At 36.7% G+C, this 140,328-nt stretch overlaps 14 protein-coding genes across 32 annotated transcripts; 5 read left to right on the top strand and 9 right to left on the bottom strand.

The window, feature by feature from the left end:
- Window positions 1-7,348: 7,348 nt before the first annotated feature.
- On the bottom strand, window positions 7,349-43,990 carry pisd (phosphatidylserine decarboxylase). 7 transcript variants are annotated; one of them, XM_058775523.1, is made up of 8 exons: window positions 43,844-43,990; window positions 36,992-37,050; window positions 34,634-34,788; window positions 14,871-15,107; window positions 14,377-14,515; window positions 12,991-13,140; window positions 12,615-12,775; window positions 7,349-7,651 (listed from the first exon to the last, which is right to left on the bottom strand). In XM_058775523.1, exons 1-8 carry the CDS (start codon window positions 43,900-43,902, stop codon window positions 7,427-7,429), a joined length of 1,185 nt encoding a protein of 394 aa, XP_058631506.1. In that variant the 5' UTR covers window positions 43,903-43,990; the 3' UTR covers window positions 7,349-7,426. The 7 variants fall into 7 exon arrangements, with proteins under 7 accessions (XP_058631506.1, XP_058631505.1, XP_058631502.1 ...); XM_058775522.1 differs by lacking the exons at window positions 36,992-37,050; window positions 43,844-43,990 and adding exons at window positions 17,612-17,777; window positions 22,428-22,897 and having other exon boundaries at window positions 34,634-34,759; XM_058775519.1 differs by lacking the exons at window positions 34,634-34,788; window positions 36,992-37,050; window positions 43,844-43,990 and adding exons at window positions 17,612-17,777; window positions 22,428-22,900; window positions 25,331-25,447.
- Window positions 43,991-53,082: 9,092 nt separating this feature from the next.
- On the bottom strand, window positions 53,083-64,256 carry wu:fi75a02 (uncharacterized). Of its 2 annotated transcripts, XM_058776817.1 has the most exons (9): window positions 63,901-64,256; window positions 61,413-61,731; window positions 60,630-60,950; window positions 58,443-60,183; window positions 58,233-58,289; window positions 56,757-56,973; window positions 56,532-56,665; window positions 54,400-54,471; window positions 53,083-54,307 (listed from the first exon to the last, which is right to left on the bottom strand). In XM_058776817.1, the coding sequence occupies exons 2-9, from the start codon at window positions 61,717-61,719 to the stop codon at window positions 54,037-54,039; spliced, it is 3,120 nt and encodes a 1,039-aa protein (XP_058632800.1). In that variant the 5' UTR covers window positions 61,720-61,731; window positions 63,901-64,256; the 3' UTR covers window positions 53,083-54,036. The 2 variants fall into 2 exon arrangements, with proteins under 2 accessions (XP_058632800.1, XP_058632801.1); XM_058776818.1 differs by lacking the exon at window positions 58,233-58,289.
- Window positions 64,257-65,875: 1,619 nt separating this feature from the next.
- Window positions 65,876-70,468, bottom strand: zgc:193711 (uncharacterized protein LOC569781 homolog). 4 transcript variants are annotated; one of them, XM_058776636.1, is made up of 4 exons: window positions 69,497-70,468; window positions 66,593-66,642; window positions 66,428-66,500; window positions 65,876-66,353 (listed from the first exon to the last, which is right to left on the bottom strand). In XM_058776636.1, the coding sequence occupies exons 2-4, from the start codon at window positions 66,640-66,642 to the stop codon at window positions 66,024-66,026; spliced, it is 453 nt and encodes a 150-aa protein (XP_058632619.1). In that variant the 5' UTR covers window positions 69,497-70,468; the 3' UTR covers window positions 65,876-66,023. The 4 variants fall into 4 exon arrangements, with proteins under 4 accessions (XP_058632619.1, XP_058632618.1, XP_058632621.1 ...); XM_058776635.1 differs by having other exon boundaries at window positions 65,876-66,356; window positions 69,497-70,467; XM_058776638.1 differs by having other exon boundaries at window positions 66,428-66,453; window positions 69,497-70,466.
- Window positions 70,469-71,653: 1,185 nt separating this feature from the next.
- hspb2 (heat shock protein, alpha-crystallin-related, b2) lies at window positions 71,654-76,509 on the bottom strand. Its single transcript, XM_058776628.1, has 3 exons — window positions 76,209-76,509; window positions 74,943-75,134; window positions 71,654-73,413 (listed from the first exon to the last, which is right to left on the bottom strand). The coding sequence occupies exons 2-3, from the start codon at window positions 75,034-75,036 to the stop codon at window positions 73,001-73,003; spliced, it is 507 nt and encodes a 168-aa protein (XP_058632611.1). The 5' UTR covers window positions 75,037-75,134; window positions 76,209-76,509; the 3' UTR covers window positions 71,654-73,000.
- Window positions 76,510-76,681: 172 nt separating this feature from the next.
- On the top strand, window positions 76,682-80,399 carry cryabb (crystallin, alpha B, b). Its single transcript, XM_058776627.1, has 3 exons — window positions 76,682-77,014; window positions 78,119-78,241; window positions 78,596-80,399. Exons 1-3 carry the CDS (start codon window positions 76,832-76,834, stop codon window positions 78,797-78,799), a joined length of 510 nt encoding a protein of 169 aa, XP_058632610.1. The 5' UTR covers window positions 76,682-76,831; the 3' UTR covers window positions 78,800-80,399.
- cfap68 (cilia and flagella associated protein 68) lies at window positions 79,951-83,044 on the bottom strand. 2 transcript variants are annotated; one of them, XM_058776626.1, is made up of 5 exons: window positions 83,036-83,044; window positions 82,852-82,938; window positions 82,148-82,407; window positions 81,281-81,350; window positions 79,951-81,138 (listed from the first exon to the last, which is right to left on the bottom strand). In XM_058776626.1, the coding sequence occupies exons 2-5, from the start codon at window positions 82,886-82,888 to the stop codon at window positions 80,963-80,965; spliced, it is 543 nt and encodes a 180-aa protein (XP_058632609.1). In that variant the 5' UTR covers window positions 82,889-82,938; window positions 83,036-83,044; the 3' UTR covers window positions 79,951-80,962. The 2 variants fall into 2 exon arrangements, with proteins under 2 accessions (XP_058632609.1, XP_058632608.1); XM_058776625.1 differs by lacking the exon at window positions 83,036-83,044 and having other exon boundaries at window positions 82,852-82,978.
- Window positions 83,045-83,168: 124 nt separating this feature from the next.
- Window positions 83,169-86,896, bottom strand: mia (MIA SH3 domain containing). Of its 5 annotated transcripts, XM_058776630.1 has the most exons (5): window positions 86,662-86,742; window positions 84,336-84,475; window positions 83,695-83,828; window positions 83,420-83,530; window positions 83,169-83,308 (listed from the first exon to the last, which is right to left on the bottom strand). In XM_058776630.1, the coding sequence occupies exons 1-5, from the start codon at window positions 86,703-86,705 to the stop codon at window positions 83,285-83,287; spliced, it is 453 nt and encodes a 150-aa protein (XP_058632613.1). In that variant the 5' UTR covers window positions 86,706-86,742; the 3' UTR covers window positions 83,169-83,284. The 5 variants fall into 5 exon arrangements, with proteins under 5 accessions (XP_058632613.1, XP_058632614.1, XP_058632615.1 ...); XM_058776631.1 differs by lacking the exons at window positions 83,169-83,308; window positions 86,662-86,742 and adding an exon at window positions 86,772-86,896 and having other exon boundaries at window positions 83,323-83,530; XM_058776632.1 differs by lacking the exons at window positions 83,169-83,308; window positions 86,662-86,742 and adding an exon at window positions 86,772-86,896 and having other exon boundaries at window positions 83,323-83,530; window positions 84,336-84,467.
- Window positions 86,897-87,574: 678 nt separating this feature from the next.
- bicdl2 (BICD family like cargo adaptor 2) lies at window positions 87,575-94,813 on the top strand. 3 transcript variants are annotated; one of them, XM_058774548.1, is made up of 10 exons: window positions 87,779-88,021; window positions 88,959-89,331; window positions 91,039-91,254; window positions 91,501-91,617; window positions 91,795-91,941; window positions 93,194-93,340; window positions 93,559-93,633; window positions 93,727-93,809; window positions 93,998-94,112; window positions 94,490-94,810. In XM_058774548.1, the coding sequence occupies exons 2-10, from the start codon at window positions 89,071-89,073 to the stop codon at window positions 94,658-94,660; spliced, it is 1,332 nt and encodes a 443-aa protein (XP_058630531.1). In that variant the 5' UTR covers window positions 87,779-88,021; window positions 88,959-89,070; the 3' UTR covers window positions 94,661-94,810. The 3 variants fall into 3 exon arrangements, with proteins under 3 accessions (XP_058630532.1, XP_058630531.1, XP_058630530.1); XM_058774547.1 differs by having other exon boundaries at window positions 88,782-89,331; XM_058774549.1 differs by lacking the exon at window positions 93,194-93,340 and having other exon boundaries at window positions 87,575-88,021; window positions 88,782-89,331; window positions 94,490-94,813.
- Window positions 94,814-94,994: 181 nt separating this feature from the next.
- Window positions 94,995-99,696, bottom strand: crfb12 (cytokine receptor family member B12). The gene is made up of 8 exons (XM_058774546.1): window positions 99,499-99,696; window positions 99,080-99,199; window positions 98,723-98,852; window positions 98,451-98,635; window positions 98,180-98,328; window positions 97,912-98,059; window positions 97,360-97,499; window positions 94,995-96,811 (listed from the first exon to the last, which is right to left on the bottom strand). The coding sequence occupies exons 2-8, from the start codon at window positions 99,138-99,140 to the stop codon at window positions 96,263-96,265; spliced, it is 1,362 nt and encodes a 453-aa protein (XP_058630529.1). The 5' UTR covers window positions 99,141-99,199; window positions 99,499-99,696; the 3' UTR covers window positions 94,995-96,262.
- Window positions 99,697-104,664: 4,968 nt separating this feature from the next.
- si:dkey-71l1.1 (uncharacterized protein LOC569883 homolog) lies at window positions 104,665-111,413 on the bottom strand. Of its 2 annotated transcripts, XM_058775456.1 has the most exons (10): window positions 111,258-111,413; window positions 110,724-110,908; window positions 110,538-110,605; window positions 110,314-110,406; window positions 108,805-108,906; window positions 108,614-108,719; window positions 107,356-107,478; window positions 107,178-107,254; window positions 106,996-107,098; window positions 104,665-106,061 (listed from the first exon to the last, which is right to left on the bottom strand). In XM_058775456.1, exons 2-10 carry the CDS (start codon window positions 110,866-110,868, stop codon window positions 105,922-105,924), a joined length of 957 nt encoding a protein of 318 aa, XP_058631439.1. In that variant the 5' UTR covers window positions 110,869-110,908; window positions 111,258-111,413; the 3' UTR covers window positions 104,665-105,921. The 2 variants fall into 2 exon arrangements, with proteins under 2 accessions (XP_058631439.1, XP_058631440.1); XM_058775457.1 differs by lacking the exon at window positions 111,258-111,413 and having other exon boundaries at window positions 110,538-110,591; window positions 110,724-110,902.
- A 363-nt stretch (window positions 111,414-111,776) lies between these two features.
- On the top strand, window positions 111,777-113,540 carry ufc1 (ubiquitin-fold modifier conjugating enzyme 1). The gene is made up of 6 exons (XM_058775459.1): window positions 111,777-112,086; window positions 112,290-112,357; window positions 112,446-112,509; window positions 112,594-112,670; window positions 112,772-112,862; window positions 112,952-113,540. The coding sequence occupies exons 1-6, from the start codon at window positions 111,964-111,966 to the stop codon at window positions 113,030-113,032; spliced, it is 504 nt and encodes a 167-aa protein (XP_058631442.1). The 5' UTR covers window positions 111,777-111,963; the 3' UTR covers window positions 113,033-113,540.
- A 179-nt stretch (window positions 113,541-113,719) lies between these two features.
- Window positions 113,720-115,866, bottom strand: gig2p (grass carp reovirus (GCRV)-induced gene 2p). Its single transcript, XM_058775458.1, has 2 exons — window positions 115,490-115,866; window positions 113,720-114,913 (listed from the first exon to the last, which is right to left on the bottom strand). Exon 2 carries the CDS (start codon window positions 114,894-114,896, stop codon window positions 114,252-114,254), a length of 645 nt encoding a protein of 214 aa, XP_058631441.1. The 5' UTR covers window positions 114,897-114,913; window positions 115,490-115,866; the 3' UTR covers window positions 113,720-114,251.
- A 259-nt stretch (window positions 115,867-116,125) lies between these two features.
- fdxacb1 (ferredoxin-fold anticodon binding domain containing 1) lies at window positions 116,126-123,744 on the top strand. Its single transcript, XM_058775455.1, has 5 exons — window positions 116,126-116,990; window positions 117,339-117,495; window positions 117,671-117,874; window positions 118,014-118,172; window positions 120,064-123,744. Exons 1-5 carry the CDS (start codon window positions 116,816-116,818, stop codon window positions 121,115-121,117), a joined length of 1,749 nt encoding a protein of 582 aa, XP_058631438.1. The 5' UTR covers window positions 116,126-116,815; the 3' UTR covers window positions 121,118-123,744.
- Window positions 123,745-123,869: 125 nt separating this feature from the next.
- Window positions 123,870-134,580, top strand: alg9 (ALG9 alpha-1,2-mannosyltransferase). Its single transcript, XM_058775454.1, has 15 exons — window positions 123,870-124,138; window positions 124,869-125,004; window positions 126,986-127,120; window positions 127,685-127,755; window positions 127,859-127,947; window positions 128,101-128,236; window positions 129,476-129,563; window positions 130,173-130,278; window positions 130,374-130,496; window positions 130,591-130,745; window positions 131,508-131,637; window positions 131,803-131,950; window positions 132,626-132,755; window positions 133,114-133,244; window positions 133,684-134,580. Exons 1-15 carry the CDS (start codon window positions 123,966-123,968, stop codon window positions 133,805-133,807), a joined length of 1,875 nt encoding a protein of 624 aa, XP_058631437.1. The 5' UTR covers window positions 123,870-123,965; the 3' UTR covers window positions 133,808-134,580.
- The last annotated feature ends 5,748 nt before the right edge of the window (window positions 134,581-140,328 follow it).

Genomic DNA, 140,328 nt, shown 5'->3' with positions numbered 1-140,328 from the left:
AACAAAATTTGATGATGTAAAGTTAGCATTTTTGTAACATGCTTCTCTGTCAACAACAACCAAACCCAGACAGACAGCTTTAAATTATCTCTCAGTATTTAAAAACTGCAGCACCCTTTTCTTCTACTTTTCCATTTAGTAATAGTTTAAAAAGTCAATTCTGTTAATGTTTCACAAAGTTAAAACAAGGCTGTGGACAAGAGGCTGTGTACTCTTCTCATGCCCAGCAATGTAATGTTTGCAGAAAGCATAACCAGCTTACACAACAGCATCCACAGACTTATTAGAATATTGGCTTCAGGGAAAAGTAGTTAGGCCTGTATCTGGCCTTCATTTGATGAAAAGTATATTTTTATAGTATCTTGTCTGCAACATGTCGTCATAGTATAATATTAAATTAGCATTCCTGAACTCTCACCAGCCTCCTCCCCAACTCACTCTCTCACACACACACACACACACACACACACACAACATGAATAACCAAGGGTGGGGTTACATACACACTGCCATGTTTAAACAAGACTCACGAGCAGCTGGATTGCCACCTCCTCCTTTTCCCTCCAGCCTGGTGGCTCAGGTTTGTCTTACCTTATTTCGGAAACACGGAAGAACAGAAGTCACAGCAGAAAGAGCGTGCAGCTGTGAAAACTGATTCCCACCAAACAAATCGCCCCCAGGCCTCCGCCGGTAAGCAGTTTCTCTGTATTTAAGTATTCACTGACACAGGAAAAGTTCATTGTTATTTGTTTTTATTTTTACAAGTAAAGAAGAGTTTTTTTTTAGTCTAAAAATGATTTGAAAATGGTTATAAGAATCTTGTAATGTCTTATTTACAATACCAGGAGCTCAGAATATAATTAAAATTTTAAACAAACAGTTGCAATAACAACTAAGCATTTATATACTTCTTAATGTTATAAAAAATACTTAATTAAAACAATATCAGATTCGCAATCGTGCTGTCCGAGCATAAATATGAGGCCGCAGATTTAATCACTGGCCACAAACAGCATGGGAGTGTGATATTGGTACAAAAAATGATATTGAGTAACTTACATTTTAGTTACAATTTTGCCAAATATTTTGTCCGTTTTTGCACAGCCAATAAGCGAAATAAAGTCAGCTGTTGCGTCTCCGAGTAAAGCACAGAAGTGACATTCATGATTGAATCAGTGTGTTTGAAGGAATCGGTTCAGTGAATGATTCAATGTAAAATTGGCTGAATTCAGAATACCATTGCAATCTTACTATTTCTGCCATATCTTTTTATGACATAAACTAACAGTAGTGTTTTATTCCAAATACAAGCAGTCACTTGTTTTGTTCATGAATTAATCGATGTCTTTGAACGATTCAATGACACACTCAAACACGCATGAAAACACGAAATACGCGATAGATGCGCGTTTGTGCGGCTCTCTCTCGCGCTGTATGACGTGACAGAACTAGTTGTCCAGTCCGGTTCCGTTCCGTTCACACAGCGCGTGAGTTCCGAGAATGCGGTTGTGAGTCCTGAACTTTTACGGGTGTGAGTTCGGTTTCAGAATGCGGTTGTCACACCCGTAAATAACCGAACGGTGTGTGAACGTAACCGTATTTAAGGACTCAAATACAGGACTGACAACCGTATTCCGCTGCTGTGTGAACGTGACCTGCAGAATGCGTCTCTGAATCCCCATCACTAATGTCAGTCCGCTCAGCCAATCAACTAAAGGCCCTTTCACACCAAGGAAGATTACCATAAATAAAAGGTTTTAATAATTATGTTATTATAACGAAGGATATGGTTTTCAGAACGACAGCCAATCAGAATCCACCTGACTTTCAAGCATTTAAAGTGGGAGATCATACAACAGCAGTGTACTTAAATAAACAGAACATTGTGCGTTGATGTGGACGCCAAAATAGTCATGGCTCTTAGTTTGAATGGGTTTTATTGTATTTTTTTTTTTTTTTTTTTTGTAAATCGTTTTGTCATACAATAGTTAAAACAATGAAATACATTTTCTTTCCCCAGGAATATTCAATAAAAATCTGATATTTGGGACCAGTTATGTTTCAACAGTTTTAACAGACTGAAACTGGAACCGAGGCTCTTGATTACTCATTTTTGACTTGCTTCTCCAGCCTGACACCATGAACATCTCTCTTGAGAACCCCTATGGTGACGTCACCATCCCTCGTGCCAAACTGCGGGATCCGGCTGATTCCAGCACCATCATCATGAACCCAATGGCCTTGGAGAGCACCTACAACAACCGCAACTCTGCCTTAAACCCCTACAGCAGCTTCAAAACCCCAGGCGAGAACAACGCCTCAAGTGTGCCAGTTTATGGAGAAGCCAGGAACGGCAGCCAGAACCCCCCTCCGGCTTACACGGTGAGGGAAAGCGACGAGCAGGTGGGACGCTGCTACGCCTGTTGCTGCCGCTGCCGGAGGAGGAAGTGAGACTAGATTTACCCTGTGACGCAAAGGATTATGGGCTTACAATTTGGAACCACCATTCCACCTCCCAAATTTTGGAAGCCAAATGCTATGCAGTTCTAAAATGAGTGGATTTTTGGGCTCCTTTAGCTATTACATAAACCTGGAGATCATGCTGCGTTTGGACAAAACAAGAGCTGACCTTCTGTGACTGCACCAAAACCTATTATATTAAATATTTACATTTGGATTACATCATTGTTTTGTTAAGTTGGCACAGTTAAGTTCAGCTGGACTGCTCCTACTGAACCACATTAAAGCAGCCTTACCTTTGTGTGCCTCAAACAATGGCATGCTTAGATATTCCCCTTCATTTTGGCGTCACCCAATTGCTCCCATACACTTACTTAAAATAACAAAGTTATTCGACTAATGTTTTGTTGTTAATGGAGTGTTTCTATAAATTTATAATGAGGTTAAACGGGTTTTATTGGTGCACACAGAGGTGGGCTCTCTTCATGTCCCGGGGGACTTCAAGTTTCTTTAGGTTTTTGAGCCACACCCTGACATGCCGTCTGACACAAGTGACTGAAACTTGAGGAAGAACCCTTGTTCTTTTTCAAATGGATACATGAAAAGACACTGTCAACTTTTACTGTGTAATGAGTGTTGTCCCATCCGAGTTTCTATTGAACGAGCTTTTCTGGTTACTGTAGACATACCGCTGACACATTGTGTCTAGGATTGCCAAAGAGACTATTTAGTGCAACATAAAACCCTTATAGTAATAATCGTATATGATTAAAAGCAATATTATGGTAGTTAATACAACGGGGCGTGAACAGTTTTTTTTTTTTTTTTTTTTTGACCATAAGACTGTGAGCCTGACTGTAAATATGATAAAATATGCCAACCAAAATATTTTGAATGTCTGTATATGTTAGGCACGATGATCAATATATTTTTTGATACATAAAATCACCTTTGTCTCTGTAAACAACTGTTTTCAACTCATTTTACTAATGAACTACAAGGTTGGCTCAGTCAGTCTCTGTGACGACAAATTCTTTCTAGCTGAGTAAAGGCAGTATTATCAGACAGCAACTGAACCGGTTTGGGACGTAGTGCCCTAAGAGCAAGTTCCTGGAACAAATACACGTGGAGTCCAGATCTGCCGGTTTAAAGGTGTATAGAAACTTTGTTACCTGGAATCTCAAGCACTACAGTATTTCCAGTATATAGAGTTAACGTTATCCAATATTGTCATTAACCTTTAAACTTCAATTAGATTTTAGATTTATTTTCAGCATAGCGCCAGAGGGTTCATGTAAAGTTAACCAAAGGTTTGCAAAGACATGGGGGAGAGAGTCGTAACCTTTGAAACATAAAATATTCTTTTTCATTTAGAAATCTGTTGATGATAACAGATTTCATTAATTACTGGGAAGCTCTACCAGTATTTTAATAGTTTAAATTTACAGTTAAAGTGATTATACATTGTCTTAAGACTTTTGCATATTGCAAATGTCTATTTAATTATCTTTACTTTCAAACTATTCCCCTTGAAGAAAAAAATACTAACCATAGAGTTATTGTGCAAAACAATCATAAATTCATATTGGATCTCATTCTAACAATTGTTTTTTTTTTTAAATTATTATTTATAAAGTTTTATCACAACTGTTACTGTAGTACGTTTTATTTTAGGCCGAAACTATGAGTATTGTGATTTTTGTAAGGCTACTTGTCACTTAAGCCGTCACTAGGTAAATTGAATGCAAGGTTAAGATAGCATGTGAATGCACTGATGTAAACAAAAACGAAAATATCTGACTCTAAACACAGTAAGAGGAAATTCTAGGACAAATAAGTATTATGAATGTTTTGTCAGTGCAGACTCCCAGTACCGTCGGCAGGGGGAGATAAAAACTCGCAATTGTAATAAAATAATATTTTCTTCCCTCTCGAGTGCGAGTAAGAAAAGAAGTCGCATTTTTTATTTACACCCTTTCATACTATGACCTTAGAATATATAGCTACAGATAGGCTATTATATTGTGTTTTGATACTGCTACCTTCTAAATACTGTTTACCTGAGAGGGTATAGAGTACACAAACAACACTATTTTTGTCTTTATTTTACATTATATAAACTTAGGCTGAAATAGTTACGGGTTAAAATATCAATATTCATTCATTCATTTAGCTGTCTTTAATTCACCGAGTTCACAATTCAGCTTGATTCACAAACTCATTTTTTTTTTTTTTTTGTCATTTTCAATTTATATGATGTAAGACTGTATTTATAATAATTATGTAAATAAATATATATAGTTAAGCTATATTGTGCAAAATCATCACGATACTGCATCTCATTCAAAAAGAATCTTTTGTGAATTTTTTTTTTGTAGTAATTTTTGTTGACGGTGATGGCGGCTACGTTTACAGTTTTACAAAGGAGCATAGGTATTTTGGGCTGAAAATATGGTTATGATTTTTGTAAAGCTAATAGACGTTCGTTGTTAATATGGCTCCTGAAAATTAGGGTAAATTGAACGCAGCTGTTAGGATAGCATGCATGGGGACACACCAATGTAAACAAAAAGGACATCTTCACACGCGGTCTAGGACGAACGAGATCATTGATTTGGTTCTCACGATATTACATTTGTTTAGTCACTACAGACTTAGAGCCAGTGCGGGGAGCGCTTATTAAAATTCAACCTTCAGAAACCTCATTTTAGCCTACAGTACAGACAGAAGGAAAGCTGAACAGAGTTCCTCTGCTGTGGTGCACTGTAGAGTTAAAATAATGAGTTCGAATTAGTGAAGCGCGGTGTGATTGATAAACTTACTGGCATCTTCTGGTCTCTTTCTTCACATGAAATGCTTGCAGAACAACGCATCACCGGTGTCGTGCATGATATGCTGGATTTAATCTAAACCTATTTTAATACGTATTTTTATTGACCTAATTATTATACAATACTATTACCTGGTAAAATTGATATAACGTAATTTGTAGTTTAATAAAAATGACTTTGACACACTGTGGATTAAGAACTGCAAAAATTTATATCATGAACACTTTTTAAATGACCAGATACCGTAACCATTTAAACCTAAAATGTATAAAGTTTATATAAGAAAATCATGTTGTTTGTCAACTATTTATTCGAGAAGGTAGCTATGAGGATGTATTCTACCACAATTACTATCGAAATGGTGCCGTTTGTTATAACTATCATTACCAGGGGAACTGGTACAACTGTAGTAGTTTAGTCAGTGTTCGACTGGTTAAAGCGCGCGGCTCTGGAGAAGAACCGAGAAGCTTCCGGAAGTGAGCAGGCGGCGCGCGCGAGGTGAGAGTGGGGAGGGTCGCGTGGGCTTCCCTTCTAGAAGCTTCTCCTCCTCAATAATACGGCTGCGGGTGACATTATTTTTCAAAAGTACAAATATCCCACACAATCTTTCTATTAAATAATAAAACTGTGCATCTTAAATGAGAATTAAATAATTTTAAATGATACGGTTCATGATTCAGCACTTTTAAAGTATCTCTGACATTTTAATCCATATTCCGCTGAGATTGTTCATTATTAATCAGGCTTACGTAATGATAAATGACTTTCCTCAAATACCTCGGTCAGATTTATCCTTTTTATATTACCCATGTATAAATATACAAACTGTCCTGAGAAGCTTACTGTACTAATCCACCACAAACTGTGTAACTTATAAAACAGTACGTGGAATGTTAATATCTTTAAAAGTTATGAAATCTGCCAAATGGGGGAGCTATTGCAGGCAAAACATTACAATGATGTTATCAAATGATAATACCAAATATCACAATTTTATGCACACAACATTTTAAATAACCTTCAAAATTTATTTATGACATGTTTCTTGCGCTCTGAACTAGTTTGAAATTAATGTCTATGTTACATGAATTGAATTAACAAGACTTTTCTCCAAAAGAAGTGTGGCCCAGTGCACAGAAAAGTCCAGTGTTTTCAACACATTCAAAGCAAAATTTCCAGAGTCCTTCCCCTAATCTTCATACACACGTGTGGTCCAGATTAGGGGGGGTCCGGAGGGTCTTTATCCTTAGCTCAGGGTGTAGAACTGTTGAACTTGCCGGGTGCTGGTTAATAAAAGAAAAGTCCAAGAACGAAAAATATAAGCCATAAGATCACAAGAACTTGATTCATATCAAAAGGGCGAAAAAACAAAACAAAAAAACGTGTTAGTAAAAATATATCTTGTGTTTTGGCACTAATCAAGTTGAGACAGTATAATACTTAACATTTATCTCCCAACTAATTGCTAGACCAACAAACAAAGGCATAATTCAATGCCAGAGAACAACGGCAGTGATAATTGTCGCCTGTCTTTTCCAAATCTCGCTCTTAGTGAGTAAATGTGGCCAAGATTTTACTGTCAAAATGGCTTGCACCTTCGTGAAGAGCAAAAGTTGGACGGAGAGAACGGTTTTAAAGATAAGCATTGTGAAATACGAAGGTACCAAATAGTGATGGCCTCTCATATATCCCAGTGCTTGTGGAGTTAGCTGTGGAAGTCCTGAACTCTTCAAACCCTTCACACAGGTTGACTCAAGCCAAAGGCAATATGGGCTAACACAAAAACAAAACAATCATTTTACTTAAACAAAATAGAAAAATAATTTAGAGCCCAAAAAAAATTCAGGATGGCATTTCATGGTAAACAAATACTTTACAACATGATGGTCTAAGCTTTGCTTATTTTACAACATCAACAAAAAAATACCCCTACATACCCTAATAAAATGACTATGAGAACCCAATGGCAATAATGCAACAGTGGTGGTTGATTGAGTACATATGAACACACATGTATCTCAGTTTAAACAGAGTACATCTCTGCAAATGTGAGTGTATTAGTTTTTGAGACCCTGAATGCATCTGCACACAGATTAGCGTGTCCATCATCAGATTCCGTTCCCCTCTCGCAGGCGTTACATTGTCCCGAGAGGTTCTCCAAAACGGATCTTCTGGCCTGCTTTCAAATTAAAGGTAAAATCTCGTGGAGCTTCGAATAACAGTACAATAGTGGAGCCCAAGTTGAATTCGCCCAGGTGTTCTCCTTTTCTCATGCTGACACCTTCCTGGTTATTATTTGTTACGTAGCTGAAATCATTGTAAGTTCCTTTGCTGTATCGAGGGTTGTTGGTGCGGAGCTCCTAAAGAGAGAAAAAAAAACACTTGTTATTGTAACTACACTACAACCAAATGGTTTGCCTTTCCAAATCTGGTACTTATAACAGATGGGCAACCTCTCTATTTATTTCATTAAAAATCAAATCCAAATTCATTAGATTTAGGGAAAACATGCACTTAAAGAAAGAAATAAAATCCAAATCCATTAGATTTAGGGAAAACATGCACTTAAAGAAATAAATAAAATCCAAATCCATTAGATTTAGGGAAAACGCACTTTAAGAAATGTGGTATTATGAAATAAGCAGGGTCACGATTCTGAGGTCGCATCCTGCTACTGAAATAGGTGTCACTACCATCTACTTTCAAACACTCATCTCACCCATTAACCCACATTGTTACACAAGCCCACTACTGTCTAGTGGTCTGATTGTGGCCCATTAGGAATGAGGCCAAATCCACTCTTAGCAGTGTAGCTCAATATTCTGCTAATGCTGAATGCTGAGAAAATATATCATATGCCAACAAGAGTGATTCTGCGGCAATTCAGAAATTAAACCATATAGACCACAATATACTTCAATCAAAACAACTGGGCCCTCACTTATCAACAGTGCACTGAAAATGTTCTATATTTTGTCCTATGAATGAAATTTAGAATGTGTGCAAGTACAAAAAAAATCTCTATTATTAAAATGCGCGCATGCGGTTCTTATGCACACCAGTAAGTAATCATTGTTGATAAATCCTACATTTTCTTAAGCACCACGCTCGTTCACGTTCATGGTCACTGGCATTCAGAAACGCCTCCAATGAACCATATATGGTGACAACACCTTCCTTTATAAATCACGTGAATGTATATGTCCTCACTGAAATCATGGCAAAGCAAGCGCTACTGACTGAGAAGCCATTCTGGGCTCTCATTAAACAGATCAGCGTGGTCTTTGAAAACGCGTTTCTCTGCGCAGCGCATGGTTTGCTGAATCTTCCAGCAAAGAGAGATAAGCCACGACACCAATTACGCAAATGTCTAGCTTGAACTATGAAATTATTGAGTATTTGCAATTAAAGGACACACGGCGGCACTTTCTTTTTGTATCATCACCATTTTACCACTAGATTCTCTGCGTAAGCGTACTCCGAGTTGTGCTTATATTTACAGATATTCCTACGTATAATTACAAGTTGGTAGATCCCACACTTTGCGTGAAACTGTTCTTACGCACACATATGTGCATACGCACTGTTGATAAATGAGGGCCCTGGTGTTACATAATTTTAAACAAAGCATACTCCATTTGACAGTGAGTGCAAACATATGTGGTCAACACGTGCACTAGAAAGATTCATCGTTGCCCAGCATCTGCGCTATTTCTGCCTAGAAGTTATGCCGATAAAAATGTCTTTACACATTTAACCTAGAGTTATATTAGTGGTATAAGAGGTACTCTTAACCCACGAACACATGCACTCGTCAACTCGGGCGTCTGTTGATGTTGTCTCCAGTAGTTTGTTGTTGCAGTTCCGTCTCTTTTTCGACAATGGACTGGCACATTGTTGCTACTTTGTGGACCAACTAATTATTGCAAAAAAATTCAAGGCACGTGTGCGAGTTGAGCATTCACAAATGCAAAGTTAGACAAATCAGGATGTGTGCACACAATACACACTTACTATGCTGATTACTAAATTTACATTGTACACGCACTGTACACACAACCTAGCATTTGCATAAAACTGAAATGACATCTTTTGAAGAATGTTCACGCTACTCTTTTTCCATTAAACCTTCCGCTAACTGTCGTGCATGTGTTCACAAGAGAGAGCCGCTCCAGCAGATGACATAGGCCTTCTATTGGACTACTGAATATCAGCACCCATTCATCGCCAATATAAAGCTTGGAAAAGTCGGGACATTTTTAATATAACTCCAATTATATTCGTCTGAAAGAATAAAGTAAATAAAGAATAAAGCCTGTCTGAGTAGTTTCATTTAAAGAATTGCTGCTACAGCTTTTAAAGCAGTGCATTTCAATAATGCTGGACAAATCATCTTCTGTGATTAATGTTCCTGTTTTCATGTAGAATCCACAGGTTTATTTGTGAGATGTTATTGAGAGATTAAAGTATAGTCGGTTGCTGATTTTTTTGGTGCTGCTTGTCCCTGTGAGCCCTTCAGACTGCTTTAAAAATAGTTGCAGTACAAAAATGGCTCAACAAACAGCTGGATACCATGAACTAGATGTTGCACAACCACAGTATTTCTAATCAAACAGCTATGAACTTTTGAACGAGGAGAATCACCCGGTGAGTCAAAGCGCTCGGGATACACTGAAATACATCATTCTGCCTTTAGGATATGCATAAGTGGTTTTGCTGCAATGTGTATTGGAGCTTTTCACAGACAGTATTCTACTGTAGAAGATCACAGTTATTTAGGTCACGCAAAGAGCAAAGACTGAATTTGCAGATTTTAATATTAATATTTCAGTCTGTCTCACAAAGTTACTGTATTGTATGTCATCAGAAGACTTGGAATATGTTTTTGTCATATGCAATAAGAGATGCTTGGAGACATGAGTCTAAATATTTTATGTTCTACATAATGATAAATGTTCTAATAAATGATAAGCAAATTAAAGTTTTTTAACCTTGTAAAGCTTGTCATATTTTATATGTACATTTCTAGGGACACTAAATTAAACATGATCAAAAATTAAAAGGCTTTTTATTATAATTGTAAAAATGACCCTCTTCAGTTTGTGGTTCACATATTTTTTCTTTGAAATCCTTACTGAAATGTAAACGTTATATTGTTAGTAATATTTCAAAATGAACACTTATTGGACTGAAGCAACTTAATCATCCATTCTATCATTTTTATTAGAAAAATCAGTATCAAATATGATATATCAGGCTTTTAAGGAACGTTTATTTGTACATCTCTCAATCATTGTATTGCACTGTATAACAAAAACTACATAGCATTTTTTAAGATTTATTTTTGATGTTTATGCCTTTATTTCGATAGGAAAGTAGTTAAGACAGGAAGCGAAATGGAAGAGAGAGAGGGGGACAGGATCGGGAAAGACCCGCGAGCCTAAACTCAAACTTGTAGCGCCATTGTGCTTCAGGCATCCCATGTGGGGATAATTCTCCCTAATTCCTCTTTTTCATCTTTTAAATTTCCTTTCTAAAATAGCCTATTGCTTATATACACTCAGAAAGTCTTCTAGTTTTGTGGACATTCACACAGAGATCAGTCATTAGTCAGGTGGCTACAGCATTTGATCACTGGATTTACAGAAATCATTTCAGGTTTAAGAAGTGTTTCAACTTTGCATCAACTACTGATGAACACGTTTATTTGAATTATCACTCAGTCGGTTATTTTGCCATGTATTACTTTGAAAGGTGTTTGTCTTCAAACACATTAAAATAAAATGCACAAATTCACAAACATTTTTGTCACCTGATCCTCTTTCTCTTAATATATTTTTATTTGAAATATTGGTAACACTTTACAATAAGGTTCATTAGTTAAACATTAGTTAATGTATTAACTAACATGAACTAACCATGAGCAATACATTTGTTACTGTATTTACTAATCTTCGCTAACGTTAGTTAATAAAAATACAGATGTTCATTGTTAGTTCACAGTGCATTACCTAATGTTAACAAGATTTTAATAATGTATTATTAAATGTTGAAATTAACATTAACAAAGATTAATAAACGCTGTATAAGTGCAGTTCATTATTAGTTCATGTTAACTAATGTAGTTAACTAATGAACCTTATTGTAAAGTGTTACCGAAATATTTTAATAAAGTAGTATCACAGTAGCATGTTCATGGTTTTCTGATGTTTGTTATGGTCATATGACATGCAGATAAACAAATAAAATTTATTTTTTCAGTAAGTGTTTTATTTTGATTCATTTTAAAATGGTTTATTTTAATTTAACATTATGATTTTATTAATTATTAGCTTTTCATTAAACTCATGAACCCCCTGCAGTTCCTTCACAAACCCAGTTTGGGAAACCTTGATATCATATGTGACCCTGGACCATAAAAATAAGGGTCAATTTTTGAAATTGAGATTTATACAGCATCTGAAAGCTGAATAAATAAGCTTTCCATTGATGTATGGTTTGTTAGGATCGGACAATATTTGAATACAACTATTTGAAAATCTGGAATCTGAGGGTGCAAAAAAATCTAAATATTGAGAAAATCGCCTTTAAAGTTATCCAAATGAAGTTCTTAGCAATGCATATTACTAATCAATAATTAAATTTTGATGTTTATGGTAGGAAATTTACAAAATATCTTCATGGAACATGATCTTTACTTACTGTACTAATGATTTTTGGCGTAAAAGAAAAATCAATCATTTTGACCCATACAGTGTATTTTTGGCTATTGGTACAAATATACCCCAGCGACTTAAGACAAATGGAATATATTTTCTTACTCTCTGTATTTTATATCAATATGGTACAAGATGATCCTATTTAAATCAATGTGAAAAATTAGGCCAAAAGTAATCTAAAAGTAGTCTGATTATAGTACCTAAAATGTCTAATGTAATGGATTACGCAACTGACTACAATATTTGTCATGTAATTTGGAATCAGTAACAGATTACAATTTGTAATTAATCTAGCCAGCTCTGTCGGTGCGCTGCCCACGAAGCTATTGGCGCCGACATCTACAGAGCTTTAATCATAAAAATTGTGAAATATTCTCCATATACTCCATATTCTCCAATACCATATTACATGAACCTTAACAGCTTGGTTAAAGTTTAATAAACTGGTCCATTTCAAAACATGTTATTTTTCTGACTATTATTTCATATGTCAGGTTTTAAAGGGTTATTATTAGGGGGAACTACTCCTTTAAACACTCATACTTCTGCAGAAGCTAAAAAAGAATAATATTTGTATTTTACTGCAGAGCAAAAAAGTTCTCACCTTGTCAAAATAGATGCGTATAGATCCCACATTTGTTGCTCCTACAGCCGTGAGTGAAAAGAAACCATGCGTCCACTCCCCACTCAAGACCACCCGCTCATTATGGCAGAAAAGTTCCTTGATCCAACGCGCAACTCCTGGGTTCACTGACATCAGAGAACCTATAATAAACACATACATATCAGACCACACTCTGTGCTTCAGCTACGTAACTACAAACTGATGGTATCGCTCTGCTCAGTCGCCATCAGATTAGAAAAGACGCTTATAACTTAAGCATACAAGACCTAAAGTCACTGTTGATTAATCTTTTAATAACAAATCATATTTTCAGAAAGCAAAGAGAAATAGAAAGAGAACATATAATGCTGCTGACCTGGGAAGTGGCGCCTGTGTGCCACCCTCCAGTCTGTAGGCGAGTGGAAGCAGTGGTAGTCACCTGGAGCCAGATAAACTACACAGTGAAACAACTCATTCCCCTCTTTAGTGACCAGGGCATCCTGGTATGTACCAGGGTCATCCTCATCTGAACATGATGGGAAAAAGACGAGAAAAATAAAAGTGATTATTTTCAACAACTGGTAGGAAAACCAATATGAAACATACTGGACAGTTAGTTTTTTTGTCCTCACATGGCCTATAAGCTTAGCATGATTTACCAAAGTAGGACATGTTCCTTGATGGTCAGATTGGTCAGACAAGATTTTAGGTTTAGGCACAGGTCTTTCGATATTCATATCAGTCTATAATTTCCCTTTGATTTCATCGTTCAAAAGTTTGGGGTCAGTCATTTTTTAAAAGAAATTAATACTTTTATTCTGCAAGGATACATTAAATTGATCAAAAGTGACAGTAAAGACATTTACAATGTTACAGAATATTTTATATTTCAAACAAACGCTGTTCTTTTAAACTTTTTTATTTATCAAAGAATCCTGAAAAACTCCTGAAATGCATCAACATATCTGTTTTCAACACTGACAATATAAAGAAATGTTTCTGGAGCGCCAAATCAGCATATTAGAATGATTTCTGAAGGATCATGTCACACTTAAGACTGGCTGCTTGAAATTTCAGACTTTGTCAAAAGAATAAATCACTTTTTAAAAATATTAAAATAGAAAAAGGTTTTACAGTTTTAAATTGTAATAATATTTCACTGTACTCTTGATCAAATAAATTCAACCTTGGTAAAAATAAGAGACTTATTCATTAAGAAAAATCTTGCAGACCCCAAACTTTTGAGTGTAGATTATACTTAGGGTACAAAGTACCACACTAAGCTTTTCCAGGTACTTGTTATATTAAGTCACTTGGCACAAAACATTTGAACAATACAGCTTCAGTGTTATAAATTTATTAGCAAAATTTGTTGAGGCATTAGAAATATGAAGTCAAAAATATACAATACGGGCTGTGAAGAAAGAAAACAACTCAATGTAAACCAAAATATTACATATGCAATTTTACTAGTTTGAAAATAAATCTGAAAATTCCTTATAAAGAAAACGAACTGGCTAATGTAATTAGCACCGCCTTAACTTTGCCAGTTGTGTGACAATCAGTACGTGTTATTTTCTGCTGACTGTGCAGAGTGCGTGCAAATTGATAAGAGTGAGTGATATTCTCCTTCCTGAAATTGTGATTTTTTACCAAGTCGAAAAAACTGCATTAAAATTAAACTGTGATGTTCCAGTATCAAAGGATTTCGATCCAGGAACATTGTCCTACTTGGTCAAATGACTATTTTAGTGAGACTTACTTCTGTTAGCAGATAAATTCTCGGTCCAGTTGTGCGGCCCGAGGAACGTTTCCAGTGAGTATGTCACTCCCTTCACCTGCTCGACCTCACAGTTCTTCACACGGCCAAAATGAAGGATCTTGCCATCAGCTGGACTGATCTGTGGAGCAAATGAACAGTCATAGTAAACTAAACTAGTCTGCAAGTATCTGTGTTGACATTGTTTATTTGGTACTTTTTCTGTATATTGTATTAAAAACCAACAAAGTAGCTGGAATATGCAAAATTATCAAAATGAAATAAATATTTCAGACACCATAATGAATATTTTGAGCAAATAAAAATATTCTAATAAATCTCCAAAATTTATAGCATTTAGTTCATATATTGGCTCAGCTGAATGAAAATTCTATTTACAAGCTTGCATGTGCACCCATTCTCTTGGGTTTGCATATGAATGAAAGTGAATGGGACAAAAAAATCTATCCCATCTACAGTTACAAACCCAGACTCACCACGCAGTGCGAGTCGCACACTGGTCGGACCTGAGGTTTGAGTTTGCGCCTAAAAAACTCGCCCAGGTTTCTGTAGTGCTGTAGATCCTCTATGGCCGCTTCCTTCATGTTGACTCCAAACGTCCATATATACAATCTGAAAATAGGTTTCCTTAACCAATTTGGCAGGTCCACCTGGTTCAAGCGACCCCAGGCTCTGGAGAGAAGTCTTGTGGGTATGGACTTGTAGATTGTAACCTACAACCCAAGAGACAGAGTTTGGAGACGCCATGCTCAAATATCTTATACACAAAAGTAAACATTTGAAGAAAGACAAGTAAACACATTTATTGATCTTCCACCTGCAAAGAAAACGTAAGCAATTGCCACTTTATTTCTTTATATATCATCTGCATAAAAATAAGTGAGTTTAGGTTTCAGCCAAAATGGTTTTGGAGAGCAGAAAACATTGACCGAAACAGATACATGACACCGTGAACAGCATATACAGTACTATGACACAATTATATTCGTGTTCAGTTTTTGACTAAATGAAAACCAAAATAAATTTTGGTTTCTGTAAAAAAAATAAATAAATAAAATTTGGTGCATTACTAATAAAAAAATTATATGTGCGTCAAACGCTTTTCGTCTGGCTATACTAATTTATATTAATGTTACATATGCAATTCACACACACAATGACTTGAACCTTTTCTGAATATTTTTAACAAACTGATTTCAAATTTATTCTGAGATTTTTTGGGGTGCATAAGGTAAAATCATAATGTTTTTTTTATTCATATAAAATAAGCAGTTTTGATAACATTTTACAAATATATATATATTAAAAAAAAACACTTTCATGTCAGTCATGCAAGGGAGAAAAAAACATAAGAGTTAATATAAGACAGGATCCCTGAAACCCTGGTGACCGTTGATGTAAAATTTCAAGTGGTGTGACTCACCATAAATGTAATGATAATTATGAATATATAATCAAAAAATTTAAAAAAGGATGTGTACACTCATCGTTAATGCAGGTGAGCATCTAAAGAGTTTTAAACCTGCTGTATCGAGTCCAGCACCTGCATATGGCTTTACCTCACCCGCTGTGCACCATGTGCTTCAGTGTTTGGATTCCTAGAGTGTTTAGATCAGTGTAGCTCGCTGATCGTTATTGATCTGGGCAAAAGGAATGATCCTAGATCAGTGTTACAGATAGTATGGAGGCTGATGCATGACAGGAACTGGCCTGAGTGTTCAGTGTAAGTGGATTACTGTAGTTAGCTTCAATCCCAGCTGACAGACAGGAGGCTAAATGTGGACACTCTCGGAGTCTTACGGGGTTGGTGGGTTGTAGATAATAGTTAAGGGTTTAACAAGCAGGAAGTGTAAGGTATCTGACCCAGAAAATACTCTTTAAGAACCAAAAGTGTGTCATTATATGTTCTCCTTTTTTTAACAGCAAATAAATATTATGCCAAGATTAATACATTTATACTAAGCTCAAAAAATGGTCAATTAATTACTTTATAAAATACCAATTTAAAATTCAAAGAGTTCACCTCCTAGAATTGTAAAATGTCAGCTCAATTTGTTGATTATCTGTGTACTATTATTTATTATTAGTTATAATAATGTATTACTATTATATTTAATTAAACTCCAGTTGCTAATGGTAATGGTTTTGTTTGCTTTATGTTGATTTGGCAATAGTTGAGATGCAAGTTTCTTTTTATTTTTCAGGTGCTGTGAGGATTATTAAATAACTATAACAAATAACTCCTTTCATTAAAGTACAATAACATTACAACTGAATGCTGAATAAGGTAAACGTATTAAAGCTATATACACTCACATATATACTCTTAGTATACTTATATAATTACTTATTAAATTAGAATTACTTATTACTTACTATACTATAGGGATGTCCTGATCAAGTTTTTTGTGCCCCCGATCTGATCCGAGTCATTGAATATACCAATCCGATACTTGTATCGGTACGTAGTGCACTTATGTTAAGTTACATACTTAAAATTGTATTATTGTGTAATGCAAATATTACTGGCTCTAATGATTAAGTAGATAAAAGCATCCGCTAAATGACTAAATGTAACGTAATGTGTACTACTATCAGTGTGTCAGTTATATATATACAAGATTTCATAATTCATGTATGTTATAAATATTTACATTAACAAACCAAACGTTTTTCTGTTTCTCTGTAACTTCCTGTCTGCCACTGGAGATACGGTATCTGCTTCAGAGCATCAGCATGGGCTGACTGGCAATTTTTTTGTGGGAGCTGAACAATAGTGGTGTCAGAACCACCGTGGCACGATGCCCTCGACTGGGTCTAGAGACAAAGTGTTCCTCAGTTCAGAGCTGCACCGTGGGACAATGGCTCTTTTCACACGAGTCCCAATGGAGCTCAGAGCTCAGCGGGTCCATATGCAAGCAGCCATCTGCTGATAGCAGCAGCACTTTTTGCTGACCTCACATCAGTTTTGTAGCTTCCTTTCTTCTCTGGGTTATAAATGAAAAGAACTGATCCCAAATCAGGGTTATTTAGGGCATTATTCCTTAATGATTCCAGTAACATTTCCTAAAATCATAGACAAAATCCCAAATGGCCATTATACACTGATTACTCACTGATGGATGGCATTTATGTCTCTGGATAGTGAGATTTTGCAAACTCAAACACACACAACATCAGTTTGTAGGCTCTATTTGTCGCTTCCACCTGTACTTACTCTGCTTGTGGGCCTCCAGCCAACTTTGGCAAGAGGTTTGAGTGCTCCAAAGGGCAGGATGTAGTAGAGGATGGACAGAGGCCATGAGCGAAGGCGAACAGTAGGCCGGGACATGCAGCTCAGCTGGCCTAGTCGCCGCCGCAGGGCCAACTGTGGGAACTGCAACCTGCACAACACATCCGTGATGCCAAAGTGCACAAAATACCCAGGCAGACACATGTGAAAAATAAAGAAGGTGGAAATGAAAGATATATGTGCAGATGGTCTAAATGTTGTAGAGCAGGGGTGCCCAGTCCTGTTAATGGAGATCTACCTGCTGCATAGTTCAGTTCCAACTATGCTCCAACCAGTTTGTAATTATCTAAGGTTCTTGAAGATCTTTTTTAATTGGTAATTGGATAGCTATGGAGCTAAACTGTGCCTGTAGACCTTCAGGAAGAGGACCGAGCACCACTATTATAGAGTGAATCTCAAGAAACCAGTCAAGACCATTTCCAGATCATATTTCACCCTAAAAATCTGGAGAAAGAAGGAAGAATTGTGTGGTTTTGGGGTGGGATGATTTATATGCGTGTTCAGTGAAAGACAATGGGAGTGAAAACCTGCTGGAAAAAAAAGTATTTCTGCAGTTCCATTTGTTGACAATAAATGACAGAAAATTACAAACTTTTTTACATATTCATAACCAAGCATGTATTTCCAAAACTGTTATTACCTCAATGCATTAGAAAATCATTCAATTAAACACAAATATTAAATAAATATAATTATGTTCTTGACAATCATATTTGTCCACAATTGTCATTACCTTAAAAATAATATTAATATTATTAAATTGAATTTTATATTATAAAATTATAATTTATTTATTATTATTATCATAATTACAGTTAATATTATTAAACTAAATACAAATATAATTACATTAAATACATTCAAATAGTCATGTATTTGTATAATTGCAGTTCAGTGAAAATTACTTCGATATTAGTACAATAATGAGAATAACCATTGAGAATAATAGGAATTACAAAAGAAAAAAAGTAAAATGTTTAAATTTGAAAATGTAATTTTCATGAAAATGTCACAATGCCAAAAAAAAACCCCACCACATAATGGTCTAAGAAACACAAGTCTTTTTTTTGTAATAATTTCTTGTTTCTTATTAATTTTAGGGTGAAATGTTACCTAATCATGTTTTCTTGAGATTCTTGAATAATAATAGAAAGGAGGAAGGAAAGATTTATAAACATGCAGAAACATACACACAAGCCCACTCACACATACCAAAGACCAAACACAAAGACGCCCATACAGAATACAATAAACAGCAGAAGATAAACGCTAGAAAAGATTCTTGAGATAGGAAAGAGACAGAAATAGCAATTCTCCACTTTACAGTAAATCTAACCTCATGGTCGTTCACACTGCTTCTCTTGACCACACTGACCATATACTCCTTTCAGCTCAATTCCACTTACATCAGTCTAAGCGAAGGCTGCTTTCACCTGCTTAACACCTTTAGTCTCATTTAGGGTTTATCGTCACCTTCCTGCTACACTTGCACTAGAAATGGTACATGAGGACAAATACATGACCAGAGGCCTGGGCCAGTCTCAAAAAAAGGCCACATTTTAATCAACATAAACCTATTTAACCAATACGAACATGCATGTTTTTATGGGTCATGCCGAGTGGGACGCTTCCACAGAACTACTGAAGTCATGAGGGATATCCGCCAGTAATCTTTTTTTAATTTTTTGTGTTCATTGCACTATTTTTAGCACCTGTGTGGGTGGATAACATTCCAGATCAACATAACTGTTAGGCGAACGGAACGGCACATGCAAAAATATTGCACCTCTAATCTGGTCCTGTCGATGGAACGCGTTGTCTTGTTTGGCTAGAACTGCTCGCTTTTTATTAAGAATGACACTAAGAGCTACTGCTTCTGGCTAAAGTGAGATTAGCTTTACTGTGTCAGTAAAGTGGGTCATATTTGGCCCTGAAAGTGATGACACAGCACCAGCGATGTTGACAGCTCCCATCCAGGGCTGCAGCTACGCAGGCTATCTATAGAATATAATACTGTGTCCACCCTAATCAGGATGAAACCCTGTTCTGACCTGTGGACAGAGGAGACTTAGCCATAGAAGGCCAACACAAACACTCAATGTGTCACCTGACTTTGCTCACAATGCTGCACACCAGAACATCTTTATTTTGACCCTTTCAAAATGTACTATCCAATAATCTCTGTTTGAGAGATCAACATTTTCTTCATGCTCAGGGCGAGTAATCAGATGGTAATAAAGTGTATTGACGACAAAAACTATAGCAACACTAGCTCACGCCAGGTTTGTCGGGTTCAGTGGGCAACCTTTTGGTGCCTGGGCTACATTATTTCCCTTCACAATCTTAAAGCACATTGACCTGTTGTGCGTCATCATAACAGCATCTGACGTGCAGGCCTCTCGCACAAAGGTGTAAATTTTTATTGCTCTTACTCTAAATAGACAAACCGCGGTAGGCATAATATCGAACCATATTCTGGAGACCAGTCTAGTCACAGCTCTGGTATGAGCAAATGTAAATAGTGATGCTCAAAGTCCTTTGTAAAAGAAAGCGAGTCCACTTGGCAGCCATCTTAACGGCCCCAAACAGAAACTTCCAGTTAAGTACAGCTTCTACGTATTTGAAAGGTTAAAGACTCAAATATCTGAAGCTGTTTGTCAATGTAACATTAAAATAACATTGCCTCATGCCTCTACCTAAAACTCCATAAATGTACTTATACATACAATTCACTGCAGTTTCCAAACACTAGTGGCAGTAGTGATGATTAATAGCAGTAGATTATTAATTTGTAAACTAACTCATTTTGATGTTGGCATCAGAAAATGTTCTATATGTATGGCTTTTCTAACATAGTAAACTTGCTCGATAGCTTGCGTTGCAGAGCATATATGTAAGAGTCCCATGAAATAGGAGAGCTCAAAATCTTGTGGAAGCAATCTAAAATTGCAGGGTTGCTTCAGCAAATGCGTTTGTATTTCATGTTTGCTTTTGTTAACACTACTGGTTAAGTTTAACGTAGGGTTAAGTCTAGATAGTACATTATTTTCAATCACGATAGAGCATTCACCTTTTAATGCCACTCAGCGAACATTTAATTTTGGTACTGCTGCAAAAAGGTTGCCAGATTTACATTCATCTGACATTTACGTTCATGTTCAAAACAGACAATTCACTTTTAAAATGTTGCGAAATGTGCAAGAAGCAATGTAATATAATTTTGCATAAATTATGCCATGGGCATGTTTTCCAGTGTGCCTGGGTTGGTAATACTGGTATTGTATGTTACACTTCTTTAACTCAATTAATACAAACATAGCTGTATTTTTAGGTCAGTCAATGAATACGCATGAGCATTCAAATGTAAACAAACAGGTAATGCCTCTATGAAAAAAGCGTTTAGCACTTTAAACTGTGAAGCATGATTGCATAATGTTTAATATGGCCTATAATTAGGCAGCATCCTACCTTCTGCTCACATTTATTTGTTATAAATATTATTTGTTAATATTACATTTAAAAATTCCACCTAACTTGTCCTGCACCTGGCAGAAAAGCATTTCTGCATAGCAGTAAAAAAAGACAAAAGGCTTACATTGAAGTTTGGATTTAAGCCAATACAGAGGGCTCTTTTCACTTGGGACACTAAGCAACCACGTAGAAGACCATAGCAACGTCCTAGAATCACAAAAGAAACTTTGCCGATGCCACCAACACTCACATTTTCTTGAAAATGCAAAATCTAGTTTCCTTTGTCATAACATTTTATGACATTATAACACAACCTAACAATGAACCTGGTAGCCTGTGTTTAGCAGCTCCTCTGTGCAAATGTTGTTTCCATCCTATAGCTTCATTTGTAAAAGAGCTGTGCAAATGCCTGGTATAACCTTTCACATTAAACACTTTTAGCGCTGTGCATTATGTAACCTCATTCTAGCGGTTGGCAAATCCAGTTAAGATGCCAAAGTGTGCGCTGCGCCCTAGTACGCATAAACGGCTCGAAACAATGACTGTGGGTTTTTATGAGAGCTTTCAGTCATCAGGTTATCATTCAATTGAATTTAGAGCGTTTCTACCCCTCCCCCATCCTGTCCAGAGCAGATGAATAGCCATCGAAGAACCTTGCAGTTCAACAGCTATTCACAGTGCATTACTCAAACTGCGGAGGCTGTTTGAGAGCTCATGATTGCAACCAGTAAAAAGACAACGTAAAGTCTTCGGATTCTTTCTCTTTCACACACTCTCTGTCCTACATAGCCCCCCTTGTTTCTTCAATGCAGGCACATATTGGCCAATCACTGGCTGAATCTGAGCCTCCCTCCGCTCTTTGCATCTTTCGCTCACTCAAGGGGAACAGCATCTGCTCCGAGTAGAGCTATGCAAATGGTGTGGATTGTATTGGATGGAGAGTGCTAGCAACAGTCTAATGTTACGTCGCAATTAGGCCAAACACGATCGTCAGGACAGTGACGGGGGCTCGTCCGGGGGGACTGAGTCCCGTCACATAAACTCACTGCACACTGATTGCCCCTCTGCAGGATGGCCCAGTTCGTGCAAGGTCTCTGTAATCCCCTCTCGCTCGCCCACTTTCCAGCTCTGCTGATCCTTCAATTGTCCTCTCTCACTCAGAGTGCGCTGACAACAACCGTTCTAGATCTGACCAGCAAAATACACCGTCATCCACACACATTCCCAGCCTGAACTACGTCCTAGCATGTCACACACTCCTTGCCGGTACCTGAATCGGCTCCGGTGGCTGAGCTGAGACGGGCCCCCCGGGGCTCCAGGGCCTCCCGTGCCGGCGTTGTTGGCGCCGTGTGCGGGCTCCCCTGTTGCTCCCGCTGAGGAGCCCGGCGGACGGAAACGCCGCACATTAACCCTGACTCTGTGGAGATTGTAGCAAGAGGGAGAGCTGTGCAAAGACCTGCAGCATCTCACCATTTCCCCGTAGCGCTCCGCACTGGCCCCTTCTGTTTCTGCTGCTTCAGACTCCCCTGACACATGATCACTGTAGAGGGATTAGTGCGTATGGCAGGCTTTAGCCCTCTCTCACGCTCACTCAGTCCGTCTGGCCCGGTGGTTTTCCGCTGCAAAGCTTAAAGACCGGCCCTCACTGCTCGTCACGTGTGGGTTGCTTAACTGCGATTGGTCAGCCGGAGGATGAGTCCACCTTCTCTTCTAAGCCGCTGCTGAATTCAAGGCCTGGTGCTGCTGGGAAGGCGGCGATATGAAAAGGAGGAGGAGAGGGAGGGGTTTGTATACAGACAATCCTGTCAGCATGTGCTCAGTTGATTCTGAATTCCATCTATGACCCCATCCCCCTCTCTCTCTCTCTCATGTCTTTCTCAACTGAAGGATAAAGAGCAACGAGCTCCCAACTGTTATGACAAACGATTTCTGATCTCAAAATCACTTTCTCTACAAAGTCCACTGCATCAAAAAATCCTAAAAATACAGTGGATTTACTTTAACTTACTTTTTATTTTAAGAATATTCAATTCTGCATGTTCTATAAAACAGTTTAGTACAGCAACAGTGTGTAAGAAAATCTAAGAGTGCATATACCAATTTATTTAAATTATATTTTCATTCATATCAATATCACTCTATTTGTTACATTATTAATAACAATAATAATAAAAATTACACACACACGTACATATCTTTTTAAATATATTTTACAACCCCAATTCTGGAAATGTTGAGACGTTTTTGAAATTTGAATAAAATGAAAACTAAAAGACTTTCAAATCACATGAGCCCATATTTTATTCACAATAGAACATAGATAACATAAATGTTTAAACGGAAAATTTACACACTTATCCACTAAACGAGCTCATTTCAAATTTGATGCCTGCTACAGGTCTCAAAAAAGTTGGCACAGGGGCAACCAAGGGGTGAAAAGGCAAGAAATTTTGAAAAGATTCAGCTGGGAGAACATCTAGCAACTAATTAAGTTAATTGACATCAGGGCCCGTATTCATGAAAAATCTTAGTGTTAACAGTTGCTCCTAATAATAAAATTCTAAGAAAATTCTTAGAAATGTGGGTGTTTCCTCTTAAAAGCAAAGAAAAGATCCTAGTAAAGATAAAAGTAATTCAGAAAGCATCTTAACTCTTAAAAGAGGTCTTAAGGTCTAAAATCGCTAGGAGTACGGACGAGGACTTTTAAGAGGCTTGAGAGTTTCTTTAGCAGTGGAGAAAATGGATGAAACATGAAGAGGGAGAAGAAATGTGTTGCACACAACGCTTGACAGTGAGTTAATAAGACGCTACACATTAGATCGTGCAGGGTTCATGTTTGTGACCGATCTTATTAGAGACACGCTAACATCTCAGACACCGCGCAGAAATGCCATAGCACCAGAAATGGAAGTAATCACTACATTAACTACATTAACATATTTGGTAACTGGAAAAAAATGCAACTATGCAGCAGTGATGATTTGGGTCTGTCTCAACCTTCTATAAGTAAAGTGATCACACAAACAATTACAACACTTTCAGAACCTTATTTTGTCGCAGTTCATTTCCTATAATATATGTTAAGTATGACAGCATGGTAAATATGCATATATAATGTGTGTGTGTGAGAGAGTGTACGGGAAAACAGGAAAAATGACACCTGTAATTTCAAAGTGAAGGCTTATAATAGACCCTTGAGGTGCATCATTAAATGAAAAATACATCAAAGACAACCACAAACTCTTCAGCAGATGGAAACCTATATCAGGCAAGAATGGGACCAAATTCCAACACCAAAACTCCAGAAACTCATAACCTCGATGCCCAGACATCTTCAAATTGTTTTGAAAATTAGAGGAGATGCTACACCATGGTAAACATGCCCCCGTCCCAACTATTTTGAGACCTGTAGCAGGCATCAAATTTGAAATGAGCTCATTTTGTGCATAAAATTGTAAAATGTATGAGTTTAAACATTTGTTAAGTTATCGATGTTCTACTGTGAATAAAATATTGGCTCATGTGATTTGAAAGTCTTTTAGTTTTCATTTTAGTCAAATTTAAAAAACGTCCCAACATTTCCGGAATTCGGGTTGTAAACACACTTCTCTATCTACCCATCCATTAAAAAAATAACATATGTTTGTATATTTTTTCCCTTCTCTTTCCCAGATTAATCACCAAGTAAAAACTAGACACTGTGGAATCTCTTTGAAACGTTTCTCTTGCATCTGTTTTTGACTTTAGTATTCTTTTACATTCTGTAATGTTTCTGTAATAATTCGTCACAATAAAAAAGTTTGTCTATTTGTTGCGCCCTGTCAAAAATAAATGTGCTATCAAATAAACAATACACTTCTACTGCTGATTTAATATTCTTTAAAGGAAAACCAGAAGCACACTTGACTGCCTGCAAATCACATGAACTTGAGGCTTCCTATTAAACAGGAAGGAAGTAAAACATCCGGTCTCGACTCATTTTTTCATACGAACTTTAATACGAAAATCCCTGTATAAAAGACTTTGAATGCTCTCCCAATAGAAATAATTCTGGAATTTCTTTCTTGCCTATTCTACACAAAATAATTTGACAACCTGATGATAAAAGAATTCAAGCCCACAACACCAATATACAACCACTTAAAGACTTACAAAGGAAATCTTCACACTCACTTGTACAGAGTGACACAATAAGAGGTCTGTCGATCTTCTTGAAGGACTACACTCCACTGACTGTCTTTGTACTAGGATCCGCTCAGATATGGCATGTGTGTGATGTGATCACTAAATATTAACCAGACCAATGAGTGAAAGAGCTTACTTCCTATTTGATGACTGTCAAAGAGCCCATCCCACTTCATAAACACACACAACTACAGAGAGCTATAGCATGTGAATCCAGTAGACACAGAGAAATAAATATAACCGACAGGACCAAGCGCTTGTGATTAAAGTAATTTCCATTAAGGAAACAATCACTGTAGTTTTGCCACAATTTTCACAGAGGGATTGCTTTTGTGTTACGACAACTATTGCAACATACTGTGGACTCATAATTTTTGGGGTGGAGAGTTGGAGGGAATTGATACTACTTCTGAGAATTGGTTTGTAAAGATGTAGCACATGCTGAGCTGGATGATGCACTTAAAAAAAGAAAAAAGAAAAAAAGAATCTAAAGCGTTTCCGTTATTACTATCAATCACAAAAAAAAAAAAAAAATCAAAGTGAAGAAATTGCCAACCTTAAAATAGGAAATATAGTAAATAGTTCATGTTAGACATTAGGGATTTTTAGTATTGTGTCAAAACAGTATCGAAGACTACTTTATTACAATAATAAATAATGATTTAGTGAACTGACTTAGCATCATGATGAAAGAGCATCAGAATGCATCAATTTAGGACTGTTCTTTCTGCTTTTATTTATTAGAATTCTAAAAAATATATTAAAAAAAACAAAAAACGTATTTTAAATTGTAATAATATTTAAAAATATGACTATTTAATTGTATTTTATGAATGAAGACTTCTCTTCAGAAACTGATCCCAAAACCTGAACAGTTTATCGATTTAGTATCATGACAGAAGATTTATTTTCCATTTATTACCTCTGGGCTACCAATATAACAAAGCCATTGTGTGTCTGAGAAGGCTCTGGAAAAGGGGCACACCTACACAAAGAGTGCCGTTATCTCTGGCAGCGAGGCTTTCTGCCGCACTGTGCCTTATCTGTAAATCTACAACAAACCCGCTGAACTGAAATATGTTCTCATATATCAGGCGTAAATGAAGAGTCCATGACTGACAGTCTGTGAACACCAATCATACACAGAGCAAAAGAGTGTTTCAATGGCATGAATACCACAGCCAAATACGCATGCATGATAAAGATACATACTAATTGAGTTTAATACACCTGAAAATGTCAAAAGCACTGGCTATTTCTACACGGTTAGAATGAAATGAAATCATATAAGGGTTAAAAATGGCATTGATTCAGCCACTGTATAAATAGTCTTGTCCCTTGTAGCTTTGTTACCCAACCCCCTTTCCGTACAAGAAGAAATCTTGCTATTGTATGTGAGGTACAAGTCTGCCATGGTGCTGAATGCCCTTGAAAACCAGTGTTGTGTGAATGCCAGGGCTAAATCCCAATAAAATATATATAAATAGGCCTATATATAGACAGAGAGTGTTGGTTCTGGATGCTACTTTTGGCTTCGAGTGTTACTGATACAAAATGTCCCCAATGTCATGTTTAAAGTCACAAAGATCAAGTTTTTAGAGGTTGTGTCAACTGACTTAACTGCAACAGCTTTGTGTGCAAACATAACTGTCCGGTGAGACAGGTCATCAACGGGTCACGATGAGTGACCGCTAAACAGGAGCTCCACGTTGGAGGCTGATGTTTATCTGTTATAAACAGCAGATAAAGCAGATAAAACACTACAGCACTCTAGGGAAAGCCTTCAAACAAAACTAGCCAATCAGATGAATTTCAACACGCTCAGGTGATTTGTACACTCAAACAACCCGATCAGCCTGATGGTATTAAAGGCCAAACAATAAATGAACACTATTGGATCGGTCCTGGATTTGTGACGTCATTACATAAGGGAAGATTTCATTAAAAATTTATAAACACAAAAAAATGTATTAAGTGTGATTAAAATGATTAAAATTAAGTTTGATCAAGTATGACCATCTATAATAGTTTTAGTCCAGATTCACATGGTAAGCTTTTTTGATAACCACTGGATAAGGAAAAAACACTACTTTTTTCTAATTTGTGTTTTTATTTTATTTTATTATGGTTATTTAAATTGGTTAAAGTAAATTTAAATAACTTTGCACAAGCAACAGAATTCAGGTTGGCCAAACAAAATAAATTGCCAAGATCTTCACTGCAACAGCTTGACATCTCCAGCAATGTCACACTGACACTTTCAGGTTTGAATGTTTGTATACCCTGTATTATCAAAGCAACACCACAATCAAAACCCTGACAGAGCGGTGAATGACAACAGCTTCTCTGTATTTTAGGGTCTGTTTACACTTGGCCACTTCATGCTTTTTCATTGATCATATAGCTATCCTAATAGATCATTATGCAAAGAATTATATATAATATATCCACCTTTTTCTTCCTGTAAGAGCAGGCGCAGCCATTTGTAAATTCTTCCAGTTTCTGGTCTCATCCGCATCCAGCTATTTTTAGCTGTACAAAACAGCTCTTTTTGCTGCTTGATATTGAAAATTGGTGTCTTACCATATTATTTTAATGTATTATATTAATTATGAACACACTGGTTTGTAGTGCAAAGTTTTACTGTTTACTGCACGTTGTTATTTCCCTATAGCGGCTAATGAACCAGATGGCTTACTTCCATAAGGTGGAAAGAAAGTAATATTATAAATAATATTTACAAACGCTAACATTGAATGGTTTGGGGAAAATATGTACACAAATCTGAATTTTCAAAAATGTCATTTATTCCTGCGATGGAAAGCTGAGCTGTGAGCAGCCATTATGCCAATCTTCAGTGTCATAAGATCCTTCAGAAATCATTCTTTTATGCTAATATGCTCATTATTAATGTTGAAAACAGTTGTGCTGCTTAATATTTTTGTGGAAACAAGATTTTCCCAGGACTTTTCAATGACTAGAAAGCTCAAAATAACTTTGTCTTTGCCACTTTTGATAAATTGATAATGCATCATCCCTGAATAAAAAAATATATTTTTACTGACTAGCCAAAAAATGAACAAGGACAAAAAGCATGTGGATAAACATGTAAGATTAAAATCATCGAAATTACACCCAGTGACTTCTGTATGAGTGAGTGTGAGTGTGAGTGTGAGTGAGTGTGTGTGTGTGTGTGTGTGTGTGTGTGTGTGTGTGTGTGTGTGTGTGTGTGTGTGTGTGTGTGTGTGTGTGTGTGTGTGTGTGTGTATATATATATATATATATATATATATATATACACACACACACAGAGTTAGGTCCATATATATATTTGGACTCTGACAAAATGTTCATAATTTTGGCTCTGTATGCCACCAGAATAGAATTAAAATGAAGCAATCGTGATGAAATTGAAGTGCAGATTTTAAGTTTCAATTCAAGGGGTTGAACAAAAAATCTAACATAAAATGCTTAGGAATTACAACGATTTTATACACAATCCCCCATTTTCAGGGGCTCAAATGTAATTGGACAAATAAATATAATCATAAATAAAAAATTCATTTTTAATATTTTGTTGAGAATCCTTTGCAGGCAATGGCTGCCTTAAGTCTGGAACTCATAGACATCACCAGAGACTGGGTTTCCTCCTTTGTGATGCTTTGTCAGGCCTTTACTGCAGCTGACTTCAGCTGTTGTATGTTTGTGGGTCTTTCTGCCTTTAGTTTTGTCTTCAGCATGTGAAATGCATGATCAATCGGACTGAGATCAGGAGATTGACATGGCCATGGCAGAATATTCCACTTTTTTACCTTCAAAAACTCATGGGTTGCTTTGTGTCATCGTCCATTTGTACTATGAAGTGTGGCCCAATCAACTTTGCTCCATTCGGCTGAATCTGGGCAAAGAGTATGTGCCCATGCATGCTCATGCCATCACACTGCTCCACCATGTTTCACAGATGACGTTGTGTGCTCTGGATCATGAGCTGTTCCAAGCCTTCTCCATACTTTTTTCTTCTCGTCATTCTGGTACAGGTTGATCTTAATTTCAGCCCTCCAAAGAATGCTTTTCCAGAAGTGGTCTGGCTTTTTTTAGATGTTTTTTGGCAAAGTCTAATCTGGCCTTGTTTGCACCTTGTGGTGAAACCTCTTGTGAAGTCTTCTCTTGATTTTAACCCTAACAATTGTCTGTTTTACTTGTATGGAGAGCTCCTTTGACTGCATGATGTGGGTTCACAGCAACAGCTTCCAAATGCAAATGGCACACTTAGAATCCACTCCAGACCTTTTACCTGCTTAATTGATGTAGAAATAACGAAAGAATAGCCCACGCCTGTCCATGAAACAGCTTTTGAGTCAACTGACCATTCACAAAACCCACCCACCCTTACTTACTGTTGCTATGCCCAACAAACAATGCCGCTCTCACACAGAGAAAAATACATCGCAGAGCAAAGAGGAAACTGACAACACACCGACAGAGAAGGTTACTTCTGATATGAAACAAGACCTCAGGACTCTCAGCTTTTAAACTCTGTCATTTTTAAAGAAATTAAAACAATAAATACCGTTTTGTGGCTCTTTAATGTGTCGTGACAGATCACTGTATTGCCTCAGTTCTTTTCAAATTTACTTAAAGCATGAAATTAACATGAATATACATCACAAAGTATTTTATTTCAACCTAAGAACACCATTTTTCAAGTTTAAGTCCACCATATCTGCTCTTCTGTCTGTTTTGTGATTAAGGCTAGGAGGGATACAGCTGCAGCTACTGGGCATGAGTATTTACACATTTTACGAGCAGACAATATAACATGAAACCTTTGAAAATGCTTTTAATAGTATCACAAATAACATTATGATCTATAGCCATAGTATCATCACTTTAGAGTGTCACAGTGACCGTCTTTTTGCAGTAAAGGACCAGTCATAGTTTCCTGAGTGGGAAGACGACATGAAGCGACGCCATTTTAGCTGCATTGAAAACAGAGGAGCGCACATGTGCATATAAAGCTCCCGATCGGGGCAAAGTTCACGAGATTTTGTCCACAGAATGATAAGAGCACACGTTTTAAAATTATTTTATTATTTAACACTCAGTATTTAATTTAGGCGCTGCAAGTCATGCATACAGCGCCTGACATGACAGATTTTCTGGTACGCAAATCAAGTATTTAAAGGAATTCCATAGCTTATTACCATTACTGTGCCAGTCAACAACAGCACAGCTTAACCCTCTGCACATTTTTATATAGAGTTATATTGAAAAAGTTTCAATTCAGTCTATCTTTTTTACCCCGTTTTAACATGGATTTCTATGGAGACCAAGACAGGCCGTAGCTGTCGGGCAAGATGTGCGGCGGCACATAATATACCGCATTCTGATTGGTCAGATTGCCTGTCAATCAAGCTCTTTGCGAACGGTCAATTGTCCAATTGCTTATGGTCCCTTGAAAAAGGTACATATTAAACCACATCCATTATATAACTGTAACTTGAATCTGTTTTGGTCAGCATCTAAAATAATACAAATTGTGCCTGTGTCCAAATTTATATGGACCTGACTGTATCTGAATATATACAGTCATGGCCAAAACTATTGGCACCCTTGGTAAATATGATCAAAGGAGGCTGTGAAAATTAATTATTTAAAAAAAAAAAATCACAAAAATCTAACCTATCATTGGATAATAAGAATTTAAAATGGGGGGAAATATCATTATGAAATAAATGTTTTTCTCTAATACACATTGGCCACAATTAATGGCACCATTTTATTCAATACTTTTTGAAACCTCCATTTTCCAGTTTAACAGCTCTAAATTTTCTCCTATAATGCCTGATGAGGTTAGAGAACACCTGACAAGAGATCAGAGACCATTCCTTCATCCTGAATCACTCCAGACCCTTTAGATTCCCAGCTCCATGTTGGTGCTTCTTCTCTTCAGTTCACCACTCATTTTCTATAGGGTTCAGGTCAGAGGACCGGAATGACCAGCAGAAGCTTGGTTTTGTGCTCAGTGACCCATTTTTGTGTTGTTTTTGAGGTTTGTGTTTGGATTATTGTTGGAAGTTGGAAGATCCAAACATGGCCCATTATAAGATTTCTAACAGAGTCAGTCTCTTATTGATTTTTTTATCTGTTGGTATTTGATAGAAACCTTGATGTCATGTGTCTAAACAAGATGCCCAGGACCTCCAGCAGAAATATAGGCCCACAACATCAAAAATACAACAATATATTTCATTGTACACATGGGGTACTTTTTATCCCTGTGTTCACCAAATCCATCTTGAGTGTTTGCTGCTAAAAAGCTCATTTTTTAGTTTCATCTGACCATAGAAGACAGTCCCATTTGAAGTTCCAGTCGTGTCTAATAACTGAATATGCTGGAGTTTGTTTTTGGATGAGCGAGGAGAATTTTTCTTGAAACCCTCCCAAACAACATGTGGTGATGTAGGTGCTGTTTGACAATTTTAAAAAAAAAGTTTTCTGACCCCGAGACTCAACTATTTTCAGCAATTCTCCAGCTGTGGTCCTTGGAGAGTCTTTAGCCACTCAAACTCTCCTTCTCACCATGCATTGGGACAATATAGACACACGTCCTCTTCCAGGCAGTTTCGTAACATTTTATGTTGATTGGAAATTCTTAATTATTGCCCTGATGGTGGAAATGGGAATTTTCACTGCTCTAGCTCTTTTCTTAAAGCCACTCCACTAATTTGTGAAGCTCAATTATCTTTTGCTGCACATCAGAAATATATTCTTTGGTTTTTCTCATTGTGATGGATGATTAAGGGAATTTGGGCTTTGTTTTCCCTCCTATTCATATTTCTGTGAAACAGGAAGCCATGGCTGGATAATTTCATGGTCATAATCACCCTGGAATGCTCAAAATTGTGAATATGAATGGGAATATACTTCAGAGACGTTTCACTCATAAGAATTTCTAGAGGTGCCAATAATTGTGTCCAACGTGTATTTGAGAAAAACATTTATTTCATAATGATATTTCCCCCCATTTTAAATTCTTATTATCCAATGAAAGGTTAGATTTTTGTGAATTTTTTTAATAAAATATCAAAAGGATTAACATTGCGGCCTTCTATGAGCATATTTACAAAGGGTGCCGATATTTTTAGCCATGACTGTATGTATATGTATATATCTCTGTAAGCATACGCATAAATCCTCATTCTTAATAATACTGTACAAAAGACTAGCATGTACTCACACACACACACTTTTGAACATGGGCTCCAAAAAGTATCTCAGTATCCAGAGACATTGAAGACATCTAACACAGTAATACCATCAGTGTCCCAATGTAATTATACTAGGGCTGGACGATCTGGCCAAAATCACAATATATTTCTTCATTTCGGTCGATACGATATAATTCCAATATCGATATGAACACTATTAAAAAAAGCCTCATAAAAACTGCCAAGAATGCACACAACAGATGTCTGTACCTACAAACTTATGAAAAATTAAATCTATCCTCCTATAAAACTATATAATATTTTAGAAAAAAAAGGCACAAATAAATTAATGTTCACCTTTATTTGTATTTAGCCTTCATACAAACAAGAAATGTGAAATCACTGTCAAATAAACTCAGACTCACCTTATTAATATTAATATCTTTAACTTTTATCTTTATATTTTTTTGTCTTTAACATACTACCAGTCAAACGTTTTTGAACAGTAAGATTTTTTATGTTTTCTAAAGAATTCTCTTCTGCTTTACAGCAAAAACAGTAACATTTTGAAATATTTTTACCATTTAAAACTGTTTTCTATTGAAAATAGAAAATTTGTGATTTCAAAGCTGAATTTTAGCATGATTACTCCAGTCATATGATCCTTCAGAAATCATTCTAATATTCTGATTTGCTACTCAAAAAACATTTATTATTATTATGTTGAAGACAGCCAAGTAGAATTTCTTCAGGTTTCTTTGATGAACAAAGTTCAGAAGAACAGGATTTATCTGAAATAGAAATCTTTTGTAACATTATAAATGTCTTTATCATCATGTTTGTTCAATTTAAAGCATCCTTACTAAATAAAAGTATTAATTTCTATCATTTCTTTCCAAAAAAATAAAAATTATACTGACTCCAAGCTTTTGAATGGAACAGCGTATGTTACAAAAACTGTTTATTTCAGATAAATGCTGATCTTTCAATTTTTCTATTCATCAAAGAATCCTGAAAAATATGTACTCAACTGTTTTAAACATTGATCATCTGCAAATCAGCATATTAGAACGACTTCTGAAGGATCAAGTGACACTGAAGACTGGAGTAATGATGCTGAAAATGTAGCTTTGGTCACAGGAATAATTTACATTTTAAAATATATTCAAATAGAAAGCAGTTATTTTAAATAGTAAAAGTATTTCAAAATGTTACTGTTTTTGCTGTACTTTGGATCAAATAAATGCAGGCTTGGTGAGCAGAAAAGAATTCCTAAAAAAAAAAAAACATTAAAAATCGTACTGTTCAAAAACTTTTGAATGGTAGTGTAGGCTGATTATTCTTATAGATTGAAACAAATGTGCTTCAGCCAGGATAAAGAGTATGAAAAGTGCTCTGAGTTAAGCAACTGAGCAACAACAAAAGCATGTTGCTGAAGGCTGGCTTATTATTGAAAATGCAATCTGATTCTCTGCCAGCAGGAGGCGCTTTGAGAGCAGTAGAACTAGCGGTTTCTCCGATAATAGCTGTAAACAAAGCAGCTCCGCTCATGAACACTACTTTATCAGATTAAATTAAAATGTCATCGAAACTTTTCTGAAGACAGTCGGTTCCCTTCAGAGATAAATTAATATAAAACACCCGCGCCACATTTTGTTTTTGAAACGTGTAGTGCTCAAGTTTATTCAACGAAGTCAAATGAAACAAATAAATCAATGTATGGGAAACGCTGGTAATATATATCGAAATATCGGAAATGTGTTTAAAAAGCATATCATCGTTATTGAATATATTAATATTGAATTATTGTCCAGCCCTAAACTATACCAGTACAAAAATGGTCTCAGTGTTTTGGAACAAATTTGATTGATCTGATATCATTTTTCACAGAATCAGGAAACTTAAATTTTGTATAGTTCATGGCATACAACCTACTGTGCTGAAATTAGACTGTGGGAAAATAAGTGGTGGATGTAGAAGACAATGCATTTGCAATGGCAATGTTTTGCAATAGGACCTTGTGTTAATTTGTCTGGAAATTTTACACTCAAATAATGCAATATTTTGAGATTGACCTTACCTGAATTTCACTGGCAATCCGCGGTGGCACTTCAATGCCAAGTTTCTCCAGCTGCCGATCTTTGTATCGCCCATATTGATCATATCCTACATAACCCCCACCTGCAGCTAAAAGAAGAGGAAGGGGTCGTATACGGGCCTGTAGCCCAGGAAAACCTAAGAAAAAAAAAATACTACATTAAATGTGTCTATTAGATGTTTGTGACAGTCAATTTACAGTGGGGCAAAAAAGTATTTAGTCAGCCACCAATTGTGCAAGTTCTCCCACTTAAAAAGATGAGAGAGGCCTGTAATTTTCATCATAGGTATACCTCAACTATGAGAGACAAAATGAGAAAAAAAAAATCCTGAAAATCACATTGTAGGATTTTTAAAGAATTTATTTGCAAATTATGGTGGAAAATAAGTATTTGGTCAATAACAAAATTTCATCTCAATACTTTGTTATATACCCTTTGTTGGCAATGACAGAGGTCAAACGTTTTCTGTAAGTCTTCACAAGGTTTTCACACACTGTTGCTGGTATTTTGGCCCATTCCTCCATGCAGATCTCCTCTAGAGCAGTAATGTTTTGGGGCTGTCGCTGGGCAACACGGACTCCAAAGATTTTCGATGGAGTTGAGATCTGGAGACTGGCTAGGCCACTCCAGGACCTTGAAATACTTCTTACGAAGCCACTCTTTCGTTGCCCGGGCGGTGTGTTTGGGATCATTGTCATGCTGAAAGACCCAGCCACGTTTCATCTTTAATGCCCTTGCTGATGGAAGGAGGTTTTCACTCAAAATCTCACGATATATGGCCCCATTCATTCTTTCGTTTACACGGACCAGTCGTCTTGGTCCCTTTGCAGAAAAACAGCCCCAAAGCATGATGTTTCCACCCCCATGCTTCACAGTAGGTATGGTGTTCTTTGGATGCAACTCAGCATTCTTTCTCCTCCAAACACGACAAGTTGAGTTTTTACCAAAAAGTTCTATTTTGGTTTCATCTGATTCTCCCAATCCTCTTCTGGATCATCCAAATGCTCTCTAGCAAACTTCAGACGGGCCCGGACATGTACTGGCTTAAGCAGGGGGACACGTCTGGCACTGCAGGATTTGAGTCCCTGGCGGCGCAGTGTGTTACTGATGGTAGCCTTTGTTACTTTGGTCCCAGCTCTCTGCAGGTCATTCACTAGGTCCCCCCGTGTGGTTCTGGGATTTTTGCTCACAGTTCGTGTGATCATTTTGACCCCACGGGGTGAGATCTTGCGTGGAGCCCCAGATCGAGGGAGATTATCAGTGGTCTTGTATGTCTTCCATTTTCTAATAATTGCTCCCACAGTTGATTTCTTCACACCAAGCTGCTTACCTATTGCAGATTCAGTCTTCCCAGCCTGGTGCAGGTCTACAATTTTGTTTCTGGTGTCCTTTGACAGCTCTTTGGTCTTGGCCATGGTGGAGTTTGGAGTTGGACTGTTTGAGGTTGTGGACAGGTGTCTTTCATACTGATAACGAGTTCAAACAGATGCCATTAATACAGGTAACGAGTGGAGGACAGAGGAGCCTCTTAAAGAAGAAGTTACAGGTCTGTGAGAGCCAGAAATCTTGCTTGTTTGTAGGTGACCAAATACTTATTTTACCGAGGAATTTACCAATTCATTCTTTAAAAATCCTACAATGTGATTTTCTGGATTTTTTTTCCCTCATTTTGTCTCTCATAGTTGAGGTATACCTATGATGAAAATTACAGGCCTCTCTCATCTTTTTAAGTGGGAGAACTTGCACAATTGGTGGCTGACTAAATACCTTTTTGCCCCACTGTATGTATGGTGTTTATAGATCAATTGCAAATATACATAAATAGGTCATTGTTCAAACAAAAGCACTCCTGCCAGGTTTCATTATGTGCAAATAACTATAAATATAGTGAATTATTGTAACACGGTATGCGTTACTTTTCTGTTTTTTGCTGTAGTGTGTCATTAGGAAATAGTTTACATTTCCAAACATTCCTTTTGCCATCAATTGTAATAATCCAGTGAGATTTTTCTACACACAAAGAGTCTTGCAACAGAGATCTGATCTCACCATTATCCAGTCCTAAAGCATCTTGGAGATGTTGCCACGATTCTTCTGGATTTAGTCTACAGACTGGATGATGGGTGAGATCAGATTTCTGTTGTCAGACTCCATGTGCATACTAGTCACACTGGATGATCATTATTAATGGCAAAAGCAATGTTTGGAAATGTAAACTGATATTTTCTACTGACACACTACAGCAAAAAATAGAAATAACTGGCTTAAAACCATTTTTTGTTGTTGTTGTTGTTGGTGAAAATACTAATAAAATAAAATATTTAGTAAACGTGACTGACCTTTTGAAAATAACCTCTGATGACTCCATCTGAGACCGACAACACCGTGCTGCAGGAAACTGCATACAAGACAATTCACATCATTGTTAAAAAAATTTGAGAACTACATAACAGGGTTCCTACACATTTTCCATTTCAAAATTCCATACTTTTGCAGACTCAAATTTCCAAACCTCTCATTAGATTTTCAGACAATATTTAATTAACTGATCGTGCAGACCAAACCGTAAGGCCTAGAGAGCTGGAACTTGGTCAAATGGTAGTAGGCTGGCTTGCTACTCAGACGCAAAGATTCGCCCCAATCAGCCTATGGGGGGCGCTACAGCGATCAAAAACGCAAAACCGCTCATAACTCCTAGACTAGGGCTGGGCAATATGAGCAAAAATTCATGTCTCTGTATTTTTTGGCTGATTTGCGGTATACGGTATATCTCTCTGTATTTTGTATTTGGATTAAACAAATAAAGTGAATGCAAGCATGTAGGCATATACAGTGCCCTCCAAAGTATTGGAACAGTACAGACAAAATTGCTCTGTTGGCTGTGGAGTCAAGACATCTACAAATATGATTAAAAGATGAATATGAGACAAAACTACAGAATGTCACATTTTATGATTGGGTGATTCAACACATAGATGTTTTACCAGCTAGGAAGTTCAGCACTTTTAGAGATTCATCCCTCTATCTGATGTGAGCATAAGTATTGGAACAGTTGCCTCACAGGTCTTTCTAAGTGATCAGCTGTGTCCTGTTGCATTAATTCTTCAGATATTAAAAGCAGGTAATGTCGTATCAGTCATATCCATTACTTCTGCATTCTGAATCTTGCATTTGATGATGACACACACAAACCAGGATGAAGATGAGGGAGCTGACTTTGAGAGAAAAGCAAGCAGTTTGGATGCTAAAAGAAAAGAGTAAGTCAATTAGAGCTCTAGCAAAAACAAAGGGCATGGAGAAATCAAGAGTTTGGAAACCACCAGCAACCAACAACGACCTGATCAGCTGAGAAAACAACAGTTGATTACAGACAAATCATAAAAGCTGTGAAAATGAACCCTAAAAGATGTGTCTGTAAAACCACCAACAACTTCCAGAAAGCTGGGGTGATGCTCTGACAATCTGTCCTCAGGAGACTTTGACACAGAATTACAGATGCTACACAGCAAGATGCAAACCTCTGACCAGCACCAAAAATAGAAAGGCAAGATTAAAGTTTGCAAAAAAGCACAAAGGTGAGCCAGAAGAGTTTTGGAACTGTGTTTACAGACCGATGAGACAAAGATGAACCTTTATCTAAGTGATGGGAAAGCAAACATGGAGAAAAAAAAAGGGAACTGCAATGATCCCAAGCATACAGCCTCATCTGTAAAGCATGGTGGAGGTGGTGTCATGGTATGGGCATGCATGGCTGCCTCTGGAACAGACCCTCTCAACTTCACTGATGACTTAATGTATGATGACAGTAGCAGAATGAATTTGGAAGGGTACAAAACCATCTTGCCTACCAATATTCAAGAAAATGCCACCAGATTCATTGGGAAGTGCTTCATATTGCATCAGGACAATGACCCAAAACACCCTGCCAGTTCAGTCAAGGAATTTATATAGGCCTATATATAATATAATAAAAAATAAATAAAGCAAATTTATTTCACAAAAATTAATTTAAGACTGTTAAAAATATGACCAATACTGAATAAACAGCCTATAAGGTAAGGCTTTTTGGGTTATGGAAACAACAGTTACCATGATGAATATACAATACTAACATGAATTGTTAATGAAACGTGGAAACTGCTTCTGAATAGAATGAGTATCATAACTTCATGCAAATCCTTCCCAGCTAACACATGCCATTTAGGCCAAGTACCATTTAGGCTATGTGATTTATTTGTACTGTAAATTTATTTCACGCGTTGCATGCTCGTAGTTTCTGTTCTTTAGTGAAGTGATATACAGTGTGGCGCCGCGTTCACACGTGCTATAGAAGAGTGCGCGCTAAGAACACTATATAACATCTGACAGGACAGGATGGTTCGCTTTTCTGAGGTGCGGGACTGTTTATTTCATAAGTTACGAAAATAACGATAGAATAATGACTGACAACCTGTCAACATCTTCTGACCGCAGATACTGAATCGGGACAGCGAGTTTTTCTCAGGAAGTATTTACTTCTTAAACTGCATCTGACAGAAGTGTCAACAGCTTTCATGCACGTCTGACATCTTTTAAAATAAACGTCTCGCCCCCCAAAAGTGGGTCCATAGACTGTAAAAAAAGAAAATGGACGTAGTGTCTGTGACGTCACCCGTAGGTTTCGCCATCTTGGCAGTGCGTCACTCCTGGATAATCGAAAATGGGCAAAAATGCGGGACGTGGGTGGAGCTAGTTGCTGAAACCACGCCCACCTAGCACGACGTGGGTGACAGCAACGGCAATCCACCTGTCACTCAAGCGGCCACGCCCTTAATTATGCAGAACTTTAAGGCTTAATATAATTTAAACGGGTGAGTTATAAAAAAAATTCACCCCCCTCACAGTTGTCATGAAGAGCCAGTCTCTAGTGGCCAGTCGATGAATTGCAGTTTAAGTCACTTCCGCGTTGGTTTCAAGATGGAGACTGGGAGGTTGCCGGCTGAAGGCGAACAGAAATGAGACAGAGCTCTCTGCTTGGAGCGTGTCAGTCATGCTTGTCAGGAAAGTGAGTGAAACACACAAACTAGGGCTGTCAAATTGGCTGAAAAACTAAATTCGAATTTTGTACTAAAATATATGCAATATTCAAATTTAAAAGGCATCATTTCTGTTGGGGGAAAAAAGCTTTTGGTTTCTCTCTTTAGGCCACAAGAGGGAGCAGAGCAAAATATTACTAATGCATGTTTCTTCAAAGCAGTAAAAAAATACGACTATCTTTGAAAAAAGTTCATAATGTTTAAAAAAATTTTTATAAACCATATATAATTAATTATGTTGCTTAAACAATTAGAAACAAAAAGCATCATGTATGCATACATAGAGATGCACCGATTGACCGGCCAGAGATCGTAATCAGCCGATTTTCCGCATGACCGATCAGTCTTACGTCTTGCCGATTCCGAGCCGAATCCTTTTATTGCTAGCGGTGTGCAGGCATAGACGTCACAGCCACTCGCACAGTCACAGTCATGTGTAAACACATCGTTTCACGTGAGAATGATTCTAATTTTAATTGCATTCAGTGTAAACAGCGACTGATAACAAGTAGGGCTCGCTGCAGCCCACAAGATCCAGGGGGCGTGGTTGGATCCACATCTAGGGGGTGGAGATTGGTAGGTTTAGGGGTCAGGGGGTGGAGATGGGTAGGTTTAGGTATATGCAAGGTGGGAGGAGTTAGATCTGGATCCAACCACGCCTCCTGGATCTTGTGGGCTGCAGCGAGACGCTCCTCACTGATAATGTATTTATGTCGTGCACAGCCAGAGTGAGTGTGTGAGAGAGACAGCACACACAAAGTAACTCAAATTTACAGATGCATACTGCGGTAGAAAAAAAAACATAAAATATTTACAAAATATGACTTAGATAAGCAACATTATATGGCCATGATGTTTCCCCCGAATATCAATATCAACATGATTGCAATGTGACACTGATTTTATACAATAGTATTTCAATAAACAAGAAAATAAAATGAAGTGTCTTAGAGTTTAGACAAAATATTGACTGTTTTTGCTCAATTTCACTGACGGAAATAGTTCCAATCAAAGCCACAGCAGAACTGTTGTGTGTCTCTGAGCAACACACAGCGGTGTTTCGTTACTGAATGAATCCACGTTTTTGAACTAATCGAGTGAGTCAATGATTCAGTGTCCCATTCATAAGGACAGTCACTTTGCTGAATGAATCGGTTGAATGAATGAATAAATGACTCACTCATTAAAACAGACACTTGACGCCACCTACTGGTGGTTTAGTCATGTTTAAAAGTATCATTGCATTTTTTCAACATTTATTTGTAAGTTTAAAAAAATATGTAAAACATTAATCTTATAAAACTATTTATGCATTGCAGTGTAAATGCATTTATGGCACCTCAGCTTCATCAAACTGTCTGTGTAAATGCATCTAATGCCACTTCAGATGCAGCTTCTGTTTCCTCAGCAGAGGAAAGATAGTTTGTTAAATACTAATTTCATTTGAATGGTAACAACTCAGAAACAAACAGTTTCTCATTATGCTAACTGAATTAATTGAAACAAAGTAAGAATTTCATGTGAAAGATGACATTTAATAAGGTCAGGGGGAAAAAATTACCATTTATAAACATGGTGGGAAATGACATCTGTTTTGTTACATACAGTAACTCATTTTAAGTTAACTATTTCTTCCTCTTTCCAGTCACAGAGCACTTTATTTTGAGAGTTGTTTAAGTGAGAGAAAATCTGTAACTCAGTCCAGATTGGGGGAATTGTAATGTTTAATCATTTCTTTTATTATGATAATTTTTGCATTGAAATTTGCATAGATTTTTGTTTGTATATGTTGTCAATTATAGTTCTTAGAAAGAAAATCGGAAACAGCTGAAATCGGTATCGGCAATATTTTGAATGAGCAGCGCCGCATCTAGTGGGCTCATCTGGATAGGCTAAAAAAAGCATTAAAATGCAATGACAACTACATCATCATGGCATCTTGTATGCCAGATAAGGCGCTGACTGACGCACACCTAATATTACCGAATTTAAAATAAAAATCTTTATTTTAAATTCGACGAATATTCGAAATTCACTTTTTTTGTGACAGCCCTAACAAACAATAATTTGTATCAAATAATACATCATTAATAGCGGTTCACTTCCGTGATTTGGTACGATTGCGTTCACATCAGCAGCGAACTGTATCGGAGTTCACATGAACTGAACCCCAGACCACCTTTTTTAAGCGGACTCAGGTACGGTTCGTGGGTGCGCACCTGAGTTCGGAAGACAGCGTTCACATCCAAACAAACCGAACTCTGACGTCAATCGAACCCGGGTGCGCACCAAAAGTGCTAGTGTGAAAGCCCCCTAAGGTATTGATATTCAGATAGTTTAAAATAATTTTTACATTTAAAAATCACATTTAGTCAAAGTTTCCCACTTCATTTACATTGATGCATCACATTTTGCAAATTAAACCACATCATGATTACAGTGAGACCTGAAAATTGTTATAAAGACTTGCAGTAAGCATTTTGTTACATTCTCTATATCTACAATCAAATGTGTTTGCATGTCTGTGTGTGTGTAAGTATGCTTATTATGTATTATTATACTTTAACCCTTTCATTTCACTGTATGTATGTGTGTGTTACAATATTCTTCGTCGTAGATATGCTTGTGATATCAGCCCAAAATTTCAGGTTGGCCAAGATCTTAACAGCTTAGATTCAATAAAGGCCTTAAAGTGCTTGAACCCCGGTAATCGCTGCTTGCAGCTATATTTAGTATATACAAAGTGACTTTTGCATGCACACAAGAAACTTTTTTGTGCCCTCAAGAAACTATTTACATGTTCCTGGGAATTTTTCGTATTCTTACGCATTACAATTTCTAGTTTCATATAACCTATTTCCTTTGTGCATCACAGCCATCTTACTATGAATAAAGTGGGAGCATGGATGCACATGAATTAATAGAGATCTACTTGCTCAAAATTTGGCTTTCCTTATGGTAGTACCTATAATATCAAGGCCTAATGTCCAATTTAGCACATCCTCTGCAGCAGAAAAACAATGACACGAAACAGGCTGATGGCATGATACAGCTGTGTGCACTGTCCTATTTGCCAAGTTCAAGGGTCTATAAAAAATACTGGCATTGTAAAAACCCGCATATTCTCTGATGGCCAAGACACCACACTGCTAAAGTTGTTCTATAAGCTTTAAGTTTTTTTTTTGTTTTGTTTGTTTTTTTTAAGTTTAATGGTTTCTTGTGCACACATAAAAGTCTGTATGCATTTTATTTTTGCAATGGTCCTCGAAGGTTATGCCATACAGTACTAAGAATATGACGAGAAACCTTGAATTCATTCAGTCGTGTTTGACAATCACTAAAGAATCACTAAACAACTGCCATGAAAACACACTTCTTGCATGATAAACTTATTTTCATTAAATACTTAATATTCTATTATAAAATAATAATAATAATAATTATTAAATAAAAATAAAAATAAACGGAGGCCAAAGTCTGGAAGTGAAAATATTTTTTCATACTCTGCTTTCTTTTTTCCATACTTTTCCAGACCTGGAAATAAATCAAATTCCATACTTTTCCAAACCGCGAAGGAACCCTGACATAACAAACGCCTACATTTGTAACGTTAGGTGTCTCCATTTTGAAATTGAATATTTGACAAAGAATGTCGCCATTTGCAAATTTGCAGTAATTAAATATTAAGTTACTAATGAAAATGAATGAATGAATCAATTCTTGAAATTCGCCCCGCTAATGCAGACATATATGTAGCAGTCACAACTTGTATTATTATAGTAACTGGGCCTCATAGTAAAAGACAAGAAATCACATGGGCCAACAACTTGTTAGAAGGGTTCTTCTAACGTAAGAAAGGACATTGACATTGACATTAATTACTTGACCTGACGCAACTCTCTAAAGTCAGTTATATTTGTGTAACCAGGGGCTCTGAGATCAACCAAAGTCCGGATCAACTAACGTTAACGTTAGGTCTCAACATCCGTCGCTACTTGTCTTGAACTGGACGGGTTCGCCAGGATAATGAAGCGTGTAGTTGTTAGCGTTAGCCTCCTTAGGTCTAATGCAATTTAGATTCATTCACAAAAGCGCAAAATAACATGATACAGTTACCTGCTCTTTCCCGTCCCTGACAGGTGGGCAATAAACACTCTGCGTACGAGCGCTTCCATGATGCCTGTATGCGGTTACAGGTTCCCTGTGTTCTCGTCCTTCACCACGCGCACTGCCGCCATCTACCGGAGCGGAGAGTTTTCCTGAGTGAACTCCTGGCACCCTGCTGCTCATTCTTCTTCTTCTGTGGATTTATTGGCGGGTTGCAAACCAACTGGAAAGATGCATACCGCCACCTACTGTACTGGAGTGTGACGAAGATGGAACTCAAGGAAGATATTCTGTTCTTTAGACCGCTTTTTCTCAAGAACTTCATTAAAGCTGTAATTATTTTATTAAATTCTACTGCTGCCTTTAAAATATTATATAAGGTAAAATACTCAAAGCTTTTATATCTCTAATAAGTTCAGTTCTTTCCTGTTCATTATTTTCCCCATCTAATTAAAACATGCTCAACAGTTTCCATTTCCTGACATGCACTGCATAAACCAGAATTATGTTTTATGTTAAGTGTTGCATTATGATTAGTATGACCCATTCTTAATCTTGTATATATAATAAAGTCCTCCCTACTTATATGAGAATTAATTTTACCTTGTTTTATGTTACTTTGTATTCTATAAAAATGTCTTGCTTTTCTCCAGTATTTCTGCCATTTACTCCTATAAACTTGCTTAATCACAGACTTTCCTTCTGCCCTGCTTAAAGTGACTGCTACGCTAAAATTATCCATTTTAATTGCTTCTAGCCATTTTGTCTGCTGTTTCATTCCCTCGTATCCCTACATGTGCTGGTACCTGGAGGGTTCATTGTAGAGCCCTGCACGGGCCTAAAATTTAAGTAAGCCCGGCCCGTGTCCGACAGCTCATCAGAATTCTCGGCCCGAGTCCGACCCGAGCCCGTCTTTTTCCCCCTTCTCCCAAAACAGCTTATCTACTACTGTTTCAGCTATTAAAATAGTTCAGTTTTGTATGAAATGGCAAAGTGGTTGTATTTCGTTTCGTTATTTTATTAAGTTAATTTAGAAAAACGTTTGGAGCATTTTTTTATTCGTTAAATGTAAGTTTTTGTTTTTAAAGTAACGACCAAGCGGCCAGCGGCAGACAGCGAGTTGATCTTAGCCTATGTTTGATCAATTTAGCTTTCTCAAATCATCACGACTTCTCTAAAATTAAATCTATAATTATAAAACAGCTCCACAATGTTAGTTTAAACGTTTGACCTAGATAAATGTGCACTGATGCATATCCAGTAGTTTGTGCGAAGTAGAGAGTCGAAGCTGAAGCGCGCTTTACAGGACGCGCCAGAACGATCACTTGCATTGGAAACAAGCAGCCCTATTTGAACAAGCCCTGTGCCTGAGCCGTGCGTCAGCAGCGAACGCTGTCTGTGATTAGGCCCTTTCGCACCGCAGGAACCTTTTCATAGTACCCGAACTAATTGTGGAACTACCCACTTTTTGGCGTGTTCGCACCGCGGGAACTAGGAACTGTTTTAGTTCCCGGAACTCCGTTTGGAGGAACTAAATTAGCTCCTACTAGACCCTTTCGCACCGCTTTAGTTCCAGAACTAAAAGTACAGTACTAAAGTACTGGGACGATTTTGCGCCAAAAAGTGGGTAGTTCCACAATTAGTTCGGGTACTATGAAAAGGTTCCTGCGGTGCGAAAGGGCCTAATCCTACTCCTTCAGAGTAGCGTCTAAAACAGTTCCATACTCACAACCGGCGCAACGTCATAGAATGTCTCTGAACAGGTTCACGCCCACTTTTGGGGGAAAACAAACCGCCATACAGCATCGGATCGAGGAAGTGGACTAACCTTACAACATGCCAAAGAGTTGTTGTGTGGTTGGGTGCACCAATAATGTTTGTAAAAACCCAAATTTAGCCCAGGCTACCTGCCACCATCATCCATATCTTGCTGTTATGGAAATATTATGAATTACGGATGATGCTATCGAAAGCGAAGCCAGGCTAGTTGTATGGCTGGACAGAAAAGTGCACTCAGTACTCTAAATATAAGGACATAATATATACATTTAAAGATGTTTACTTTCAAATACGAAGTAAAATCATTCACTGGTTTACCTGGTGATTAGATTAGGTACGAGTAAATGTCCGGCAAGACACCTCTGGCCGCTGGGTGGGGTTGTTACACCAATTTGACGCTGGGATAATGAGTTTTTAAATTGACCAAATTAAGTTTATGGATGTATCTTTCACGCTCTATGGCAGGCAAGGTGGACATATAATTACTTGACATGATTAATCCTAGTGATTACTTAAGTTATTCACGCCTGCCGGCTGTGTATGGACGTTGCTTTTTGCCGCTATTTTGTATTGAAGTCTATGGGAAGTCTAGTTTGTTTTCCCCCAAAAAGGGGCGGTAACGAAATTGACAGTTAAGTTCCCGGATGTGCCGGTAGTGCGTATAGGAACTATCGTGACGTAAGTGTACGCTGATTGGCTAAACGCGTACGAAAACGCCCTCACCCGCCATGATTTAAAACGCCGTGTAAACACATAGGGTGCGTCCGAAATCGCATACTTCCCTACTATATAGTATGCGAAAAACAGTATGTGAGGCGAGTAGTATGTCCGAATTCATAGTATTCGAAAAATAGTAGGCGAGAAGTACCCGGATGACCTACTACTTCCTTCCGAATTCTGTAGTAGGCATACGATGGACACTTTACTATCCCATGAGGCCGCGGGAGAGGCGGTGTCATATTCGAAAAATGGCGGAAAGCCGCGACGCGGCTGTCTTTAAGTGTAAAGTACCTCAGGGAAAAACATTGTTGATGTTCATTGTGGTTAACTTGTACTTGTTTAATGTCATCCAAATAAACCACTGACTTGTTGAGGGTTAAACAAACAGATGAAACGATTGTGTGAATTGGGTGTAATAAGATATCTAATCATTACCGATCAGATGGAGTTAGGTTAACCTCAATGTAGTACATCAGCTTGTAACGCTGCTTTCTTTAAATAGATGGTTCCTTAAGAGGTAAAAATTTAAACCATTAACGATGTTCGCGCAGTGAAGTGGGCTCTTTAAATTTTGGCGCTGTTGTGAAGACGCATGACACGTGACAACATCAACATGGCGGATGTAGTACGTCCGAATTCCATTCATACTACCCTCATTCATACTATATAGAACGTACTTTTTTAACGGTCGAGTAGTACGTTCGAATTCAAATGTAGTACCTACACAAGTAGTATGCGATTTCGGACGCAGCCATAGGGTGCGTCCGAAATCGCATACTTCCCTACTATATAGTATGCGAAAAACAGTATGCGAGGCGAGTAGTATGTCCGAATTCATAGTATTCGAAAAATAGTAGGCGAAGTACCGGATGACCTACTACTTCCTTCCGAATTCTGTAGTAGGCATACGATGGACACTTTACTATCCCAAGAGGCCGCGGGAGAGGCCGCGTCATATTCGAAAAATGGCGGAAAGCCGCGACGCGGCTGTCTTCAAGTGTAAAGTACCTCTGGGAAAAACATTTTTGATGTTCATTGTGGTTAACTTGTAACTTACTTGTTTAACATCATCCAAGTAAACGACTGTCTTGTTGAGGGTTTAACAAACAGATGAAACGTCAACCTCAATGTAGTACATCAGCTTGTTAACGCTGCATTCTTTTAATAGACGGTTCGTTAAGCGTTAAGAATTTAAATCACTAACGATATTCGCGCAGTGAAGTGGGTTCTTTAAATTTGCGCGCTGTTGTGAAGACGCATGACACGTGACAACATCAACATGGCGGATGTAGTACGTCCGAATTCCATTCATACTACCCTCATTCATACTATATAGAACGTACTTTTTTAACGGTCGAGTAGTACGTTCGAATTCAAATGTAGTACCTACACAAGTAGTATGCGATTTCGGACGCAGCCATACTGTGTAAACATTGCATCAACTTATATTTCGCAAGAATGAAGAACAGCGATAGATGGACGGACGCTGAAGTGCCGGCACTTTTGAACATTTTGAACTCCTTTCCGATCTTTCAATACGTCGACATTCCATGTCCATTATTGTGAACCCCGCAAGACAAAAACACAGCTCCGATCACAGCGTCCTCCATCCTCGTGTTGTTAACGTTGTTCTTCTTTGTTTTCGTTGTTGAACGCCGCGCACAAATGACGTCGCTGTCGACCGGCTTACGTCACTTATTAGTACCCACTGTCGGTGCGAATGCCTTTAAATGGTACTGGGAAATAGTTCGCGCAAAATCGTCCCAGTACTTTAGTACTGTACTTTTAGTTCTGGAACCAAAGCGGTGCGAAAGGGGCTATTGATTGGTTGTCTTTCAGCATTTGCGTGTGTTCCGATGAGCAGGAGAAATAGCTCTATCCAACAAATTATTCGCTAATATAGTCCATTTTTTCCACTTAGAAGCTTATTTTATGCACCAAGTTTCTTGATAAATAAAATTTGTGGTTAAAAAAATGCACTTTAGAATCGATATTTTTATATGAGGATCGATCCTTTCGATACAACATCAGTATCGAAAGTATTGATACTTTAGGATCCATCCGCACATCCCTAGTTTTATCAGTTCAAGCCCGAAACGGGAACAGAGTGGCGTGACAGACACAGTGATGATGCTCATGTATTTGCAGTACACAAGGGCAGTTAAGACAATTTCTGACTGGCTGTACAACTCCTGTGATGTGACCCTGTTCCCCTCTCTCTCTCTCACACACACACACACAGGTTACGCGCAAAACTCCAAATATTTGATCTAATAACAAAACATACTTACAGTCACTGATTCAGAAGCACCAGATTGTCATAGCAAAGTTGGAATTGACCCTTTTTTTTGTTGTTTTTTTAGAAATAGCCTTAGTGCATGTTATCCCTAATGCGTTGCACAAATGCAAACATTTGGGTTGTGCTGTTGTGTTGTAAAAAAATCTTAACCAATGATTCCTAATTGCATCTACTTCCGGAAGGCCGCATAAAGTGCTTTTGCTTTCACCTAGAAACACAGCGTCTCCTCCCTGACATGGCTGCATCAACAACTACTGCGGTTACTGAAACCACGCCTTCTTTCTTTGCGTGAACATTTGGGCGGCAGTAGCAAATATTTCCACATAGTGATGTAGACATGTGGGGGTGTGTTTGAATGAGCTGTTTTAGGGGGGCATGGACGAGTCTTAACTTTTATAAAGAATATCTCTTTGGGTTTGAGACTTTGTCTTTGTCTTTGCAAACTTTAGGGATCTTATCTATGCACGAACAGCTTGTAACACTCCAAAGAGAAAGGAAAACTTGAAATCGCATCATATGACCCCTTTAATGAGCTTGCAGGGTTCATGAATATTAATCACGTTGTCTGCGTTCGCTCGAATTGATTTGCTCAAATCAAACCAGGGACGATAATAGGTGAGCGCCAGCCAATGAGATTGTCGTTTGCGCATTAGTTCCGCCCACTACCAGAGAAACCGGCAGTTCTTAAAAGCTGAAGAATTCCAAAGGAACTCCTTATTTTGACAGGAAAATACAACAAAGAATATCGTTTACATGTAGCACGTCAATTCTGCATGTTATGAAAGACTAGTCTCGCTCTGTATCTTTCTTTGCGTGTGAGACTAAGCGACGGTGAGTAGTGCGCCGTCACACTAGAGTTTACAGTAACGTTACGTCAAAAACAGCTACACTTTGCATCCATTCAGATGAAATGAAAAAAATAAAATTATAATATTATAATAAATTATAATAACGCCACATTTTATTGTCAGTAACGGTAACGGGGAAACAGTAATTCCTTTGTTTACTCCTTACTGAGAAAAATAAGGGGGTCATCATTTCCACTTTTGGTATGGCAAGATGTCTTAAATCTTTTTTTTTTACATTTAAACTTAGACCACATTATTAGATTACATTTTGACTTTATGAATACATATAAATGACAGCTTAATAATTTTTTTTTTTTTAGCTTTTTTTGTGCAATTATTTCAAGACCACATGTATCATTTATTGTCACTGGTGTTACCATTAGCAATATTAAAAGTTTTTATGAAATATTATTTCTTAAAAAAAAAATTCAGCACATGTAGTGTTACAGAAAAATAATGAAAATGCAAGAAATAAGGAGATTATGTTTTATTTATTTAATGTGACAGACAAAAACAGTACAGTAACACAGCACAGTAACACCAGTGACTTACATTAGACCTGATATACTGATCTTCACTGGTGTTATCCATAAGGAAGGTAACACCAGCAGTGTTGGGGAAAGTTACTTTTAAAAGTAATGCATTACAATATTGCGTTACTCCCTAAAAAAGTAACTAATTATGTTACTTAGTTACTTTTTATGGAAAGTAATGTGTTACGTTACTTTTGCGTTACTTTTTAAATATGAGCAGGGCTTGATTGTTTTTAACACAAGAAGTTCTATTTATAGCAAATGTAAAAGCCCTTTCACACCAAAAAGTGTAATGAATAAACCTCAGGCTGAAGGAAAAGTAAATTCACGTCTGTACAGTAGAACGCAGGAGAAGAAGGTTCAACACTCTTCAGCAATAAAAAAAAAACAATGAAGCACAATTGTTAGTTTATGTAAAGTCATTTTTGCTTATTAGTATGGTTGAACTGGATCATCAAAGGTCAGCAGCAAAGGCACTGGTTAATAAAATGGGATTAGATACATTCATGTTGTTTAACATATTTAATTATTGCAGGTTTGCGTCATATTCTGAGTTTGCATTTCACTGTTTTAATTCATTTTGATGAATACTAAATCAGTTTTTTTGCGAGTGGGATGAATTAATGCAGAATCACATTTAGTCTAGAACTACAGTGACATCGTGTTCACACAGCGCACTGTCAGTCAATAAATGGGAAAAAAGTAAGTTGCGTTACTTTTTTGAAAAAGTAACTCAGATATTTTCTTGTAAAATAAAAAGTAATGCGTTACTTTACTAGTTACTTGAAAAAAGTAATATTACGTAACTCACGTTACTTGTAATGCGTTACCCCCAACACTGAACACCAGTGACACCAGTGATACTCACTAAATTATGTAGTTTAATCCATTTGTATTATAGTTTTTTTGACAATTCCCTAACAATAAATAGGTCATACCAGTGACATCAACTAAAAGCTTCATATGAAATCATGAGATAATTGAGAAAATTTCTCATAACTGAAAAGAAACAGTAGGCCACTGCTTCTTTTCAGTTATGAGAAATTTTCTCAATTACTCATGGTAATTACTCAATTACTCATTTTCTCAAAAAAACACGGGCTTCTTTTCATAGATCTTTAGAAAATAGGAAGGAGGAAGTCGAGTGATGTCATCAGTGTGATTTTTTTATTCCAGAATAAAAGACTTTTGTTAAGCGGTAACACCAGTGACAACTCCAGGGGACCACTATTTTCATTATATATTTTATAATATTTTTTGGGCATTTTGTTGTATTATGAGGGAAAGTGCTTTATTTTCTGAATACTTTCCGTTCCCACTGTATATCATATATTTGATAGTTATGAATAGACTTTTGTAATTTAAATGGTAGAAAATCCTGTTTTTGACCTCAAAATAAAGCACTTTCCCTCTGTACATGGCTGTGGGGACAAGCAGTTTTGTGGTACTTGGAATTCTTTATAATTAATTTAAAAAATAATAATGCCACATTGATGGCTCAGGAAGGTGTAATTGTTCAAATAACATATTGTTTCATTTTAAAATATGTGGCCCTGGACCACAAAACCAGTCTTAAGTGTAAATTTTTCGAAATTGAGATTTATACATCATCTGAAAGCTGAATAAATAAGCTTTCCATTGATGTATAGTTTGTTATGATAGGACAATATTTGGCTGAGATACAACTATTTGAAAATCTGGAATCTGAGGGTGCAAAAAAAAAAAAAATCGCCATTAAAGTTGTCCAAATGAAGTTCTTAGCAATGCATACTACTGATCAAAAATGAAGTTTTGATATATTTACAGTAGTAAATGTACAAAATATCTTCATGGAACATGATCTTTACTTAATATCCTAATGATTTTTGGCATAAAAGAAAAATCTATAATTTTTACCCATACAATGTATTTTTGGCTATTGCTACAAATATACCCCAGCGACTTAAGACTAGTTTTGTGGTCCAGGGTCACATATAAAAAAAATGTGCGTATTTCGATTGTAATATTTCTGTAAAGTCTAGGGACAGAAAAGTGGACGTTTCTGTTTGGAAACATCAACATGGCAGGAAAAAGAAAGAAAACAAAGGAGAAAAAAAGAAGTTTTTTTATATTCATTTCAGTTATTTGACATTTTCATTTTTATTATTCGTCATTAAAAAGATTAATCACTGATTTCAGTAAATCACCCAAGCATGACACTGAATCTTAGTTAACACCATTTTATTCATAAAATATATATAAAATCACATTGACAGCAATCAAGCAAAACGTAGTGTTGGTCTGTTGGTGAGCTCAAAGAGAATCACAACAGCAGCAGTATCTGTAACACTGTAAGTGTGATACGGAAATACAAATGGGAATATTTCCATCGAGAAAAAAAGATCAAAGAGCTGGTTTCACCGCATAACTAAGAATAGCACAGAATAGCCTTTTTTAAATGTGTTCCTGCGAGTACAATTCTAACACTTCAAAGTGATTCAAAGAGACAATACATGTCTATAGGTTGAGTTATAAACACAAAGCTTTAGGTAATAGGTCCAAGGCTACATTATAATTGATTGTAAAAGTTTTCCATTAAACAAAACAAAAAGCAATGAAAAATGACACAACATATCACATCAAAACAAAAAATATTACCTTGGTTTCATCCTCAAAAAATGAGAATAAAGTTGTGGCAGTATATTGCACAATGGAATTAAACTAAAAAAAATGTGTCTTACCTGGCCAGCATATCACTTTATTAGCTGCATATAACACCCAATAAATGCCAGATCAAAAAAGTAGAAAGTGGGTTTCACCAAACACTTCAATTTTCTCAACCAGATATTAAGCCAGCAAAAAAGAAGCATGGATTCACGGCAAACATGTATATCACAGCTCTGTTTCGGATAAGTAAATATAATCCAAAAGTTTGTGATGAATAAAAGCAATTTCACATCTAACAAAAGAAAAGTGGTTTTTCCCTCCCATTTTTCTCAAACACAACCCAACGGCTCATCTATCCCGTGTTCGAGGTCTCAGAATGTTGTCCAGGCTATAAAAATTAAATAACTTAAGGGACTTTTTATAAAATTGAGTTACTGTCATTCTTTACTCACCCTCATCTCATCTCAAACCTGCATGAATTAATTTATTCTGTGGAACACAAAAGAAGATATTTTGAAGTATGTTGCAACTGTTTTTGTCCAAATAATAAGGTTCAGAACAATGCTGGGTTCCGTTTACTTTCATTATATGGATATTTATATCTTTTTGCATTGTGAAGAAGAAAGTCATACAGGTTTGGAATGACATGAAGGGTGAATAAATATCACATCCTAAGAATATAGTGATCAAACAGCACTGTACCTTAAAGGATTTATTTAAAAGAAAAGAAAAACTTAAAATAGTTTTTTGTAGTCTTGTTTTTGGCCACAAATCCCTTAGTATTTTTATTTATAAAGCTGTAAATACATATGGAAAACAAAAATGGAACTGTAATTATCAAATCTAAGCTGCCAATTTCATAGGTCATTAGTAGTCAAGGATGAGCACCTCCTTGTTTCAGAGACCTTGAAGGGCTTAAACCAATGGATCATTAATTATTATTCCCACACTCATTTTTTCATCAGAAAATGACAGATAGGAACGTGTTAGTTAGCAATATGTTACAAATGCAAGAAAAACACATCTAGGTTGCAGCAGTCACATTGTGAGGAATCAGAAAGTGCTCAGGTGAAGGTTTACTATAATGTGCTTATATTATTTGCACGCGCACACACACACACACACACACACACACACACACAGACAGAGCTCAAATGTCTTTTGTGTCAACCTGCTTCACACGCTTTAAGTTTCAACTGTAAATGCTACAAGAAAATGTTTTGTTTTTTTTCTTTTCACTCTATTGCTAGCCTTTCTGTAAACAATGGCGTGTGAAGCGCAAATTCTTTCCTTGATTAGGCAAAGATTAAAACCAAAATTTTTGGTAATTGATCAACTGTTCACAAGAACTAAGAATAGATTTGTGAAAAACAGAGCTTAAACCTCCAGGCCTTGGCGAGAAAAGTAGTCTTCCAGTTCTGTGAGCTTCTCGATCAGCAATACATCAAGGTCAACGTCGTCCTGTCTTCCCCTACGAGCCCTTCCTCGTGGCCCCTTCACACGCAGCGGACCCAGGTTAGTTTTAGCCTTGCGTTTCCGAGGCAGTGTGAAATCTGGGAAGTCTAGAACTCGCTTTCTTTTCTGATGACCGATGCATACCAAAGAGCCGTTCTTCTCTTTTGGTTCTTCAAATATCGTCTCCAGGCTTCTGCGTGAATGAAAAGCAGAAAAAGCTGAATGACTTCCAGAATAACACAAAAGATTAAAAGAAATTAATAAATAAAAGTTGCAACAACAAACCTGTTAGGGGTTGGAGACTTGTAATTCTTGTTGGTATAAATCTCCTCCAAACTGAATTCCTTTTTCTTCAGCCTTATTGGATGCAACACAGAATATTTATAATAATCAATGTTTTAATCAATGTTGTAAGTATCACAATTTTAAGCACTTTTAGTTTAGCCGTTAAGTTTCCTAAAGACCAGTTTTGCATTTTGCTTCTTGTGTTATTTCAATTAACAATTAACGTCCGCACACCTGACGGCAATAAATAGGTGCGTTGGAAACAAAACACCAGCCAGGTCAAAAACTAAAAAACAAAAACAAATCCCGCACACTATCTATGTAAAAGGTATCAAAATATTTATTAACAATGACGTTTCGTTCACACGACCTTCATCAGGAATTCTTTCAAACATCATTCCTAGTTTCAACATTACTTATTCTTCAGACATTCTGCTTTAAACACAAGTATCAGCTTTATACAAAGTGACCAACATTTGCTTTTCAGTCACTAAAATAGGTAATATTCAACAATCTGAAAATGGAGCCTCATTGAGGTCCCCGTATCTCTGGGACTGAAAAATGTAGGGCCTTGAAAATGAAGATTCCAAAAGAAAAGTTTATTAAGAACTAGAATCTAAAATCATATTGCGATATCTTTAATATTTCTTGAGTTATAGGCATGCAAACTTTGGAAAAAGAATAATTATGGCACTCAGATAGGCATATCCAATGCAGTTGCTTTGACAGAAGTAAACAAGATACATCTCTAGTTTCAACTTTATTTGTTCTTCAGACATTCCTCTTTAAAAGAATAGAAGTATCATATTTTTGCAAATTGACCGACATTTGGTTTTTGACCACTGAAAATATGTACATTAACAATTTAATCTGGGAGCCATCTTTAAATTCCAATATCTTTGGAACCGAACCGTATAGGGCCTTAAGAATGAAGATGCCAAAAGGAAAGTTTGTTAAGACCCAATATCTAAAAGGGCATTAAGATATCTTTAATAATTCTTGAGTTACAGGCATGCATATTTTGGAGAAAAAAACTTGAAAAGTGCCGTTTCTCCATTTTTGAATGGTCACCATTGGCACATAATGCAACAAAGATTGCTAAAGTCAACATATTTTACTAACAGATCTACTCATCTCTGTGTAAAAATAATATCGTGATGCTGCCATCTTTCTGAAGTAATTTTTAACCTCCTGTAATTTGGCTCTGAATCTCAGGTGAAAATTGCCATTATCATCATGGCTATCATCACTATACACGTTTATCTATTTTCAGAAAAAATATTAGCAAAATAAAAAATTTGAGCCGGGAAAATTTCTGAAATTTGGTTGATTTGACACGGAATGACCTTGCTGTGATTTAGGTTAAAAATACTCAGTACATATCAAACAATCTGTTTAACGAAGCAATAGTGCCCACGTAATGAAAACGGTTTCTCACACTTGTGGGTTGCGACATTACTGTCAGATCCAGTATAGTCGACACAGCATCGTCTTTCAGTTTAAATCTTTCTGTCATCTAAATCATCGAATTGAGTGTTGTTTGTAAACGAATCCGCTTTAAAACGAAGTGAACAAAGGACCAAGTTCTTACTGATGTGGTCTGAAACTTCATTAAAAATAAAGTTAATTCACTCTTTACTAACGTGGGGATCAGAAGGAAGGCAATGCAAAACTTTTTCCACAACTTGGCACTGCACAGCATCTTGTCTTCTCAGCCATCTTTATCGTTTGGTTTCTGCGTAGACCTACGTTTGCCTCTCATTATATTTACACTGCGTGCATGAAACGGTGGGCGGGGCTAAACAGGCAGTAATGTAGAAGCAGGCGCTGATCTTCCTCTGCGGAGGCGGTGCTTATCCACACTATTACATCATAGAGTTGAACATTCCACAAGCTGTCATTTTGGCAGACTGGCTTCAACATAAGCCTTTTTTAGACTAAAAAAAAAGTTTTGAGTTCTGAAACTCCCAGGATGTTTTTAATAATACAATGACCTCTTATTATGTCAAAAGATCAAGGGAATTTTGGTTCTCAGTTCATAACCCTTTCAAAAATATACAGCAATTACAAGAATTGTAGCAACTGTTAAAATTTACATATACACCAGTTCTAAGACTCAGTTGAATGCTCACCTCTTTGGTTTGGGGAGTCCCATTGGAGTAAGGTTGTTATCTGGTTTGGGAACAGTCTTACGAATACGAATTTGAGAGACCCTTTTGGAACGTTGACCTCCTTGAGCTTCACTATTAGTCTCATAGAGCTCCACCTAAAGAAAGATGAATGTCTAGGCTTGAGGAAACTCAAATTCTTCCAAAACTATTATTTCAAATGCTAAAAGAGATGAAATACTGTAATACCTGGTTCATTTCTGTAGATGTGCCCCTATTATGCAAACCAGGGTATTTGACATTTGCACTGGCGATAGCAAAAGATTTCCCCACAGATTCAGTGGGGGATCCATCCAATCGCACCGATTTGGGGCTGATACTGTGTCGAGAGGGGTGATCTAGGCTCCTTTCTGGTGTGAGGCGATGTTTTGACACATGACACACTGATAGGGATGAGGTGGCTTTCCTATACACAGTGAAACCAGCAAGCATTTTAGAGAACACCAGGTTATTGCTAATATAACATCAGTCAACATCTACAGTACACGATTAAATGATCAGCTTAGAAGTGTAGATATCTATGAATTGTAAAATTGGATTGCCTTCATGCTTCAAACCTGACAACAATCACAAATCAGAATGTCTAAAAAGAAAGATTTTATTGTTACACTCATATTTTATTATGTAGGTCGCTTTGAGGTGAAGTGAGTAATTTCTGCACCACTAGCAGCATCAAACTGAATAGAAAAAAATAGATTTTTTGTTTACGATTTACGATGCAATGCCGCAACATGAATAATGTATTTTCCATGTTAATAAAAGTTTTTGGTGTAACCAGACTTGTCAGCGATACACAACGAGCGACAGGGAATTCTATTTTTGGAACGGTTTCTATCATGAGTGACATCTCAGGTATTGACTATGTTTTGTATAAAAATGGTTTTATTTGACTACGACAGCCCAAATTAAAGAGACAATGAATAATTTACCTCAGACCTTGGAAAGGAAATAATAAAGGAAAATAACAAAATAAACATCTATTTCATTGGAAGGGTTAGAGTTCCAGAGAGCCCGCCCACATGCTCTTCTAATTGGTTGTGATTGATTTGCATATCTTGTATGTCGCAACTGGTGTGGACAGACAAGCTGTAACTAGAAATCTTATCGCACTTGGTCAAAGATGTTCTGGGTGGTTTCCAGGGTGTTGTGGGTGGTTTTTTATTGGCCCACCCCAAAACAATCCACATTCAGGTCTCTATGATATCTTGGCTTGGTCACTTCTTCGTTTAAAAAAAAAAATATATATATATATAAATAAATAAATAAATAAATAAATATATATATATATCTGAAAATCGTACACTCAGTCACTTAGAAAAGTAATAGCACAGTTCAAACACACCAAGCCACACAAGCATGTCATTCATGTATGCAGCAAAAACGCAAAGTTTGATATCTGTAAGTGTAGTTGAAGTAATAATAATAATGATGCTTGCATTCCAAACACATGAAACCCATAGATGCCAGAAAATGAGTTTCAAAAAGACAAGTCACTGTAGATTTCCATAGGTTTGGAAAGCTTTTCAGCCATTCGATTTTGTGTTGCTAGTTGAGCTAAAATTATGCACTTCACCTTCAACCTGAAATGGTTAGCAAAGGCTGATTAAACTTATTTTCATTGAATAGATTGGCTAAAATGCGAAAGATGCAGGGGGATATGCCCACCGTGCTGAAGCTCTTTTCCTGCTGGGTGTAGCTTCTTGACTGGATCGGCGTATATAGCTATCAATGAAAAGATATAGATCAAAATGGGTTGAATTGTAAGTGCAAGCAGCATGCAGGTAAAAACTGACATTCACCACTGATTATGTAAACCAATTTCCTTGCAATCAAAACATGCAAAACAAAGTTTTAACTTCAACAGTTTTAACTCACTGGTGATCGTTGTCTACGCCTGGTGGGGCTGTGAAGTCAACCAGAGGTCGAAAAGGATGACACTTGCGCCTCCCCAAAATCCGACTCACAACCGTATGGATACCAGGACGTGACAACTGCATAAAAGGAAAGTTGATCCGCCTGTGTCGAAACCACATTCTGAAGGAAGCTGGAGAAGATAAAGCCAGGACGGTACTAACACCTGCCCCAGAGAAGCTCCCTTTGCTAAAAGTAGACAAAGGCGGACTGATGGGGCGAAGAAGTTGAGATAAGCTAGGACAACTTGCAGAGTCTTTATCCAGGTGGATAGGTAAAGCATCTGAAGGACAAGCTAGTGTACCAGTCAATCGAGGAGAGACAGGAAGTATCAAGTCCTCAAGAATTGGCTGCCAGTGTTTGGATATCCCTCCTGCACGCTCAAAGAAGGAAAAAGAAAGGGTTTCTCCAACTTTAAGAGCGGGAAATCCAGGAAGGTGATGTTTCTTTCCACTACAGTGTTTGAGTTTGGATCCAGTTCTGCTGCAACCAGTCCATCTGTCCAAGTCGGCCGAGGAACAGCTTCTGGATACCAAGCGATAGGCGGTATCTGAGAGCTGATTCAACAGTTTGGTAGTATCGCTTTCTAAAAATGGTTTGGAGGACCTATTTCTTGGGGCCAAGAGATGGGAACTGGAGTGTGTTTGATAAAATGTCAAAAGCGAACCTAGTGATTTTTGGTCACCTACACCTTTTACCAGTTGGTTTGGCAAAGCAATTTCACAGTATGGCAGGATTGATGACCCTTGAAAAGGGCTATCCTTTGAGTGTGATATATTTGAGAGCTGACAATCAACGCTTTGTCCCTTATTAACCATCTTTGTGCTCTCGTCAGAATCTCCAGCATTTGTCCCTGTCAATTCATCTACATCCCTTGACGTATGGACGTGATCCAAGACTGAAGTACTATTACTCAATGAGGTAGTAGTAGAGTGAAAAAGACCATTCATTTTAATCTTGTCCAAGATTGTTTCTTCTTTCTTATTAGAAGTCGGAAAGAGAACTGAACAACCCTTTGATTTATCAGGGTTGGGTTGTGCTCCTAGCAGCTTAGTGGAGAAAGGGAAGGTAATTTGACTAAAGGACTGCTGCTGGATTTTTTCAGACTCGTCAGAGGGCTTTGAGTTCACTGCTTTTGCAAATGAACAAAGATTAAATGTATTAGTGTTTGACTTTAAGCCACTAGGAGCTGAAGATCTGAGAAACTGAACGGAAGGCACCAGAGGGTTTTCAGGAACATGTAAACACTGATTATTCAAGGTGTCTTCTCCTTCCTGACCAGTTTTATTATTCCCCACACTATCAGAGGATAGTACTTCTTGATTACAAGGAAGTCCCCGACTGCCATTGTCATCTGAGCTGCTAAGCACAGAATCGACTAATAAGTTTAACGCGACTCGGTCCTTCTCAGCTTCCAGTTCCATCTCCAGGTCTTCAAAATCTGAAATGGGCGAGTAGTTACTCTGCAAACAATTGTCTTTTTGTCCTGAACAGCATGTTCTTAGAATTCCACATGATGAACTGGTGCTGCTACAATTTCCACTTAGATCTTGACAGCTTAGGTCCTCAGACTTATGATCAGGAATTTGGCTTGGCTGGAAAGGAGTTGACATTGCCCAAGAACACACAGAGTCCTTCCTAGATTCTAGAGAGGAGATATTTGAAATGATTCCTTTGTAGTCTTTTGGCACTTCTGCATGCACTCCTGCAAGCACAAAAAAAATCAAATCAAATCAAAGTTAATCTGTCTCTTTGCTGTACTCCTAAAAGTTGACTAAATTATCTTTTAGTAAACACCTGGAAGAATTTCTCTTCCAAATATACTACTGACTTGATGTTGAATCCAATTTTTTGCCCAATAAATTGCTCTCCAGAACGAGAACGCCCTGTCCTCCTAATACCACCTAACTATAAAAAGCAATAGCAAATCATGGTTTGTGGCTTTAATATAAACTAAATGATGTTAGCCATTAAAAGGACAAGTTTTTTTTTTTTTTTTCCCACTGCAACTTCATGTTACATTGGGAAATATAGGAAAGAATACTTCGCTCAACACATCATCACAGCATTTGGAATGATATGTAATTAGCTTCAAATTACTTTATAATTAATTTACATGAATAGGTTTATTATGCCAACATGAACATTTACCACGACTGCAAGCTGATGAAACACTTAGAGTATTTGGACAGCCAAAGGACAAGTCTCTTCCCAGCTGGCCAACTTTACTGTGCAGCTGAGCTAAACTGCGAGTATGTGCACTGCTCTGTGAACACAGCTGGTCCATCCTCCTCTCCACTGCCTCAAGATGCTGGGTCAGAGATCCAAAGGTATCAGTCAGCAGACGCTTCATCTCAGTTTGATGGGACACAAGAAATCTTTCCAGAACTCCAAGCTGCTCTCCTGATGGTCCAGCTGGAGGAGATGTATTGAAGGTGGCAGGTGTCCATCGTTGATCTCTAAACTTGGCCTCTGCAAAGGAGATGTTGATCAAACATAACTTGACTAGACACCAAAAGATTGTTTTGATTCCATTTGGAACCAATTTCTTTAAAGAATTAAGGTAAAAAGATGAAATATTACCGCTTTTACAATATTTTAATCAAATAAATGGAGCATTTTGAGAAAACATTTAAAAATCTTATTGACCTAAAAGATTTGAACCGTAGTGTAGGTATATATTTATTATTCTAATGTTTTTATTTGGCGTTTAAAATAAAACACCCACCAAGAGGTGATTTATGATACTGTGACACATAGCATAATAAAGAAATTAACTGTTGCACATTAGATTACTTTTAATTTTTATAGAATTAAAAAACAAAATAATAATGAACATAGGTGTTTCTCAGGTAGCAAGGGGAAATATGATTTGCTTTATTGAAACCAAACTTAGGGTGAACACTGCAGATTTGACCACATATTCAACATTACCTTGCTGATTACACATGTGTATGCGAGTCGAACTAGAATTAACTCTGAAGTTACTACTTTTTGGATCAAACGTCATCTGTCTCGGAGCTCCTTCATTTTCCAGACGAACTTCCTTCAACAAGCCCTTCTCAAAGTCTGAGGGTTGTGTTTTTTCACCAGATTCAGTTTCCTCCCTGCTGGTTTCTCTGCATCCTATGGCCAGCTGTTCCTGATACAGTGGAGAAAGAGCAGCACGATGGCATGGACCAGCCGCAGACGCAGGCACCTGCTCTGTACCTTTCTGCTCAGCCGGAGGATTGGACAACATCTTTTAAAGGGACTGATGGGAGAGAATATATCAGATCAGCAACCGATTAAGTCACAAGTCATAACATGAATTACACATGGTAAATTTAATATTACTTGTGTCCATTCTTTGGTATATTGTATATATTGTACCCTGCTATTTACAAAATGTAAGGTCTCAGATAGTAATATCATGGTACTGAATGATTAATATATTTATACACCATGTATTTACATGATACTCTCAATACAAGAGGTGGTAATACCATTACTTTGATACGTAACATGGTACTGAATTATTAAAATTAATATACCTTGGTATTTACATACAATTCCAAGGAACTTCAAACTATACCAAAATTGTACTGAACTGTCTATACGTGCACATACAGGTGCATCTCAATAAATTAGAATGTCATGGAAAAGTTCATTTATTTCAGTAATTCAACTCAAATTGTGAAACTCGTATTAAATAAATTCAATGCACACAGACTGAAGTAGTTTAAGTCTTTGGTTCTTTTAATTGTGATGATTTTAGCTCACATTTAACTAAAACCCACCAATTCTCAACAAATTAGAATATGGTGACATGCCAATCAGCTAATCAAGTCAAACACCTGCAAAGGTTTCCTGAGCCTTCAAAATGGTCTCTCAGTTTGGTTCACTAGGCTACACAATCATGAGGAAGACTGCTGATCTGACAGTTGTCCAGAAGACAATCATTGACACCCTTCACAAGGAGGGTAAGCCACAAACATTCATTGCCAAAGAAGCTGGCTGTTCACAGAGTGCTGTATCCAAGCATGTTAACAGAAAGTTGAGTGGAAGGAAAAAGTGTGGAAGAAAAAGATGCACAACCAACCGAGAGAACCGCAGCTTTATGAGGATTGTCAAGCAAAATCGATTCAAAAATTTGAGTGAACTTCACAAGGAATGAACTGAGGCTGGGGTCAAGGCATCAAGAGCCACCACACACAGACGTATCAAGGAATTTGGCTACAGTTGTCGTATTCCTCTTGTTAAGTCACTCCTGAACCACAGACAACATCAGAGGCATCTTATCTGGGCTAAGGAGAAGAAGAACTGGACTGTTGCTCAGTGGTCCAAAGTCTCTTTTCAGATGAGAGCAAGTTTTGGATTTCATTTGGAAACCAAGGTCCTAGAGTCTGGAGGAAGGGTGGAGAAGCTCATAGCCCAAGTTGCTTGAAGTCCAGTGTTAAGTTTCCACAGTCTGTGATGATTTGGGGTGCAGTGTCATCTGCTGGTGTTGGTGCATTGTGTTGTTTGAAAACCAAAGTCACTGCACCCGTTTACCAAGAAATTTTGGAGCACTTCATGCTTCCTTCCTTCACCTGCCCACACTGCCAAAAGCACCAAAAGTTGGTTAAATGACCACCAAACTCACCAGACCTGAACGTATTGTCAAGAGGAAAATGAGAAACAAGAGACCAAAAAATGCAGATGAGCTGAAGGCCACTGTCAAAGAAACCTGGGCTTCCATACCACCTCAGCAGTGCCACAAACTGATCACCTCCATGCCACGCCGAATTGAGGCAGTAATTAAAGCAAAAGGAGCCCCTACCAAGTATTGAGTACATATACAGAACATGAACATACTTTCCAGAAGGCCAACAACTCACTAAAAATGTTTTTTTATTGGTCTTATGAAGTATTCTAATTTGTTGAGATAGTGAATTGGTGGGTTTTTGTTAAATGTGAGCCAAAATCATCACAATTAAAAGAACCAAAGACTTAAACTACTTCAGTCTGTGTGCATTGAATTTATTTAATACACGAGTTTCACAATTTGAGTTGAACTACAGAAATAAATGAACTTTTCCACGACATTCTAATTTATTGAGATGCACCTGTACATTTCAATTTATTTACATAAATCGCGTTATATTAAAACACCAGCTAGAATAATGTGTCCAGAATCACATGAATGAATGAAAACAAACAGGTCTCGTCGGAAATATCCTCCTCACACTAATCAGAAACATATTACTAGACCACCTTTGGTATATAATCCATCAAAGAAAATATTCTTGCTTCAAAACATTTTTTTTTTTTTTTTTATGTATAGGTCTTATGCATAATGATGTCAATGAACAGGCTCCTCGCGCATGCCAGACTTTCGAAGGCCCTCGAAACGAAAACAAATAAATCAAGAGCAAGTCAGACATGTTTCAAAAAGCAGTACCTATATCGCGTTCCCGTTTACAACTGTCAGTCCCAGCTAAAGGACGTCTCCGGCGTTGAGGGTGTGATGTTATATCACTAATACTCGCCGATCCATCCTCATGATGCACAGGTCGGATGTGATTTCTTTAAGCCAGTAAAAGTCATTTCCGGCGAGCCGTCAGACCCACACTCAGACTGATGGAGAGATTTCCAGTGCAAACTGACTGCACACTAACCTAGCGTACGGCAGCTGTGTAATTAACTATATCATAAAACTAACACACAGCGCTAACAAATTCCCCAAGCGTCATAATATTTGCTATTGACGTTCAGTGACGACTTCCGTCATGCGTGCTGCTGTAACGCGTGCTGCCATTGGGTGCTGCAGGAACTCAGGCGCGTTTCTATGGGACTGTTTTAATTGAAACACATTAAACATTAACGCTTGTCATTGGTCAGCTGTCAAAAAGGCGCTTGACGTAGGACGTTTTTTCAGAAAAATTGAACTCTTTTTCAACTTGAAAAGACGCTCTGAGCTGCAGAAAAAGGTGGCGTCTTAAAAAGCGCTCGGGACATTTTTAAAAACACAGTTTACTTCCATAGGATTATAATGTAAAACAGACGCCGGCAGCTTAAAAAAAGACGCCAAGTGTGAACATAACCTTTACTTTGAATTTGAAAAAGATATTTTATTACGCCGATTCTTCTGTGTACCATTTAGATTGTTACTTACAGTGGTATATTAGTCAGAATAATTACTAAAATATTTGTCATTAAAAATATAACTTCACAATTTAATTAAATTATTGACTCCTAAAAGAAGTTTAATTTTAAAAGAACACAATAAAAATCACAGCAGGTTGATTATGTTAATCATTTATAGTTTTTTTTCATAGATTATTATAGATAACGTATAATGATGATGAGCTAATGATGACACTTTGATAAATTTAGCTTGCTAATCATTGTTTATTAGTAGTCAAGACAGAGTGAGTGAAGAGTATGGCTTTTTGCAGTCAAAAAGTAACCATTTTCCTCACACATTGTTACATTAATAAAACCAGTGTTATGATATTATGACCAGCAGAGGGCATGCATTCCTATTTAATGAGACAGTCCGTTTCACATGCCTTTCAAAGCCCATTCTTCTAATCTTCTTCTTCAAGGCAAAATTGAGTAGGTCAGTTTGTGGTCCTGTAGGATAACTAGCTACAGAACATTTAATCAATATTTTCTATTATAGAATAGTTGTTTTGGTTTTATTAGTGTAGTAAGGTCTGTGGTAGGCCTAAACATTACTTGAAGATACTTCTTTTTCGTGTTGTTGTGTAATCTTACTGTATCCTAACCGACCATAAGAAATAACAGAGGCAAACTATGAAGCTAATCATGATCTTCTTTTAGAGTCTCAGTCTGAGCAGCTCTGTATGCCATTTGAGTGAGTGAAAGGGTGTTCTTTTTTAGACACAGCAATAAAGCCCTATTATGTTATAGCCTTATTTAAGGGCATCTTCATATTCTAGAATATATATAATCAATTATGTAATGTGTAAAAAGAACTTGAATATCATTCATAAGCATGATCCAGTTAGCCACTGCTGGTAAACACCGTAATGATGTGATTTAGAACAAAATAACCACTGGAACTTCGCCGGAGGTTGGACTTCCAACTTGGAAATAGGAACACACTGATAAACCCTGTCATTATATAATTTCCAAGACGGCAACAGGTTACTGAAACTGTGTTGGCGAGACATGGCACCAACTACTTTTGTTTTCACTTGACTAGAGGAATTTCAGAGAGCTTTGTACAAGACACAGTTTCAACCCCTTCTAGTCAGAATAAACCACAAAGTGAACCTGACATTAGCTGGCTGCACAAGACTACTACGATTACTATAAATGTACTTTTAATTAATAAACCAATTGGCTGCAAATGTATTATGAGTGTTAGAAATACATTTTGATTTGCAGAAATGATATCATAGGCTATATATTTTAAACAAACAACCTCTTTATGGCACTTGCTTTTTATGCAACGTGACGAGTACAAATTGCACATTAAATGCCTTGTTCAAAGGCACAATAGTAATACAGCAGGATAGAATATACAAAAATAAACAGAAATGTGTTTTTGTTTGTTCATGCCATAACTGCTCGCTTTGAGTGGACATTCTTCCTGTGGGAAAAGCTCATGTTTGGTCTCAGTAGTTCTCCAGGTGGGATTAATAAATCTGCAGGTTCAGCTGGCGTCTGAGTATTCACAGTAGTTTTAAAGTCTATGGTTGCATACTCTGTGTTGTCGTAGTTTGAAGTCTGTTTCAGTTTTCCTCTGCTGGTCGCATTTTCAGACTGTAGGACTTGAATCTCTGCGTAGTGTAAATCATTCTCATTCTGCTTCCGTTTTTTATTCACCTGGGCATACTGTGGTTCAGCTGACACAAGGTCATACATGTGAGCATCAACACGGGCCTGCTGTGGAAAAAAGTTGTTGTCACAAAAACATTTGTATAATTGTATAATATATACCAGATAAACCAACACACCTGATGGGAAGGAACCACAGGTGGACCTGTTGTAAAGATGTACGTTGTTGAATAGCAATCAACATTACAACAACTGGATAAGCAAGTAATAAACATTTTGATAATCAGAGTATACTTTTAATTTATTATCTCATAAATGGAGCTTTTGTTTTGCTGTTTTGTTACCTTTTCTTTTTGTCTGTTTTTGTGAAAGTTTTCTTGAATGTATTCTCCATCTAAGAAAAAAAAAAAAAACAATTCAAATAAAAGTTGATTTATTTGTTCTGTAGTGTAGTTCCCTAAATGAAGTTGATCATTGATAGACTTTTCCTTTATGCTGAATGTGCATTTGTAGCGCACTTCAAATCTTACATTTACATTTAGTCATTTAGCAGACACTTTTATCCAAAGCGACTTACAAATTAGGACAATGGAAGCAATCAAAATCAACAAAAGAGCAATGATATGCAAGTGCTATAACAAGTTTAAGTTAGCTTAACGCAGTACACGTATGCGTTTTAAAATTTATATATATATATATATATATATATATATATATATATATATATATATATATATATATATATATATATATATATATATATATATAAATAAAAACAAAACCGATAGAAAAAATAGAGCAAGTATAGTGTTAGAGGCCTTTTTGCTTTTGTTAATTGTATAATAAATAAAAAGAAAACAAATAGATAGAATACAAAAAGATTAGAAAAGCTAGTGTTAGTAGTTTTTTAAGAATAGAATTAGAATAGAGAGTGCTAGAGTTAGAGGGTCAAATAAATATGGAAGGGATGTGTTTTTAGCCGATTCTTGAAGATGGCTAAGGACTCAGCTGCTGGGATTGAGTTGGGCAGGTCATTCCACCAGGAGGGAACATTTAATTTAAAAATCCGTGAAAGTGATTTTGTGCCTCATTGGGATGATACAATAAAGCGACGTTCACTTGCAGAAACTAAGCTTCTAGAGGGCATATAAATCTGAAGTAATGAATTTAGGTAAAGGGGTGAAGAGCCACTGGTGGTTTTGTAGGCAAACATTAATGCCTTGAATTTTATGTGATTTTACAAAATTGATAAACAGAGGTGTGAGGTTGGCTCATTAAAAATTAATCTTACTGCCGCGTTCTGGATTAATTTTAAAGATTTGATAGAACTGACTGGAAGACCTGCCAAGAGAGCACTGCAATAGTCCGGCCTGGACAGAACAAGAGCTTGAACAAGGAGTTATGAACCATGTTCCGAAAGAAAGGGCCTGATCTTCTTGATGTTGAATAAAGCAAATCTGCAGGACCGGGCAGTTTTAGCAATGTGGTCTGAGAAAGCCAGCTGATCATCAATCATAACTCCAAGGTTTCTGGCTGTTTTTGAAGGAGTTATGGTTGATGTGCCTAACTGGATGGTGAAATTGTGATGAAACGATGGATTTGATGGAACCACAAGCAGTTATGTCTTGGCAAGGTTGAGTTGGAGGTGATGGTCCTTCATCCAGCAAGAAATGTCTGTTAGACAAGCTGAGATGCAAGCAGCTATCATCGGACCATCAGGATGGAATGAGAGGCAGAGTTGAGAGTCAGCATAGCAGTGATATGAAAAGCCATGTTTCTGAATGACAGAACCTAGTGATGCCATGTAGACAGAGAAGAGAAATGGTCCAAAACTGAGCCCTGAGGCACCCCAGTAGTTAGATGTTGCGACATGGATACCTCACCTCTCCAAGATACCTTGAAGGACCTATCTGAGAGGTAAGACTCAAACCACTGGAGTGCGGTTCCTGAAATGCCCTTTGCCAATAGGGTTAACAGGAGGATCTGGTGGTTAACCATGTCAAAAGCAGCGGATATTTCCAGCAAGATAAGTATTGAAGATTTGGAATCCGCTCTTGCAAGTCTTAGGGCTTCAACAACTGAGAGCAAGGCAGTCTCGGTTGAATGTCCACTTCTGAAACCAGACTGGTTGCTGTCGAGGATGTTGTTCTGTATGAGAAAATCTTAAATCTTCAAATTATATTTTCTTAAAATCAAATCTTAAAAGTATATTTTTTTATTTCAAATATTAATTAAATAAAAGGCCACTTGAATGTTCTTAAAGAGAGTACCCCTTCATTACAATGTTCTTAATAACCTAAGTACACTTTTTAAGTTTTACTTTAAAGTAGGCTATTTTAAATGATTATTTTTTTAATAATCTTATCATGCTTTATTTTGATTTGACTAACATGCTAAAGCACAAAATACTTGATTATAAATTTAACTGTAGTGTATTATTTGATTTTTACATTTGAAGTTATTTCATTTCAAATGTGTAATTACACATACTGTATTTAAATGCATGACATACAAGTTTCAAACAGAAATTACATTTTTAGTATACATTTTATTTACCATAAACAGTCTTTAACAATATTTCAAAGACAATAGATGTAATTCTGAAATTACATATAAAGATGCACTTAAGTCCTACTTAAGTGGGTCAAAAAACATTTTTAAGATAGCATTTTAATATGAACCTAATCTACAATAGATTTTCAATTAACATGATATACATGAAATTAAGTGTATGGGAAAAAAATACACTCAGTATGCACTTAAGTACATTCTTTCAAAGTAATAAGCACTCTTATTAAAAGTAAAGTGTACTTTTTTTTACAAGGGTTAAGAGGAAGAATATTTAGCTTCCTACTTCTTTGTCCTGTTAACTGCTAAACAATACATTTTCCTCTTTTCTGAACAATGCAACACCTTATGAACACCTTCTTGTATCTGGTTTGGCTTTTCCAGCCTTAAACAAATTCAACAGCATTTGTTACGCATTCAAACTATCAAATGTGAACAGACACAGAGGATCAATGTTTCTTAAAGAATTGCCTACTTAAAGTTCAGATTTGTGTTAAATAGTGAACAGAACATTTAGCAACACAAATTAATCTAGTTTAAGGAAATTTCCTTCCCATCAAGATCCTACTGCTATAAAACAAGCACATGTCATAGGACCCTGTTGCATTTGAGTAAATAAATACTGTAAACCATGCCCAGTATGTTTAACAATTTAAACATGCAAATGTTTGGCTACTCACTCATTTATTGTTTTGGTTAAACTGCTCCCCATGGCAGAGATCGTCTTCAGTGCACAGTTAGCCTGTAGAGTTGATCAGTTGCTCATTTTCCATTTCCTTGTTCCTCTGTAACTGGAGTCCTGCAGGTGTAGCTCTTGAAGAAAGCTACCTTTGTACCTCAAACTACAACGCCCCTATCGTTGAGGCTGACCTTAAGGTCATGAATGTTTGACAATACCTTTAATGTTGTATATCTTTGTAGTCATTCATTCACGAACAGAATGATAGTGATTAGGTAACATTTCCCTGCAGAGAACTCTTGGTTTAAGCACTGTACTTATCCTACTGTAATGGTAGGTTTAGGGTTGGGGTAGGTGTACACGTTAATAAAGCCTGACACCACATTAATATCATGCTGGAAGCTAAATCTGATATTTTTCGCTGTCAAATTATGCTACCATCTGTTTTAATGGGAGGTAGCAAAATCTGACAGAGTAGCACAAATCCTCAGAACACCGGTACACACCAAGCCGACGGTCGACGGTCGGCAGTCGGGGAGCGTCCTTCGGGCTGGTTTGTTTGATGTTTGGTAGTTTGGCGTCAGGCCGTCGGTGAGAGAGAGAGCTCTGAATGGATGTTCAGTTTAGCGAAGGAGTCCGTGTAGGACAATTAAAGCGAAAGTGATGAAAACGGGCAAGTAGCCTAAATGAAGGCGGCACAAACTAAAGGCTGTTTTTTGATGTGACATGATCTTGTCCAAGCATTCCAATATGCGAATGTTTTCATAACAACATAAGCTGCTTAAAATAATTAAAGTTATCAACGTTACTGATATTCAAAATGGTAAGCAAGCCCTGCTTCGTTTACGTTTCGTAGGCTGTTCCTTCCTTTTTATCTCGTATATCTTTGTTTCGGTTTCTCCGTTTGAACAACGAATATTTACTATTATAGCTGCTGATATACGCACTACCGGCACATCCGGGAACGTAACTGTCAATTTCGTCACCGCCCCTTTTTGGGGGAAAACAAACTAGACTTCCCATAGACTTCAATACAAAATAGCGGCAAAAAGCAACGTCCATACACAGCCGACAGACGTGAATAACTTAAGTAATCACTAGGATTAATCATGTCAAGTAATTATATGTCCACCCTGCCTGCCATAGAGCGTGAAAGATACATCCATAAACTTAATTTGGTCAATTTAAAAACTCATTATCCCAGCGTCAAATTGGTGTAACAACCCCACCCAGTGGCCAGAGGTGTCTTGCCGGACATTTACTCGTACCTAATCTAATCACCAGGTAAACCAGTGAATTATTTTACTTCATTTGAAAGTAAACATCTTTAAATGTATATATTATGTCCTTATATTTAGAGTACTGAGTGCACTTTTCTGTCCAGCCATACAACTAGCCTGGCTTCGCTTTCGATAGCATCATCCGTAATTCATAATATTTCCATAACAGCAAGATATGGATGATGGTGGCAGGTAGCCTGGGCTAAATTTGGGTTTTTACAAACATTATTGGTGCACCCAACCACACAACAACTCTTTGGCATGTTGTAAGGTTAGTCCACTTCCTCGATCCGATGCTGTATGGCGGTTTGTTTTCCCCCAAAAGTGGGCGTGAACCTGTTCAGAGACATTCTATGACGTCGCGCCGGTTGTGAGTATAGACAGCTAACTCATCTCACGCAGGCGCAGAACGCACGTGCTCCGGTTGCAGTCGGCTGAAGTCTGTGCGGTGTGTTCACGTGCAGTTTTTTTTGTCCGACGTCGGCTTTCGTCGCAGCTAGTCCTTTGAAGTCGGCTTGGTGTGTACCGGGCTTTACATTGGACTTACTGTGTAGGCTACTACTTGCATTGTACAGTAGCTGTATTGTAATATCCGCATGCATGTGAATGTAAACAGTGAAACAATTATAATCATATTGTATGTGACATATTATGTCTTATTTAGTCTTTTTAGAAAATCATTAATTAAAGATGAAGTGTGTAAGTTTGCGATGATAAAATCTTTCTCAAATCCCAGGTTAATATGACAACTGCTAGTAAACGATGGTAGACTGATTTCCCAGAAACGTGTAAACACTGTTATCCTAATAGTGCTTTCAAAACTTTTTCTTTTATTGAGCATCCGACTAGCCTAAAGTCAGCATGAAATGGAAATTCACTATTTTCTGAATGTATTTTATTAAAGAGATTTTTTTAAGCTTAGAATTTTTAATCAAAATGTCATAACTCAGCCTTCCAGCGAAACAACAGATTTCTTTTTTTTTTTCTTTTTTTGATGATGATGTTTTTGATGTCTTACTTTAAACTCGCATTCAGATCTGCATCCATCCAATCAAAACCTATGGATAGAATCAAGTCATTGCAACTTTAACACAACAACAGTGGCTCAACCAATGGCACAGATTAGGGGCAGGACTATCTTTACAGCCAACCAATGACAGGTGATCTTTTCATTTTTGCAATAACTGTAAGTAACAAAACCGAGGCAAGACTGTTTTAAATACTTGCCAGCTATACAGAAAAGTTTATTACAAAACATAATTTGTCTAGCAAAAATTCACACATCCAGCAAGGGTATCCCGAGGGAACTTAACGTGCGTCGTAAAATTCCAGTGTGTACAGTTTTACTCCCTGATGTAAAGTGTAAACAACAACCATAAATGAAGTAACTAATATACACTACCATTCAAAAGTTTGGAAAAAAATTAAGACTTTTTTGTTGTTAATGTTTTTAAAGGAATAGTTTATTGAAGACAGAAAGTCACCTACATCTTGGAAGGCCTGAGATTGAGTAAATAAAGAACAAGTTTTCATTTTTGGTGAAGTTTTCCTCTAAAAGAAGTCTTTTATTCTTATCAAGTCTTCATTTATTTGATCAAAAATACAGTAAAACAGTACAATTGTGAAATATGATTATAATTTAAAATCATTTTCTATTTTAATATTAAACTGTGGCAAAATTGTTGCAAAAATGCAAAACTGTTTTTAACATTGATAATAATATGAAATGTTTCTTGAGCAGCAAATCAGCATATTAAAATGATTTCTGAGGGATCATGTGACACTGAAGACTGGAGTAATGATGCTGAAAATATCAGCTTTACGTCACAGGAATAAATTACATTCTAAACTAAATTTAAAAAAAAAAAAAAGTAATACTGTTTTATTGTATTTTTATCAAATAAATACAGTCTTGGTGAGCATAAAAAAACTTTTTTCAAAACCATTTAAAAAATCTTAATTATTCCAAACGTTCGACCTGTAGTGTATATACAGACCCAGAAGAAATCTGTGGACTTTTTCTGCACTAATTTTAGTTTGGAATCTGCAGAATTCTGTGGAATGCATTTTAACAAACTGTGAGAGAACAGAAGTGAGAGAACTTCGAATTATTCAAAATATCCAAAATATTTAATAAATGAGCACGCAAGTATTGTGGGCAATCCAACTCCATAGACTTTTCTATGGAGATTCCATGTGGGCCTGCTTATATCAAGTCCATTTTATTAACTTTTGCTTTCCTTCTTGTCCACTTTAATCTTGAGCTGGTTGATTTTAGGCTCCAGGTCCTCAGTTTTTCGTGGTGCCTGGATACGCAGTATCCCGTCATGTGAGAGAGACACCTGCACCAGCAGCGGATCCACACCCATCGGTAAGATGTATGTGCGGGTAAACTCACGACTCACAAAGCCATGCTGGTCCATTCTCTGAGCGTGCCGCCCAGTCACCTCCAACAGGTTGTCCACTGTTCGCACACTGATCTCATCCGGTGTGAACTGACACACGTCCAGCAAAACTCGATACCAATCGTCTTCACTTTCTACCTGAGAGAAGCCCCGCTCGAGCTGCTTGTTGATGCGGGGACGAATATAGTAACCATGGTACAGGACAGGGGTCAAAAGGTCATTGGGACTCAGTGCTGAGGAGGAGAGAAGGCAAACAAATACATCATAATCTCAGTTAATCATACTCTCACAATGTGTCCAGTGGCATGTAATTTGTCTCTTCATAACGACACTGGAAATAACACAATATAAACATTTTATGATTTTATGATTCAAGCTTCCTGCTTGGAAAATAATTGTTAAGTGAATACCAACTGAAGTCAAACTTTGAACTTGGAAACAAGCAGCGAAAATCCTTTAAAAAGTTTAAAACAAGTCCTAAGTTTTAAAATAAGTTGTGTTCCTTTTGGTTTCATCCAGTTTTGAAAAACAGAAGTGTAAATGTATTCACTCTAAAATATGTGTTCCTTACACCTTGAATAATCCTTATCTTAATAAATTGCACCAAGTGACATTTTACAGCCTGAGCTAACCTTGCCTCATCATAAAAATGTCAAAGCGTCTCATACTTTAAGAGACTTGACCTCATGATATCATCTGATGTTTTGTTTACTTTTTTTTTGTGCATTACATGACTCGGTGGACATCTTTTTCTTTTCAAATATTAATAAACAATGACGCAGATTTCTTAAAAGATTTTTCTAGGAAATAATGAATAAAATATTCTTAATTATTGAAGTTTCATTGTGATATCAGGACAGTTGTATCACTTTTTTTTTTTTTTTTTTTTACTTTAATACTTCCAGAACGAAAATTTAAAAATTCTAAAAAAAAAAAAAATAACTAAAATTTAAAAATGAATGGTAATTACCCTACATGTATATGCCAAAGCACTTAATTAGGTTTTTTTTATTATTATTTTAAAAAGACAACTTTTTATGCCTCCATACAGGTGTATTGAAGTCTCTGTATTGCATTTTTAATATATTCATGAAACAAATCGAACAAAAAAATCCAGACAAAGAAACTAAAATCATGTCATTGACCATGAAGCAATTTGCTACTATTTATGGAAATGTATCTACTTTAAATGGGAAGCTTGTCTCTCTAGATTCTAATAGGAAATGTCTTCTAGAAGACACAGGAAATCTGCATGTCAGGTCTATTTACAATTTGTGATGCCAGCTACAGATCAAAACTCAGGTTCCTCTTACAGTTTCTATTTTAATCCTATCACACGTGGCATTTTTACGCTGCTTAACAGTGAGTGGTGTTTTCACAGTTGGCCTCCAAACCTGCTGCTAACTTGTTTGATAAGATCAGCTCATACTCGGTCATGAAGAGGACAAGTGTTTTTTTTGGTCATGTCATGTGTGGAATTCTAAATATAAGTTGTTACTGAGGCGTCGCATTTCAGTACTGTCATAGTACCAATATGTGCCAATATGGATGTTCACAATTATATATTTATTAGCCATAGACTGACCCTCATTTATGACAGTCAAAATGATTTTTTGTGCTAAAATCAAATATGTGAGAACTGCTTTAAAGCAGTTTTAAAATCATTGAGCAATATAAAAATACAAGAAATATGCACATACAGGATGTTTTGCCTTGAAATGTTGTCTATTTCTATTATATTCAAGACTCTAAATTTACTTACCTTCTGCAAAGTTCTGATCATAGATTCGAGGGGGTGAACACATCTCGTAATCCATACTCATTGGGTAGGCATGAGGAACGATGCGGTCAGCCATTTTGACCTTTGTAGCAGGTTGACAAGATAACTGAAGAATTCACTGGATTGACAGACTTCAGTTACACAAATTTTCAGAGTGTGAGAGAAGCAGGAAGGCTAGAAAGGGAGAGGGGCGGAAAGAACAGCAGGGGAAAGGAGAAGAGAGATAGCGCACTTGAGACAGGACGATGATAAATGTTGCTACAAATAGCCAGTAGTAAACTCTGTGGAGCTGCATAGCCCATATAGGAGGACACATACTGTACACAAATGCATGGTGGATGGGTTTAGTGATAGACTCAAAAAGCAAAGCTTAACAGTTCTAGGTCTCAAAGTTATAAAAAGAAAAAGAAAAGGTTTGGAATAGGCCTTAAAATAAAACATTAAAATAAAATGAAATAACATGAACGGGTTTCATAACAGCACTACACCATATTAATCAGTCAATAGCAATAATAAATAAATAAATAACAATAAAAAGTGAAAATAGCCTTTTCTCAGAAAATGCATAATGCAAATTGAACTGAAAATAAACATTTATAAATATTTTATTTTAAAATTGACTATAAGTTGAAGAGTTGTTGCACTATACCATTCAAAAGTTTGGTGTCAACATATTTGACATTTATAAAATTACAAAAGATGTCTGTTTCAAATAAGTGCTGTTCTTTTAAAATTCTATTTATCAAAGAATCCTAAAATGAAAATGTATTAAAACTGTAATAATATTTCACAATATTTCAGTTTTATTATTTTCTACATGTTGCAGTTACCATACATGACTATGCAGACATTTTTTTTCAAACATTAATAAGCAGTAATTTCTAAGAAATAATAAATAAAAATATATTATTCTGTACATCAAAGAATCCTGAAAAAATGTATCAGTTTCCAAAAAAAAGGCTTTGCCATCACAGGAAAAAATTACATCTGAAAAGTATGAAAAGAGAAAACAGTTCTATACTGTAAAAATATTAATCATAATAATATTACTGTTTTACTGTATTTTTGTTCAAATAAATGCAGCCTTGGTGAGCATGAGAGAGTATTGTAATTTTTTCTTGTTAAACTAATAATAAGTCTAGGGAACTAAAAGGGCACCAAATCCACAAAATGAGCAGGTAAAACAAAAATAAAATGTTTTTAGTTAAGAAAATATTCACTGAGAGCACAGCGACCGAGACTGCTTACCCCTCCAAAATGATGATGTCCAATCAGTGTGCCAGCTCAAGTAAGCCCCGAACACACTGCCCAGCCGAGGGGTTGTTCATGGGGATTGACTTTGTATGGTGTTTTGCCTGGCACAGTTATCTCAGCCACATTCACTGTCAGATTCTGTAAAGACTAAACCTCCAAAGGGGCTCAGAACCTAAATATGCACGGACACATCACCTCGTGGGCATCCTAATCTGTGCTGGCATCAAATGAGCCAGCTGGATGCACCAGAATGCTGAGCAACTACTGACTTCCCTCAATATTGGCAGGTTCACCGGGCCGGACAGCACAGTTTCCAGTGCACTGAACACAAGGGACCATCAGCACTATTGGTGGCTTGCACTGTAATCCAGTTGGTATCTGAGTGAATTGAAATCTGATCAGCTCTTTGGATAAATACAGAGAGTGATGGTTGGAAGAGGGGACAGGGTAGCAAGCAGAGGACAGTGGGAGGGCCAAAGTGAAAGAGGCAAAGGCAGGCAAACAGTTTACATCATTATTCCAGAAAGATCTGCCAGGGGCCGTCAGAGTTGCTCTATTTAAGTGCGCAGGCAGAAGAGACAGCAGTTTTCTGAGTGCTGCTAAGGCCCAGACGCAAAATGGACATCGCCATTCAGCATCCCTGGTTCCGTCGCTCCTTCTGGCCATCCGTCTTTCCCAGCCGGATCTTTGACCAGCACTTTGGGGATCCCATCTCTGAGGCCGAAATGATTCCCTCGCTGTACTACCCACGACCATCCATTTTCCGCTGGCCAAGCTGGGTGGACAGCGGCCTTTCTGAGGTGAGTTTTCAATGACTTTTGTAAACGTTGCGTTAATCTATGTAACATCAGCATTATAGTAGTTCCGTGTTTCATTATAGTTAGAGTTCCATTATAGTAGTTCTAATTTGTTAAATCATTATCTCAAAATAAACTGGGTGATCAGGACTTGGAAGCAAAGAGGAGGGGTCTCGTATTAACCAAAAGGGTTTTAGTTTGTGTTTAAATAATTTTAGTTTAAATAATGAGTGTTTGAAGTCACTTTAATATGTTAACAGTTTAGTGGACATTAATATTTGACCTTAACTGACCGATCAAAACCAAGTATTTCAAAGAGACGTGTAATAATGTATGTTATTTATGGATTTTTTTATTGTTATTTTAAGTTTTCCATTTAACATGAAGTTTGAATTCATTATTATCTGTGTCCATGCCTATATTAGAGATAGCTATAACCTTTTTTTTTTTTCTAATGGCAGCTGTGCTAGAGACAGCTGTTTTCTAAACTATGATCCCAATGGATAAATATTTTGAGCATTTATTCCATGACGATAGCTTTGATTGATTTCTGCCTAGCACTGTATCTTTAAAAAGCCACAGTGAAGTATAGCTGTTCTGTTTTGATGGAAACAAAACAAAAAACATAATTAAATTCATTATAGGTTTCAATTTTACAAAAAAAAAAAAAATTCACCTTAGAATCAAGAGAAATTTTTGCATAGAGAAAGTGATTAGAAAGAAAGTATATTTGTAGAAATATTAGGATTTTTGCATTGTGACAACAGGATATTGTAATGTGAAAAAAATTAAATGTAATTCTAATACTCCAATAGAAAATAGAAAATCAAATATACATTATTTTTTTATCTCTTAATATTATAACTATATAATATAGTAACGAAAACCGTCTTGTCTGCAGGATTATACAGTTTTTTTAATTAGAATTTAGGAAATTTATTCATTCGTCATGAAAGGAATGTCACAATAGAAGAAATCAAAACATCTAAAATGAATGAATGAATTATTCTTTTGAATTTCAAGTGCTAATTGTGAACATTGGATTAAACTAGACAAATTATTAAACATGTTGTTAAATGTCAAATGTCATTAATTCTGTTTTCTTAGATGAAAATGGAAAAGGACTGTTTCTCACTAAATCTGGATGTCAAACACTTTAAACCAGAGGAGCTGTCAGTGAAAATCAATGGAGATTACATTGAAATTCATGCCAAACACGAGGATCGTCAGGTAGCAACTCACAATACACAAACACTGAACACTGCCCTGTTGAAAAAGCCAGCATATGCTGGTTAGGTATGTTTATGTTATGAGTTTATGAGCTGGTTCTGAGTATAGGAGCTAGTTGCATAGGACCAGCTTAGCTCCACTGCTTCAAAACATATACCAAACCAGCATATGCTGGTTTTTTCAACAGGGTGTAAACCCACACCTACCTTTGCATGTGACTGGCTTTACTGTTTAATATCCACATCCACATCACCAAGATCACTGGCCTTGTGCCGCAAGTAAACACTGAGTTAAGCGGAAAAGACGGACCATTAATTATCACCTACTCATAACGATGTTGTGCTTTCCTCGCAGGACGATCACGGTTTTGTCTCACGAGAGTTTCAAAGAAAATACCGTGTCCCTGCTGGTGTGGATCCAGCCTCTGTCACTTCCTCCATGTCTTCTGATGGCGTTCTGTCAGTGACAGCCCCACGCAAGCACACAGACGGCCCGGAGCGCTCCATTCCCATCACCCGTGATGACAAACCCGCCGTGGCTGGGTCTCAGAAGAAGTAAAGCTGCTAGACTTCCATGTTTCAATTATGTCCCTTGAATAACTTATTAGCCCAGTGTTTCCTGACAGGCCAAAACTTATTTTGTCTTTGCTACAGCGGCTAGAGAAGAAACAGTTATTAAGTTGAAAACTCCATCAGTGTCAAACTAACTGTAAACACAATCTGACGAAATGATGAATGTTACCTAAAAGAGAAATACAGAGAAATACACTTTTACAATAAAGTATTGTCTTCTGTTGATGCCACCAAACAAAGGGGCTTTTGTATATCGTGCAGCCTTGACAACAAGACAAAGTATTTGAGTGTAGGAATATTTTTCCCTGTCATTTCTTTTTTTTAACAAAGACAAACAGGCAAAAATGGGCCATTGTATTAAGCTGGATCAAATAGCAAAAAATGCCACAGTCTCTCATTATTAATGGTGACATTTGCAGAAAAACGGGAACACTTTACAATAAGGTCCTATTAGTTACCGTTACTTAATGCATGAACTTGCAATATATTTCTTACAGTATTTATTAACCTTTGTTAACGTTAATTAATAAAAAATACAACTCCATTGTTATTTCATGCTAGCTCTGGTCCATTAAATATTATTAACAGACAACTTTTGATGTTGAAATTAACATTAACTAAGATTAATAAATAATTTTTCATTGTTAGTTTGTGTTATAGTTAAAGTTAACAAATGGCACCTTGCTGTAAAGTGTTTCTTCTGTTAATGTGTATTCTGAGTGTGTTAAAATGATCTGTTTGAGATGTCACAATGGCTATTGTTTTTGGTTTGAAAAAGTAAGTTTATTTTGAATTTAATGATGGATTTGGGACCAGAGGACACAGTGAGGGAATGTGGATACATTCTTAAAAAAGTGAGTATTTAAGTGTGAATGTTGATCCAGCTTTTGATTGGTTAATGACACATTTATGCACTGCATTGCTTCATACTATACTTTCGCCACTGTATTTACATGACAATAGCAGCACCAGGGCTTTAAAACCCAAGGTTAAAGGGGGCTATTTATGATAAACATAAACGGTTAAACGGAATTAAACGGTTAACTGTTAATTCATGGTTAAGCAGCATGAATAGCAGGTGCTGTTTACACGGTGGTACGGTTAAAAAAAACTGGTGTTACTGCAACAATTAATGAAAATTAAAGCATATTAAAGCAAGTTTATTCATGCAAGCATGGTGTATAGGTCAAATGACTCCCATGAGATTTACCAAATAATATTTGAATGTTATTTTTGAGAGTGAGATGTGAGCTGAGATGTTTGTGCATGTGAATAAGTGCCAAGAATTTTATACTGTTTGCAATCATTGAAACTATTTGGTATCTTAGCAATGGCTCACTTATTCAACAATGGTAAAGCTGCTAATATCAAACTCGATCAGTCATTTTTTGATATGGAAAAGCAACATAAGCAGGTTCTGACAGAGATGTAGGAAAAATATTCTTATTTCCTCATATTTATGTCACTACACTTCAGCAAAGGCCTAATCTACTGCATTATCCCCACTATAGAGGTGTTAGTGAGAAGGAGCACTTCAAAACATGGCTTTGTACTGTCCACTGCTTACATTCCTCATTAATCACAGCTGAAGCACTGAATTAACTTATTAACTTCATTAAATAATTATCAATAAATACTTCAGCCATTCGAAATTGGTGTGACCTTATTATTATTTTTTTTCTTTTTCTTTTACTACATAGCATAACTTAAAATGTTCAAATATTAGGGAATTCAATGATCTGGCAGATATTTAGTCTATGAGTAGGCCTACAAAATATATGTTGAAATAGTGAATTGCTCTGCATTTTAAACTCAAGAATAGTCTAGCGCTGCTTGTAGAAATTTTTGACTTTTCCAACACTATCTCATAAACAGTTCGTAAGTATTTTACTAATACGTGGCTAATGCAGTAAAGTACAATATAATTTAAATTGAGAACCAAAATAATCTAACCTCATTATGTATGGAAAATCAGTCAACATGGGTACATTTTCTTTTCACTGTATGCATGATTAAAAAATAGACACATGCTTGAACAAAATATAAGAATATTTTTAGTCAATATTTGACAATGGTTCACTCACAGAAGTCAGTTGGAGGCTACTGAAGCTGATATAATTTTGGGAGCCAAATTTCTCCACCAAAGGCTTCAGTTTGTCTCTGCTACATTCCCGCACTGAGGCTCTGAAGTCTCCCCCACTATTTCTTCTCTATGTTGAGGGCCTTTAAAGTCCAGTCTGTAGCAGGAGTTTGGCACGCACTTAGTTTGTGGAGGGTCCAGCTCTGGTTGGTGGCCAGGGAAGCTTCTTGACTCTCTCTTCGGGGCTGATAAAGTGGAAATATAAGGTTCTTTATACTGTAAGCATAATTATTTTGTGGAATTCAAAACAATATAATTAACTAATTAATAAATTAATGAAATGTTAATAAAACTTTTTTAAATTAAATTATTTAAAGAAATACATACTTGTGTAAATCGGCCGAATGTCATCTTTTTTGTAGCTGGAATAATATGTGGTTTCAAAGTAGTGAGAGAACTGTGAGGAGTAGCAAATTCAAGGTTATCTGACTGTTATTCGATTGCTATTGGGACACTTGAGTGACACTTAAAAATGCATGAATGTCACTGCATTAGATAACTAAATATCAACTCAAATTTGTGACCCTGGACCACAAAACCAGTCATAAGGATCTGAAAGCTGAATAAATTACAATAATGACAATGACAATATTTGGCTGGGATACAACTAATTTTAAAATCTATAATCTGAGGGTGCAAAAAAATATAAATGTTGAGAAAATTGCCTTTAAAGTTGTCCAAATGAAGTTCTTAGCAATGCATATTACTAATCAAAAATTAAGTTTTAATATATATTTTTACAGTAGGAAATTTTTGGCATAAAAGAAAAATGGATAATTTTGACCCATACAATGTATTGCTGGCTATATATACTCCAGCGACTTAAGACTGGTTTTGTGGTCCTGCAGGGTCACATTTATTTGAAAGAAAGATAGCACTATCACACTTTTAAAGCAAAACATTAACAAAATAGGCTAAGTTTTAAAACAAACAATAGAAAATTATTTGGACTTTTTGTGATTAACAAAAAATCTTCTTGTAATGAACTACACCTGTGATTACTGGGCTGGACACTTAATTGGCTAAAAATCATTGCATACTGCTCAAAAAAGTGAAGCTGTGAAAGGATTGCAGATGCTTCTTGGTTTGGTATTTTATTATCTAATGCAATGAAATTTAAACATTTTAAAGGTGACTCACAGTTGTAGGTGGCTATGATGGTCTCAGAGCAATATTTTACTGAACAATACCAACCTGATGCGGAAGGGGGCGTCGTAACGCCACAGTACGGCGAGTGTCAAACCTCTCTTCTGACCAGTTACCAATGAGGGTGGCATTTGAGTAAGAGTCTTCATTCGTTGAACATCGCCAACCATACTGACGAAATTTCGCCTCGTCGGAAAAATCATACCAGACCTCAGCTTGCCCAGACGCCCGAAGCATGTGATGAAAAGGAGGGTCGTTTGTCACCCAAGAAAACTCCTTGCTTTTATGGGACATAGTGCCGCTAAATTCTGTCATAAAAGAATAGACTTTATTTTATTTAATTTTTAACAAACTGCAACAGCAACATTATACAAAATGCACGATAAATATTTCAATATTTTATTAAAATTTAACAATGCTATTTTTTCCGCAAAAATAAATTAGTTATGTTGGTTGGTAAGCAATGCAGTCCGTCGTGCGGTCGCATGTGCTTTCGCAATTTTACAATCTTTTTTTTTTTTTAAATTTAAAGTCTTATTTTTGTAATACGTTTTTTAATAATAAATAATACATTCTCAAATACATGCTTTTTGCATCAGACAGTAGCTTCACCCTAGACCACACACATTTAAATATTTGTGATAGTCGCCTATAAGCTTCATAGTCGCCCGTATCAGTACAGCCCTTTGCATTTTATTTAGGCTACCTAGTTTGAAGTTAAATTATTTTTAATTAATTGTAAACACGCTCACCTTGAATGCCAGTAATACGCGATCCTCGTTCTGTCATTGGTCTCCATGGAAATCCGCATGACGCAACTAGGCTAGAAACCGAATACTCTTGAAGTCGCGTGAAGATAATAAAGGCAGATGCAATCATTTGTCGCCTGAGTCGTAATTGATTTTCTCTTTAGTTTTCATTCAAAACTTGTCTTACCAAAAACATCACGTGATACAAACAAACAGTGATCACATGCAAGAGTAGCAGCCAAATAGCAGCAGCTCAGCTTTATTCAAACTATTGCATCAACAAGCATTTACAGTCTACAGTCACTACATGTTTTCCTTCTGAATAGTAAGTAATCTTTAAGTTGAGTTGCCTACTAGAAATGATAAGTGTAGTGACACACTATAAAGTGCAGAGTGGAATTAAAAATCATGTTTATGTTCCAGCCGAGACACAGTCCTAATAGCAGTAAAAGTCCCATTTCTGAAAAGAAAAAAAAAGAGAATATAATTAATCTTAAACGTCCATTTTCTATTACATGCATTTGTCAGTGCATCAGTTTGTTTATCATAAAGAAAAGATTGAGATACACACATCGGTCTTGACCTCAACCTCAGCAGGCATTAAGGCATGTGTCTCTTCAACAACACTGCTGGGGAAATATCCCAGACGAGCTTCCTGGTCTCCATAATATGACCCTTGAACCTTCACAAACAGTTATCTTCAGTTATACTTTCTGACTTCATTGTCAGAGGGGAAAGCATTTGTTTTTGCACACTTTGTCAATACAAGAAAATCATGGACGTTTTAATTATTAAAATGTTTGCAATTGAGTTCACACAGTATTACTTTAGCCTTGTGATACTTACACTGCCAGCCCAAAAGAGGTTCCCACGGTCTTTCAGCATGGCATACACATAGACAGACTGGCCTTGGTGGATGTGAATGAAGCGACAGTCTTGTGGGTAATAATCCTGCAGAGCTCTAGCGATGAGAATGGGGTCTGTGAATACACAACCACACAGTTTAGATGGGCATTATAACAATTTTATCACCACCATTTAATTTTTTTTTTAGCATTATAGAAAAAAGAAAAAAAATAACGTCCATGTTGTTTGTCAACTAGTAAGGCAAGTACTTTTTTTTTTTTTTTTTTAACCAAACTCTTTTATAATATAAAAATAGACTAACAAATTCATGTTATTATTTTTAACAGTATTTATTAATCTAACCATTCATTGTTAGTTTATGTTAGCTCAGGTCCAATAAATAATAATTACAACTTTTGATTTAACAATGCATTAATAAATATTGAAATGAACATAATAAACAATTTTCATTGTTAACTGATGTTATCTAATGTACTGTAATAATGTTCACAAATGGAACGTTATAAAGTGTTAACAAAGTGATGCATGTTGAAATGCAACATTTCAAAGAAAGCACTAAAAGAAAAAACTATCCTGAAATAAATATATTAAAGTTAAATCAGCTGGTTTGCATTACTCACGGCTACACTCTGAATCGGCGCATAGCTTCTTGTCCGAGAGTTTTGGCATCTGCCTGCCAGCCTCAGTGTTCAGTGGCAGGAGGCCACACAGCACCAGGAGAAGGGTCCAGTTAGCGCTGTGTTTCTCCATCTCTGTGTGACTGATTCTTAGTTTGTTTGAACAGGACTAAAGCTCAAGTGGGAGGGGCATGTTGAGGCCAAGCTCCTCCCATTTTCAGAGAGTAGACATATGATCCATATAATAACAGGAAAAACTGCAGTAACACTCCACTCAAATGAAGTGTATTTACTTACAGTGAGGAAAATTAGTATTTGAACACCCTGCTATTTTGCAAGTTCTCCCACTTAGAAATCATGGAGGGGTCTGAAATTGTCATCGTAGGTGCATGTCCACTGTGAGAGACATAATCTAAAAAAAAAAATCCAGAAATCACAATGTATGATTTTGTTAACTATTTATTTGTATGATACAGCTGCAAATAAGTATTTGAACACCTGAGAAAATCAATGTTAATATTTGGTACAGTAGCCTTTGTTTGCAATTACAGAGGTCAAACGTTTCCTGTAGTTTTTCACCAGGTTTGCACACACTGCAGGAGGGATTTTGGCCCACTCCTCCACACAGATCTTCTCTAGATCAGTCAGGTTTCTGGCCTGTCGCTGAGAAACACGGAGTTTGAGCTCCCTCCAAAGATTCTCTATTGGGTTTAGGTCTGGAGACTGGCTAGGCCACGCCAGAACCTTGATATGCTTCTTACAGAGCCACTCCTTGGTTATCCTGGCTGTGTGCTTCGGGTCATTGTCATGTTGGAAGACCCAGCCTCGACCCATCTTCAATGCTCTAACTGAGGGAAGGAGGTTGTTCCCCAAAATCTCGCAATACATGGCCCCGCTCATCCTCTCCTTAATACAGTCTGTCCCATGTGCAGAAAAGCATGATGCTACCACCCCCATGCTTCACAGTAGGGATGGTGTTCTTGGGATGGTACTCATCATTCTTCTTCCTCCAAACACGTTTAGTGGAATTATGACCAAAAGTTCTATTTTGGTCTCATCTGACCACATGACTTTCTCCCATGACTCCTCTGGATCATCCAAATGGTCATTGGCAAACTTAAGTCGGGCTGGACATGTGCTGGTTTAAGCAGGGGAACCTTCCGTGCCATGCATGATTTCAAACCATGACGTCTTAGTGTATTACCAACAGTAACCTTGGAAACGGTGGTCCCAGCTCTTTTCAGGTCATTGACCAGCTCCTCCCGTGTAGTTCTGGGCTGATTTCTCACCTTTCTTAGGATCATTGAGACCCCACGAGGTGAGATCTTGCATGGAGCCCCAGTCCGAGGGAGATTGACAGTCATGTTTAGCTTCTTCCATTTTCTAATGATTGCTCCAACAGTGGACCTTTTTTCACCAAGCTGCTTGGCAATTTCCCCGTAGCCCTTTCCAGCCTTGTGGAGGTGTACAATTTTGTCTCTAGTGTCTTTGGACAGCTCTTTGGTCTTGGCCATGTTAGTAGTTGGATTCTTACTGATTGTATGGGGTGGACAGGTGTCTTTATGCAGCTAACGACCTCAAACAGTTGCATCTAATTTAGGATAATAAATGGAGTGGAGGTGGACATTTTAAAGGCAGACTAACAGGTCTTTGAGGGTCAGAATTCTAGGTGATAGACAGGTGTTCAAATACTTATTTGCAGCTGTATCATACAAATAAATAGTAAAAAAATCATACATTGTGATTTCTGGATTTTTTTTTTTAGATTATGTCTCTCACAGTGGACATGCACCTACGATGACAATTTCAGACCCCTCCATGATTTCTAAGTGGGGGAACTTGCAAAATAGCAGGGTGTTCAAATACTAATTTTCCTCACTGTATATAGAACACAAGTAATTCGATTTATTTTTCTCTTAACCATTTAAGGACAAAATCCGACTACTATTGTAAACATAATTATCTAGTATATGATTCACTGACTGTCTTTTTTGTATTTCTTTCAAAATTCCTTTTTATTTTTGTAGGTTTTTCTCGTGTTACAGATATAAGCCAGATTCAGAGCAGAGCCCATAGCTCTATAGCTTCATTCAGGGTATGTAAGAGAAAAATATGAAATCGAGAAAACAGGAAGTATTGCTGCAAATTTCACAGACTCTCACTTGTGTAGATATTACTAATCCAATCTGAATCCACACACAGTTCATTATTACCACGGTAAGGGACACAGCCAGACCACAGGTCCCATAGCACCTAGTTACTGAGGCTGGGGCCTTTGCCAGGGGTTGAACAACCCCGTCCTTTCACAGCAGCAAAAATAAACACTCACTTTGGTTCAGAGGACTCCTTGTGGTCTCTCTGAGCCACTTCCATATTTGGATCACCTTGAAATGTCACAAACAGTCCAACAAAACTAATTGTACATTGCAAATCCAGTACCTTACTAAATGAAATCGTGATCTCCAGTTATCTATCAGGAGGAAGCTGGTTGCCTGCGACTAGAAGCTGCTCCCTCCACAGTGGCTTTAACCACAAAGTGGCAGCACTGAGCAGGTTACCTAACAGCCCCTGAACGGGTTCTTTTATGGTGAGAAATGTTATGACAGTCTGCATAACATCTGACACTGTGGAAATTAGGAATACCTCTACAACATTTTAGATAGAATTATAAAATGATCTTTGAACACTCTGAAGCATGTTGTAGCTATAAAAATGTAGAGATTAATTTAAAGTTTTATGAAAGTTTTAATACATAAGCACAATCCTTTCTTATGTCATTTCTCTAACATGTGGGAAGAATTAATCAATCATATTTTCAATGCTTTATATAAAGAATTATGATGGCACAAAAGAAAATAGAGAGAGGGAAAATGTTAAAATATTGTAAAAAACTATGTTTTTTTATTTATTTATTTAGATAAAAACTAAAATAAGACAGTAAAGTTCACAGGAAAGTTTCTTATGAAACAGAATAGAGATTAAAGTCCAGAATTGTCTTTTTTATTTTTATTTTAGTATTCCTTATATTTTAGTGTAGCCTAATTAATTGTGTCAGTAAATTGGTAAAACTCAGATTTGAATTGTACATACATTTTCATTGTGCTTTTTCAGCATCTACAATAATGTAAATTAATATTCACCAAAAAAATAATAATTTGGGACAAATTTTCTATTGAAATAGAAAAGTTTTTTTTAAATAAAAAGCCTATTAAATATTTACAATTCGCCTACAGCCAAAGGGTACATTAGAATAAACAGAAAAACAAACAAACAAACAAACATAATGACGGTTAAGTTATATAAAACAATTAAATGTTTACAAAAAGTAATTTTACAGCTTTCTTATTTTTGGAACTTCATATTGTTTTTTGGTTTGTTGAACTTCTGCCTTCAAAATTCAAAACAATGGTTTAATTCCCCCATGTTTACATTTATGAATAAATCGTAGGTTTGAAGTGTGTGGTTTTTTTTTTAATAAATCGAAGTTTCATACTAAATCAGTGACTGTATCTCACCTGAACGCCTGACGTCAGCGTCACCTGCCCTGTTTTGTGTTTGGGCTCCTCCCACTGAACTGATGACGCCAAGAGAAGGTGTGGCTTAATTAGCTTTACAGCAGCGCTTCCAAGGCGACCAGTAGTTACCTCCCTGTCACCTTTCATGCTAAGTTTGGAGCAGGAACTTCCCAGGTAGGAAAAACAAAGCATTACTTGTTCTAAATAGTCAATAGGAACATTAACATTTCTAACAGACGCTTTCTTACCGATTTACAAGATATTTGTTTTGAATATAAAACATTCATTCAAGTTCTTAAGTCTTTTAATTAAGCCTTTATGTGCTGTGAAGTTGATACGAACAGTTTGGGCTGTTTTATTTACACTACATTAGACTAATGTCGTTGATTCAACAGTTTCAGTGCCATTAAAATACCACATAATGTTAATAATTGCCAGAGGTTCTGGTTTACATCCATTTATGTCATCCTGTGCCTGGGTTTCCTTCATTCTGATCCACAAACAAGAAAGCAATTCCTGTTTTATTCCAAGAAAAACTTTACAGCTATGCTAAATAAAATAGTGGTGAAATATCAGCATTAAGGAGGTCACCTATGTTGTAGTTACCTGTGCTCTTTAAAACCTGTTTAGCCAATTGTAAGGGGTGTAGTCACTGGGCCACTGAGGAGTCTTGAATGACTACTGGAATGTGAGAGAAACACTGAGACTTTATGTTTCCACAAAAGAAGCTCCTAGACAACAATAGACATGCCCAAAGGTAGAAATGGATAATGTGGTGTTTGGATACACATACTGTATAGGGATGAAATCCAAGCTCTTTACAGTCCAGGAGGATTAGATATTATATATGAAAACACCTGCCAGCTTTGTGTCATAATTTTCAGGGTGAGTTCCAACACAATTGTCACCTGTTCAAACACGTTTCTGTCCATAGGGAGATTTATAAGGAAGACTCAAGATAAAGCAAACAATAAATTAACTGATGATTCCACCCTTGGAGGAACCTTCAGCCTCCGTACACCTTACATGTGACACAAACAAGGGTTGATCATCTTTTGAAGGATATACAAAACCAAGAGGTGTCAGGTTCTGTGTTTTCTTGAAAATCCAGGCGAGACTACAGCATTGGACATTTAGACTGGGAAGGATGCAGATGAACAACTTTTGACTATCAGGACGGTTACTTGGAGTCCTGCTTAGCCGTGAACTTAAGGGACGGACCAATGTTTTCATCCAAGAAGGAGAACCTACCCTCTCCCATCCTGGAGGATTCTTTCTTCGCCTTCTCTTCATCACACTCTTCCTCTGGTCACCGGATCATGGCTCCAATGGGAGCAGATGATCTTCTCGCCTCACCTCAGGATGACAGCAGTCCTACGCTGCTGGAAAAGGACCTGATCTTGGCTGCTGAGGTGGGCCAAGCTTTGCTGGAGAAAAACGAGGAGCTGGCTGCTCAGATAGAGCAGATGGAAAGGGAGATGGAGGTATGAATGAGAATGAGTGCTCAGAAGTGATGGAGTCTCTATAAAGGCCTGTTCACACCCACCACAAACGTTAACTATAAAGTTTTATTAATCATTCAAATTCTATGAGAATAGCGATAGTCCACACCCCAACTATAACAACACAGAGGAACGATATTGCTAGAATCACTTTCAGAATTTTTTTTCAGCTGAGAAAATAAAAACATTAACAGCCCATAGGAATCCACCCGGTTTTAACAAGCTCAAGAATTTAAAACCGCGGACAATGTACAGTAACTGCAGTGCGTGCTTATATTAAACAGAACATTATTGTCTGCTGGTGTGTACGCTGATATAGTTATCTTAATTGTTCTTGGTGTGAACGGGCCTTAACTCTGTAAAGTAACATGTTTATGTTTATACAATATGTTAACAGTTGTTTACACTATTTTAATTCACCAGTCTGATTTCTTCTTTGGTTAACAATCTAAACTCTGTTTAGCAAACTTTTTAGAATTTAATTAAAATATAATTTGTTGTCCAGCAGAGAAATTTGTCTCTATGGTGCTGTACACATAAACAATACATTGTTACCTCTTCAAATCTATTAATATCTTCTATAAATAATAACTGCATATAAAACATCTATCACAATAAAAATAAAATGCCTAATAGAATGCACTGCAAAACATTACAAAAAAACCTTTTAAAACATTATAACCCATCAAATGTCTACAATTAAAACCATATAGCAAATGGCTGTATCGGCCAATGTGTCAATTTTACCTTATTTAATTTTGTAATGGAAATTTCTATACATTTTTATAGATTAGATTTACACCACCATTAATTTTTTTTTTCAATATTTAAGATTAAAATGAATACTTTGATTCAGTAAGGACACATTAATTGATCGTAAATTACGGTAAAGATTTTATTTCAAACGAATGCTGTTCTTTTGAACTTCCTATACATTAAATAATTATTTTTTATAATAATAATCATTATTTGCACAAAAAATATTAAGAAGCACTGATCAGCAGTGCAATGTTTTCAACACTGATAATAAGTAAGCAGCAAATCAGCATATTAGAATAATTTCTAAAGGATCATGTGACACTGAAGTCTGGAGTAACGATGACCGCTGAAAATTCAGCTTTGCTCACACTGGAATAAATTACATTTTAAAATATATTGGAAATGAAAAACCGTTATTGTAAATTGTAATTATATTTCACAATATTGCTGTTTTTTTTTATTGTATTTAGATAAAATGAAAAGCAATAAGACAAAAAAAAATTGAACGGTAGTGTAAAACAATTTCTTAAGATGCTGAAAACTACACAGTGGTTAACATCTAGTAGAGGGCTTGCCAAGAAAGTACAAGAAATAAAGATAAAGAGGCAAACACGCAAACATTGATTTTGAGTGTTTCTACAGTATCTCCTGCATAGTGACATTATGTTGCATAAAATGCAGCAAAAGTTTATGTTGACCCTTCATTTAGAGAGTGTATCAATGGTCTCAAATAGTGCCTAAAACCTGTTATAAAGGTTACTTTGTACTCATTACACCAGCTTCAAAAACACCACCTAGAACTCTCAAAATAAACATTTCACCGTAAAAGGCAAATATAGGTGGATATAGTTTTAAATCAAACCTATTAACATCATTAAAGAACTCTTGTGTGTGAATTACAGACAAAGTTTGTTTGTCTCTGTACAACAGGCTACGCAGCAGGAGAAACACATGCTGCAGCGACGTCTGGAGATGCGGGACCTCGAGGCAGGTCAGCGGGAAGCGGAACTGCAGGCTGACATCACAGCGATGCGTGAGCAGTTGGAACAAAAACACGTTCAGAGTCGTGACCGGCGTCGTGAGGAGAGTGAGCAACTGACTCACCTGTCCAGCCACAACCAAAAGCTTGTGGAACAGCTGGCAGAGGTGACCAATCAGAAGCTTTAAGTCCCCAGCTTCCTGTTTTTTTTACAGCTTCTTGCAAATCTTTTCAGAGGCATCCAGATACGTGTGTAAACATGTCTAGTGACGTAGCAACACAACACATGTAACGGGTGCATACAGGGCTGGAATGAAGATCAGCAGGTTTAGGTGTCTGTCTGATGTCAGAAGCAGTCCTAGAAATACCCATCTAAACCTTTCTCTCTCCTTTTATTTATTTTTTTCTTCCAGGCAGTGGCCTTAGAGCATACTTTACGTACTGAGCTTCGTTCTTTGAGGGAAGAAATGGAGGATAAGAGTTTTAGCAAATCCATAAGCTCTGCTAGACTGGACAGTCTGCAAGCAGAGGTATACACCAACTTAGTGATCCAAAGTAGAAATAGACCCGTATATTGGCCAGGCCAATTAATCTTCTGATATTTTGACATTATCAACTTTGATTTATAGCACAGTAATCAAAGAAAGTACAGTATGTTGATTCACTGTTTTTGTCTGTTATTTTTAACTACTGATCCTGTATCATAGAACAGGGTTATGAAAGAGCGCTGTGCTCATATGGATGAAAGATTGAAGTCAACTCAAGAAGACAACCACCGGCTGAGATCTGAGAGGGATGGATTGAGAGAGAGGGTGATTGAGCTACAGACCAGTCTGAAAGATAAAGAAACTGAGGTGAGGAAGATGTGCCAGATGATAGAATTTGGGTAGGAAACTAAATAGCAGATGGGGAGCAAATCTCTATGTAGGATAGATATCTCATATAAATACTGTATGCAATTAGAATTTACACCCTACATTCAACATAATAATTGATTTGTAGCATTTAGTGATGTGAAGCTGCACTAGGGCTCATCCTAATCTACAAACTCAAACACTACAGTACTGTTGGGAATTCCATTTCACACACCATTTCACACTTTTAAGAGTCCACCACAAAGAATGAAGCACTAGTAAAATATCTAAATTCATATTATAAAATATCAGCCATTAACACCCTGAAAAAATGCATCAGTGTTCCACAAAAATATTAAGCAGCATAACTGTTAACAAAACAATCACCTATATAACCCAATAAAATGCATTGTAAAACATCGAAATTGATCAAAAGAGTCAGTAAAGACATTTGTTACCAAAAAAATCCATTTCAGAGAAATGCTTTTGAACTTTCTATTCATCAAAAAGCTCCTGAAGAAATCTATGACTGGTAAAAGTATTGAGCAGCATAACTTTTTTTCAACAATAAGAAATGTTTCTTTAGCACCAAATCAGTCTATTTTTGATCAATTAAATACAGCCTTGCTGAGCATAAGACACCTTTCAAAACAAAAAATTTAAAAAAACAAAACAAAAAACATACTGTATATTTCTTGCAAAATATTTTATTTAGTCAGAATACATGGATATTTTTAAATGGCTGCCAGTGGAAAAAGATGCTGTAGACCAGCAGCGGCTAACTGGACTATGCTAACCTGCTAAACCTTGAGCCTTTGACCTTAACAATTAATAGACCTGTGGTTTCCAGTAACCTCTTCCTTTGCTGTATGCTGCATGCACAAATAAAATGGCTTAATTTAAAAAAAGATTGATTTTTATACTTTTAAATAAGATTGTTTAATTTTGATTATTTAATTTATTTTATTATGTACTTATATTTTATATATGTATATATGATAAGCAAAATGGACAATTATATTCTGAGAGGCATTGTGGGAAGAGATGCACACTTTGAAAATACACTGTGACGTACTATTTTCAAAGTACTATGATTTGAGGCCAACTAAATCTAATCTTGCACTATACTATTGGTCCTAAATAGTATGAGATTTGGGGATTGGGCAGCCTAGGTTTCAGGTTCAGGTTTTGCTGGTCAGAGTCCATCCATCCCTAGAAAGTTTCAGTCTGGCTGTCTCTGGCTCTTTCACAGCTGGAACAGGAGCACAGCACAGTGTTTCAGCTGCGCACAGTCAACCGAACCCTACAGCAAAGGGTTCAAGCCCTGGGAGAAGAGGCCAGTGTGGGGGAGGCTACCTGCTTCCCTATGTCACTTCAGAGTGAGATCCAACAGTCTCAGGTAGCGCTCAACCCCTGCTTAGTGAAAAGATAGGTGTGCATGCTTCAAATTAGCTTGTAGCAAATAATTACTACACTGCAAGTGATGTAAATTGACTATCAAACGAAATTGGGTTTTAAGTATGTAGGTGCTCGTTTTTCTCCTCACACAGCTTTTTTTTTTTCTCACCTCACTTTGTATTTCTGCTGACTGGTTGTTTTCATTTTGATCTCAAACAGGCCAAAGAATCCATTTTGGCCCATTCAGCCATTTTGCAAGAAAAAGAAGACGAAATTCAGAAGTTACAGAAAGAGGTTAGCTACATGATACAGTGACATCACAATAGCATGCATATAAACTGAGTAGCTTCATCTAAGGTGATATGTGATGTTTTGTTCTTTCATCAGCTACAGTCTAGAGAAACTGAATTAGAAGGGCTGAGGCAGGAGGTGAAGCCATTTCGTAACAGTCCTGGCAAACCTACTTACAGGTGAATTGGATCAAAAGGCTTTTCAACCTCTTCCTTTTTGTTCTCTGTGTGTCGTATTTAATGCCAGAGATAAAGTGATAAGCTAACGATATGACATGAATGGGTGATATTTTGCATAATAGTCTGAGGGTAGCTTGAAACTGTCTATTGTTTTATCCAACCCAATCTTTTTTCCTTATTACCCATAGTGCCTTGGAAGATGAGATCATTTTGGCCCGACAAGAACGTGATGCACTCAACCAGCAGCTTCTGAACACTATCAGACACAAGGTGGCACTATCTCAGGAAGTTGAGTCTTGGCAGGTTGGTAACTTGTAATTGATTTCTAATCCAGTACTACTACAGGAAGTACTATTCACATTTTTTCCATAAAATGTATATCTACTATGCATTGCACAGAGTGCCGTATTTGACACCCTTCTCAAATTCAGAAACACAGTTTACAGAAACATAGTCCTCATTAATGTTTTTTAGCCAGGCCAGTGCAGTTGTTTGGAGTTCCTCAGATGTTAGTCTTAGGACCCTTTTAGTTCCTGCAGTGACACACTGTATAGAACACACACTGTATTATTGTAAATGATAGTTACCCTCCACTATGCATTGCATGTATTGATTATATATAGAAAATGTAAAAATCTAGTTTTGCTTTCCTTTTGTTTACCAACAAATTTCTGTTCCAGGAGGACATGCGTCTAGTGATATCTCAACAGGTTCAACTCCAACAAAAAGAAAAGGAAAACGACAAAGAACGGACAGGCCTTCAAAGAGGCACTCGCACCACCAAATCACTGCGTGTACGTGGGGAAGATGGAAGGAAAGGGTTTTTTTCTTCTCTGTTTGGGGGAGACTGACTGGAGGACCAATAAGAAGGGACAAGAAGAGAATACAATAATGAGAGATTTCTCTCTTTTTTTTTTTTTTTCTACAAATGTCAAATAGTCATTAAAATTACCCAAATGTGTAAATAGAAAGACAATAGAAAGAAATTATATGTACTCTATAGTGGCACTATTGCATATTTATGTTTTTCAATATTTATTTGCAACTTCAAAATCATACATAAAAATAAATGTATAGCATTTACTTTTTTTCTCGTCTCTTTTATAGGAGGGGTTTATCATTCTTAAACCATAAAAGAAATAGTCTCTTTAGCACCATTAAAGGCATCGTTCAGTAAAACATTATGCAGCATTACAGTCTGTAACATTTCATGTAAACATAAAACTTTCACACTCTCAGGCCTTCAAATTTTTTAAATACAAGACAGTCCCCCAATATATATAATGACCCATGATGATGATAAAATCTTTGGTTATATATATGTTTAGACAGTGCTTTACAGAAAACAAGTGTTTGTACATAAACACACTGACATACATATGGTAGGATACGACATGAAAATAAAACCAGCACAGTAAAAATTCATGAAAGATACATGAAGATATTTTGTGTTAGTGTGCCAAACATTCTATTTCCAAACATTCTTTTTACAAATACTGTAATAATTCAGTGAGATTTTTGTATGGACAAAGAATCTTACAAACAGGAGACAAATTATGAACTATCTTACAAACTATCCTCGAGACAGTTTAAAATCACACAAAGACAAAAAAAAAAAAAAAAAAAGAGAGAGAGAATTACATTAAAATAATTGTGGGAACTGCAAAATATACTTTTTAAGCACTTGTGAGAGGATGCTATAAAGAGAGTATGTTTCCAAATAATGCCAATGGTAGTGTTTTTGTTTTTTTTGTTTTTTAAATTTAACCATTAACTTCTATTACATAAATCAAATTTTTGGAGTGACCACCATTTACAATTTAGCAGTTGTTTCCAAGTAATTTTCATCTTTCATCAGATTTTATATACAGAGATATTCACTACAGTGGTCTTAGATCCCAATTTGTGTAAATTATGGTATTATTCCATAATTATGGTATGTATTTTGCATTACATACAACACACAAGAATACACTTAGAATTTCAATTGTCCAATATTTCAGGTCAGTCAGGTATTGCACTGAATCATAACTTGCTTCTTGTAGCACCTGGAGTCCGTTATCAAAGTGTCTGAACGGCCATTTATCGACTGGTCATGTGACGAGTTGCCGAATGTGTAGCTCCAACTTATTCCTGAACGGTAGATACTTTTCTGCTTGAATTTGGTTGCAGACTCCACCTTTGGAAGTAGGTTCAGGATATGTAGATCCTCTTTAAGGGCCTTCATAGTTTAGATCAGGGTTTCTCAAATCTTACCCTGGAGGGCCAATCTACTGCAGAGTTTAGCTCCAACCCTGATCAAACTCACCTACCTGTGATTTTCTAATGATCTTGAAGACACTGATTAGCATGCTAGGTGTGTTTGATTAGGGTTAGAGCTAAACTCTGCAGGAAAGTGGATCTCGTGGGCCAGATTTGAGGATCCCTGGTTTAGATAGTAGACATTTGGAAGTTCATAATACTTTGTCAGGTCTTGGTTCATAGACACTCTCTGAGTTAGAATCAGGCATGCAGCTTTCCTCCTCCAACTCAGCAGGCACTTCTCTTTCACAGTCACTTCCAGAAGAACAGGAAAGAGTTTCTTCTGCATAATTTCTATCCATCTCTGAGTATACAAACGTGTTCACAGTAACCGTTTGTAGTATTTTGGATGATCTTGAACTGTTTAAAGTGGCACTGAATCCCGATTCAGATTCACTACCTGGATGCATACTGTCTTCATCCATTTCAGATATGTCATTTTTTTCACTATCTTCTAAATAATTAGCTAGTGTGTACTTATCAAACTGATTTGATGCCTCAGCCTCCTCATCTTGCTCTGGTGGGTTGACACTGGCGATGGATGATGTAAGGTTTTCTCTCGGTTGATAGATCCTAGAGCTATCCTTGGAGTCTTCCTCCGATGAAGAAAAACGTCTCTGTATGTCTTTTTTTGTCACTGTAATAGGCTGGGGTTCTTCATGGGTTGGTTTTAGGACCCTTTTATATTCTGGTCTAACAATCTGTAAAGGACATGCAAACACTGTATTATTGTAAAGGATAGTGAACCTCTACAATGCATTGCATTTATTTATTTGGCATCATTTTACAAGCTTCCATTAGTTAACTTTAGTTAAAGCATTAACTAACATTAAGAATGAACAGTTGTATTTTATTAATTTTTTTATTATTAAAAAATGACTTCGAGACCACTTAAAATAATAGAAATGTATATATATTACAATATATATATATGTGTATGTGTGTGTGTGTGTGTGTGTGTGTGTGTGTGCGTGTGTGTATATATGTGTATATATATGGGTCGTGTCAATTTAAAAAGAAAAAAATATGGTCACTCTGAAAAAAGTTTGAAAACCACTGCTATATACACATAATAAATGTATTTTGTATATAAAAATATGAAACATCTTGGAAGGGTCATGTTAAAAAAATCAAATAATGTTCACAAAATGATTTCAATATAACAACTGATATATGCAACTTCAATTCTAAAGTCAAATTAGGACATACACAAAGCTTTACGAACTTTAACAAGTATTGAAGAACATACCAAAGGGTTTGGAATGCAGAGATTCCTGATATGAAGCCACATGTGGTAAAAAAAACCAAAATAAAAAAAAATCCCAGTTGAAAAAATAATCAGCAGCATGGCCACAATGCACACCACTAGCACAAAGCTTCTAGTAGAATCTATAAGACACATTAACAAACAAACAATATCATTGTAATAAAGTTGCAATGTTTTTGAAGTAAAGCTGCCCTCCAAGGCTGCATTTGATTGAACAAAGCAGTAATATTATGAAAAATTATTAGTTTAAAATAACTTTTTTCTATTTTTAAATTTTATTTATTCCTGTGATGCAAAGCTGAATGTCAGAAACAGTGCTGCTTTCTAGTTTTGTGGAAATTGTAATTTCTTTTCTTCAGGATTCTTTAATAAACAGAAAGCTCAAAAGAGCATTTACTTTATTTGAAATAGAAATCTATTGTAACATTTTTAAATTTTTACTCTCACTTTTCTTCTACTCTCTCCTCTCTCCTCTCTCTCCCTCTATGGATATACACACTCTGAACAGTATACAAATAAAAATATATCCATTACCTGATAGAAATACACATTTGGTGGTGTTGAAGTTACTGTTCTTCGAGGCTTGTTGATGACTGGCAGAAACACTAACACAATAGTTCTTGCCAGATGGCACATCATGGAAAGTGTAGGGAGATTCATAGGCTGATATCAGTGCTACAAACTAAAAAAAAAATTAATAATAAAAAAAATAATTTTAAGTAATGCAGGTTTCAAGTTATGCATGTAGAAATTTCATTGTAATAATCAGTGATTGTACATGACAAAAATATTATGCATTTACCTTTGATTCCCCGGCAGGACTGCTCTCAAAAAAGTACAGCAGGTATTCCAGTGGTTTGAGCTCTTGGTTTAATTCCAGCCAATGACTAAAATCAATTTTAATGGACTTTTGTTCAGCCGAGATTTTTACATTTGGGGGACTCAGGCGTGCTACAGAATAATTCAACAGAAAGTCAAACACAACCATTTCAGAAGAGCATAATTTAGCTTTGCTGACCAAAACAATTTATGACATTATTTCTGAAAGTCTTATATAATATATTTGAGCTTACTGTCTCCATATGGCTGGAAAGACTTTGATGTAGTTGTCCAGTTGGAGCTCGTCCCTTTAAATGTTGTCTTGACCCTCACAAAATAATTCCAGTGAAGCTCATTAACTTGCCCATCAAAAGTCAGTTCGCATTTCAGTATGGTCGTGTTAGTGCAGTGTGGAATGCGATTCCACTTTCCTCCGGACCTACCCGAAAAATTTCAAATGGCATCATGAGTACAACTATTTTTTTTTTAAAACTATATTTTTTTGCGAATGTCTGTATGTACATACATATTTCGTGCACTTATAAACTCAAAAGAGTATCTGGTGTCAGGAGGATTTCCTTGTCCAGGAAGCCATTCAGCTGTAGCCTTAAAATCCAATAATTCCACAGTCAGATTCTTTGGAGGAGAAAGAATTGCTAAAAAACAAATAAGGAAAAAAATAATTGTGCCATTAATTACAAAACATACAAATTAAATATGAATAAATGCCCATATTGACAATAACAGGGTGTGTGCATGCAAAAAACCCCAGTATTTATATATTTGCATTGAGATTAAAAAGGAAGGTTATCATTTGCATTACATATCTGCCCTACATCTAAGCAACTTTCAAATCACAGATGCAGAAAAAGATGTACACTACCTTCAGATGGTGTTAGACATATTTGAAGCAACGTGAACATGCAGGCTAGGAAGCAGGTCATCGTGTCATTAAATCATGTCAAACCTTTAAAAAAGGCTGGAAATTTATCCTTAATTGCCCCTGCAAAAACATTAAGCAGTACAACACACATAATTACAACAGATCACAGATAATATTTAACATGATGTTTGGAGAATAAAAATATAGATGAATAAAAATAGCATTACAAAAATAGAAATATGCAAAATAGCATGATTAGTTTGGTGCAAACAATATTTGACTTAAAGGGCCAGAACAAGTTTACACCTATAATATTAGAATCATTACAATACCAAAAGGAGAAATAAATTAAAATAAAAACAGTACGTGTTCAGTAAAAGCCTCAGTTACTAATTATGGACAATTCAAGTCACACTCACCACACTGGAGACATCTCTGTTTCTATAAATAAATGTCCTGAATGTCCTATAAATGTCCTGAAGATGGCAGATCCATCGTACATCCAAGCAATGTTTCCAAGCAATCTTAAAGAGACTAAGAAAATACAAACATTTATTTGTCTACACATTCTTCAGTCTCATTCTACAGAATGAGAGAACAACTCTCTGCAGGTCTGCACTGACAACATAATAAACAAGTCCAGACTTCTTTACTGATCTAAAGGTATATCTGGGACTTTAGCTCCTCCCCTGTTACCTGGAACATGAAAACAGGTTGTTCCAGTCTCCAGAATGGAATCTCGTCTGTTGTCCTCATCAATCTCCACCCACCATGCACCTATTACAAGCACAATAGTTGATAAAATGAATTATGCTGTTCTGAACATAGTAAGCAGAAGCTTCATGATATGATACTCATAACAAAAAGTGTATTTTTTCCTATAACCACGAGAGCTACACCGTGTTAAGTCAGTGACAGTCAGAAACCCAAAGTCTCCTTCATGGAGCTCCTCATGGTTCATCCATTAGTGCTTTGGTATGATCTGTCCTGAACGCAGATTTGCGGAAATACCTCTACACATTAATCTACTTGAAAAAATGATTTCTAGAAAGTCCAGAATAAATCAAAATTAGTATTTTATTCTTGCCAGGCATAATCAAGCAATACGAAACAATAAAGAATAAATTCAATCAGTCCAAAAGAGAATACATCAATTACAGGAAATACATTAAAATTTGGTTACACAAATGACCAATATGAAACACAAAACCTAGAATATTAAAAATAAAATAATTTCAGAGTCAGCATACCTGGCAGATAGAGAGACACGGCAATCGTGTGGGAAGTTCTGATTCCAGATGCTTCCTGGAATGTTTCACCAATCCTCTTTAAATACTCAAATCAGAACAAAACAATCATAAATTTAACATAGTAAAAGCTTCACAGGACCTTTTGCTGGGACATGAAATGACCTGAGGACCCTATCTGACCTGGGGTATAAGAATAACAAAAGACCTTATCAGGGGCGCAACCCATATCATAAGAACAGAATTTCTCTCAGATTTGAGATCTTTATTTTTGGTCTGTTCTATTGATATGGGACTGAGATCGCATTTTCAATCGCACCGAGACTGTAAAATTGATACCAAACATGAAGAGTTTACGCTCATGACTTCTGAAGATATAGTAAATATTTTATGTAAAAGTAGTAGCAGCTTGAGTTCTTGGCCTTTCTTTGTCAACTTTCAGTGACCAGGATCATGTCCCCAGGGGGACATTTCAAGCAAATGGTCTTTCTTTCAGATCTTCTTGTCTGATTAGGGAGTTTAGTGTTACGGCATGACATTTGCATTGTGAGAGTTCCTGAGTGTTTGGCTTCACGAGGAGATCAAAGCCTGATTGAAGAGTTTATTGTTTTATGGCATGACATTTGCATTGTGAGAGTTCTTGAGTGACTGGCTTCACGAGGAGATCAAAGCCCCCCTACACCATCTACAGCTTCATATCATACCATGTTCATTCTTTTCTCTTTTTTTTCAGGACAGGAGGGCTCTTCAGTGTGTTGTCTCCAGCGCACAGGATCATTGGGGCTCAACTCCCAGCACTGAAGGACATATCGAACACAGTGTCTCAGGAAGGCAACTAACATTTGTAAGGATGTCACACATCCTGGCCATCACCTTTTTGAAATGCTGCCATAAAGCCATCTGTACCCACACGACTAGATTTAAAAACAGTTTCTTCCCTAGAGTTGTGGCCGCTCTCAATCAAATCTGACTCGTACACTACCTGCAACATATACGGTTTACATATAGTCCAGCACATAAAACAGTGAACAACACTATTGACAATTTTGACTGATGTGTAGTACTGTTGCTGTTATAAGACACTGCCTCTCGCATTTTTTTTTTTACTTTAAAACTATTTAAAATAGTGCATGCTGCTGCAACAACACTTATACTACTACCTTGTATACACTATTTACAATTCATGGGTACTTTTGTGCAATATTATAAGTACTGCTCATGCACAGTCTCACTTTATACTTACTGATGTTGCACTATTGCTGTTGGTATTGTCATTATTACTATCTTATTGTTTATGGTTAGATAGTTTTTTGTTTATAGTGTTTCTTATTTACTACTTAATGTCCTTATTGGTATTGATGTCTTGGCCGAGCTGCTAACACTGTTTCGTTGTTTTTGTACCTCCTGGTGCATACAATGACAATAAAGTTTCATTCATTTGGCCAGAGGAGAACCGTCCCCTGGCTGAGCCTGGTTTCTTCCTAGTTTTTTCTTTCTTTCTCTATTTCAGTAATCTGATAGAGTTTCGGTTCCTTACCATTGTCGCCTTTAGTTTGATTAGTTGAGGCCTAAAAGACACTTTTAATATTCAGTAATATTATCTATAAGACTGCACAGACACCATCGAATGAAAACAAACTGAAATAAGCTGGATGATGACACTGTCTTCTATAGAGCTGCTTTACAACTAAATCACATCTTGCAACATCGACACATGTTAAACTGAACTGAATAAAAATTTAACTGACTTGACAACAATATAACAACAATACTGCCTTCTGCAGAGCTGCTTATAGCTGAAGTGACATTCTTTCAAAATTTAATAACTTTATACTGTTATTGAATTGAACTGGACCAACACTGAACTGACTGCGGAACTGATTACGGAAATGTTGGGACGTTTTTTAAAATTTGAATAAAATGAAAACTAAAAGACTTTCAAATCACATGAGCCAATATTTTATTTACAATAGAACATAGAACATAACAAATGTTTAAACGGAGAAATTTTACACTTTTATCCACTAAATGAGCTCATTTCAATTTTGATGCCTGATACAGGTCTCAAAAAATTTGGCACAGGGGCAACAAAGGGATTCAGCTGGGAGAACATCTAGCAACTAATTAAGTTAATTGACATCAGGTCTGTAACATGATTAGCTATAAAAGGGATGTCTTAAAGAGGCAGAGACTCTCCAATCTGTGAAAGAGTGTGTAGAAAAATTGTGGAATACTTTAAAAATGTTCCTCAACATCAAACTGCAAAGGCTTTGCAAATATCATCATCTACAGTGCATAACATCATCAAAAGATTCAGAGAAACTGGAGAAATCTCTGTTCGTGAGGGACAAAGCCGAAGACCTTTGTTGGATGCCCGTGGTCTTCGGGCCCTCAAACGACACTGCATCACTCATCTGCATGATTCTGTCATTGACATTACTAAATGGGCCCAGGAATACTTCCAGAAACCACTGCTGGTAAACACAATCCACCATGCCATCTGCAGATGCCAACTAAAGCTCTATCATGCAAAAAGGAAGCCATATGTGAACATGGTCCAGAAGTGCCGTTGTGTCCGTTGTGTCCAAATTAAAAAAGAAACGTCCCAACATTTCCGGAATTTGGATTGTAAATAATTACACAATTGTATTTTATAGCTGCTTTAAAGCAGAATCTGAATTATCTCCATATGCGAGTTTCCATAACTGATTCTGCAATTTTTACAGTGAAGCTGCTTTGAAACAATCTGGATTGTATAAAGTGCTATAGAAATAAAGAAGACTTGACTAGCTGCTTTTACAAGTTGAGAGACACAAGGCTATTGGGGATGGAGTGAAAGGGGATGGGAACATATGTAACTTGCAGCCAAGATTTTCTTCCTAAATCATATTTTGTTGGGACTATATAGAGTTCCCTTTAGGAATATCTGTTGAGAATACAGTATCCTTATCCAGGCCTCATCCAGGACGGTGACGAGTCTGCGTACAGACAGGAGGTTAAAGAGCTGGTTGTCTGGTGCAGTCTTAACAACCTGGAGCTTAACACGCTCAAAACTGTGGAGATGATAGTGGACTCCCCTCACTCACCGTCATGAACAGCACTGTGGCTGCAGTGGAGTCATTCAGGGTTCTGGGCACCACAATTTCTCAGGACCTGAAGTGGGACATTCACATAGACTCCATTGTTAAAAAGGCCCAGCAGAGGTTGTACTTCCTTCGACAGCTGAGGAAGTTCAACCTGCCACAGGAGCTGCTGAAACAGTTCTACTCTGCCATTATTGAATCTGTCCTCTGCACGTCAATACCTGTCTGGTTCAGCTCAGCTACCAAATCTGACCTCAGAAGACTACGGAGGGTAGTCCGGACTGCTGAGAGAATCATTGGTACACCCCTCCCCAGTCTCCAAGAACTGTACTTATCCAGAGTGAGCAAAAGGGCAGGCAAAATCACTCTGGACCCCTCACATCCAGCACTCTCCCTCTTTGAACTGTTGCCGTCTGGTCGACGCTACAGAGCTCTGAGCACCAGAACGACCAGACACAGGAACAGTTTCTTCCCTCAGGCAACCCATCTCATAACACACACAATAATTGTGGAACACACACTATTTATACACTTATTTATCTAACACACATACTTATTCTACATTTCAATTTGCACATATTATACCTGTACATACAACTGTCTATTATTATATACCTGTACATACAATTGTCAATTTGTATATTGTTATTCCTTATTTACTTGTTCCATTTTTTAATTCTTCTTTTTATTATCTGTGTTTTTTGTTCTGTTGCACTGTGGAGGCTTCTGTCACGAAAACAACAGGTGTAAACATACCTGGCAATAAAAGCTCATTCTGATTCTGATTCTGATTATAATATGTAAGAATACAGAAACTTGCATGTGCCTATAAAACCTCTATGTCTATAAGTGCTAGTGTTTATCATAAGTTAGTTTGAGGCTGGATCCCCTTACTTATTTCTACAACCTTTGGAAGTGTGTAGAACTTGTGTAAATGCTATGTAAAACTTATTTTTTATTTAAATGATCCTGTATCTATGATAAACTTTCTCATGAACACTCAGCTTCTATATCATACCATTCAGCTGTAAGACAGGTGCTTAAGAAAACTGACAGAACACATCCATTTACTCACTGCTTTATTTACAGCAGTTCTTTATAATGATATAAGATTTGAAGCCAAAAGTATCTACAATACTTCTGACCCTGGGCTACAGTCGTGGCATTTGAAAAGTAGCAAAAATAAATGATGAGAGCATGGTAAAAGTTTCCAAGACAGTTTGAATGTATCCTTCGTATAACAAAAATTCAAAAGTTGAAATCTGTCAGTTTTAATAAAAATCAACCCTGGAACATAAAAGACGAATCACCCCAAAACAGTCTCATTAACCACATGGCCAGCATACACACTGCAGCCAAATTTCAATGGCCGCTTCACCTTAGTGCTTAATCTTCAGTTTAAACAGTTTAGTAATTTACGGGAATGACAACCGCATTTTACAACGTTAATTTAGTGGCAACTGCATTTACCAAAATTACATGCTGTGTGCACAGAACCAAACTGAACAGCTGTTAAAGACGTATTTAAACTTGCATCAAAGATGTGCCTCTCTTCTGTGTATGCAGTGCAAGAAAATCACAGGTAAAGAGGTATGAGCCTTGCTTATTCACACATTATCACGCAATTCTTTCTTTCTCCACATTTGCGCTTAAAAATAGAAATAAGACCAAATGTTACAACCCGCAATTGCCCACTTTATTCAGTCCACTTACAGTCCTTGATGTGAACAGGGTTTAAGATTCTCTTCTGCATTTACATGTGGTTCTCTCTCCTGAAACTGTGCAGTGTGAACATGGCCGATATAATGCAGGCCTGACTCATACCTGCATTCCTGTGAACCAGTGGCTGTTATGCGTCATAAGAACGTGCACTACTGCTCCACAGCTCTGACTCAGGTCTGACGTTTGTCAAATCCTGTAATATCTCATTCATAATGCATCTTTATACAGTTGACACTGTCACTTTGTTTCCTTCCATCTTCATACTTGCCATTATGCCAGAGTCTGACCCCCAAGGAGGGTCTTCAAGTTTAGCTTAACAAACAGAGAAGAGGGTGTTTTGTTTGAATGAGGGGATGATACTTGATAAATTGTGCGCCTCTTTGCTAATCTTCAATATGTTTGGCTTGATTTAGGAGTGAATTATATTTGTTTGCTACAGGAAGTTGAAACTACATATTCATTTGTGTGGTCTCCTCCAACAGTTGCAGAAGTTGGAATCTTCTTCTTAAGTAAGATAATCTTTGAATATTTATTTATCTCAGGTTACTTTGGGGCCAATATAAGACCAAAACGGTAAAATCCTTCATACAGGATGGATGCCGGTCTTTTTCAGCTCCCTCGTTCCTGTTTACCATGTACTGCATGATTGTCCAGTATGGCAAAGAGGGCTTTAATTAGCTTGCCTGTTCTGTCCATTGTCTGTGGTGGACCAGTGTCTTTGGGCAGACATGAAGGTGGTTTCTGAAGTTCTCAGTCTTAAATGGTGTCTCTTTTCAGTTAGGTTCCGTATCTAACCAACATTGACCCCAAGACCGACCTGTAACTTGTCTGCTCTGTGGTTGACAAAGGCACCCATGATCAATGTGGCAGGAAGGGGGTAAAGCCGCTTTTCCAGAACCCCACCAATGATACAGCGGCTGTCCAACATTCCTAAAAAAAACACACCAAAATGATCGACATAAATTATGAGTTAAATATTAATCCTAAATTTAATCATTCTGTTACACACACTGCTTAAATGTCTTAAATTTAACTAAAGCCTAGTCCTGGCTTAAGCTAAGCACCGTCTGTGAAACCAGGCCTTAACAACTAATTTTGCACTTTAATTGTAAGAAAGTAGTGCTGAAGTCAAACTAAAGATATGCTGAAGTATATTTGATTGTGCTAAAGTGGAACTAGTATACCTCATGTACACTTTAAATATCTTGCATTTAAGGAGCAATATTATTCAAAGATCATAAATTCCTCATCAATAGTGACATTAAAACACATTTTAGGCTTAATATAATGAAATGTGCATGTAATTTGTTTATGTATATTCTAATGGGATGTTTACTTCCTGAATGCTACTGTTAGTCTAGAATGGAAAATATGAAAACCAAAACAAATTTGAGTATGAGTATCTGAGTAAATGGTTAAAATGGGTTTAACAATAAAGGGTTAAAATATGCCCTGCAAAGAAATTCCGTATGGGCTGAAATTGCGGGTTTAATAATCTGTGACATATTTTTTGGCTTAATGATGCTAAGAATCATACAGAGCCCCAGACAAGACATGTGGGAATAAAAATATTTATATCATGGCCATGAATTTACTTTTTAATACGTCAGCACGATACTAATTTGTTACCTCGTTTTAAGTCAATTGTGAGCATTCTATGAACAGAACGGATTAGTAAATCGTGCAAAGAATGCATTTAAAATGAGGTAACAATTTAAATATTTTATTCTGCATGTCAGAATAACTGGGAATCAATAAAAAAAACAATGAAAACTGATATCAAAAAAGATTTTTCCGTTCCAGTGTTTGAGTAGTTACTGCAATTTGTGATACATTGCACAGTGAGTATATCTGCCCTCCTTACCTTTGAAGACCATTTTAGATTCAGGAAGTTCCATCTGGTAACCAAAAGAAAAGGTTGTTTCCTGGGTCCTAGTGCTCGCCTCAAACTCCACTCCCACCTGAATCTGTGGAGATGAATTACAGACTGCAGCATTATGAAACTATTACTGTGAAACATCACCATATCCTTTAACACCACTATACCTGTTTATTGGCCCTGTGGTAGTAGCTGGCATGTGCACCTCCTTTACCAGCATTCAGTGTTGCAACCCAATTTGGCCCTAAGACAGAAAAGATAGGACGAAAGTGCCTTTGAGAAACAGAAGAACATTGTACATACAAATAGGATGAAGACGTAGCTCTTTAGGATGACCGCTCTAACCTGAGTACTGGCCTGCTAGGGTGAGTATGCCCCCTTCTTCTGCTCGACCTCGATGGTACACCAGCTCTCCCCCCAGAACCAGCTGCGGGGATACGCTTTGGAGAAAGTGTGCAACCATGATAACTGTCACAAAGAAAAACAAATGCACAAACAGATAACAACATTATAGGTGCAGTATGTGATATTGACAGCTAGCAGTTGAGCTACAGTCCGAATTCAAAATGTTGGAGAGCGTTGTTTCTCCCATCCGCTTCTACTTAGACTCAATGCTCACACGGTTGCCAGATTGCGGACACGCAGCAGAAATGAGTGCAACTGATAATAGAAGGCAACAAGGCTTACACTTTAAGTTAATTGCTTTTTAATATGCCTCTGAGCATAGAGCTTTTTAGATGACCCAGTTCATTTGCTGGCTTGCATGGCTTCGATACGCTGTGTTTTCCATCAACTGGCAACCCGGGGTGGACTCACATGGACCGAAACAAAAACACACATTCCGACACAGAACCAGTGTTGTCAAGTCCACGATTTTCCTGTGGAACTGGGCTACTTTAACACTGTTGCAGCGGGTTGTTTTTCATGTCCGTGGGTTTAAGTGACCCAAATGACATGATATTTAGCTCCCTAAAATTAGATTTTTAACAGGGGGGCCCTGCCTAAAACATGTATTTTACTGGGGGACCCCCTCAAAACACAACTGGGCTACTTTTGAGTGTGTTCTGGCAACCCTGCACAGAACACACACATTTTGAAGTAGAATAACTTCGGAGAAACAAGTATGTGAACTTAGCATGTTTCTCTGGCCTCTGTTATCGTCCCGTTTACAGACTCAGGCATGATGTATTTTTCTTTGTCACTGTCCCATACTCCGGAAAATAACAGAAAAATACATTAAAAAATAGAATACAAAGGCAAATCTAATGTATTTTTTTACTACTTATTTCTGTTATTTTTGAGAGCTACTTGGACAGTGCTGTCGCGATCGACAGGTTGGAGCCCACTTTGTAAAATGGCATAACAGGACCCCTTCAACAGAAGCTGGCTGACTTATGAAATTTAAAATGAATGCAATGCCACTCAAGAAGCATTGGAAATAATAACGTACAGCCTAAAACAATTTTCCTCAGACCTACAAAGACAACCAAAGAAAAACCTGTTTTGCCTGGAAGGCATTGCTTTGTTGTAACTAATGCACATTCCTGTGACATCTATAAATCAGTATGTATTCTGTTTTAATGAGGGAGTCACACGATCATACCTGATTCCCTCAGAATGTCAGGGTTGGCCATAGTAACCGCTGCTGTGAAGTCACTACCTCTATACTCCGTCTCAAACTGCCATGTGACAAACTGTGCCTGTTGAGTCTAATAAAGAATAAACAGTCAGTCCACACTATGTTCAAAATTATTTATTTATACTAGTGCAATACTGCATGCCACCGCTACTTACCTGAAATACCGCTTTAGCTCTTATTTTCTCACTCAGATGGAACAAAGAGTGTGCATTTAAGCTGCCAGAGGAGTCCATTTCCCCAATAAGCATGGGTGAGCCCTTGACACACAGAACATCATTGGATTGAAAAGGGAGAAACTATCACATTAAACTTACCTATTACATCTATATCCGATTAAAACACACTTCAAGTAAATGTCCATTAGGTGAACAATGCCCTGATACTGCACTGCTTTTGAAATGTGTTCCAAGAAACCTAGTAGCTTGTATTGCAGGTTTTTAGTATTCAATCACTGCATAACATGCAGCAGGAGTCATGAACTACAAATAACTGATGATTATGATTAGGATTATGTTAAATAAGTTACCCAACTCATTCTTTGCCATTTGGTTAGAAAAGCCTCCAACATCCAAATTCAAAATAAGTCCATTTCATGACTATATGAAGTGTAGGCATGTTTCCAAAACAACATTCTTTCAAAAACAACATTCCTATCAAACAATCACACTGAAACATTTTTTTTTTTTTTGTAATTTATTAGTTTGATATGTATACTATCATATAATTTTATACTCTACCATTCAAATGTTTGGGTTCAAATGCTGAAAATTCAGCTTTGCCATCACAGGAATAAATTTAATTTTAAAATATTCAAATATAAAACAGCTATTTTAATTGTAGTAATAATTAATTTTTTTGACAATATATACTTTTTTTTCATTAAAAAGATAAAGCCTCGGTGAGCATAAAAGACTTATTTCAAAAACATTAAAAAAACCTTACCAACACCAAAAGGTTTGAACGGCAGGACAATTTTTTATTCTCTTTGTATAGGCGCCTAAAATAGTTTTTAATCATTATTACTGTTTTTCTTACTGTACTCCTAATTCAGAACAAACCCACAGCTAATTTTCCTGGCACTTTGTCCCGATTCCAAACTAAATCCATACCAAAAATGCTGAATTTGTCAGTGTGACAGCATCTTGTAATCTTCTGATGTAATTTCCAGCATAACTAGGTAAAACTGTCACGCAGAAGAATAACAGAATAAATATATATGCCTCTGCTCAAACGTACTGTACTTTTTGGCATTACATTTGCTTAAAGGGATAGTTCACAAAAATTTAAATTCTGTCATCATTTACTCACTCTCAAGTAGTTCCAAACCTGTATGAATTTCTTTGTTCTGCCGAACACAAAATAAGATATTTTGAAGAAAGTTTGTAACCAGGCTGTTTTGGGGCACCATTGACTTCCATAGTAGGAAAAAAAAAAATACTATGGAAGTCAATGGTGCTCCGTTTTCCACATTCTTCAGAATATCTCCCTTTGTGTTCAGCAGAACAAAGACATTCATACAGGTTTGGAACTACTTGAGGGTGAGTAAATGATGACAGAATTTTCATTTTTGGGTGAACTATCCCTTTAAGGCCCTTAACCCCAGCCCTAATGCCACAGAAATCCACTTGAACGGGAACAAATGCAAGAATCTATCAGATTCTTACCGTCTCTTTGCTGTCAGTGTCTGACTGTAGGTGTTCAGCGTGAAAACGATAACTGGATGGAGCAACAGCACTGAGGTGAAATGTGTGACTGACCTGAGGTGAGAATTAAACCACAAAAGCATCCATTAGTGTTGGGAAAACATGCAGTGCTGAATAGTGATAAATTTCACTTAGAAGTGAAACTGTCCTAAACAGTGTCGTAACTGAACTATGTATGAACAAACCTTGAAAAAACTGCTGAGGGTCTTATTTATCACCATTTTCACTCCTTCAATCTGCTGTGGAAATACATCTAGATAAACAAACAATTAAATGACATCTAACAGACCATCACTTCTTTTAAGATATCTGACTTAAAATTTGCATATTTTAATGGAATTTATAAAAAAGCATACAAAAGCGACAGAGACCTTTACAGTTGCGATGCAAACCGTCAAAGCTCCCAGGGTTAGGTAGCCGTCCATCTCTCCTATCCCACCGTGACAAGGGTCTATCTTGTGGAAAAGGGGAGTTTTGGCGCCCTGGGCGGGTTGACAAGGCCAGCACACTGCCCATGGGAACCCACAAGCCAAGTGAGAGGACCTGATCTTCTGAACTGTGAGAAACAACAGCAATTTGACATGCTTGTGTAATAATAATAACAATAATACATGCATTGGATCATGCATCCTTAAATATGAAAGAAATTACAATACTGGCCACATGATGCACATTTTAACATTAAGGTTCTAAAAGGACACAAGAAAAGAAATCAAATAATGGGGGGAAAGCATACAATTTTAAACTCCGCTAGTACACAGACCAACAGTGATGTTAATGAATAATCTGCACATTTATTAATGCATTTGAGCGCGTTATCAGAGATTAACAAATGCATCTGAACGATGGTCAATAATCATGCATTTGGGAATATTATGCTAGGCTTTAAAAGTCTGTCTACTTACGCTGAATAACTGTGGGCTGTGCAATCACAGTATGCAAAAATTATATCCTGAAATCATACTAAAATGCAAGCTTTAGACATTCTGTGACCGCTGGAAGAGAGTAAGGTGAAATGATGCTGAGGGATGTAATGTCAAAACTACAGACTCTAGCGGCGGAACCAGCTGATCAGTGCAGTCATTTAAAGACGAGCAGCTGTGAAACAGTTCCGTGCAGAAACACACTGCTGTTCGTCCGCGCGCACCGATGAAAACACGACTGACGACTGACGAATAAAACGTATTCGGAACGTTGTATTATTAGCATATGATATAATACAAGTTAGCCTCTTTTAAAAACAAACTTCACCTTAAATAAAAGATTGTGACGTCACGGGGCACATTTATTTGGGTTCCTCCAGTGAGTCAACTAGTGCCGAGAGGTCTGACTCATTTTCGCGACTCGGTTCTTTTGAACTGTTCGTTTTAATGAACCGATTCACGTCATCACGTGATCCCTGACATCCCACGTTCTTTCTGTTGGCGCATATTGCTGTTCATAGCACAGTCGTACAATTTAATACGCAAACTTTTTAGTTGGTATGCTTTTTGTTCACTCCAAACGCTCTTTTTTACTGTAAGCGCACTCAGTCAGACGGTTCTTTGTTCAATGATTCAGTGAGACACACTAAAAAGATCCGACTCTTTGCGCATCGGACATAGAGTCAACATGGCAGATGAAGCCACTAGGAAGGCAGTTTCTGAAATACCGCTTTTAAAAACAAATTCAGGACCAAGAGACAAAGAACTATGGGTTCAGAGACTTCGAGAAGAATATTTAGGTCTCATAAAGGTGAGCTGTAGCATTGTATTGTAGCAAAAGTATTAGGGAGCTACTATGCTAGCTGTATGAATGAATAACCATACGTGTCATACTGAGTTAAAAGTGTTCAGTCTTATCGTCGCTGACAGCCCATCAATATTGTTTGCGAACTACATATGAACTGAATATAACAAAAAATACGCGCTTCTTAAAGTAATGGTGTTGTTTTGCAGTATGTTGAAAATAACAAAGCAGCTGACAATGATTGGTTCCGTCTAGAGTCCAACAAAGAGGGCACAAGGTCAGTTTTTAATTGCTAGTTCTTCTTTATGAGTAATAATATTTTCATTAAGGCCTTAGAGTTGTATAAATACGTCTTTTCTGTGTAGGTGGTTTGGAAAATGCTGGTATATTCACGAGCTTCTCAAATATGAATTTGACATGGAATTTGATGTAAGATATTTTGAATTCAATTATATTTAACTTCATTTTATATTTTTAAAGTCCAGAGTAATTTATCTTTATCCTAATGTCCAGATTCCAGTTACATATCCTGCCACAGCACCTGAAGTGGCCATTCCTGAGTTAGATGGGAAGACAGCGAAGATGTACAGGTTTGCTCCATATGTTTATAGTTTTTAAGTTTTTGATCACAATTAAATTTTTTTTTTTTTATAATGTACCTAAATTGTTCAAAAACCATCTTTTGTCACAGAGGTGGAAAAATCTGCCTCACAGATCACTTCAAGCCACTGTGGGCAAGAAATGTCCCAAAGTTTGGTCTGGCTCATCTTATGGCTTTGGGAGTAAGTTATGTTGCATGTCTAAAATCAAATGTCTTTCATTTCCTAAAATTGCAACTCGTATTAATAACTAATCTCTTTTCTTTCCTAAGCTTGGACCATGGCTTGCAGTTGAGATTCCAGACCTCATTGCAAAAGGCATAATTCAACATAAAGGCCAACAAAACAGCTGAAAACAGTAGCAGCCTTTGCATTTCACTATGTCTTACTGATGCAAACACCAATGACAGTTTTAACAACAGTGGCTTGCTTTCCCTGTGATTTCAAATTTTTGTTTGCAGCCTCACAGAAACTGTGTACTTCACATTCATATTTGTACATAGATCTGTTTTTTTTTTTTTTACTGTGTATCATGGCGATTCAATATTGGCAAGGTTTATAATACCTTTCCAATGGAATATGTATGTTTTTCATCAGTAAAGCTTGGTACATACATGTTTTAATTGTAGCAATTGGGTACACCTCAAGAGGATTTAAAATTAGAATTAGAAAGTATGCAAAATTATTTATTTTCTCAGCTGGAAATGTTTCCTTGTTAACAGCTTTTATTAAATTAAGTATTATAAGAAAAATAGGTTTCTATAGGTTTCTGATTTGTAAATTAATTAAATCTAATGTGTCTTTTAAATCTCAGTGACAGAAAGTTACTGGGCCTCAGTGTAGTTGCTCCAGGGTGTTAATTAAGGCAAGATTTTGTAATTTCTATAATTAAATATTATGTAATGTATCTGTACTTCATTTTTTAAATTAAAAACTGCAGATATTCTTAAAGTATTTAAAAGTATAAAAATATATTACCTGCGCAATCAAACAGTTTGGTGACAAGAATCTGGTCACTCCATCTTCTAAGCTGGAATATATTTTGAAATCAAATCTGTTTTTTCTTGATGTGATTGTGAACAGTATGAAATTGTAATAATTAACAGTTACATACAGCAAAGCAGATGTTTAAAAAGTAGGTTAACATTATGCTATTATGAAATATGTAATGCATATGTAATAAGATCAGGAATAGATCTATTCATATACACGGAGTACTTGAATTGACTAAGGCGACAGGCTCTTTTTATTGTCTGCAATACTGAATGTTTAAAACATTCCTGATTGATCAACAAATCCTAGATCATTCACAGTCATATGTGATCATATACATATTCAATTTTAAATATAACATCAAATATAGTGGCAGGAAAAAGAATTTGGCAGAGCATAAATGTCAAAGATAATTGTGTCACTGAGAACTATGAGGAAAGTAAACAATCTCTCGTACACAGATAAAGTAGCTGTCAATTCAGCTTCAAGCATCATGCACTGACGAATGTCAACAAGCCAGTACGAAAACCTGAAGAGCCTCCTGAATGATGCATCTGTCATGATTTCCTGACAAGTTTCTTAACGACTGCACACATGTATGGTCAGGAGAGCGCAGATAGTCTCTCCACACCCCCAGCATGACTGTACAGTATGAGCAGGCCCTAGTTTGAACTTGCACACTGTACAAATACCCGAGGCGTTCGAATTTGATGGCCCCTTCTTGTTTTGAGCAATGAGCTGTTTGAGTTCATTTAAGATGGTCGTGTTTGGTGCAAGAGCAATATCTGTGACCTCGATACGCTGGGGGTCATAGACGCAGTCCTCTTCTAGACCGCTAGGCACAGCTTTCATGCCACAGTTAGGAGGTACCCAGGCAGTGTCATAGCCTTGACTATGCCAGGTCTTCTGTAGAGGATGGTTGTCCTTATCAATTCTTTTGACTTTTCCACAGTCGACGCTTAATTTAAGCACTACTCTGTCAGTAGGTTGGGATTTCAGAGGATAGCGCTCTGCTTTCTTCTGGTTACGGCTCACATAAACTCCAGGCCCCAGCATTCCATCCGCTGATTGTCGGAAGCCTGTGGTTATGATCATACGAGCTGTTTGAACAGAGGTGCCGTGATACATGATATAGAGACTGCCTGATTTGGGTGCCTGATCTGCCTGAAGATGACGATCTTCATCATAGAATGCTTCCCAGCCATAGAAAGGGATGGATGCCATCCTTTTTTTGGTATCTCCTGTGGGATTATAAATAATAATAATAATATAATACATACTACAGGAAATGTTTAGATCTGCTCAAACTTTATTGATATTTTACATATTTTAGAATATTAGTCCTGTCATCAAAACAATGACATAATATAAATGAAAGTATGAAAATGTATGTTAGTGACTAAAAATGTTAAACAAATCAAAACTATATTTTAGCTTCTTCCTTGTGTCTAAATTACAACTAAAATGAAATTTTACTGTTCTAAAGAAATTAATTTTACTTTGGTAAGGAAACTTATTTGTAATTTCATTAGTCATCATTTCTCATTTATGCCAAACATCTCAACATTTTCAAAATGAAACTCGGTGAAGTTTTTCCAAATCTTTCTCTGGTAAGTGCAGTCTGTGCTTTTGACTTTTGTTGTTTAGTTCAAGCTTTGAAGTTTGAACTGAATTATGTGTAAACATTAACAATACGCAAGAACTTCCGCAATATCGTTCGTGTAAAATATGTAATTTACATTTATATCATCATATTGATTTTGGCCTACATTATTCGAAAGGAAAACGATATATTGTTCGGAAAGAAACAAACTTACCTTAAAATAGCCTACTTCTCGCAAGTGAACAAGAAATGACCTGAAACTCCGCGTCTACACTTTCTTTTTTGATTATACTTAGAAAGCTATCCTTTCACTTTCAATTTCTTCTTAAACACGTCTTCCTGGTGTGCTCATGGAGTACAACAAATATTTATGATAAATTAAAATAGTGGTTTTTTTTTTTTACTTAAGTAGTCAGAGAGTCTAGTTCAGCATGCATTTGTTTAATTCTTTAAAGCGGTCACACTTTTAAAGGTAAAATAATGTAATATGTCAATCAAAAAGTGTAGACCCGCCTTCTTTTGGTAGGGTTCATAGGCAAGAAGCGCTTTTAAGCATAAACGTGGTGACCAGTAGTGTTGCCATGTCGGCGTATTATAAGCGACTTGTTGTTTTTAAACATGAAGTCGTTCAATCACTAAACAGCTACCTCTTCTGCACCAAAGAATAATTCCAATACATGTAGATGTATTCACGATTCACTGATTCATGATTTAGATGACCAATAATTTATAAATCTATAAAAACTATAGAATATTTCAGTGTGACCATTCTTAGAGTCAGGGAAACACGATGTATTGTCTCTTTGCAGCCTTTACAAGATAACATAATGATTTCAGTTAAACTCTATAATACATGTTTGTTTATTTTATAAGAAACCATTAAATCAGATTTCATTGTTAATTCGATTTTTAATTTCAGTACTCATTTTGGTGTAGCAACCATAGACTAAAAAAATAGCAACACGCTTTTTTTTAGTAAGATCTGGCAACACAGACACTGCGTGCTAACATATGGGGGGACACTGGAACGTGGACAGTACGGTTGTAAAATCAAGTACACAGTGATGCTGGTAGAAAATTTCTCGACAAAATACAATATTTATTTGATTAAACTGCGAAGTGGCCATCGAGCGCATAGTAACGGGTGTTCTTGTTTTCTACGATGCTGCATTCCCCGGGGAACGAAACTTCACCGCTGCTGCACACTAGCATGCGACACCGACTGCACCTCTCTTTCTCTTTTACACTTTCTTACGTAAACCTGCTTCTAAAACCCAAAACCTCTGGTGTTCAAGTGTCGCGTTAGCTTCTAAACACCGGCATTGCACGCGGTGCTATTTTAATAAGATGTCAAGCTGTATCGCGACAGATGTAGAGCGCCATCAGGTGTCACGGGGGCATGCGGTCTAATTCTACGCTCAGTTCAAGCTCGCTAAGTTAGTCGAAGGGACGCTGTAACCCTCGGTCAAATGTGTGGGAAAGTTTTGTTCTCCTGCTAATGTGACAGCTTGCTGGGTCGTTTACTTGACATTTTTTGGAAATGTCCAAGACACGCGAAGTGCTACTTGTAGGGGAAGGCAACTTCTCTTTCTCGGCGGCTTTGAGCGAGAACGCAGGCGACGATGTCGGGGTGATCGCCACTTGCTTTCAAAGCGAGAACCAGACGTACAGACAGGAGGGAGCTGTCCTGAACATACAGCGACTCCGTGACAAAGGTCTGTCGTTATGTGATTTTTCATTCTGATAATGTTGTCTCGTGTGCATGTTTTTTACTCTTGCGGTGCTTTCTTGTGTCATTGTTGTCCTGTTTTCATGGTATCTGAAAGCTACTTGTTCGATTTCATCCTAACCACAGTTTAGTATCTGCTAATGTAAGCATTTTGAAGGATACCTATTCTTCCCACACATCAAGTATCATAGTACTGAATTTGCATGCCTGCAGCCAAGTCCATGAATTTACACATTTGGTTGCTATGAAACTGCCAGGGAGGGTTAAAAGCCTTATTGAATTCTGTATGATAATTCTGTGGAGGCCTTGATTTCAATGCAAACTCCCATTGCAGGATCAGTTGTTCTGTTTGAGGTGGATTGCACATGCCTAAAGGAGCACGAAGCCATTCAGGATCATCTTTTTGACTGCATTATCTTCAATTTCCCTCACTGTGGGCGTAAAAGTGGCGTAAAGAAGAACCGCGTCCTGTTGGTGAAATTTTTCCAAAAGTAAGTGTGACACTCTTGTGGCAACACGGTCTTTATTAAGGTGTTACATAAGCTTGACTTCCAGTGTTATATAATGTTAATACTGAGGGGATCAAGAGTTTCGAGGTCTTTTATGTTTTGTGCATATTGTATGTGTCATGGATGGATGTTTTGTGTGGCTTTTTTTTTTTTCTAGTGCCGTTGCAGTCCTGAAGGACAATGGGGAAGTGCATGTCACCTTGTGCAATGGCCAAGGCGGTACTCCGTGTGACAGTCCAATGAGAGAATGGCACAATAGTTGGCAGGTGGTTGCCATGGCAGCAGAAGCAGGACTAATTCTCAGTGAGATCTGTCCCTTTGACTGTGAAACGTATCAAGGTTACAGATGTACTGGTTACAGGTAATCAGCTTTGGACAAGTGGATACAGTCCACTACTAAGTGATTTAACATGGTGTTTAATTTGGACTTTTAATGGTCTTGTTACAGTTATGTAATGGCATTCAGTTTTGAATTCATCAAATAAAATTATTTTGCGAAGGAGTCAAGACAAAGGTTTCCATGTAGACGGAGCTCTGACCCACGTCTTCACTCGGAGTCTCCCTCACACCATACCAGAGAAACTGAAAATGGAGAAAACCGTTGGGAAGGAGACCGTTTGTTTTGAGCTTCCAGCAGAGTTGAGTAATTATATCAACAGGTAAGTGGTAACTTGTTGCTGACTGGAAAACAGCAGCTCTAAAGTCTCTTCATAAGAAATACTTTACCCCAAAAGAAAACCTGTGACATTTTAATTACCATTATGTTGTTTTGAAGCTGTGGAAAGAAAAGATTAATTTTTTTTAAGGATCTCCTGACCACTGATTTTTATATCATAGATCGAATGGGGACTGAATCTTTCAAGCTTCACAATGGCAAAAAACCCCACCATGAACATATCATAGAAGTGTTTTAAATGCCATATCACCTTTCAGCCCAAGAATGGTCGCCCACTGAGGCTAAGCAGGGTTGAGCCTGGTCAGTTCCTGGATGGGAGACTCCTGGGAAAACTAGGTTGCTGTTGGAAGAAGTGTTAGTGAGGCCAGCAGGGGGTGCTTTGGTCTGTGTGGGTCCTAATGCCCCAGCATAGTGACGGGGACACTATACTGTCAAAAAACACCGTCTTTCAGATGAGGTCCTGACTCTCTGTGGTCATTAAAATTCCAGGATGTCCTTCGAAAAAGAGTAGGGGTGTTATCCTGGCATCCTGGCCAAATTTGCCCACTGGCCTCTGACCATCATGGCCTCCTAACCATCCCCGTATCTGCTGATTGGCCTCTGTCGTCTCTCCACCAATAAGCTGGTGTGTGGTGGGCGTTCTGGCGCACTATGACTGCCGTCGCATCATCCAGGTGGATGCTGCACACTGGTGGTGGTTTAGGAGATTCCCCCCCTTCTATGTAAAGCTCTTTGAGTGCCCAGAAAAGCGCTATATAAATGTAAGGAATTGTTGTCATTATTATTAAATGCAAATTGTGTGCTGCGCATAATAACTTGGCGAGCTTCGTGGACTACAAATGTTGCATCGACTATGAAAATAAGATGTCAGCACCATTGATTGTTGCATGTATCGAGACCAAATGTCAATGGTGCCATATTTGATTGAAGCTCTATAGCAGAGGAAATATATAGTGAATAATGACTTATGTTTTGGTCTGTTCCTCACATAAAGCTATATTATGGCCCCAAAAGACTTAGCAGACAAGTAATATGAACTATTTTTATGTTACTCTTTGCTAGGGTTGTATAAAATAGCTGTACCATATTGTAATTGATTTGTATTGTAATTGATTGATTTTCTTATTTAGGTGTCTTTGTTATGGAGAATATTTAATTGCACATGCTAATTTTCCTTTTTTTAAACATTTTGATTACCTTTGCCATAATCTAATGCTCACTTAATCTTAATAGTAATTGAATAAACATGTTAAATGTAATTTTTCTATTTCTGTCTAATTTCTATATATTAAAATCAATATCCCATTTTTCATACCAAGTTAACATACATTATAATGTTGTGATGCCTAAATTCACTTTAAACTTTAAAACGGATTTTAAAATTGATTTTAGAATTGATTTTATTTTGATATGGTATAGAATTTTAATATTTATGGGTTTGTCATTTTAACGGTTATCATTTAAACCTGGGCCCAAACCAGGCCTGGATACTTCTTTACAAAAGTCATACGGTTTGAGGGTGAATAAATGTCGACAGAATATCCTGTTTTGCACAAACTATTCTTTCAGTAAAGTAACGAGCATTTGAAAACTAGAGGTAACTGCATGATCATGGCATTTATTAATTATTTGTATGCTCCGCAAACACTTTCTCGATCCTTTGTTCTCTGTGAATGGTGACATTACGAAGCTATGTCTTATCTGTTATCAGTCTTGTATTATATTATACAAAAAAGATGGGCATTACACGTACGTCAGTACACGTTTGTCAGTATGCTTACGCATCATGTATTTAAATGTATCAATTTAGTGGAATGTTTGAACATTTATAAAGTATGTTTGATACAGATTTCTAACCTTTCTTTCTGTGTTAGGGATTTCCTTGGTCAGCAGTCACATCATCCAGTGAAAACTGTCCAGGAGCAGTTACTTAGAGAGCTAAAGTCAATCTGGCCTGTGTGCACTATGAATGAAGACTTCCCAGAACTGGTAAGCTGCCTACCAGAAACGCCAGAGGCATGTGACTCCACTTTGACCCACTCAGAGGTCTATTGGATTAAACCTACTGACATCTATATATTTGACCAAATTGAAAATGAGCAAAACGACTGCGAGTCTATGGAGGACCAACAAAGCTTTACCGGCAGCTATGCACTTCGACCGTCTCTGTTGTTGCATGTCCAAGAGATCACCCAGAATGAAGACTTCAGTCCTGGTACTCTTCACGCAGTCAGTGGCCTGGTCTTTCAGAGAGTGCCCATCTCCCTGAGCCGTTCTCCTGCATTTCACCAGCTTCTGTTAGTGGGAATGTTCCCTGCAGAATCCCATCCTGTCCAGTGCTTCCAAGATTGTTTGGAGTCACTACTTGCTTCTTACGGCGTCTCCTTTGCGGAGGCGCAAACAGGCCTGGAGCAGCAAGTGTGGATGAATTCAAAGACGCTTTCCAAGTTTGGGCGGATTGCATATCTGCCTTCCTTTTCCTCAGCCTTCGATGAAGGTTTACAGTTAATAGCGGTCTCAATAAATTTGGATCATTTAGCTACCCTGATTTTTGCCATTTCTGATTGGCGCTTACTTTGGAGTGCAGATCCTCGGTTTCTTAAGCATTTTGAGCTCAATCCACTTGGACCTTTCAGTCCTTTCTCCCTTTACCCACCAAGCTACTTGCATGATATCAGTTTCTGGATGGAACCAGAAAGCTATGATGAACTGGACTTCCATGCACTTGTGCGAGAGGCGTCTTGCGGTACTGTTAAGGATATGGCATTAGTAGATCGCTTCAGACACCCACACATGGGTCATGCAAGCCTCTGCTATAGGCTGACCTATCATTCGCCGGATCGGGCCCTCTCACACAGCCAGGCATTGGGACTGCAGAATCAGCTGCGGAGACTGTTACCCCTGCGCCTGCAGGTCACGCTGAGGTGATTGAAGAGGATTCAGCGACAATGGATTAAATGGATGAATAATCTCAGATTTTAATATTTAAAGATGAAGGTTAAAGGTGCAGTAGGAGATCTTGGAAAAGCGAACGTCCCGCCCTCCCTGCAATCGCCGTCTAAAGCCACGCCCCCTGTACGCATATATGCTCACAGATCAGAATACCAGAGACATGACTACAATAGGCTACATCAGCGGTTCCCAATTCCAATCCCCCCCACCCCCGCATGTTTCATATTTCACACGTTTCTCTTATCACGTCCGACGTTTGTTCTATTCGACCGTAAGTGCCCTGCGAAGTGAACATCACCAGATATTCCACCATGATTCCAGTTTGAATCGAGCGTATATGTTCCATACAAAGGGCATTAAAGTGTGCGAGACGTTAATTTAAATCGTATTTATTTACAGAGGTGTATTATCTCACACTTCTCTAGTAAGTTTCGTCTGTGTGTGAAGACGCTGCGCAGTGCAAATCCGTTAATGAATGTTCCGAAGTGAAGCAAACTTCAACGGATTTCCTCTGCTCAGGGAGTAGGGATCAAAGAACACTGTGTAGGGAGCATGTCAATTCGAACACAGTTCATGCACGTAGCTCTGTTCTAAGGAGCTGGTTATCTGAATCAGGTGTGTTAACTAAGTGAGACATGCAAAATATGCAGAACGGGGGGTGCGAGGACTGGAATTGGGAACCGTTTGGCTACATCATGTGTCATTCACCGGTGAGAAAACTTTACAGCACGGATAGTAAAAGTACTACAGTTCCAGGAAGGAAGATCGGGTTGTTGATGTTTGTCTGCCATTCTGGCTCTGTCTGCACCGCGTGCGTGAATGTGCTGATGACGTATCCTGTCTGCGCGAACCGGGTGCAGGGAGGTATGCAAATACATATGTTGACAGGCAGGTAGGAAAGCCAATTAAAACGCTCGGACCGAGTGTTTTGATTGGATAAACATTTCTTGGTCCTATGCCTTCCACAGAATATATAAATACATTTAGACCACTTAACTTAATGATTGCTATTGGGATGTGAAGAGACTTTCAACCAGCATAATAAAAAATGTTTCTGAAGTCACCTATTGCACCTTTAACTTTATTGATCAAAAGAGAGTCCGTTTATTTTGTCTAATTTGTTAAATCGGGTTAAATTTTAGCAAATACAATGGGTGTTATTCCCATTTATTTAAAACTGACATATCAACTTATTTGAACTAAAGGGATTTTTTTGTTTCTGTGCTTGAAATCCTATCATGTTTACATATTGCTTGTTACGCTAATTAATCAAAATTTTACATTATAAATATTGTGGGTTTAATAAGTTATCCAAGAAATGTTTACAGATTTCAGTAGTACTGTTTTACTTTCCCTTGTTGTTTAGTACTTTGCAATGAGGAATAAAAAAAGAAAATAAATATTACAAATTGCTTTCTCTCCTACATTAATTGATTATGCATGTTTAGGGATGTATTTCAATTAAGAAACTTAGAGATGTAATTACTGATGCACAAATGCAAATCATTTCGTCTGATACATTTTTAAAAAATAACATATTTTTCTATTTTCTTTGTATGGCACATGTGTTCACGTTATATCTGAAGCTGCATTTGATACTGTGATATTTCTGGAATGTCTGTGTTTGTTTATTATAATTTGTGACTAAATTGCTATATGTTATTTATGCTATATGGCTATATGTTAACATAAATAACATATGTTATATGTTATTGCTATTTACTGAAGGGTGAAGTGGGTCATTTTTCATACAAATGGAATACCTAAAAACTAACCTGTTTTCCATTGTTTGGTCAAATAGTGCTGTGTTGGTTGGGATGCTTAAACTGCTGGTGCAACCTGCTCATTAAGCCCAAAAGAGGTAGACATTTCATCCCTGGTTATTTTTGAAACTGAAAAGTTTGAATTGAATTATATAGATGATATAAATTCCATTACAAACCATTTTAATCATGGCACATATCTAAAAACAAATGGACACCAGAGTCACTTCGTGTAAGGTTCAGAGCCCAAAAATGCAAATGTAACATCTTCAACCACATGGTCTGTCATTAATTATTATTTTTTTGAGCATTTAGCATGTCTGCAGGTTACTGTTTTTTTTAGGCTTCGTGTATCATGGCACCACACCAGATTATTGCTTATGAAACAAAAGGTCCTGTTTGAGAGTACTAAGAATATAGTGTAAAATCTGTTTATTTTTAGATCACAAGAATCTAACTAATACAAATGTTAAAGAAATGTCATCATACCATATTATGATAAGACTGTGAAAAATGGTAATAATAATGTCTAAATTAACTGATTTTGTTTAAAAATATATTATCTAACATGACGAAGCCAAACAATTCAATTATATAACAATACTTATATTAATCATCAACAATATTAGTTGTTCAGTTGGCTTAAATATCAGCAAAGTGTACTGAACGAGAAAAGATGAAAATAATTTGTTATGAAATGTATGTTAAAACACTTGTAGTAAAGGTACTTTACAAATATTTTACAAAGTTAGTGAAAGGATACAATCGGAGCTAGCAACAGGGTAGAATATTATAGTAAAAGGAAAAAAAAATAAAAATCGTTGCTTGAAATAAAATCTCCAAAGAAGCATTTCTCATTTTCATTTAGTACTAAAATAACTAAAACTGAAATAGAAATTAATAATAACTATATAGAGGTATATTTAAAAAAACAATAATACAAATCAAGTAAAATTCCTCAAACTGTAAAATGAAAACGGAAGATACAAAAAATAATTCAAATATCAAAACCGCAACAAACTCTGGCTGGTGTCTGGCATCCTCTCCTCGAACCTCCGGCGATGACGTCACGCGCAGCCAGTAGAAACATGGCGACGAAGGCTCTCCGTCAGCGCAACAGACGGGGCAGCAAACAAGACGCGAACAGCGTGAACAGCACACCTACCACTGACAACCGAGCAGCGAAAGACGACAAATATGTTGAGGACAGTAAGTCCAGTGACCCCCGAAACGAGTAAGTAACCATAAGCCAGTCCAGCTCCCGCGCGGTGTAATAATGTGTGCTGTTGACAGCTCGCTAGCTCGCTAACGTCAGGCTGTCTGGATATATACCAATAATACAGAGAGTAAACACATGTCATTTCAGTAGACTATCTAAATAACACGAATGCAGCGGGGAGAGACAGAAGTAGTCAAATGTACTGTCCAGGCGACACGAATAACTCGCTTCAGTGTAACATGACGGCTCTCATTCATTCATTCATTCATTCACTCGCATCGAGCAAACACCGATCAGCGCTGCGACACATATGCTGTGCTTTATATCATTACTGTTCTTTTAAAATATATGCAGTTTGTGGTTCATAAGCTGCATTGCCTTAGCGACACTAGATAGTAGCCCAATTTTTATTCCACATATGTATATTTGATGCTGTAACGTTATATGTCAGGTGCACATTCGCGCATGTCAAATTTCATAATCTTCTTACATTGTAATACAGCGCATGAGGAAAACAATGACTCTGTATTAACGCTGTTGTGTTTTGTTCGGTGTGAAAATCTGGAATGTCTCATGCACAGCTGTATTGATTATGCTTGAGGATGAGTTTTAGACTGATGCTGTTTTAAATACTGAAATAAACGAATGACAACTTTGTATAACTCTGTGCTCTGTACTCCATATTGCTTATTAGTTTGCTCCCAGATAAGCACATTAGCTCCTATCCCCCGCCTCTCCTTTACAGGTCATCCAGTAAGGCAGGACAGGTCTGGGCTCCTGAGGGCTCCACGGCCTTCAAGTGCCTGGTTTCAGCCCGCTTCTGCGCTGCGCTACTCAGTAACATCTCGGACTGCGATGAAACTTACAATTACTGGGAACCAGTGAGTTACACATTTTCCTGGTTTACAGTTTCGGTGAGCTCTCAGAATACACCAATAAGGATGGCCCGGGACCAGTGTGACAGAGTTTTGGACCGGCTGATGGAGCTGTCACTTGTCCTATTGGCCTAGCGCTGCATTCTCACTTTGCTCTTACACTTTGTTATGCTTCTTTGCACACTTAGCATGAATTTGATCTTATGTGATTGATTGATTTATTATTGTTGTTGCAGTTTCTGATTTTGCAATTTCTGATGTCATGTTATTGAATCGGCTAACAAATATTTGGTGAAATTGTGATAGAATGACTTAGTAATAGAGTAGTTAGAATAGATCAAAAATCATACATCATAATATATAAACAAAATACTTTTTTAAAATTTGCAGTTACAGCTGGGTAAAAGGTATTATTAACAATAACATAAAAAATAATTAAAATACAAAAATGCTGGAACCTATACAGCTTGTTACACCATAACAGCTTTTTATTCAACAACTATGACATAATGGTGCAAATCATTTATTGTTTATGGTTAACTCATTATATATTACGTTATAACAGGTGCTGGTCATATAATTAGAATATCATCAAAAAGTTGATTTATTTCACTAATTCCATTCAAAAAGTGAAACTTGTATATTATATTCATTCATTACACACAGACTGATATATTTCAAATGTTTATTTCTATTAATTTTGTTGATTATAACTGACAACTAAGGAAAATCCCAAATTCAGTATCTCAGAAAATTCAGTTCACTCCTTGTGAAGCTCTCACAAGTTTTTGAATCAGCTTTGCTTGACTGTATTCTCAAGCTTGCGGTCATCCCTGTTGCTTGTGCACCTTTTCCTACCCAAATTCTTCTTTACAGTCAACTTTGCATTTAATATGCTTTGATACAGCACTCTGTAAACAGCCACACCTTTCAGTAATGACCCTCTGTGACTTACCCTCTTTGTGGAGGGTGTCAATGTTTGTCTTCTGGATCATTGCCAAGTCAGCAGTCTTCCCCATTATTGTGGTTTCAAAGAACAAGAGATACCCAGAATTTATACTGTAGGGATGGTCATTTATTCAAACTCAAATGTAAATATTCTAATTTTCTGAGATACTGAATTTGGGATTTTCCTTAGTTGTCAATTATAATCATCAAAATTAAAAGAAATAAACATTTGAAATATATCAGTCTGTGTGTAATGAATGAATATAATATACAAATTTCACTTTTTGAATGGAATTATTGAAATAAATCAACTTTTTGATGATATTCTAATTATATGACCAGCACCTGTATATGTGTATAATATCTTATAGCAATTATAATATAATTATTTTTAATGTAATCATGTTTTTATTATATTAAATGTAATATTTTAAGTAAACATAAATCCTTAACAGTTTTTAATTCAACTTTTTGGGGTGGAAAGTTATGACAAAAGAACAAAACATTTTTAGTTTAGAATTTTAATCCTTGCTTATATATTATAATATATGTTGTTTATAATTATATATTTATTATTTATAGTTTTACCCCATCCTATATTGTAACATGTAATATTTTATAATATATGTTTTATACTATTACTATAACATAATTATAATATATTTATTTTAAATATAATATGTCTATAAAAATGTATTCTGTTTATGGTGTAACAAGTGAATTTGCAGAGCAAGTGAAAAGCTGAACTACTGGTCTAACTGCAACAGCAGAAAGCAAATCCTTATTGTTGAGCCCTGATCTATGTCACTGTCGTATCCCATAATGCCCTGGAGTATTAATAATACAAACCACTAGAGACTGTAAAGGTTCAGTTCAGATGCAAAAGCTTGCTCTTGTATTCAGTAGAAAGTTATAATTTCTTTTCCATCAAAGTAAAAATCTGCTGAATATCAGTCTTCTTTTGAAAACTACCAAATTTGTATATAAAAGAAAAGTTCATTCAACGTTTTTTTTTTATTTCTCTCTTTTTGCTGGCCAGACTCACTACCTGCTGTATGGAACAGGAATGCAGACATGGGAATATTCCCCGGCCTACGCGATTCGGTCCTATGCGTATCTTTGGCTCCACGCCCTTCCTGCCTGCTTTCATGCCAAAATATTACAAACCAACAAGGTAAACTAGTCACCAACCTCAAACTGATTGTTTATCAGTTTTGATTCTGTGTTTTTAAGCATTTGTGAAATAGTAGAATATTTCTATGACCAGTGAGGTGGATACTTATCCTCACTGGAATCTGAAAAATCTGATCTCAAATCTGAAGAAAATAACCCTTGGAGCTGGATAAAAGCTGTGGTTCCACGAACACAACATGATGTAAAAATGCTTTATATTTCACAATAATAAAAACTTTTTCTTTTGGGTACAATTTTGCTTTTGCTTAATCACAACTTTATCCAGGACCTCTAAAATGTAATTTTAAATGGCTCTCTGCTATAATATTGAGTTTTCATTCAATTTAGATCTGGCACAGCCTGTTATGCAAAGTGACATTGTGTTCAAAATATATATGATCAATTCATGCATTCCATGGGAACTGGTGAAGCTAGTTCCATGCTGAACAAAATAAGATGAATGTTCCTTTTAGATGTACTGTATACAGGCCATTCATTCCAGTCATGTACACAGACATGTACAAATTGACTAATATGTTTTTTGGATTCTTTTGTTCCCACTCAGGTCCTTGTGTTTTATTTCCTGCGCTGCATGCTAGCTTTTACCTGCTGTGTGTGTGAGCTCTACTTCTACAAGTAAGTGCTACTACATATTGCACCTTACATCAGTATTGGGCTAAAATAGGTGACTTTTACAATGAATGTGCTGTAAAGATCTAATCTCATGGATTTGACACAGGGCTGTGTGTAAAAAGTTTGGCCTACATGTGGGCAGGCTTCTGCTGGCGTTCCTAGTCTTGAGTGCTGGGATGTTTTGCTCCTCTGCAGGTGAGTCAGATCAATGGATCATATTTGTCTTATCTGGTTGATCAGAGGAAATTAGATGAAAACTGTTTGTGTTCCTGTTTTCTTTTTTGACATAATTTTGTGTAGGCACTGCAGGTAAATGTGTATGTGTGTGTGTGTTTGTGTTATGTTCAGCTTTCCTCCCCAGTACGTTTTGTATGTACAGTACAGTGGTAGCTATGACTGGCTGGTTCCAGGGGCGCCCAAGTCTGGCTGTGCTGGGTATTGCAGCGGGGGCCATAGTGGGATGGCCCTTTAGTGCCCTGCTGGGGTAAGAAATAATCAATATTTTATATGTAGTGTGACAAAAAGGCGCAAATAAAATATTTCCTCCTTTATATATTCCTCATCTGACATGAACCTGTATTGCTGTATTTATATTAAAATGCATATTTTTATCCTTATGAGAATAAGTATTTGGTTGATTCATATTTGAAGAATTATATCTTTTTTTTTTTTTTTTTTCTAACATTTTAGGTTTTGGGGGCTTAACCCATTTAATCCAATATTTCTCTCCGTACATGTCCCTTATTTTCTAACGACCGGTTGATAAATCGGAGTCAATATTTGAAAATAAGTAATATTTTAACATAAATTGATACTCACACACTACCATTTAAAAGATTGGGGTTGGTAAATTTTTTTTAAAGAAATTATTACTTTTATGTAGAATTGATCAGAAGTGACTGTAAAGACATTTACAATGTTACAAAAAATGCTGTTTAAAATTAGTGTTGTTCTTCTGAACTTTTTTATTTCTTCATCAAAGAATGCAGAAAAAAAACAGTTTTCCACAAAAATATTAAGCAGCATTATAATAATTAACAATGTTGCTTGATCAAATCAGCATTTTAGAATGATTTCTGAAGGATCGTGTGACACTGAAGACTGGAGTAATTCAGTCTAGCATCACAGGAATAAATTACATTTAAAATATATTAAAATAGAAACCATATTTTAAATTTTACTGTATTTACTGATTAAATAATTGCAGCCTTGGCGAGCAACTTTTTTCAAAAGCATTAAATATATTACCAACCTCAAACTTTTGCTACATGCTTCTTTTTACTGTTTCACCTAATGTAACTTTTAAATCTGCAATTTTATAATGGGACTTAATCAGTTACCTATAAAAAATATGGGGCTTTATATTTTTTCCACTGTTTAGAATTGTGAACATTTTGATGATCCAGGTTTGACTGCAACCAGGGTCATGTCCTCATCCCACTTCTTTTTTCCAACCACTGCTATCCAGTGTACTCTATACTTCCCACCAGTAAAAAGCAAAAAGCCCCAAAAATAATAATTAAAAAATGAGTGTAAGACTGGAGGTCTTGTAGTTTAATCCACAAATTATACTGTAGTTCCTTTATAAATGAAAAGGGCTAGTTACTATGTTTCGTTTACTCAACAAAGTCAATATTTACTCGAATTTGGTGAAAAGCCATATAAATAATCCTGATCAGCCAACTAGGTGAATTTAGGCTCTGTTTACTGATTGTTGTTGCAGCATACCCATTGCCTTTGACCTGCTGTTTCTGAAGAAGAAGTGGAAGAGTTTTATCACGTGGACTCTAGTGGCTTTGCTCCTATTTCTGGTTGGTAAACTCATTGATTTCTGTGTCTATATTAGGTTGCTGAATTGAATCTGACTTTAGACACTGAGATTCCATCAATAACAAAATGGAATTTTAAAATAAAAAAATATCCAAGATCAGTGTATTATACCAAAGACTATAGAAATACAAAGACGGTTCACTCCTATACTTATGAATGGGAGAAAGTGCAACGCGCAATATGGTGGGATAGTCCCACCTTCTAAATGAAAGAGCCAACTGTTGATTGGTAAAGTCATTGCGTCATTGCAGCGGCCGTTAGAAGCTCCGGTTCCCATAGAAACCTGAGGCTGGACCAGCCGATGTGCATGCATACAGTTTGGCACACATTGGCTGGTCTAGCCTGAAAAAGAAGCTTTTTAAACGCTATTTGAGCATTAGAAACAACATTCATGGGGCAGTTCATTTGAAATATGTAATTTAATCAACTGTAATTTCAGGATTCCCCCATTCATTTAGATAGGACTTGGTCTTGTTTGAGCTGATATGTTGCAAATATGGCCACCGAGTGAACGGACTTTCTTTGAAAGGGACTTTGATTATACTGCTATAATATGATATTATAACACTTGCCATTGAATGTTTCTGTAGGTCCCTGTTGTTGTTGTAGACAGCTACTACTATGGAAAGCTGGTGATTGCTCCTCTGAATATAATACTATACAACGTGTTCACTCCTCATGGGCCAGATCTTTATGGTAAACTTCAAATCATTTATACATTTAGAAAATAATATTGACTCGTATTAAAAATAAAGTACTTTTTCATTACAATGTTTTTCTCTTTCTTAAAGGCACAGAGCCCTGGCATTACTACTTTGTGAATGGTTTCCTTAATTTCAACATTGTATTTGTGTTGGCCCTCTTTTCTCTTCCTCTTACGGCACTTATGGAGGCACTGCTCCAAAGATTCAATGGTAATAAGGATGTGTCTTTGACTTGTTTTGTGATATGCATGTAATGCTCTGAACAGTCTGTTAATCTCATGTTTTTTTATGGTATAAATTGCAGTTCAGAACCTCGGCCGGCCATACTGGTTAACCCTGTCTCCTATGTACCTGTGGATGCTGGTGTTCTTCACTCGTCCACATAAAGAGGAGCGCTTTCTGTTTCCCATCTACCCTCTCATCTGTCTGTGCGGGGCAGTGGCTCTCTCATCACTGCAGGTTAGAAATAGTAGACTGCATTTTTTGCTGATGGTGATACAGTGGTACTGAATGATTAGCATATTAATTTACCATGGTATTTGTTTACTCTGCCATTCAAAATTTTGATGTCGGTAAGATTTTTTTTGTTTTTTTTTAATGTTTTTGAAGGAATTCCCTTATGTTCACCAAGGTTGCATTTATTTAAAAAACACACAGTAAAAACAGTAATTTTGTGAAATTTTATTATTCATATATTTTAAATTTATAAAATGTTATTTATTCCTGTGATTGCAAAGGTGGATCAGCAGTCATTACTCGAGTCTTCAGTGTCACATGTTTAGAAATCATTGTAATATGCTGATAATGTGCTCAACAACAGTTCTAATTCTAATCAGTGCTGAAAACAGTTGTGCCGTTTAAAATATTTGTGGAGACAGTGATGCACTTTGTTTTGTTTTTTTTGATTAAGAAGTTCAAAAGAACATTTATTTGAAAAAAAAAATTAAACATTGAAATAATATTTGTATCAATAGGAATTGTAAGAGAAATGTCTTTACTCTTTACTGTCACTTTTGATCACATTAAAGCATCCTTGCGGAATTAAAGTATTCATATATTTAAAATAAAAGAACATCAGTACATGTTCAAAAACTATGCAAACCTGCACATCTTTATTGGCATATTTCCTCAATGTTTGCTGTTAAACCTGTGTAAAATATGAATGTGATACTTCAAATCATTTCCCATTTTAAACTGTTTTCTGTCTGTTTATCCATGTAGAAATGCTATCACTTCATATTCCAGCGCTACCGTCTGGAGCACTACACCATCTCCTCCAACTGGCTGGCTCTCGGCTCTGTGCTGCTGTTTGGAGTGCTCTCGCTGTCCCGATCTGTGGCTCTCTTCAGAGGTAAGGATGTTGAGTGAGATTTGGGTCGGTTCTGCTGAACTTTTCCCTCAGAGTAGAGTTATCTAGCTGGCAGATAAAGTTGATGATGAAACTTTTATTTACCTTGTGCAGTAAAGTACTGCTTTTGTGACGTCTCTCTCACATGGGCTTGCTGTGTGTCTTAAGGCTATCATGCTCCGCTGGATTTGTATCCAGAATTTCATCGCATTGCTAAAGATCCTACAATCCACACGGTTCCAGAGGGAAGATTGGTCAATGTTTGTGTGGGGAAGGAGTGGTACCGCTTCCCCAGCAGCTTTCTCCTGCCCAACAAGTGAGTTTGACTGTACATAAGACTGCACATAAATATAAACTACTGTTCAAAGGGCTAAGGTCAGTAAGATTTGTTTTTTGTGTTTTTTAAAAGAACTTGATAGTTTTGTTCAGTAAGGATGCATTAAATAGATCAAAAGTTAAAGACATTTATAATATTACAGAAGATTTCATACAAGTCAGGTAATCTTTATTTATATAGCGCTTTTAACAATACAGATTGTGTCAAAGCACTTAACAGTATCAAATAATGTATAATGATAAGATTAAACACTCAATACAAATAAATGCTGTTCTTTATTCATTAAAGAATCTTGAAAAAACTTATTTCCACAACAAATGTTAAGCAGCACAACTGTTTTCAACATTGATAATAATGGGAAATGTGAATGAAAAGGATCATGTGACACTGAAGACTGGAGTAATGATGCTGAAATTTCAGCTTTGTCATCACAGGAATAAAATATATTGAAATATAAAACATTTTAAATTGTAATAATATTTCACAATATTACAGTTTTTGGCTATTTTGGATCAAATGAATATCTGATATATATATATGAATATATATATTATCTTGGTATAAAAAAAAAAGTCGTACAGCCCCCAATCTTTTGAACGGTACTATAGATCTATAATATATATTAACTGTTAACCGTATCATCTTGTTTTGCAGCTGGCACTTACAGTTCATCCAGTCAGAGTTCAGGGGTCAGTTACCTAAGCCGTATGCCATGGGTCCTGATGCCACCTGGATAATCCCATCAGACATGAATGATCAGAATCTCGAGGAGCCGTCACGATATGTGAGCGTTCCACTACAAACACCTCAATTTAGCATTTGACTCACTGCAAGGTTATAAAGCCTAATAACTGAGCTGAATGTGTGAAAGGACACTTTGTTTTTTCTTTTCTTGACTTTTTTTCCCCAGTAGTAGTTCCTCTTTAGTTGTTAATGGTAAAAATCAATTTCACTCGAAAGAGTTTGAATGGCATTTTACTTTGGAAAATCAACAATTGAGATCTTAATACCCCTTTTATTTTATTTTATTTTATTAACTCTACACCAGTTCAAAGAAATATAACTAGTGTTACTAATCTAAAATCATTGTTGCAGCTGTATGTGAAGTACTTATGTAATTTTCCATGTTCTCTGGCTCTCAGGTAGAACTGAAGCAGTGTCATTACCTGGTGGATCTGGCAACAGAAACAGAAGCCCCTCGTGAACCACAATACGCCACTAACAAAGAGGAGTGGAGCATTATTGCTGAAAAGCCTTTTCTAGACCCTACCAGGCAAGTCTTTATGAGTGGAGTCCGGACATTTTTGAAAACGTGTGGAAATTTGTACAAGAGACTCTTGTGGGTAATCCATGCAGAGTGATGAATACTACTGTAAAGAATCATTGAAAATTGCATGGCCCACTAGAGGGCCCCCTTGTTCTTTTAAAAATACTTGTGTTCTTATGACATTATTGTCAAGCACCCAACATAAATTGTTGTGACACTGGATGTCTGATCATCCTAAGAGAGATTATCCTTGACCCAATTTATCAGTAATTATCTCTGGGTGTCATTATTCATTTCATGATGGTGAAATAAATGTATAAATGTTTTATTTTGAAAGAAAGTGGATCTAGAAGTATGGATTTTGTAGACTGTCTTGTGCATATTACGTTATTTTTCGCTGTTCATGACCCTGGTGCTGTTCCCTTTTCGTGTCTCTCCCACACAGGTCCTCCAGATTGCTCAGGGCCTTTTTTATCCCATTCCTGTCTGAGCAGTACACCACCTACAGCAGATATGTCATCCTCAAACCGAGACGACCCAAACACACCCGGAAAAGAGTGCAAGGCTGACCTCTCGTTCCTGCTATTTTTCCTTCATCGCAGTCAAAAAGCTCTTGCAGTGCTTCATCATTTGGTCCCAAGGTGTTTCTCCTAAACTCTTTTTGTGTCCACGTGTGTGATTGTGTTTGTTTATGTGTGAGTGGATGAATGAATGAATGAATATGCCACAGTTAGTTTGACCATCTTGGCTATCAAGCCATGCAGTATCGGCCTGTATGTAGACTTCAGTGGTGCTGCCCATCCTGGACAGTTCCAGCACAGAGCATGGATGCCTTACCCATCTTTCCCGATCATCTGCTCTCCTCTCCATTCCATGCCCTCTGTTTCTTTATTCCTGCTTGGGCTTCTCTGCGTGTTTCTGAAGTGTTTCAGAAGACTTCTGTTTAGACGACCCTTTAAGGACTACAGGTCCCTCGTTTGTTATGACCTCATCCTCGATCTGGGACAATGAACTGTACATGAACTGAACATGAGTCCAGACCCAAACCAGATCTCATGTGTCATCATCCTTCCTTTCTTCCATCCATCCATCCAGAGCTGAACTTCTGTTCATTTGTCCTGTTTGAGTAACTGGTCCAGGCCAGCCTCAGCATCTCAGGATGAAAGTTGCACCAAAAACTCTCTGTGTTCTCCGCTTCCGGTGTCGGTAAATGTGGATATTGACTGTGAGGTCAGACTGCAGACCAGGACTATTGAGTGTTTACATTCCAAATCATGTTTGTCGTCTTAATCATATCAGTGTTAACTGTGATTGAGTCAAATAAAAGAAGGCTGTGTTAATGTGTGGCTGTGCCATCTCAGAGAAATCACCTCGGAAAGCCGAGAAGTATCAAGGAATTATTATTTCCAAGTCTAAAACAGTCATTGAAATATGTACAATTTTTAAATCAGTGAATTTTCAAAAAAAAAAAAAAAAATGAATAAAATAAACATTTTCAAAAATCTTAAAAAGTTATCATATTTCAATATAATATAAAATGTTTTTCCTAGTTCTGCTGTTCTAAAAATTACAAATATCTATTTTATTTAAATCTAGATTAAATCTTAAAATTATCACACGTTTCTATTTAATATCAAACGTGTAAACATTTTTCTCTAGATTTGCTCTGCTGTAATTACAGATTTTTTTACTTAAAAATGTTTTCTAAAAATATCACATTTTATATATATATATATATATATATATATATATAAATTTTAAATGGGTAAATGTTTTTCATACTTCTGCTCTATTCTAAAAAGTAAATACTTTATTATTATTATTATTATTATTGTAAAAAGAATAATCGTATATTCATATTTTTATCAAATGTTTTCCTAGCCCTGCTCTAAAACGTTTAATTTTAAAAATTCTCAAATTAAACGATAAAAATAAAAAATGAAATGCGTAAATATGTAATTTGTCCTAGTTCTGCTATACTGTAAAAAAATACAAATATTTGACCTGTTTTTGAAAAATTATCAAATATTTAATAGTAAATTTGTATGTATTTGTGTGAGTGAGTGTGTGTGTGTGTGTAAATATATATATATATATATATATATATATATATATATATATAAATTAATATTCTAAAATAAGTGTATTAATTAAAAACTCCTTGACATGGAAATCCACCACCACAGTCTCTTTCAAAAAAAAAAAAGTAATCTTCTATAATCTTTACAGACTTGAAAGGTCAACTAATGCAAATTCTTTGCTCAAAAAATGTGAAAACCCAGAGTTTCATGTCAGATTTGCTCGTGCTACTGTAAGTGGATAAAAGGACTATGATCAGCATTAACTAACAACTTTCTACTGTCAAGTGACATTTTTAAATTTGTATAACTAAGCTTTCTTTAGAATCCATGATTAATAGAGATGACTGCTTTTTCATGATGAAGTGCTACAGCTCTGGGGTCCATAGAGGCTCAGATTGATCACTAAACAGCATCGCCCAGAAATATGCATCAAATACCCCTGTGTGTCATTGTTGGTTCTGTAAGATAGAAAATAGGTATGCTTTGGTGGATAGATTGTGGGTGTATGTAAAGATGCTGAGGGCAATGAATGTGTGGCTCGTGGGATTATTAAGCTGTCTACAGTGACGACACGTTAAGCCCCACAACACTACAGGGAACTCTGATCCTTTTTAAATCCTTCCATTGACGCTATACACTATGACGCAGAACCCCTCTGAAACATAGATGAGACATAGTTTTCCAGACACTGTTCTATGCTTCATACTTCACATGTGATTTACAGCTAAGTAGAACAACTATCCAGAACTTCAGATGTTTACAAATTTACTTTGCTTTAAGAAGGCTTTTTTATGCCATTATACTAATTCCTGCATAAAAGTCCAACATTTTGGCTGTTTAGATGCATTAGTTTGACAATGTTTGTTACATTGATTCCAATTAAAATGACAGTATACAAGGTTCCTACATTCATAAAAAAACATTTTTTTGTCATTGTGAAATGACTGATTAATTTCTCAAATGAACAGTTCATCCAAAAAAAGAACAGTTGCTGAAAATGTACTCACCCTCAAGACATTGAAGGTATAGATGAGTTTGCTTCTTCATCAGAACAGATTTAGAGAAATTTAGCATTATATCGCTTGCTCACCAGTGGATCATCTGAAGTGAATGGGTGCCGTCAGAATGAGAGACCAAACAGCTGATAAAAACAACAGTAATCCACGACTCCAGTACATCAATTAATATCTTGTGATGCAAAAAGCTGTGTATTTGTTAAGGAACAAATCCACATTACAACGTTTTAAACTTTAACCATTGCTGCTTCTGTCTAAAATATGAATCCTCTATAATATTGCTTTCTCCAGTGAAAAAGCCATTTCGACTGAATCAGGAGAGAAATAGGCACAGATCAAGCACCGTTTACAAGGAAAAAAAAGTTGGTTGAGTTGTGAGAGAACAACAGGGGATGAACTTTATCACTGCATAGAGGTAGCATTGTGGATTATGGCCAGAAGCGACAATTTAAAGTTAAAAACAGACTCTCATTCTGACGGCACCCATTCACTGCAGGATCCATTGGTGAGCAAGTGATGTAATGCTAAATTTCTCCAAATCTGTTCTAATAAAGAAACAATATAGAACTTATTAAAAATAAATAAATACCTGAGTCAAATATTAAATTAATATAACCATTTCATATTTTGGATGGGATTTCTTTTTTTTTTTAAATGCAGTGCATGTATATAGCTTGTTTGATCGTTATTAGTCAGGGCACAAAACTGGATCAGTCTGGTATTCGAATCTTGTCTGTTCCACTCTTTACATGTCAAGTCCACATTTAGGTCAGTGATCCACCATCTGCAAAGCCTCAGATATGATGAAAGCAGGTAAGTGTATTGTCCTGACCATTTGCTTCTCCATCCTGGCAGGATCAGCCACCTGGCGCTGTCTGTCGGCAGACGACAGGCCAACACCAGGAATTACTCAGCCTTTTAAAACTGTAAGCCTGTTTTAATGCTGTGTATTCTATGTGGCTCCGCCGTTGGTCATAAACATGCTATTTTGTGAAGCAGCTTCCTGCTACAGAGCATTGCCCGAAAGTGTGTCCTGTATCCAGGTCTCCAGATTGATGTGATTTAATGCTGAAACTGATTTCCCACTTTAATTCAAACCTGCACAACAACAAAAGAAACTACAAGCTTGATCTCAAGTCACCTTAATAGGGTGAGCTGGATCAATGCAATCGTTGCTTATGTGAAGATGAACACCATCTTTTTTAAAACACAAACTAACAAAAGCAGGCCTAGTATGAATAATGGATGTCAGTGTGTTTTAATTGAACACGAATTAGCAACTGAATGCAGAACAGATGGTACAGACACAAGCCCGTTTTATCATACAAGACACTTTCTGTGCATATTAAATAACGATTTTCTCAGTTCTCATGACCCTATTTCTTCCCAAATGGGTTTGATTCCTTTTTTTTTTTAATTTTGTGTTATTGTTTATACATTTGTTTATGGAAATAAAGTTTTCAAATTATGCATGTAGGATTGTAATGCACATTCAGAAAAGGCATATAATGGGATATCACTGATATACCATTATAGTTTTTTGTTAATATTTGGAGTTAGATTTTCTTTCTATAAAAATAAGGTGTTGATTTAATAACCTTCAATAAAACTGAAAAGCATTGTCTTTTTTCTCAAAATATATTAGATGAATATGTATGCAACAGTTTAAACATTTTAAATGTATTATTTTAGTATATTGATATACCATTATAGTTTTTGTTAATATTTTGAGTTAGATTTTATTTTATATTTTTAGTTTTATTTTAATTTAATTCAAAATTTTAGTAATTTTGTTGTACTTTTTATTAGTTTTTCCATATGTCCATATGGTTTTTGTCAAGTTTTAATTTGTTGTTTATTAATAATAATAATAATAACACTGATGAGAGAACACACAGATAAAAAGTCAATCTGGTTCATTCGTGACACTGGAAGGTTGGCTGCAGTGCATCATGGGATGCAGTATTTCTTACAGTGTGCTGTTCTGGTTGCATACTGCATGTTTTAGCAAATGTCACTTAAGTATTCTATGCATACAGAAAATGTGCAAACTGCACAGTATACAATTACTGCAGAATAGTAAAAGTGGTAGTATCCTACAAATTAAATAGGAAATGCTTCCTCATCATACTTTTTAACAAGAATGCAAAAGTCCATAATATCCCAGCCTGGGACAAACAGCCCATATAGACTATAATAATTAGTGATAGAATTAGTCACCATAAGTAAATGCTTTAGATATTTTAAATAAAATTTAAATAAACTTATTCAAAATAACCAATTTTGCAGATAATGCATGAATAATTCTGTTTATTTAATCATTTTCTGAGTCTTTAATAACCTCTTATCTAAGTGTTTCATGAGATCTTATCTTGAAGGAATTTTATAAGAACTCCTCTTTTATTCTGCTTTTAGTAAACAAATGGTGTATATCTTGACACTACAAACATATTTTGCAAAACAAATCTCCATGGTGATCGGAAAAGTACATGTACATGTCCACATACTTCACAAAAAAATCTATTTCCTCACAATTATGGTCAACAATTCATATAGCTATTCTTATTCCTAGAATATGCTACATCTTTGTCCTCTGCCAACAGGAGTGTTTTGATGGCCTTTTTGACCACAGTTAGTTCCTGAATCTAGGGTTTTATTTTTTCCCCTCAAATAATGGGCTTAACACTCATTTGAGAATAACTGAAAAGCGTGAAGTATTTTATCTCCAAATATATTGGATGAATAAATAGGGAACATTTAAAAAAATTTTAAAGTATACATAATAATACAACCTTCATGTTTTTCCCAATTGCACACAACCAGTGTTGGTCTAGTTACTCAAAAAATTTAATATATTACTCATAGTTACTCCTTTTTACTTATTACTTTCTGGCAACAGTAATTAGTTACACTAGTTACATTACTTTTCTTTCACGCCCCACAGAAGTTGCATATCTTCCCCATAAAAATAACAATATTTTCCTGCCTCATCATTTGACCAAAATCCACACTGGATCACAGTCAGAAGTTATTACAAACACTCAGTGGTGACTGATAGTATCATTTAAGTAGAAGTGTTGTATTCATCTCATCAACTGTTATGTGTAGCTTGAAGCAAACGTGAAGTGAACGTTCGAAAGGGAACTGTTGTTTTACTAACATTAAGTCTTTTGTCTAAAAATAGGCCTACATTAGATGAATATATATGCAACAATTTTAAAGTGGTCCTATTATGCTTTTTCACTTTTTGAATTTTAGTCAGTGTGTAGTGTGTATGTTTGGGCATAAAATGATCTACAAAGTTACAAATCTCAAAGTCAACTCCAAAGGGTGATATTTCGTTTTTCAAAAATCCCTTTTCAAGAACTACAACGAACGGCTCGTTTGGACTGCAAAGTTGTTTTCCTGTATTTGTGATATCACAAATTGGTCCATTAGAATATCATTCAAATAAAGCCCGCCTACGGAAATTCGGTTGGCGGGTGGGGAGAGCGCTTGGTTGAGCACTGCACGTTTCAAAATCGAAACCTGGTGCGGGTGTTTTTATATCACTGTATTTCTGATGGAAACCGACTGTTTTCAGAAAATTTTGGATGTCATTTTCATTTCATCTTGCATGTAATGTCTGATAAAGCAGCTTTTGTGTACAGCGTTACCGGGGAAACCTCGCTCTCTCCCGCTCCAACAGCGCCTCCCGCTGGCAGAGAATTAATCTGCATATATATGCCGCCACAAATAGTGTAAATCTGTGGGACTATGGTATAAATACCATGAAGGCGGGCCTTCAATCAAACCCGGAACTAATCGAGCCGTTTGTGCCAGGCAGGGGAGAGAGGTGTTGTAATAATGTAAATTATTTGAAAAATAATGCGATTTTCGAACCACCAAGCATGCGAGCATGTTCTAGTACACCCCCAAAACAAAATCAAGACTTTGTAAAAGAGCATAATAGGACCCATTTAAATTAAAATGTACCTTGATAGTGAATCACTC

This window comes from Onychostoma macrolepis, chromosome 05 (genome assembly GCF_012432095.1).
Source record: "Onychostoma macrolepis isolate SWU-2019 chromosome 05, ASM1243209v1, whole genome shotgun sequence".
Taxonomy (NCBI): domain Eukaryota; kingdom Metazoa; phylum Chordata; class Actinopteri; order Cypriniformes; family Cyprinidae; genus Onychostoma; species Onychostoma macrolepis.
The sequence above is the reverse complement of the archived record's forward strand: the minus strand, read 5'-3'. Positions and strand labels throughout refer to the sequence as shown.

What these genes read in the sequence shown, in the direction of transcription:
- pisd (XM_058775522.1), bottom strand. Translation starts at nt 22,630, where the DNA reads ATGGTGAGATGCTGCAGGTCTTTGCACAGCTCTCCCTCTTGCTACAAT. An exon ending in GCTGGAGGCCCACAAGCAGA is followed by an intron (nt 15,108 to 17,611) that starts GTAAGTACAGGT and finishes CTTGGGTTGTAG; the next exon opens with GTTACAATCTACAAGTCCAT. An exon ending in GAATTTATCTGCTAACAGAA is followed by an intron (nt 13,141 to 14,376) that starts GTAAGTCTCACT and finishes CATCATGTTCAG; the next exon opens with ATGAGGATGACCCTGGTACA.
- wu:fi75a02 (XM_058776817.1), bottom strand. Translation starts at nt 61,719, where the DNA reads ATGTTGTCCAATCCTCCGGCTGAGCAGAAAGGTACAGAGCAGGTGCCT. An exon ending in TTCATCAGCTTGCAGTCGTG is followed by an intron (nt 60,184 to 60,629) that starts GTAAATGTTCAT and finishes TTGTGCTTGCAG; the next exon opens with GAGTGCATGCAGAAGTGCCA. An exon ending in AAGTCTCCAACCCCTAACAG is followed by an intron (nt 54,308 to 54,399) that starts GTTTGTTGTTGC and finishes TCATTCACGCAG; the next exon opens with AAGCCTGGAGACGATATTTG.
- zgc:193711 (XM_058776635.1), bottom strand. Translation starts at nt 66,642, where the DNA reads ATGGAGAATACATTCAAGAAAACTTTCACAAAAACAGACAAAAAGAAA. An exon ending in AAAACAGACAAAAAGAAAAG is followed by an intron (nt 66,501 to 66,592) that starts GTAACAAAACAG and finishes TTGCTTATCCAG; the next exon opens with TTGTTGTAATGTTGATTGCT. An exon ending in CTGTGGTTCCTTCCCATCAG is followed by an intron (nt 66,357 to 66,427) that starts GTGTGTTGGTTT and finishes TTTTTTCCACAG; the next exon opens with CAGGCCCGTGTTGATGCTCA.
- hspb2 (XM_058776628.1), bottom strand. Translation starts at nt 75,036, where the DNA reads ATGGCTGACCGCATCGTTCCTCATGCCTACCCAATGAGTATGGATTAC. An exon ending in TGATCAGAACTTTGCAGAAG is followed by an intron (nt 73,414 to 74,942) that starts GTAAGTAAATTT and finishes TCTCCTCCTCAG; the next exon opens with CACTGAGTCCCAATGACCTT.
- cryabb (XM_058776627.1), top strand. Translation starts at nt 76,832, where the DNA reads ATGGACATCGCCATTCAGCATCCCTGGTTCCGTCGCTCCTTCTGGCCA. An exon ending in TGGACAGCGGCCTTTCTGAG is followed by an intron (nt 77,015 to 78,118) that starts GTGAGTTTTCAA and finishes CTGTTTTCTTAG; the next exon opens with ATGAAAATGGAAAAGGACTG. An exon ending in CCAAACACGAGGATCGTCAG is followed by an intron (nt 78,242 to 78,595) that starts GTAGCAACTCAC and finishes CTTTCCTCGCAG; the next exon opens with GACGATCACGGTTTTGTCTC.
- cfap68 (XM_058776625.1), bottom strand. Translation starts at nt 82,978, where the DNA reads ATGATTGCATCTGCCTTTATTATCTTCACGCGACTTCAAGAGTATTCG. An exon ending in GCGTATTACTGGCATTCAAG is followed by an intron (nt 82,408 to 82,851) that starts GTGAGCGTGTTT and finishes CTTTTATGACAG; the next exon opens with AATTTAGCGGCACTATGTCC. An exon ending in CATTCGGCCGATTTACACAA is followed by an intron (nt 81,139 to 81,280) that starts GTATGTATTTCT and finishes CCACTTTATCAG; the next exon opens with CCCCGAAGAGAGAGTCAAGA.
- mia (XM_058776629.1), bottom strand. Translation starts at nt 86,705, where the DNA reads ATGGAAGTGGCTCAGAGAGACCACAAGGAGTCCTCTGAACCAAA. An exon ending in AAGGAGTCCTCTGAACCAAA is followed by an intron (nt 84,476 to 86,661) that starts GTGAGTGTTTAT and finishes ACTAAGAATCAG; the next exon opens with TCACACAGAGATGGAGAAAC. An exon ending in ACCTCTTTTGGGCTGGCAGT is followed by an intron (nt 83,531 to 83,694) that starts GTAAGTATCACA and finishes CTGTTTGTGAAG; the next exon opens with GTTCAAGGGTCATATTATGG.
- bicdl2 (XM_058774548.1), top strand. Translation starts at nt 89,071, where the DNA reads ATGTTTTCATCCAAGAAGGAGAACCTACCCTCTCCCATCCTGGAGGAT. An exon ending in TTGTGGAACAGCTGGCAGAG is followed by an intron (nt 91,255 to 91,500) that starts GTGACCAATCAG and finishes TTTTTCTTCCAG; the next exon opens with GCAGTGGCCTTAGAGCATAC. An exon ending in TGAAAGATAAAGAAACTGAG is followed by an intron (nt 91,942 to 93,193) that starts GTGAGGAAGATG and finishes GCTCTTTCACAG; the next exon opens with CTGGAACAGGAGCACAGCAC.
- crfb12 (XM_058774546.1), bottom strand. Translation starts at nt 99,140, where the DNA reads ATGACCTGCTTCCTAGCCTGCATGTTCACGTTGCTTCAAATATGTCTA. An exon ending in ATGTCTAACACCATCTGAAG is followed by an intron (nt 98,853 to 99,079) that starts GTAGTGTACATC and finishes TTTGTTTTTTAG; the next exon opens with CAATTCTTTCTCCTCCAAAG. An exon ending in CAAATGTGTATTTCTATCAG is followed by an intron (nt 97,500 to 97,911) that starts GTAATGGATATA and finishes TGTGTCTTATAG; the next exon opens with ATTCTACTAGAAGCTTTGTG.
- si:dkey-71l1.1 (XM_058775456.1), bottom strand. Translation starts at nt 110,868, where the DNA reads ATGGGCAGTGTGCTGGCCTTGTCAACCCGCCCAGGGCGCCAAAACTCC. An exon ending in TTTGCATCGCAACTGTAAAG is followed by an intron (nt 110,606 to 110,723) that starts GTCTCTGTCGCT and finishes TTGTTTATCTAG; the next exon opens with ATGTATTTCCACAGCAGATT. An exon ending in ACCACAGGGCCAATAAACAG is followed by an intron (nt 107,099 to 107,177) that starts GTATAGTGGTGT and finishes TCATCTCCACAG; the next exon opens with ATTCAGGTGGGAGTGGAGTT.
- ufc1 (XM_058775459.1), top strand. Translation starts at nt 111,964, where the DNA reads ATGGCAGATGAAGCCACTAGGAAGGCAGTTTCTGAAATACCGCTTTTA. An exon ending in AAGACAGCGAAGATGTACAG is followed by an intron (nt 112,671 to 112,771) that starts GTTTGCTCCATA and finishes CTTTTGTCACAG; the next exon opens with AGGTGGAAAAATCTGCCTCA. An exon ending in CTCATCTTATGGCTTTGGGA is followed by an intron (nt 112,863 to 112,951) that starts GTAAGTTATGTT and finishes TTCTTTCCTAAG; the next exon opens with CTTGGACCATGGCTTGCAGT.
- gig2p (XM_058775458.1), bottom strand. Translation starts at nt 114,896, where the DNA reads ATGGCATCCATCCCTTTCTATGGCTGGGAAGCATTCTATGATGAAGAT.
- fdxacb1 (XM_058775455.1), top strand. Translation starts at nt 116,816, where the DNA reads ATGTCCAAGACACGCGAAGTGCTACTTGTAGGGGAAGGCAACTTCTCT. An exon ending in ACAGCGACTCCGTGACAAAG is followed by an intron (nt 116,991 to 117,338) that starts GTCTGTCGTTAT and finishes CTCCCATTGCAG; the next exon opens with GATCAGTTGTTCTGTTTGAG. An exon ending in TTGGTGAAATTTTTCCAAAA is followed by an intron (nt 117,496 to 117,670) that starts GTAAGTGTGACA and finishes TTTTTTTTCTAG; the next exon opens with TGCCGTTGCAGTCCTGAAGG.
- alg9 (XM_058775454.1), top strand. Translation starts at nt 123,966, where the DNA reads ATGACGTCACGCGCAGCCAGTAGAAACATGGCGACGAAGGCTCTCCGT. An exon ending in AAATATTACAAACCAACAAG is followed by an intron (nt 127,121 to 127,684) that starts GTAAACTAGTCA and finishes GTTCCCACTCAG; the next exon opens with GTCCTTGTGTTTTATTTCCT. An exon ending in GATGTTTTGCTCCTCTGCAG is followed by an intron (nt 127,948 to 128,100) that starts GTGAGTCAGATC and finishes TGTTATGTTCAG; the next exon opens with CTTTCCTCCCCAGTACGTTT.